Source organism: Erythrolamprus reginae, chromosome 11 (assembly GCF_031021105.1).
Source record: "Erythrolamprus reginae isolate rEryReg1 chromosome 11, rEryReg1.hap1, whole genome shotgun sequence".
NCBI lineage: Eukaryota > Metazoa > Chordata > Lepidosauria > Squamata > Dipsadidae > Erythrolamprus > Erythrolamprus reginae.
The window spans coordinates 36,714,769-36,836,664 of record NC_091960.1 but is presented as its reverse complement, the minus strand read 5'-3'; the positions used below and the strand labels follow the sequence as shown (position 1 = coordinate 36,836,664).

The 121,896-nt window shown below is 44.7% G+C and overlaps 4 protein-coding genes across 4 annotated transcripts; 3 read left to right on the top strand and 1 right to left on the bottom strand.

Annotated features, from left to right (window-relative positions):
• The first annotated feature begins 682 nt into the window (after positions 1-682).
• On the top strand, positions 683-8,493 carry FAM167B (family with sequence similarity 167 member B). The gene is made up of 2 exons (XM_070764899.1): positions 683-1,116; positions 6,255-8,493. The coding sequence occupies exons 1-2, from the start codon at positions 805-807 to the stop codon at positions 6,516-6,518; spliced, it is 576 nt and encodes a 191-aa protein (XP_070621000.1). The 5' UTR covers positions 683-804; the 3' UTR covers positions 6,519-8,493.
• A 470-nt stretch (positions 8,494-8,963) lies between these two features.
• Positions 8,964-43,135, top strand: LCK (LCK proto-oncogene, Src family tyrosine kinase). The gene is made up of 13 exons (XM_070764898.1): positions 8,964-9,113; positions 14,463-14,569; positions 16,090-16,171; positions 17,116-17,206; positions 18,349-18,447; positions 23,140-23,243; positions 27,647-27,796; positions 28,250-28,402; positions 29,825-30,004; positions 35,618-35,694; positions 38,487-38,640; positions 40,224-40,355; positions 42,863-43,135. Exons 2-13 carry the CDS (start codon positions 14,468-14,470, stop codon positions 43,063-43,065), a joined length of 1,527 nt encoding a protein of 508 aa, XP_070620999.1. The 5' UTR covers positions 8,964-9,113; positions 14,463-14,467; the 3' UTR covers positions 43,066-43,135.
• Positions 43,136-46,882: 3,747 nt separating this feature from the next.
• Positions 46,883-71,350, top strand: HDAC1 (histone deacetylase 1). Its single transcript, XM_070764893.1, is given in 15 exon segments — positions 46,883-47,029; positions 52,005-52,117; positions 53,456-53,573; positions 55,806-55,880; positions 57,401-57,539; positions 58,657-58,798; positions 59,451-59,543; positions 61,108-61,216; positions 62,278-62,418; positions 64,822-64,930; positions 65,015-65,145; positions 66,373-66,437; positions 66,439-66,526; positions 68,775-68,823; positions 70,134-71,350. Coding segments are annotated over 15 exon segments (1,449 nt in total). The 5' UTR covers positions 46,883-46,980; the 3' UTR covers positions 70,162-71,350.
• Positions 71,351-78,386: 7,036 nt separating this feature from the next.
• MARCKSL1 (MARCKS like 1) lies at positions 78,387-81,647 on the bottom strand. Its single transcript, XM_070763909.1, has 2 exons — positions 81,304-81,647; positions 78,387-79,917 (listed from the first exon to the last, which is right to left on the bottom strand). The coding sequence occupies exons 1-2, from the start codon at positions 81,397-81,399 to the stop codon at positions 79,303-79,305; spliced, it is 711 nt and encodes a 236-aa protein (XP_070620010.1). The 5' UTR covers positions 81,400-81,647; the 3' UTR covers positions 78,387-79,302.
• Positions 81,648-121,896: the final 40,249 nt, after the last annotated feature.

Here is a 121,896-nt window from a genome sequence, read left to right as displayed (position 1 = left end):
GGAACTGAGACATCTCCCCCGGGCCTATACAGTTAATACATGGTGTGTTTGTGTGTGCGTTTGCTTTTAATAATGGGTTTTTTAGTGTTTTTTAAATTATTAGATTTGTTCTTATATTGTTCTTGTTATTGTTGTGAGCCGCCCCGAGTCTGCGGAGAGGGGCGGCATACAAATCTAATAAATAAATAAATAAATAAATAAACAAACAAACAAACAAACAAATAAATAAATAAATAAAATAACTGTTCGACTTTTTTTTACTGTTTTGTATTTATTCTTATTGTATTTGCACCGCTGTTGTAAGTCGTCCTGAGTCCTTCAAGATTGGGCGGCATAGAAGTCGTATAAATAAATAAATACAAATAAATAAACTTCAACTAGCTGGATTAAAAAACATTGCCCTTTGCCCTTTCATCTTTCCAAATCATTCCAGATCTGGGCGGAGGATCCATGACTCTTTCTTGGCTGGTGATAAGAAGAGGAAATAGTTCCCCGTGCAGGATAAATTACTTTACACTGTTGCTGACTTATTGAAACTTCCTTTCAAAGAATAGTGCGTCTCCTCCCCGTTGGAGACAATAATAGTATACTTTTTAAAAAAAACCTCTCTGCCATTCACCTCTGGATAATTAAAGTTCCTGCCCTTTTTTATATTCCCAAGGACTCGATTGTTTTAAGCATAAACAGCCTTTGTCTATACACACACACACACACGTATAGGCAGCGTGTGCAACCGAGAAGGAGAGTGAGTTTATTATTTTGTTCTTTGTGGAGACACACGTTGTGCTGCTGGGTACCTCTGCCATGTCCCTGGTGAGGTTCAAGGAGCTGGGCGAAGAGGAGATGAACTTAGAAGAGGAGAACCTAGACAGCGTCAAGGCCTTGACGACAAAGTTGAAGCTACAGACACGGCGCCCGTCTTACCAGGAGTGGAAAGCCCACGTGCAAAGTCCTTCCTGGAGGAATGGGCTGCGGGCTGGAGCTCTGAAGACCCACCTGGAGAAGCAGGGGGAAGAGGCAGTGAGAGAAGAGAACCAGGACCCAGGAGGACCCTTGAAGTCTGTTTGTGGGTTCCCCAACATTGATGTGGCCTTTGAATGGCTTCGGATGGAGCTGGTAAGTGGCCCTTTGGGTCTCGAGAGAATTTGGCCTAAATGCAGCGGTGGGCTATGAGCCGGAACGCTAAATTGTGCTCGTAAGTTCTGATGGTAAATTATTAGCTGGCACCACCAACGTCTTTTCTTCTGGCAAAGTGTATGGCCATTGTTGACTACAAAATTGCTAAACTTCGCCTAGCAACTCTGAGGACATGGCAGCAAATATTATCCAACTTTACTGAGGTCTTTTAAAACTGTTAAATATTTTTAATCTTACACAATTTTTTTTTTGTTCCCTCTTGAATCTTTGCTATTGTTGCCTCTTAGCTATGATGGATTTTGGGTGCACCTGCAAATGAATGAAGAAAAATAAACACATAAAGACCCAAATAAATGTTTCTTAGTGACCAACATATTTTCTAAAATTTGGCAATATTCAGTGGGTAAGTAAACTGCAGTAATGTGAAGGCCAGCACTTGTCTTTCATACTGTGTGTAGTCAGATTGTAGTTCCATATTTTAAGAAAATGAAGAAGGGGAGCAAGATATTTGAGCAATGGTGAGTCCGTGGTCACCCTGGACATTTTCCCAGCAATTTTAGACATTTTATTTAGATAGTTTATCAATTTCAGTTTATTACTGCTCTAGACCAGTGTTTCCCAACCTTGGCAACTTGGAGATATTTGGACTTCAACTCCCAGAATTCCCCAGCCAGCAAACGCTGGCTGGGGAATTCTGGGAGTTGAAGTCCAGATATCTTCAAGTTGTCAAGGTTGGGAAACACTGCTCTAGACCAATAGAAGCAGAGGGCTCTTTGAAGATAAATATTTTATTTATTTATTTATTTATTCATTCATTTGTCCAATACACAATACATATGGAAGAGAATAGACATGAAGTAATATATATAAAGATAATATGTAAAAATAGAGGAGAAGATATATGAAAGGAAGAAAATATATATGATATATGAGATAAAGGAAAGACAATTGGACAGGGGACGAAAGGCACACTAGTGCACTTATGTACGGCCCTTACTGACCTCTTAGAAACCTAGAGAGGTCAATCGGGGGTAATCTAAGGGAGAAATGTTGGGGGTTTGGGGATGACACTATGGAGTCCAGTAATGAGTTCCACGCTTCGACAACTCAATTGTTAAAGTCATATTTTTTACAGTCAAGTTTGGAGCGGTTAATATTAAGTTTGAATCTGTTGCGTGCTCTTGTGTTGTTGCAGTTGAAGCTGAAGTAGTCATTGACCGGTAGGACGTTGCAGCATATGATCTTGTGGGCAATACTCAAATCGTGTTTTAGGCACCGTAGTTCTAAGCTTTCTGGACCCAGGATTGTTAGTCTATTTTCGTAGGATATTCTGTTCCGAGTGGAGGAGTGAAGGGCTCTTCTGGTGAAGTATCTTTGGACATTTTCTAGGGTGTTGATGTCCGAGATGTGGTGTGGGTTCCAGACAGATGAGCTGTATTCAAGGATGGGTCTGGCAAAGGTTTTCTAGGCTCTGGTTAGTAGTGTAAGATTGCCTGAGCAGAAGCTACGTAGGATCAGGTTAACAACTCTAGAAGCCTTTTTGGCGATATTGTTGTATAGATTTAGAATGTAGAACATACTATAAAGTAACAAATTTGGAAGGGGCCTTGGAGATCTTCTACTCCCTCAAGCAGTAGAGCCTACACCATTTCTGACAAATGGCAGTCAATGACTACTTGAAAATCTCAAGTGATGAAGCTCTCACAACCTCCGAAGGCAAGCTGTTCCATTGGGTGATTGTTCTCACAGTCAGAAAATTCCTCCTTGTTTCTAGGTTGCACCTCCTTTATCAGTTTCCATTTCCAAGTCTTTGGAATCATAGGCACAAAGCCTTTTAGCCAATGGATCTTGCATGTTTACTATACAAGACTGCAGAGGGGAAAGCATGGTGTCAGGAAATAGAGGAAGCTTTCCAATGGCTGGGTGTTTATACGCTATGTAAGATACAGTAGCTGGCAGCAGAGACAATTTATCTGTTGTGAGCTGATAAACAGGAAAACTGGGACTTTTCCTAGAGTTGCAGCTCGGGAATCACTTTGTGGGAGCAATGTCTATCCTGGGGGGAGGATCACTGCCCCCCTCAGAGAAGGTCCACAACTTGGGCGTCCTCCTCGATCCACAGCTCACATTAGAGAAACATCTTTCAGCTGTGGTGAGGGGGACGTTCGCCCAGATTCGCCTGGTGCACCAGTTGTGACCCTACTTGGACCGGGAGTCATTGCTCACAGTCACTCATGCCCTCATCACCACGAGGCTTGACTACTGTAACGCTCTCTACATGGGTCTACCGTTGAAAAATGTTCGGAAACTTCAGATCGTGCAGAATGCAGCTGTGAGAGCAATCATGGGCTTTCCCAAATATGCCCATGTTACACCAACACTCCGCAGTCTGCATTGGTTGCTGATCAGTTTCCGGTCACAATTCAAAGTGTTGGTTATGACCTATAAAGCCCTTCATGGCACCGGACCAGATTATCTCAGGGACTGCCTTCTGCTGCACGAATCCCAGCGACCAGTTAGGTCCCACAGAGTGGGTCTTTTCCGGGTCCCGTCAACTAAGCAATGTCGCCTGGCAGGACCCAGGGGAAGAGCCTTCTCTGTGGCGGCCCCGGCCCTCTGGAACCAATTCCCCCCAGAGATTAGAACTGCCCCCACCCTCCTTGCCTTTCGTAAGCTACTTAAGACCCACCTCTGCTGTCAGGCATGGGGGAATTGAGATCCTCTTTCCCCCTAGGCCTTTACAATTCTATGCATGGTATGTATGTATGTATGTATGTATGTTTGGTTTTTATATTAATGGGTTTTTAATCATTTCTAATATCAGATTACTACTGTACACTGTTTTATTGTCGCTGTTAGCTGCCCCGAGTCTCCGGAGAGGGGCGGCATACAAATCAAATAAATAAATAAATAATAAATAAATGTCACCCTGTCTTAAGAAATCAACACTCCTTGGAGACCATGCATCAACTCTTCAGGATTAAATGCACAGCTCTCTGTAATTTTCTCAACCTACAGTCACGGTTCTCAACCTTGCCAGGTTTCTGATGGGTTCCAGAACTCTGGGGGTTGAAATCTTAAAGCCACCAAGATTGGGAAACACGGCTGCAGTGAAAACGAAAGGGAGAATTTTGCCTTGAGCATTCGACTGTTCAAAGCCAAAGTCTGCAGCTGAGCTGGAGGGTGTTTATTACATTTGTGTTTGCTCTTCTGTGAACAGGTGTGTCTGTTGGGTCAGGGAAGGGAAGATAGGAGCTGTAACGGTAAAATGAGAACTCTCTCCCTCTTTAATAGGTGTATCGTGAAACTTCAGTTGTGAAAGCCACTGCCTTGGCATTTTGTGGGTTTAGCAGTTGTTCACCCTTCTGTCTGGGGATATTTTGTTAACCTCCTTCAGATCAAGAAACCAGGTTGTTACCTGTCTCTAGAGCAGCGTTGCTGGCTGGGGAATTCTGGGAGTTGAAGTCCACCCATCTTCAAACGCCCAAGGTTGAGAAACACTGCTCTAGAGGCTATCTTGGTAACCCTTGGCTCTGCTTGGCTGCTCACTGACCTACCTGCACTACGCCTTGTTGACTTTAAGCTGCCAGATGGATAGAAGCAAAACATATTTCTCTTTCCCTTTCCCTCTCTCTCTCCCTCCCTCTTTCACTCTCCCTCCCTCCTCATCTATTGTACCTGCCTCCCTATTCTACTTATTTTTTTAAAAAAAATATACTTTATTAGGTTATTTAAAAAAAGGGAAAGGTGGATGGGAGTACAAAAAGAGAAGTAGGAGGGGGATGGGGTAAACAATATTTTTATACATTAGGTTATATATATTGTTGTATATACATTGCAAATATTTGTGTATAGGTAACTATTTTGTATTCAATATTCTTATTTGGATAGTCTTATAACTGTAGTATTTAGAATAGAATAGAATAGAATAGAATAGAATAGAATTTAGTAGTCCAATGGAAACGTGGAAAGGAAAGATAGTTGGAAGTGAGATAAAAGAAAAGAAAGAGGAAAGGAAACAAAGAGAAAGAAAGAAAAGAGAGAAAAAGAGGGGGGGGGAAGTCCCGTCCACGTCCCACGCAGCTGGTCATAGATCCCGAGGATCAAGAGATGGTCATGTCATAGCCTGGGCACCTGGCACCCAAATCCGATAGCGAGAAGGTCAGAGAGGATGTGATAAGCTGGTGGTAAATCAGCACTCCTGTTAACTGATAGGGACTCTGTTTCCCAGGCTTTAATCATTTCCCTGGCCATCTTTGTACCTACTCGGCCAACAAACTTAGTAGCTGAGAAATTGTATGTCCTTATTCCTTACAATGAGAGGCTACCAATATTCAGGTCTCCTCGTGTCGCTTTGTCTTCTTCCAATCTGCTAGTTAGTTCCTTCCTGTTTGTCCTACATCGTCATAGGGGCAATCCATGTAAGAGACCCGGAAGATTTGGTAGATTTGCCTTCGTTCATGGGTACAGTGGTCCCTCTGCTTAAGAACTTAATTCATTCCGTGACCAGGTTCTTAAGTAGAAAAGTTTGTAAGAAGAAGCTATTTTTCCCATAGGAATCAATGTAAAAGCAAATAATGCATGCAAACCCATTAGGAAAGAAATAAAAGCTCGGAATTTGGTTGGGAAGAAGAGGAGGAGGAAGAAGAGGAGGAGGACAGTCGCTGCCCAGAGCGAAGGGAACATTTCTTTTCTCTGGGCGCTGGCAGAGGTTTATTCCCTCTCCAAGCGCCCAGAGAAAGGAAAACGCTTCGTTCGCTCTGGGCTGCCAAAGCCTCCTTAAGCACCACCAAAAGGCTCCTCTGGCAGCCCAGAAAAGCCCGAGATGGCCGGGATTAAAGGGGGAATGGCAGGAAACTGGCCGGGCCTTCGTGCCGCTCTCAAATTGCCTGGGAAATTTTTCCGGGCTCAGGTTCTTAAGTAGAAAATGGTTCTTGAGAAGAGGCAAAAAAATCTTGAACACCTGGTTCTTATCTAGAAAAGTTCTTAAGTAGAGGCGTTCTTAGGTAGAGGTACCACTGTATTATGTAAATTTGCTCTCTCATTTATAAAAATAATAAAGGCAGAATAAAAAAACCCTAATGAACAAAATACATTTGATGTCTCTCTTGTTTCAGGAGAAGATGCAGGCCCTGGACAACCAGATTGCTCGGCAGCTGATTGGGCTGAGGGCCCAGATCCACCAGCTGAAAGTGGAACAGGCTTGCCATCGACACAAAGAGATGCTGGACGATGCCACCTTTGAACTGGAGGACTGCGAGGAGGACTCGGACCTACTCTGCAACATTCCCCCCAAGATGGCCTTCCTCTTGTCCACCCCTCTCAAGCACATTGGAGTCACCCGCATGAATATTAACTCCCGCCGATTCTCCATGTGCTGATGGACCTTCATCCCATCACATGCTTGCTTGGGGCTTGGGGCTGTTGGCATCCAGGAGGTGTCTTGGCTCCCACTGCCTGCGCTTATAGATTCTGCACCTGGGCTGATTTTCTCTGGGCACACAAACATACCTGGACTGGCAATCTCAGGGAGTTGAGATAGTTGACAAAACACATTCTAGGAGAAAGCAGGGAAGTCTAACGCAGTGTTTCCCAACCTTGGCAACTTGAAGAGATCTGGACTTCAACTCCCAGAATTCCCCAGCCAGCGATTCCCCAGCAGTCATGCAACCACTTTTCAGGCACTTGGCAACACAGTCCATTTACAGCTGCAACCTGCAACCTTTGCCTTGTAAGGCAGAGAATTATCCTTTAGGCTACAGTATCCAGTACCTTCAGCTCTGCACCAGGGAAGGGTTACATATTTTTGTGTCGAATCACCCTGATGTATTGAAGGAACATCACAGCTCCTTATTTGCCTCTCGGCCCAACCCAGGGCCATTTCCAAGGCGCATATATATACAGTATATATATATACACACCTACCCACTAAAACTCTCATTGTGTATTGGACAAAATAAATAAATAAATTAAATCAATAAATCAATGAAACGTTTTTTTAAGATCTGCAGACTTCACTTAGAAATTAGCCTCTTGCAAACCCAGCAGGAATATACTGTATAATGATTAACTTGATCCACAGACAACAAAGCATAAACTCCATCGAAAAGACCAAGACAAAAATCCATCCAAAGCTTTAAACCTAGAACAAACTATGTTTGGCTAACTGTGAAGAATTGTGTTCAACTGCTCTTAAGTGATGATCATAGAGATTATTTCATATGCATCCATACAAAACCAGGCTAAATTGCCCGTAATCTCAAGATTAATGTCTAAAAGGAGGAAATGCTTTGCAAAGTTGCTATTAGGCTTTGTTCTTGTCACTAGACCCGCAAGAGCAACCAAATTGATGAAATTGGAGTAGGCAAGTAGAAGAGAGGGGATAGCTTGGAACAACACGCGTGGTATGACAAATATGGGAAAAGCCATTCTTTCTCGTTTTTCATAATATTAGTACTGTACTCCATCAAAGTGAAACATCAGAAAATTCACCACTATTCAAAAGAAGAAAAGTAAGCTATTGCTAACATGTTGTAAGCCACCCTGAATCTAAGGAGAAGGACGGCATAAAAATCAAATAAATAAATAAGAGGTTTTTAAAATTCAAGGCAGAGTTTATTTAGGCCAGAAAATATGATGACCACCCCTGACGTATCCATAGCTAAAGAAGATTTGGTTACAAACAATACTAGCCCTCTACTAATCCTCCACTCCTCCACTTGCAACAGAATCCCCTACACAACTAGACTTACAATCCTAGGTTCAGAAAGCTTAGAACTATGTTGCCTTGAACACGATCTAGCCATAGCCCATAAAATCATCTGCTACAATGTCCTTCCTGTCAATGACTACTTCAGCTTCAACCACAACAACACACTAGCACAGCAGTTACAAACTTAATGTAAACCACTCTAAACTCAACTGCAGGAAATACGACTTTGCTTTGGTAACCGAGTCGGTGATGGATAGAACTCACTACCAGACTCTGTGGTTTCATCTCCTAACACCCAAAATTTGACTCTCCGACTCTCCACTGTTGACCTCTCCCGATTTCTAAGAGGTCAGTAAGGGGCGTGCATAAGTCTACGGAGTCTATGGAGAGGGGCGGCATACAAATCTAATAAGTAAGTAAGTAAGTAGGTAGGTAGGTAGGTAGGTAGGTAAGTAAGTAAGTAAGTAAGTAAGTAAGTAAGTAAGTAAGTAAGTAAGTAAGTAAGTAAATAAAGTGCACCAGCGTGCCTTCCATCCCCTGTCCTAATGTTTCTCTTTTACTAGTATCATGTATATAAACACTGTTATATCTTTGTATACTACCAATACGTACTTGACAAAATAAAATAAAATAAAATAAATAAATGTTCATTCATATACTCTGAAACTTAAAGTCATACCCAATACTTGATGGCCAAATGATTCACAAGTTTGTTCTTTCATTTGAAAAGGGATAATAATTTAAATGAATGTCTGGAAGCATTCCTGAAACATCCTTTGCACCCATACTGACTCTGTCTCCTTCCCAGCATAAGGGTTCCCGGAGTTGAGAACATAGATAGGACTACTGTATCTCTTATGTCAAAGCTGCACACCTTGTCGCTCAGGAGATCCATTGAATCTTGCACCTGCAAGATTCAGCTATAGAGCTACAGAAGGCAGGGGGTTGATGCTGGCAGGAAACTTTTGGGGTTTGTGAACTGCTTTAGAACTTTTTGTGGTCAAACAAGTGCTACAAACACATTTCTGGTGCTGCCTCTGCAGAGATCGTAGAGGGCAGGAAACCAGCAAGAAAGGTGGCAAGAAAGAGAGAGAGAGAGAAAGGAGAGAGAAGAAGACATCTTTGATCTTCTCAACAGCAGTTCTGTCTCTGTCGAAACAGTTAATGTGGATTAATTCTGTAGTGGGATGAGGAAGAAGACCTGGCCCACCCTTTCAAATTGTGGGAACCAAGGAGAAACTGGTTTCTTCCACCCTGACTAAAAGTAAGTAATGGAGAAGAACTGAAAGAAGGCTCAGTTCCAGATCCGTCAGCAAGACAAGACAACTGTCAGGGTTCTGATCGATGGCCTAAATTAGGGCATCGGTTGGAATCCTGACAATCACTATGGCTTCTTGATCTGGAGTTCAGCTCACAGAACTCACCAGCCAGCAAGAAAAAAAATTGTCCTTTCCTTAGCTCCTTAGGTGGAATTTTCTCCCAAGGGATTACTTCCAGATGTTCTTCTAACATTTTCTTCTTTGGGAGCTGTAGGTGACATTTGAAGGAAAGTGATTGGGCTGTAAGTGAATGTTATTATTGTTTACATATATTTTTTGTTTGCTGGGTTTCTTTTTTTTAAATTATTATTTTATTTTATTTTACAAATGTGACATACAAGACAAAAGAAAAAAACATACATAAAAACATATATATACAACATTTGGGAAATGAACGTTTCCCCATTTTTTTAATTTTTTATATTTGATCAGAGAATTACACTTCTTTTACATAATATTAATTTTTGAATTCTTTTATTTGATGTGTTGCTTTGCATAAACTTTTATTTATTTATTTCTTTTAGCCAATCATAAAATTTTGCCCATGTTTTATAGTAATCTGATTCTTCTTTTCCCTCTAATCTTTTGGATAGCCTGTCCATCTCCAAACAGTCTAGTATTTTTTTAATTATTATGTTTTCTTCTGGTATTTTATCTGTTTTCCACTGTTGGGCATATACTATTCTGGCAGCTGTTAGTATATGTATAACTAGGTATCTTACTTCTTTTTCTATTTTTTTTATTAAAAATACCCAATAAATATAATTCTGGGTTTTTTTCAATTTCTTCATTTGCTATTTCTTTTAACCAATTTGTTATTTTATTCCAAAACTTTTTTGCCTGTGTGCATGTCCACCATTGGTGGTAGAACGTGCCTCTTTCTTTTTTACACTTTTTAAGGATTCAATTTAACACCTACTCTCTAAAAGTTATAGTTAAACGAGTAGTTTAACTACTAATGATAATTAACCGATGTGTAAACAAGAAGTAGAAGATGCTGTGATTGCAATCATTGTCCCAAATACATTTTCTTTCAAAAAGCAGTTGGACCGAAGAAAAAGTCCAATTGCCTTTTAAAAGAAAGCACCTTTGGACAACCATCACCTGAGTTTCCATAGACTGCAATCTTTTCCCCTCTATTTTTAAATGAATGAGATATATATGTAGTGTATTACATGTACGGCAGAGAAGTACTAGCAATATTCAGGCATTTGTTCAACTTGTATCTTTTGTTTGGGTTGAAGTTTCAAGGCATCTTATGGCATCAAGCGTGCAATCAGCCCAAGACAAGATGGAATTATGGCAAACAGGCCCATGTGTCACATAAAATATGTGATTAATAAGCAAATGTATGTCTGTAGAAATTTTATGAAATAAATCTTAATGGGAAAACCACAAATTCAATTTAGTGACAGCAAAAAAGACACGAGAAATACAAGGGGTACGGGAAGCATTCAGGATTTCACGGAAATGAATTTGGACATTACTAGCTGCCTTCTAAACGTGTTGAGCTTTCAACTGCTTTCAAAATCCAGCCATTTTGTTGCGGAAGGGAAATACTTACAGGCATTCACTTAGTGACTGTTCAAAGTTACAATGTCCCTGAAAAAGTGACATACAACTGGTCCTCACACTTATGACCAGCATTCTCTCAGTCACATGATTAAAATTCAGGCAATGGGCAATTGGCATGTATACACAATGGTTGTAGTATCCTGGTCATGTGGATCACCATTTGCAGATGGCTTTTGACAAGCAAAGTTCATGGCAGAGTCCAATCACTTGATTCACTTAAAAGCTGAGTTCATTTGCAAATTAATCTTAGCAAGAAAGATGATACTACTGGATGCAACTCATGTAAGAACCGCCTTGCTTAGCAACAGAAATTATGGTCCCAATTGTGTCTGTAAGTCAAGGACTTTGTCTAACAATTTATTTTCAAATTGCCAATATCTGGCGGTTACATAGCAATGTAGGATGCGGCACAGTTCTAAAAACCAATGCCCCTGAATTTGAGTGGGTAGGCAACTCCGGGTCTGTTATTCTCTCCAAGCCCTACAAGGAGCCCAGGGCAATTTATCTATGAAAACTATTGTCCAGAAAATGCCATGGACTTTTCCAGACAGTTGCCTGGGATCAAGACTGACCTGAAGGCCCACACCAATAAAACCTTCCTCTGGGACCTGTACTGGTCCTCCCAGATTATCTTTGTTCACTTAGAGGACAATCTCATTCTCTTTGGATTGGTCAGAAATACATCCCTACGTGAATGAGGCGGAGGCGAGAATTCAGCAGAGGTCTTTTTAAAGCTGCATGGATGAGGGTCGTTTGGATTTATGCTCCTTAAACTGTTGTTAAAATTTTATTTATTTTATTTATTTATTCATTTGTCCAATACACAAATACACAGGAAGAAAAATAGACATATATAAGGGTAAAGTGAACTTAGAGGAGAGGATATATGAAAGAAAGAGAATATATATGATAAGTGAGAGAAAGGAAAGACAATTGGACAGGGGATGAAAGGCACACCAGTGCACTTATGTTCGCCCCTTACTGGCCTCTTAGGAACCTGGAGAGGTCAATCATGGAGAGTCTAAGGGAGAAATGTTGGGGGTTAGGGGTTGACACAATTGAGTCCGGCAATGAGTTCCATGCTTCGATAACTCGATTGTTGAAATCATATTTTTTACAGTCAAGTTTGGAGCGGTTCGTATTAAGTTTGAATCTGTTGCGTGCTCTTGTGTTGTTGCGGTTGAAGCTGAAGTAGTGTGAGATTGCCTGAGCAGAAGCTGCGTAGGATCAGGTTAACAACTCTAGAAGCTTTTTTGGCGATATTGTTGCAGTGGGCTTTAGAGCTTAGGTCGTTTGATATTAGTATTCCAAGGTCTTTTACTGAGTGTGGGTTGGCAGTGAGAGATTGTTTATTCAGTTCGTATGTGCGGTTTGGATTCTTTTTGCCGATGTGGAGGGTAGAGCATTTGTTGGTTGATATTTGAAGTTGCCAGGTGTTAGACCAGTCTGAGACAAAGTCCAGGTCTTTTTGGAGAGTGAGTGTGTTGTCAGTGGTGTTGAAAAGTTTCACATCGTCGGCAAAAAGAACACAGTTGCTTTCGATATAAAATGCAAGATTATTATCAAGAAAAAAGGTGTCATCTGGCACACTTGTTAGCTTTTGGGGCCATTTTGTTTATTTTGTACAGTAGGTCTCTAAGAGAGAGGGGGGGGGAGAAAGAGAGAGAGAGAGGGAGAAAGAGAGAGAGAGAGAGAGAGGGAGAAAGAGAGAGAGAGAGAGACAGAGAGCAGTTGGTTAAGATATTGCATTGCAAAGCTGTCAGAAGTCCCCAAACTTTCGCCTGTTTTCTGAAATTGAAAAATGCAGAATATTTGAATGAAGACTATTTCATTGCAGAAAAACGAATAAAACAGGGGTATCATATTAACAAAGGCAGTTTCTGGGGTTTTTTAAGCTCGGTCTCCCCCCACCCCCATTGTCTGCCCACAACACTATATTACGATGGAACTTTTTAAAAAGAAAAATGACCTTTATTAAGTTTCTACATATAAAAATAGAAAGAAAAGGAAAAAATAATTAAACAAACAGAACATACATAGAAAAAAAGAAAGAAAGAAACAAGATAAACAGACAAACGAACATATAAACTTAAGAAACATATTCAGTTTCAGTAGTGTTCTTTATATGCACATAGATCTAGTTATTTGCTTATCATTGATTAATATTTTCTTTCACTATGTACACATGGAACTTTTTTATTATTTTTTTTTTTTACAAATGATCTGCAATTGAGTCTTCAGTGTTTCCAAGTATAGTTGGAAGATCTTGTTACCTAAACTTTGGAAACTACTGTCAATCAGTGCAAATAATCCTTTGTCATAACATGGAGGAAATGGACAGAGAGAAATGTTTCCTTCTTTTTGACCCTGGCCTAGAACCAAGATCACCTAGTGTAACTAATCCAAAGAAGATCAATAAAGGACAAAAGAAACCACAATCTTAAGAGCACATGATTAGCCTGTGGAGTTTGGAGATGATACTAAGCTGGCAGGAATAGCTAAAACTCTAGAACAGGGGTAGGCAAAGTTGGCTCTTTTATGACTTGTGGACTTCAACTCCCAGAATTCCTGAGCCAATATTGCTAGCTCAAATCTGGCTCCGCGTACCACCTCTGACAGGTGTGCCATAAGTTCGCCATCACTGCTCTAGACTTCAAATGGCTCAGTGCCTGTTCAGAAAGTGCTTTTCCAACTACAGAAAAATACAAAATGTTCTTTCTGATGGTGCCTCCCAGCCTCTAATAATTAGTACTATACAGGTATTCCTCGACTTACAAAGAAATGGAAACATCTTGCAGCTCTTCCGTGGAATCCAGAGTTGTGAAGCTCCCTTGGAACAGTTTTTGTGGAAACTGGGTTCTGTACGTGTCTGTTGAGCTCTGCAGTGATTTTAGGAGCTGCGGTCTTGCGATCTGCTCCAACAATTCGCTTTAGAGTCCGACCGGTCTCTCTCAGATGACTTCGACTTTTGACCAGACCTGTGCTTGGCTGAGGACGTTTCAAATCTCATCACCGGCTCAAGGTTGACTCAGCCTTCCACCCTTCCGAGGTGGGTCAAATGAGGAACCGGATTGTGGGGGCCATAGGCTGGCTCTGTTACAAAAGTGCTAATGCTAACATGTTGTAAGCCGCCCTGAGTCTAAGGAGAAGGGCGACATTAAAAAAAATTGAATAAATAAATAAATTAAATAAATAAATAAACAATGGCAATACAGTGTTCCCTCGATTTTCGCGGGTTCAAACTTTGCAAAAAGTCTATACCACGGTTTTTCATAAATATTAATTAAAAAATACTTCGCGCGTTTTTCCCCTATACCACGGTTTTTCCCGCCCGATGACATCATATGTCATTGCCAAACTTTCGTCTGCCTTTAATAAATATTTTTTTAATAAACTTTAATAAATAAACATGGCGAGTAATAATCTAAATGGTTTCTAAGGGAATGGGAAATTGCAATTTAGGGGTTTAAAGTGTTAAGGGAAGGCTTGTGATACTGTTCATAGCCAAAAATAGTGTATTTACTTCCGCATCTCTACTTCGTGGAAATTCGACTTTCGCGGGTGGTCTTGGAACGCATCCCCCGCAAAAATCGAGGGAACACTGTATATTTTGTTACAAATTCATTTCATTTTCATTTCTAATTTCCTGTGATCAAAACTCCTGATATTTGGAGTTTTGAAGCTGGGCTCATGACTCGGTTCCTCTCCTATCTTTGCAGACATCATGGGTTGTTGCTGCAGTTTGGACTATGATGATGACTGGGCTATAGACGCTGAGATTTGTGAGGTTTGTCACTATCCTATTGACCCAGCCACCAAGCCCCAGGTGAGATTTCTCATGTATTGTTCTGGTATGCTCATCTAGACATTAATCCCATAGCTCCTGTAGAATGCATGGTATGCTCTATAGGCATGTGAATGTTTGATTGTTAAATGTTTAGCTTTTTAAGATAATTTTTTAAATTAATTATTTCTATTAATTGGATTAGAAGCGTTTTATTTTTATTTTTTTTAATTGAAATGTTGTAAGCCACCCCGAGTCCACAGAGAGGGGACAAATACTTTCCTGTATAAAGCACTAGATAAACTACTGACAGGCCCGGAAGAAAAAGTAATATCAAAAATATATAAATATTTGATGGAATGTGAAAGACCAGAGGAGATAGTCAAAGGAACAATGATTGCATGGGCGAAAAATGTCGGACATAATATATATATAGAGAGAGAATGGGAACAGATTTGGAAGATAAATATTAAACTAACAAAATCCACAATATACAAAGAAAACCAAAACAAAATGTTATACTGTTGGCATCTCCCACCCAAAAGATTAGCCAAAATGCACAACAATTACAGTGTTGGAAATGTAATAAGAATCAAGGCACCTTCTTTCATCTGCGGAGAGGGGCGGCATACAAATATAAATAAATGAATGAATGAATGAATGAATGAATGAATGAATGAATGAATGAATGAATGGTGGTTATGTCCAGAGACAAGAAAATATTGGGAAAAAATAAATAATTGGTTGTGTCAAATAACAAAAACAAAAATGGAATATACACCAGAGTTTTTTCTACTGGGTATTATGAGAGGGACTTATCCTAAAAATGTAAACTATTGAAGCTTGCGTATAATAACAGCGGCAAGGATGGTATTTGCACAGAACTGGAAAAACCCGCAAATACCTGAAGACAACGAGATCATTAAGAAAATATACGACTGCGCAGAGATGGACAGATGGACAATGGAACTCAATAATCGAAAAGAATCGGACTACTATGAAATCTGGACAAAATCTGGACAAAAAAAAGAAACTCAAACTAAACATTGAAACAAAACATCAAGAAATCTAAAAGCAAACAAAAGAGAATGTTGATAGGAATGTATATATGATGTAGATCCACCTGTAAATACGATCATGTATTGTTTTTTAAAAACACAGAAAAATTTAATCAATACATTAAAAAAAAAGCAATGTTTTCAAATCTTTGCAGTTTTAAGGTCCCCATTTTAAAACTGCCAAGATGGAAACAGTGGTATAAAGTCTCACCCCAAAAGTTCCCCACTCCAGTTTATATATATATATATCAACTTTTCTTTGAAATATGTGTTTGGTCAAGTTTTATACATGATTTCATAACTGAGAGGATCACTCTTTCTTTTAGTCAGATCAGGAAATATGGACTATCAGAGAATAATAATAATAATAATTTCATTTGGGTGAGGAGGAGGCATTTTAGTTCCGGCTTCCTTCCATCATGTTTGAAAATGGTTCTACCTCACCTTTCACCTGTCATACAATCAAAGCATGTTTGATTTCAGTTAGCATTGTTTCTCCTGCAGAGACCCACTTTAAATGGTTCCGATCTGCACACTCCTCTTTTGCCAGCCAAAGACTTTCCTCCCCCTAGTTCACCCCTTCAAGGTAAGCGTTTCCTTTTATTTTCAACTTTGGAGGTTGGCCAAGGCTGTGCAAAGACTATCTGGATTTTTTTAGCAATGCAATAAATCTGTGGCATTTTAGGATTGGTTGGCATGTCAAGGGGTTGGGGGCAAACTTAGGGCAGAGAACAAAAGAAGGAAGGAGGCAAGCCACTTCTGGAAAAAAATGGCTAAAAAATTACAGAGAAGTTGGTGGTCACCAGAAGTCTAAAATGGACCTGAAGAGCACACACACCTTGTTCAGACTCAAGGATTAGCCACAATTCTACTAGAGTAAGGAATGGGAGATTGAGTCAGCTTGGCTCTTTTCTCCTGCTTTCTACTCTGTTCCTTAACTTTTATCCCTTAACTTTTACCCCTTAACTTTTATCCCTTAACTTTTACCCCTTAACTTTTATCCCTTAACTTTTACCCCTTAACTTTTATCCCTTAACTTTTACCCCTGAACATTTATCCCTTAACTTTTAATCCTTAACTTTTATCCCTTAACTTTTATCCCTTAACTTTTATCCCTTAACTTTTACCCCTGAACATTTATCCCTTAACTTTTATCCCAAGCCAGCTCTTGTTGGTTCCCAAAAGATACTTTCCATCAGTATTAACAGTTAAGAGTCTGTTAACTCTTAACTCCAACTGTTTTGGAGGAAAATGTAGAATATTCACATTGGGCAGGAGTTTTCAAGTATTATGATTGGTTAAGGCCCTAGGGGCCCAGAATATCAATTACAGGGAATTGCCTGCAGTGTTCCAGTTCCGGTTTTGAGTCAATAAATGCTGTTGTAGCTATGCTGGTCTGCTTCTTGCCTATTGAAGCCCACTACACAATAGTCTTCACAGATGTCCATAGTCTTCTGCAATGTAACTCGTTTCCTTCTATTCCTATCAGCCTTTACTCAGAAACCTGTTTTGTGTTTCTGCTCTTTTTAGATAAACTGGTGGTTGCGCTCTATGATTATGAATCAACCCATGAAGGAGATCTGCTGCTTCGGAAAGACGAACAGCTGAGGATATTAGAAGAGTAAGCTGGTTTCCATTGTGGGACATGATGTGATTCATCAGCAAAAGGAATTAACTCTTCTCTTAATGTGGCTAAGTTGCATTGAAGGACAGAGATTGGCCAAGTTAAACACTCAGAGCCACGTGGACTCGTTTCCCATAGAAAAAAAAACACCGGGAGCCACAAAACCTGGGTGGGCGGGGCCAGCTCGACAGCCCTCCCTCTTACCCAGTCATGACCTTCTAGCCACAGTCACATGACACTCTAGCCACGCCTACTCAGCCAGTCATTAGAACAGAGAACTGGAAACCACAAACTCCTTTTCTTTCTTTCTTTCTTTCTTTCTTTCTTTCTTTCTTTCTTTCTTTCTTTCTTTCTTTCTTTCTCTCTCTTTCTCCTTCTCTCTATCTATGTTTCTCTCTCCCCCCTCTCTCTCCCTCTTTCTGTATTTCTCTCCCCCTCTCTACATCTCTCTATGGCTCTCTCCCCCTTTCCCTCTCTATCTCTCCCCTCTCTGTATCTCTCTCCCCCTCTCTCTGTCTTTCTTTCTGGAAAGAATTTGTTATGACTACATGCTAGCAACTTCAAACAATCCCTCCTCCCATTTTCCTACAATAGAAAATGCATAGCATAATAGTATAAAGTGTGACAGGCCTAAGACCCCAAAGAAAATGGCTTTGGACTGACACTCTGAGTATGAACTTTCTACCAAGGCGCACAAATTCATTTACTGCCTCTAATCATTTGTATATGCATAAGTTGTGAAGTGTATTTTTAAAAGGTTGGGCTTTTATTGTCAGTCTGCAATAGCCATCTTGATCTATTGGATACCTTGATCTCCCCAATGGATTCTCTGGTGTTGGAGTACATCCCACCCAAGTTCACTGCCCTGAGTGGAGGGGTGGTGGGTTTCCTTTTGATAAAGCACATCACAAAAATTCATTGTGTGAAAATTATGCTGGGACTAGTGCAGGGGAGGGCTGCTGCCTGGATGGGGGGCGAATACAGTAGGGTAGCGAAAATGGAGCTCCACCCCAGAGCACCCAAATAGCATGAAAGATGTTGAAAGAAAATGCAGGGTGTCCTGCATAAGCCACACTCACAGTATGGTAGTAAAAAATTTGGTAGCCCTTCACTGGACTAGTCCCTTGTCTCTCTTTTAGGACAGGGGAATGGTGGAAAGCTCAGTCTCTCACCACAGGACAAGTGGGCTACATACCATGCAACTTTGTCGCCAAGTTGAACACACTGGAGCAAGAGCCGTGAGTAGCAAGAACTGTAGTCCTTTATCTACAACCATTAATTTAGTGATTGTTCAAAGTTACGGTGGTGCTGAAAAAAACATGTGACCCAACAGCACTTAACGTGTGGTCCTCAATGGAACGGCATCCTGAAGTTGTGTGATCATCATTTGCGACTTTCCAAGCCAGCTTTTGGGAAGCAAAGTCACAATCACATGGTGCCTTAATTAATAACCATGGCAGACGAGGTAAGACGAGGTATCACTGTAACTTTCCTCCAAAGATTGTGAATGCTCCAATACATTTTAAAGAAGAGATTGAACAACCATTGGTCTGAAATGGTACTGGGCAGTGATGGTGAATCTTTTTTGGTTTGTGTGCCAAAAGGGTGTGTGTGCCTGCACTAGCGCGCACGCACATGCCCCCAGCCATTCCTTCCCCCCATGCATGCAGACTTCTCCATGCTACCCATGCGCATGCGCACAACCCACCCCCATGCATGCACATAGGCCTCGTTGAGGCCTGGGACGCTGAAAAAACAGGCAAATTGTAAGTTCAGAAAAATGGACTTCCAGTTTGCCCGTTGTTCTGTTTTTCACACTCCAGAGGTTTCAGGGAAGCTTCTAGAAACTGAAGCCTCCGGAGGGCGGAACAGTCTTTCCCAAGGCCAAAAATCAGCTAGTCAGTGCACGCCTGTGCGCTGGAGCTAACCTAGGGCAATGCCTCGCATACCCTCTGTTCTGCCTGGCTAATGGCAATTAGCCCCCTAAGAGTTAAGAATAATTTTCAAACACACGACAAGAAAAGTAAATCAATCTCTTTTATATGCAGAGTCTTGTAAAACAATTCCCAAATTACTGCTCTCTAATCCCAAGAGGTGACAAATTACTCACACCCAAAGTTTCTTTGATGCCGAGGCGTGTGCCAAAAACAGAGGAGTAAATTACGAAGCTATAAAGCCAGAGTTCTCACATGCCAATTCCTCACAGCTCTTCTCAATAAAAGTATGTCAGAGTTTACAAGAGTTCTTGAAAACAGAAAGCAGCCCCACACAGCTTAGTCCTCAGAGAGGGGCAGCATATAAATAAATAAATAAATAAATAAATAAATAAATAAATAAATAAATAAATAAATAAATAAATAAATAAATAAATAAATAAATAAATAAATAAATAAATAAATAAATAAATCTTCTTTCTTATTCCAAACATGCACACACAAACAATAAACGCCCACGCCTCAGAACTCCCAAACTCCTATATTTATCAGAGTCTCTGTAGTATCATTTAACCCCTGAACAGCTGCACGCCCTTATCTCTTTAGGCGCCTGCGCAACTGATCCCTTCGTCCCATAATCCTGCGCACATGGGGATCCAAGATTGGGTCATCCATGATATCATCCCCTTCTGAGTCTTAGGACTCCCTAGCTGGAGAACTGCACCCATCCACCTACCTGCCTCTTCTCCCCCACTGTCTGTTTCTGCTTGTGAGCCAGTTTCACTGTCCGAGTCAGCTGGCAACCAGACAGATCCACATCAAAATCTCCAGCTCCAGGAGCTGGCCTAGAGCCAAGCACAACACCCTCCAATATGGCTCTGCATGTCACCTGTGGCACACGTGCTATGGGGTCACCATCACTGATATTGGGGCTTCCTATCTCAAGGGGTGGGGTGGGTTTGAATACTTCCCATGTCCCTTCCAAATCTGTCATTCTCTTATTCTATTTATTATGTTTAGCCTCACACCAACCATTTAGTTTCTCAACCCTTCAAGGAAAGCCAGACCCCATAACACACTTTCCTTTTTTGCTATGGGGTATGATAAAAAAAAAAATCTTGAAAGACTGACCAGGATTCGCTTTCCTTCTTACATCCAAGACAAACAAGACAGGGTTAACTTGAGTTTCTCCTTCATGCCCAGCTCTGTTTCAGGTTAAGCTGCCTTTTTTCTTCTCCAAGGTCATCCTCCTACTTTTTAACCTCACGGAAGTAGATGGTTCCTTTTTTACCGCAAGGCCTCCATCCACTTGAATCGTTTTGGTTGATGAGATTTGAGGGCCTGCCGTGGACGCCACAAGGGAAGTAGTGACAGGGACTTTGGTCTTTGTGGTAACCACACTGAAGGCCTGACTGCAAGATGTTCCTCAGAAGCTGTGCTTGGAGAGTATTTAGAGGTTACACCAAAAACACAACCTCCATCTTGATCCATCAGGATCGCGGTATAGCCATCAGTGATAAATACAATCCTTGGAGTGCTTCTTTTTATTTATTTATTTATTTATTGATTGATTGATTGATTTTGTCCAATACACAATGAGGGTTTTAGTGGGTATACACATAGTAAAATACATAATGAAGGTTATAGAGGAGATACTCATAGTAAAATATATCTAAGAAAGAATAGAAGAGAAGATATAGGAATAAAACATATCAATGAAAGAATAGAAGAAGAGATATAGGAATAGAAGAAAGGAATAGGAGATATAGGAGAGCAATAGGACAGGGGACGGAAGGCACTCTAGTGCACTTATGCATGCCCCTTACTGACCTCTTAGGAATCTGGAGAGGTCAACCGTGGATAATCTAAGGGTAAAGTGTTGAGGGTTTGGGGGATGACACTATGGAATCCGGTAATGAGTTCCACGCTTCGACAACTCGGTTACTGACGTCATATTTTTTACAGTCAAGTTTGGAGTGGTTAATATTAAGTTTAAATCTGTTGTGTGCTCTTGTGTTGTTGTGGTTGAAGCTGAAGTAGTCACCGACAGGCAGGACGTTGCAGCATATGATCTTGTGGGCAATACTTTGATCTTATTTAAGACGTCGTAGTTCTAAGCTTTCTAGGCCCAGGATTGAAAGTCTAGTCTCGTAGGGGATTCTATTTCGAGTGGAGGAGTGAAGGGCTCTTATGGTGAAGTATCTTTGGACATTTTCAAGGGTGTTAATGTCTGAGATGCGATATGGGTTCCAAACAGATGAGCTGTATTCTAGGATGGGTCTGGCAAAAGTTTTGTAAGCTCTAGTAAACAGTGTGAGATTTCCAGAGCAGAAGCTACGTAGGATTAGGTTTACAACTCTTGAAGCCTTCTTGGCTATGTTGTTGCAGGGGGCTTTGGCACTTAAATCTTTTGTTGTTAGTATACCGAGGTCTTTAACCTCGGTATACTAACAACAAAAGTTGTTGGTGCTTTCTTTCTTCAAAGTCCAATGTTCACTTTCACAGAGGGTCATAAGGAGCATCTTCACTTGCACAATTCTGATCTTCGTAGTATAGACACATGGCTATTTAAATCAACAGCAGGAAAAGAGGGGAGGGGGAAATTAGGTGCTGAAAATATCTTTACTGGGCAAATGGTAAATGACTTTATTCTTAAGGCAGATGGGCTAATTTTGAAATGATTTTGCAAGAAACAAAATATTTTGCCCTTTATATTTTTGGATTATTTTGCCGCCCCTCTCCGAGGATTCAGGGCAGCTTACAACACATCAAAAGAAGAAGAATACAATATAATTGTCTAAATTCGACTTCTTTTAATGTTGGACATCTTTTACTGTTTTGTATCTATTTATATTGTACTCATACTATTGTGGTAAGCCGCCCTGAGCCCTTCAGGATTGAGCGGCATGAATAAGTAAGTAAGTAAATAAGTAAATAAATAAATAAATAAGTAAATAAATAAGTAAGTGAGTAAGTAAGTAAGTAAATAAATAAATAAGTAAATAAATAAATAAGTAAATAAGTAAGTAAGTAAGTAAATAAATAAATAAATAAAGTCGAATAAAGTTGAATAAAGTCGAATAAAGTCGAATAAATAAATAAATCCAATTACTTTTTAAAAACTAAGTGTACTAGTCTATAAAACCCAGTATTATTTTAAAAAAACAATCATACCCACTCAAACAACAACTATACATAACATTCATGGGGGACATGATCGAAACATTTAAATATATTAAAGGGTTAAATAAGGTCCAGGAGGGAAGTGTTTTTAATAGGAAAGTGAACACAAGAACAAGGGGACACAATCTGAAGTTAGTTGGGGGAAAGATCAAAAGCAACATGAGAAAATATTATTTCACTGAGAGTAGTAGATCCTTGGAACAAACTTCCAGCAGACGTGGTTGGTAAATACACAGTAACTGAATTTAAACATGCCTGGGATAAACATATATCCCTTGTAAGATAAAATACAGGAAATAGTATAAGGGCAGACTAGATGGACCATGAGGTCTTTTTCTGCCGTCAGTCTTCTATGTGTCTATGTTTCATGGGACAGGGGGCTAGAGTCTAATCGCCCCAAGCCTGACTGTTATAATAATAATAATTTAATAATTTATTAGATTTGTATTCCGCCCTCTCCGAAGACTCGGGGCGGCTCACAACAATGTTACGCTACATTTCTCTTTTCTCTACTTTGTTCTTGTGGATCAAAATAATTATATGGATTTCTTTTTTTTACAATAGTATATTTTATAAGCTATAGTGGAAATATTTACTGTATGCCATTCTGGAAGTATTCGTTTTGCAAAGTGGCCCCCCCCCAAAAAAAGGTTTCAAATTAAAATGTAAATGTGACCTTTTTTTCTGTACTAAACAATATCCTCACCTTGTTTCACTTTAAGTCAGAAGAGCTGCGGTCACGCATGTAAAACTGAAGAATGCACAATGGCTGTGGATAGGATCCTGTGATCAACAATGTTTTGTTTCTCGCAGTTGGTTTTTCAAAGCCCTCGGCCGGAAGGATGCTGAGCGCCGCCTTCTCACTGCTGGTAATACCCACGGCGCTTTCCTCCTTCGAGAGAGTGAATCCACCAAAGGTAATTTGTTTAGGCAAGGCTCTGGTCATCCTTTCTTCTGTATTAGGAAAATGACAAAGAGATTGGAGAGGGAAACTTAAACATAACTTTGGAGAAGTGTCATTGGGTGCTTTGCATGATAGCAGTCTAATATTGGAGGGGCTGTCACAGAGAAGAGAGCAAGACAAGAAGTAACTAACAGAAGCTTATCAAAGTGGAATGGGGCAACTCGCTACAACCAAGTTGCTACAGCTAACTTGTCCTGCCAAACCAACTCACCACGGGACAACTCATCATGATGACCAACTTGCCATGGGCCAACTTGCTGCAAGGCTCACCTGGTGCACCAGTTGCGGCCCTATCTGGACCGGGAGTCACTGCTCACAGTCACTCACGCCCTCATCACCTCGAGGCTCGACTACTGTAATGCTCTCTACATGGGGCGACCTTTGAAGAGTGTTCGGAAACTTCAGATCGTGCAGAATGCAGCTGCGAGAGCAGTCATGGGCTTCCCTAAATATGCCCATGTTACACCAACACTCCGCAGTCTGCATTGGTTGCTGATCAGTTTCTGGTCACAATTCAAAGTGTTGGTTATAACCTATAAAGCCCTTCATGGCATCGGACCAGACTATCTCAGGGACCGCCTTCTGCCGCACGAATCCCAGCGACCGATTAGGTCCCACAGAGTGGACCTTCTCCGGGTCCCATCAACTAAACAATGCCGCTTGGTGGGACCCAGGGGAAGAGCCTTCTCTGTGGCGGCCCCGGCCCTCTGGAACCAGCTCCCCCCAGGGATCAGAATTGCCCCCACCCTCCTCGCCTTTCATAAGCTCCTTAAAACCCACCTCTGCCGTCAGGCATGGGGGAATTGTGATATTCCTTTTCCCCTAGGCCTGTACAATTTATGCATGATATGTTTGTGTGTATGTTTGATTTTTAATAAGGATGTTTTTAGTGGTTTTAAATATTAGATTTGTTACATGCTGTTTTTATTGTTGTTGTGAGCCGCCCCGAGTCTACAGAGAGGGGCGGCATACAAATCTAATAAATAAGTAAGTAAGTAAGTAAGTAAGTAAGTAAGTAAGTAAGTAAGTAAGCAAGCAAGCAAGCAAGCAAGCAAGCAAGCAAGCAAGCAAGCAAGCAAGCAAGCAAGCAAGCAAGCAAGCAAGCAAGCAAGCAAGCAAGCAAGCAAGCAAGCAAGCAAATAAATAAAAGACAATTCAGCAATTCAATTTAACTATTTAAAACAATTTAAAAATATTTTAATTTTTGTCATTCAGATCCTCCCTTGGCCTCCTTTCTTTAACGTTTCCATTCCACTATTTCTTCAATAATAGTATAATTCTTGTCCCACGGTGAGTTGTCCTGCAATGAGTTTGCCATGGTGAGTTGGCTGTGGTGAATTGGCCATAGCAAGTTGACTGCGGCGAGTTGTGGTAGACCCTGTCAATGGAAGATCCAACCTGGAATGGAGAATAAATTTTCTTCTCAATGAGAAAAAAATAATCATTGGAGTGGCTTGCTTCCAGATTTCATGGGTGCTCCACTCCATGACTGCAGAACAATCCCTGCCTTTTCTTAAGAAAATCATTACAGTGTTCCCTCGCTTTTCGCTATGAACAGTATCACAAACCTTCCCTTCACATTTAAAACCCTAAATTGCAATTTTCCATTCCCTTAGCAACCATTTAGATTATTACTCACCATGCTTATTTATTAATGTTTATTTTTAAAAATATTTATTAAAAGCAGACGAAAGTTTGGCGATGACATATGACGTCATTGGGTGGGAAAAACTGTGGTATAGGAAAAAATCCCGCGAAGTATTTTTTAATTAATATTTTTGAAAAACCGTGGTATAGACTTTTCGCGAAGTTCGAACCCGCAAAAATCGAGGGAACACTGTAATTCCAATACAAAAGGAGATTTGCAGTTATGGAGTCCTTGATGCTCTCTGAGCTTGGCTGTTAGCTTGCAGAGACATTTAATTACCCAACTAGGTAAGATGTTCAATGAGAGGAAGAGTGGAGTTTGTTTCCTTATCCTTCATATGTCGGTAGGTGAGAGTGGTTTTCTCATTGCTAGCTTCTTGATTAGACTTTTATGCTAGAAAACATTAAAGCTTCTCATTAATTCCTTTCTTTTGTTGGTATATTGATCATTTATGGAAATTTTTATTTGCCTTTTAATGACTTTTCCTGTGTCCCAGTCGCTAACTCTGCATTCTATTGGGGGGGGGGGCAGGCTTGAGAACCATATAACTTATAACTTATAACTTCAAGGGTTTCCAGTCATGCCTATTGTTGCACAATTAGTCTGCTTTCTTGTCATTCTGTTGGCATCCTTCCGTGGGGGTGGGGGAGGGAGAAAAAAGGGAGGGAGGAGAGATGTCTAATACTTTTGATTGACAACATGGGTGCCTTCTTCTTGGAAGCAACTGGAGTCAAGGGTGGGCCCTATTGCTGAGCAGAGGAAGCTGCTGGCAGGAGCAACTATGAGCAACTAGTTTTGATGGACATATCAGCGACCAACTTTTCTTACCACAAGGAAGCAACTCAACTGTCAAAAAGAAATGTGGGCTAGCCAGCTGCTGCCTACAGTTGCAATATAGACCAGTGTTTTTCAACCAGTGTGCCGCGGCACACTAGTGTGCCGTGAGACATGGTCAGGTGTGCCGCGAAGCTCAGAGAGAGAAAGAAAAAGAGAGAGAGAAAGCAAGAGAGAAAAAGCAAGAGAGAGAAAGCAAGAGAGAGAGAGAAAGAAAGCAAGAGAGAGAAAGAAAGCAAGAGAGAGAGAGAAAGAAAAAGAGAAAGAGAAAGAGAAAAAGAAAGAAAGAAAAAGAAAGAGAATGAGAGAGAGAGAGAAAGAGAGAGAAAGAAATAGAGAACGGGAGGGAAGGTGGGAGAGAAAGACAGAGGGAGGGAGGGAGGGAGAAAGAGAGCAAAAAAGAGGAAGGAAGGGAAAGAAAGGGATGGAGAGAGAAAAAAAGGGAGAGAAAGAGGGAGGGAGAGAGAAATAGAGCGAAAGGGAGGAAGAGAGAGAGAATTTTTTTGTCCAAACTTTTTTTACCACCCCCCTGCTCAATGTGCCCCATGGTTTTGTAAATGTAAAAAATGTGTCGCGGCTCAAGAAAGGTTGAAAATCACTGATATAGACTATGTTAAAATCCCATTATTATAAAAAAACTAGCAATTCTAAACAATCCTACCAATCTCATATGTTGAGTCAGGAAAGGTAAGGGGAGAAATTAATCCCCCCCCCCCATGCTTGGCAGTATAGATGGGTCTTCAACATCTTACGGAAGGCAAGGAGGGTGGGGGCAATTCGAATCTCAAGGGGGAGTTGATTCCAGAGGGCCGGGGCCGCCACAGAGAAGGCTCTTCCCCTAGATCCCACCAAGTGATATTGTTTAGTCGACGGGACCTGGAGAAGGCCAACTCTGTGGGACCTAATCGGCTGCTGGGATTCGTGCCACAGAAGGCGGTCCCGTAGGTATTCTGGCCTGATGCCATGTAGGGCTTTATAGGTCATTATTATTATTATTATTATTATTATTATTATTATTATTATTATTAATTAGGTTTGTATGCCGCCCCTCTCTGTAGACTTGGGGCGGCTTACAGCAATGATAAAAACAATATATAATGACAAATCTAATAGTTAGAATCTAAAATAACAATAATACATTTAAAAAGTCTAAAAAACAAGAAACCCCAATATATAAAAACATACATACAGTCATATCATACACAGAAAACTACATAGGCAGGGGGAGATGTTTCAGTTCCCCCACGCTTGACGACAGAGGTGGGTTTTAAGGAGTTTACGAACGGCAAGGAGGGTGGGGGCAGTTCTAATCTCTGGGGGGAGTTGGTTCCAGAGGGTCGGAGCCACCAACACTTTGAATTGTGACCGGAAACTGATCAGCAGCCAATGCAAGGGATGGAGGGATTAAAGGGATGAAGCTTTAATTGCTTCAGTGTGGCTGCTATTTTGACTTTTTTTTTTTACCTCTTCCCTGTGTGCACCGACTTATTTCATCAACAAAAATGAAAAAAAAAATTAAAATATATCTCTCTGAACGTTCTATAGATTGATGTCGCTCTCTTCCTACAATACACATCTCGTTTGGACCCCTCTTCACTGCTAAGTTCTTTCTTTTTTTTTCATAAACTTTATTAATTTTTCATTAAAATTGACATACACACAAACACACCTTTAACATAGAGTTGGGGTTGCAGTTACCCCTCTTATTCTAGAAGTCAAATTGCCATACAGAAAAAAGAATACATTATTAATACCTTTAAATCACTGCTAAGTTCTTTCTTAACTGTCCCAGCCAAGCAAAGAAAGCGATGCCTACCTCTCTCTCTCTCCCTGAGAAAAGTACAGAAAATTAACCCCATTCTCTTTCTTTCCAGGCTCCTTCTCCCTCTCTGTGCGAGATTTTGACCAGAACCAAGGAGAAGTTGTGAAGCATTACAAGATACGAAATATGGACAACGGCGGGTTCTACATCTCTCCTCGTATCACCTTTGACAGCTTGCACAGCCTAGTAGAACATTATACCAGTAAGGCTGAAGACATTGCTGGAAAGCCTCTTTGGGTGGGACTGGGCTGCTTGCTCTTCTCCTACAAAGAGACTTTGGGTCTCCCAATGCCAGAGATACTATTATTATTATTATTATTATTATTATTACTATTATTATTATTATTATTATTATTTCAATACAACACAGCAAACAAGATCACTATGCTGCACTTCCCAAGCACCTAGGACTGTGTGATTATTATTATTATTATTATTATTATTATTATTATTATTATTATTATGTCAGTACAACACAACAAACGAGATCACTATGCTGGATTTTGTATTTCATCCCCAGTCGGGCGCTTCCCAAGCTCCTAGGACCGTGTGATTATTATTATTATTATTATTATTATTATTATTATTATTATTATTATCATTATCATTATCAGCCACTTACTTACTCTTCTCCTTGGCCTCATCCTTTTCCTAGGTAAGGCTGATGGGCTCTGCACCCGCCTCACCAAGCCCTGCCAGACCCAGAAGCCCCAGAAGCCCTGGTGGCAGGATGAGTGGGAAGTGCCCAGGGAGAGCCTGAAGCTGGTGGAGAAACTGGGAGCAGGGCAGTTTGGAGAAGTTTGGATGGGTAAGTCAGCCATGACGTTCAGCAGTTCAAGAAGCTACACCTTTATTCCAGTGTTTCCCAACCTTGGCAACTTGAAGATATCTGGACTTCAACTCCCAGAATTCCCCAGCCAGCGAATGCTGGCTGGGGAATTCTGGGAGTTGAAGTCCAGATATCTTCAAGTTGCCAAGGTTGGGAAACACTGCTTTATTCGAAAAGGCTCTTGCTGTTATCATCATCATCATCATCCCATCTTTATTCTTTTTATATCCCTCTATGTAATCCTCCTTCCTCCTAATTTCCACATAACAACAACCCTGTAAAGTAGGTTGGATTGAGAGAGAGAGTCACTGGCCCAAAGTCATCCAGCTGGGCTTTCATGCCTAAGGCAGGGCTAAAACTCCATTTCGTAGGGATTGGTCCAAAATCACTCAGCCTGTTTTCATATCAAAAGCAGGACTAGAACGCTGTTGATTGGCCCAAAGGTACCCACTTGTCATTGTCTTAATTATTTAAAAATTACTGGAATAATTTTACATAATTTAAATAATTTGTTTGAAGAAGTAGGATTTTCAGTATAGACCAGGAATAGGCAAAGTTGGCTCTTCTATGACTTGTGGACTTCATCTCCCAGATTTCCTGAGCCAATCATGCCAGCGCAGGAATTCTGGGAGTTGAAGTCTACATGTCACAGAAGAGCCAACTTTGCCTACTCCTGGTGCCTTTCATCCCCTGTCCTATTGCCTCTCCTATATCTCCTCTATGGTATCTACTATCCCTCTATCTTTTCTTCTATTCTCTTACTGATATATATTTTCACTTCTATTCTTTCTCTAATATATTTACTCGAGTTTATCCTCTATAACCTTTATTGTGTATTATTGTGCATTGAACAAAATGCATTAAATAAATAAATAAGTAAGTAAGTAAGTAAGGAAGGAAGGAAGGAAGGAAGGAAGGATGGAAGTAAGTAAGGAAGGAAGGAAGGAAGGAAGGATGGAAGTAAGGAAGGAAGGAAGGAAGGAAGGAAGGAAGGAAGGAAGGAAGGCAGGAAGGCAGGCAGGCAGGCAGGCAGGAAGGCAGGCAGGAAGGAAGGGTGGAAGGAAGTAAGTAAGTAAGTAAGGAAGGAAGGAAGGAAGGATGGAAGTAAGTAAGTAAGTAAGTAAGGAAGGAAGGAAGGCAGGCAGGCAGGCAGGAAGGAAGGATGGAAGGAAGGCAGGAAGGCAGGAAGGCAGGAAGGCAGGAAGGCAGGAAGGCAGGAAGGCAGGAAGGCAGGCAGGAAGGGAGGAAGGAAGGATGGAAGTATGTAAGTGAGTGAGTGAGTGAGTGAGTGAGTGAGTGAGTGAGTGAATGAATGAATGAATGAATGAATGAATGAATAAATAAACAAATAATCCAGCAATGGGGAATTCAGGCTTAGCTCTTCCCTCTCTTCCTCCACAGGCTACTACAATGGCCATACAAAAGTTGCCATCAAGAGTTTGAAACAAGGCAGCATGTCACCCGAGGCCTTCCTGGCTGAAGCCAACCTGATGAAGAAACTGCGCCATGCGCGCCTGGTGAGGCTCTATGCAGTGGTAACTCAAAGGCCCATGTTCATCATTACGGAGTATATGGAAAAAGGTGAGCTTCCGAGAACGTCCCCTCCCATTTCACATGGATGACGTGGAAGTGGGAGATTTTGCATTTTGCATTTTCACTCTCCCCTCCAAAGACCACCCGAATTGGGGGCCTATCAAAATTTGGCCCAGTTTGGTAGTAGAAGATTTGCAACCTGTTCTGTCAGGCTCTCTGGTAGAATCCTCCCAAAAATTCACAGGCACAAATTTCAGACACACACAGGTTTGCAAATTCAAAACAATGTTCCTTATAATGAAAATTCACTTAAACCAAGCCCTCTTTTGGAATAGCCAAGAGCCCTCATCTCCAAACAAACTGGTAATTTGTACAAGTCCCTGATCAGTTCTGTGATACGTAGCTTGCAGCTGTGAGGCAATTCACAGTCCTTCTTCTTTCACAAAGTGAAACACACTTTGCTCTGGTTTAGTTTCAAAGCGGGGGAAAATCAGCACACAAAGATCAAAGTCAGCAAAGCAGTCATGAAACAGAAGGATCAGATAATCCTCCACAATGGCCAAACCCACAGGCTGCTATTTATAGCAGCCTCACTAATGACCACAGCCCCACCCAACCACAGGTGGCCTCATTTTCTTTGATAATAATCTCTCAGTTGTTGCTGCCTATGCATCGCTCTCCGCTCTTGTTATGAATCCAAGGAGGAGCGAGATAATTGATCTCCTTCTGAGCTGTCTGCCACACTCTCCTCCTCCCTGTCACTCATGTCTTCTTGGTCAGAGGAGCCTTCATCAGCAGATTCCACCGGGGCAAAACAGGCCTGCAGCATGTGGATGTCTCCCCCACATCCACAGTCCTTGGGGCAGGAGCTGGGCCAGAGCTAACCACAAACACCAACTTTGGCTGATCTTGGAAAACTGACCAGGATTGGCCCTAATTAGGAGTTGGCTGGGAGACAGCTAGGAAATCCTGGGACTGTGAGCTACTTAGGAAGTTGAAATATAGCCGTAGAAGATAAGACAATGGGAAACTATTTCTGTAACATTTCCAAGAAAAAGACATGGATATTTCCGTGAAATTCTCAGTAACTGAGCTTGACATGACCTTAAACAAAACCAGTGGTCAACATTTCAAGGGGTCATTGCCAAGCATTTGTCTTCTCCCAAATAAACAGAATAGAACACTGCAGAGAAATGTGGTTTTTTTTAATACTGTCACCTACTAGTATAGCAATTCTCAACAATTGAGCCCAAAATTTAAATTGCTAAGCAAGATAGTTGTAGAGTGACTTTTGCCTGGTCTTACGACCCTCCTTGCCACAGTTGTTGTTAAGTGAATTGCTGCAGTTTTTAAGTGAATTATGTGGTTATTAAATAAATCTGGTGTCCCCACTGACTTTGCTTATCAGAAGGTTGCAAAAGATGGACACATGGCTTGGGACATTGCAACAGACATGTCAAGTGCCTGGATTTTTATTATGTGACCACAGGGATGTTGCAACAGTCATAAGTAGTTGAGGACTATCTGTAGTACCAAGCAGGTCGCCCCAAAGTCATGATGTTCATCCATCGTATTCGAAGAGGACCTTGACATCTAATACGTTGTGGGCTGTACGTGATGTGTCCCCAGGTGGCTGGTGAGACCTATACGGGCACAAAATGTTCTGCCACATGTTGGGCAGACATGTATGGGTACCATAGTTGCAGCATTTGCAGCTCTGGCTTTGTGGAGTTCTCGCTTCTCTTCTGCTATGAATGTTTAATATTAACCACTCCAAATTGGACTGTAAAAAATATGACTTTAGTTATCGAGTTGTCAAAGCGTGGAACTCATTACCGGACTCCGTAGTATCTTCCCCTAACCCACAACATTTTACCCTTAGACTATCCACCGTTGACCTCTCCAGATTCCTAATAGGTCAGTAAGGGGCGTGCATAAGTGCACTAGCATGCCTCCCGTCCCCTGTCCTATTGTCTCTCCTTTATCTCCTATATCTTTTCTTCTATTCTTCTATTCTATTCTTCTTATACTACTCTCATAATATCCTTCTATTCTCCAATGCAGTGTTTCCCAACCTTGGCAATTTGGAGATATCTGGACTTCAACTCCCAGAATTCTCCCATTTACTGGCTGGGGAATTCTGGGAGTTGAAGTCCAAATATCTTCAAGTTGCCAAGGTTGGGAAACACTGCTCTAATGGATATATTCTATTCCTAAATTTTCACTTCTATTCTTTCTCTAATATATTTTCCTCGAGTATAAGCTCTATAACCTTCATTGTGTATTGTTGTGCATTGGACAAACTAAATAAAATAAAAAATAAAATGTGGAAGTGGTTCAGTTGCCTAGCATACAGTCCAATTCTCCCCGGCATACAACAGGGTAGTTAGCACTATTGCTCGGTAGGCTTTGAGCTTTGTAGCAAGGCTTATTCCATGTCGGTTCCACGTGTTGGTCATTAGTCTGCCAAAGGCAAAGCTTGCCTTGGCAATTCTACAGTTGACCTCAATGTCAATGGTCATTGCATGGGAGAAGGTACTGCCAAAGGGAATTTGGCTTCCCCATTGCCTTGTCAGAAAGTCACAGAAAATGAACACATGACCCTGGGACACTGCAAAAGTCATAAACATGAATCATTTCCCATGGCCTAATTTTGATCACACAATCACGAGCAATGCTACAATGGTCATAAGTGTGAAAAAATGCTTTCCCCCCCACTGCTATTGTAACTTTGAATGGTCACTAAATGAACATTTGTAAATCCAGGACTATCTGCCCTCTGTTATTCCCTGTTCTTTCAGAGCCAACCAAGTTATTTTGCACAGTTCCCTTTGATTGTCAGGCCTGGAACAGATCTTGCAGGGCTTGGCACAAGGCAATGGAGAAAAGGAAGGAAATGGAAGGCTCTTGCAATTTAGCTTTCTACAAAAGCAGCAAAGCCTGCCAGGATGCAAAAATAGCTGGGGGATCTGGGAGGGGTTTCCTGCCAGCTATTCTCCCCATCTTCAGAAGGCTCCAGCAAAGCTAGGCTCTCTCCAGCTCTCAATTAGCCATCAGGCAGAAAAACAGCATGCTTAAGAGAAGGGGAACATCATAGAGCAGTGTTTCCCAACCTTGGCAACTTGATGATATCTGGACTTCAACTCCCAGAATTCCCCAGCGAACATTCGCTGGCTGGGGAATTCTGGGAGTTGAAGTCCAAATATCTTCAAGTTGCCAAGGTTGGAAAACACTGCCATAGAGTACCATACTCCTAACTAACTATTCGTTCGGTATACTAAGAACAAAAGATTTAAGTGCCAAAGCCCACTGCAACAACATAGCCAAGAAGGCTTCAAGAGTTGTAAACCTAATCCTACATAGCTTCTGCTCTGGCAATCTCACACAGAGCTTACAAAACTTTTGCCAGACCCATCCTCGAATACAGCTCATCTGTTTGGAACCCATATCGCATCTCAGACATCAACACCCTTGAAAATGTCCAAAGATACTTCACCAGAAGAGCCCTTCACTCCTCCACTCAAAACAGAATATCCTACAAAAATAGACTTTCAATCCTGGGCCTAGAAAGCCTAGAACTAAGACGCCTTAAACAAGATCTAAGTATTGCCCACAACATCATATGCTGCAATGTCCTGCCTGTCGGCGACTACTTCAGCTTCAACCACAACAACACAAGAGCACACAACAGATTTAAACTTAATATTAACCGCTCCAAACTTGACTGTAAAAAATATGACTTCAGTAACCGAGTTGTCGAAGCGTGGAACTCATTACTGGACTCCATAGTGTCATCCCCAAACCCTCAACACTTTACCCTTAGATTATCCACGGTTGACCTCTCCAGATTCCTAAGAGGTCAGTAAGGGGCGAGTACAAGTGCACTAGAGTGTCTTCCGTCCCCTGTCCTATTGCTCTCCTATATCTCCTACACCTTTTTTCTATTCCTATATCTCCTCTTCTATTCTTTTACTATGAGTATCTCCTCTATAACCTTCATCATGTATTTTACTATGTGTATACCCACTAAACCCCTCATTGTGTATTAGACAAAATCAATCAATAAAAAATAAAATATCTACTGTTAATTCTCTCCTGGCCACAGTTAGCTTTCAGCCTCCATAGAGTTTTAATGTCTTTGGCAGTTAAGCCATAAAATAGCCAAAGGGCATCATTGCTTAAGGTACCAATTGGCCTTCATCCAATTCTGGGGTCTTCTCTCTATGCATTAAACTAGTCTCTTGTATTTGAACTTTATAGTCCACCAGGAATAGCCCATTCCCTCTTGCATCCCAAAGTCACAAGGTCATAAGTTCTGCATGTTTGACACCAAACCTGCAACCCAGAGATTGATATATAGAGACAGAACAATATAGAAACATAGAAACATAGAAGTCTGACGGCAGAAAAAGACCTCATGGTCCATCTATGCCCTTATACTATTTTCTGTATTTTATCTTAGGATGGATATATGTTTATCCCAGGCATGTTTAAATTCAGTTACTGTGGATTTATCTACCACATCTGCTGGAAGTTTGTTCCAAGGATCTACTACTCTTTCAGTAAAATAATATTTTCTCATGTTGCTTTTGATCTTTCCCCCAACTATCTTCAGATTGTGTCCCCTTGTCCTTGTGTTCACTTTCCTATTAAAAACACTTCCCTCCTGGACCTTATTTAACCCTTTAATATATTTAAATGTTTTGATCATGTCCCCCCTTTTCCTTCTGTCCTCCAGACTATACTGATTGAGTTCATTAAGTCTTTCCTGATACGTTTTATGCTTAAGATCTTCCACCATTCTTGTAGCCCGTCTTTGGACCCGTTCAATTTTGTCAATATCTTTTTGTAGGTGAGGTCTCCAGAACTGAACACAGTATTCCAAATGTGGTCTCACCAGCATTCTATATAGCGGGATCATAATCTCCCTCTTCCTGCTTGTTATACCTCTAGCTATGCAGCCAAGCATCCTACTTGCTTTCCCTACCGCCCGACCGCACTGCTCACCCATTTTGAGACTGTCAGAAATCACTACCCCTAAATCCTTCTCTTTTGAAGTATTTGCTAACACAGAACTGCCGATACAATACTCAGATTGAGGATTCCTTTTCCCCAAGTGCATTATTTTACATTTGGAAACATTAAACTGCAGTTTTCATTGCTTTGACCATTTATCTAGTAAAGCTAAATCATTTACCATATTACAGACGCCTCCAGGAATATCAACCCTATTGCACACTTTAGAGTCAATAGGCAGAATCCACATGGTGGACCTCTCGGTACAGGCAGCACTGAAATGACAAATCTTTTCTGAAATCCACTGGGCCTGAGGCAGATGATAAAGCGGACAGCCCAACACATATTATCTTTCTGTTAAGCCTAAAATGCTCACATCCAAACTGCAGGAGGGCAGATGTGTGAACAGATTATTTGGCTACCAATAGACTTATGGGTGGGTGCTCTAGTTGGTACCGGGTTAGTATATTTCAGTTTAACTTTCTGTTCCTGTAAGGGCATTGGGCCAAACCTTATTAGAAAAAAAGATAATAGAAAATAGAGCTTACAGCTCTTATAAGCAGAGACTAAATTTGTATTTGTGTAGTTATAACTGTGAAGAGGCACTGAGTGTATTCTGATGGTTTTTCTCCTTTTTCCTGCTAGGCAATCTGGTAGATTTTCTCAAAGCTGCTGAAGGCACCAAATTAACCATCTATAAACTGCTAGACATGTCAGCACAGGTATGAATAAAATAATATAATGGGGTGAGAAGATATAAGCAGACAGAATGGCTGAGGAAGAGGAAAGCATCTTTTATTGCAGGGATTGGGGAGAAAACTTATTTTTAGGGGTGAAAAGAAATGAAAGAAACAGCTCCTGCTGAACCTGGGAATTTGGTTGGCTGTAGCTTGAATCTCTCCAGAACAACAGTCCCACAAAATCCTTAAAGAGAGATCCAACCTAGAAATGTTTTCACAGTAAGAAATTAGATTAGATTAGATTTATTGGATTTATATGCCGCCCCTCTCCGTAGACTCAGGGCGGCTCACAACAATGGTGAAGAACAATACATAGTAACAAATCTAATATTTAGCAATCTAAATTACAGTTTTAGGTTAAAAAATCCAAAAGAAACCCCAATATATAAAAAACAAGCACACAATCGAATCATACATGTCTGACGGCAGAGGTGGGTTTTAAGGAGTTTCCGAAAGGCAAGGAGGGTGAGGGCAATCCTAATCTCTGGGGGGAGCTGGTTCCAGAGGGTTGGAGCCACCACAGAGAAGGCTCTTCCCTTGGGTCCCGCCAGATGACATTGTTTAGTCGACGGGACCCGGAGAAGGTCAACTCTGTGGGACCTAACCGGTCGCTGGGATTCGTGCGGCAGAAGGCAGTCCCAGAGATAATCTGGTCCGATGCCATGAAGGGCTTTAAAGATCATAACCAACACTGTGAATTGTGACCGGAAACTGATCGACAACCAGTGCAGACTGCGGAGTGTTGGTGTGACATGGCCACACTTAGAGAAGCCCATAATTGCTTTCGCAGCTGCATTCTGCACGATCTGAAGTTTCCGAACACTTTTCAAAGGTAGCCCCATGTAGAGAGCATTACAGTAGTCGAGCCTCGAGGTGATGAGGGCGTGAGTGACTGTGAGCAGTGACTCCTGGTCCAGATAGGGCCGCAACTGGTGCGCCAGGCAAACCTGGGCAAACGCCCCCCTCGCCACAGCTGAAAGATGGTTCTCTAATGAGAAATGTTTTGACAGTGAGAACGATTAATCAATGGTACAGCTTGCCTCCAGAACTTGAGATGCTCTATCAATGGAAGTTTCTAAGAGTTTGGATATAGCCATTTGATTGGGATGGTATAAGACCCCTGCCTTGAACAGGAGATTGGACTAGATTACAGGGGTAGGCAAAATTGGCCCTTCTATGACTCGTGGACTTCAACTCCCAGAATTCCTGAGCCAGTCATGCTAACTCAGGAATTCTGGGAGTTGAAGTCCACATGTCATAGAAGGGCCAACTTTGCCTACTGAAGACCCCTGAAGACCATCCAGCCTTATGATTCTGTGTACTATAGTGTGGGCATTATTCCATTGCATTTCTGGGTAGCTAGGCGAACGGGTGCCAATCAGCTGTTGAGAAAAGAGGGGGGAGGAAATGGGCCCCCTGCAACTCCTGCCGGTGCTGGTCTCCCTGCCTGGGGCAGATGTAAGGAAAAAGGAGTATTTATGCATATGTTTTGGGAATGTAATAAAGTTCAAAAATTTTGGAAGCAAATACAAATGGAAGTGAATAAAATTACGAATGGTAATTGGAAAATAACCAAGGAAGCAGCATTATTGATAAAAAATAGCGAGGTAAAAGAATATGAAGAAATCAAAACTGCAGCGATAGAAAGCGCCCAGGCAACTATAGTGCTTGGGTGGAAAGATGATAATAAATGGACGATAAAAAATTGGTGCAGGTACATGGTGGACCACATTCACTATGAAATTATGGAAATCAGATTACATAATTACAATGAAGAGAAATTAGCAGCAACAATGAGACGGTGGGAGAAGGTTAAAAATTATATATTAACAATATCAGCAAGCGATACAAATGTAAGAAATAAAATTCAATCACTTTATAAAGAATGAATAATGTAACCCAGAGATGAAGCAAATGAAGGACATAAAATTGAATCTTCCCTGGTGAAGGGAATTTTTATTTTTCTGTTTGGTGATGGTACACTTTTATGTTTTATGTTTTTGTTTTCTGTAAAATTTTCAAAAAAATCAATAAAAATTATATATATATATATATATAAAAAAAGAGGAGGATGGGAGGGGGGTGGATTTAAAAATATTGGAAAGTGGAGGAAGAGTTACATGGTTATTTTTGCTGCACGATGCCTTTTCATCTCAGCTGCAGGCGGAGTGAGGGCTGTGCAAGGGGAAAAAGACCACAGCCCATATCGCTTTGTTGTGGCTCGGCTCAGCTCTCCTTTTTTTCCTGCTGCTGCTATGCGCTCGTCACTTTTTCCTCTTTCCTCCTTCCTGGCCTCGGGAGGTGGCCGCGTGAGGCTGGAGGGGAGCCGGGCAGGAGAGAGGGAAGCTGGTCTGAGGCCAGGAAGGAGGAAAGAAGAAAAAAGCAAGGAGCGCAGACACAGCAGCAGCAGCAGCAGCAGGGGAAAAAAGGAGAGCCCACCTGAGACCAGTAATCCAGGAAGTGACAGCCACCAGTCAGCTGGAGCTGGACATGCAGCTTCATTTCCATTGGTGGAACTGTGTCCCACCCGTCCTGCCTGCTGCCCACCCCCTGGTTCTAAATCCCGTCTCTACCAGTTGCAACACATGTGCAGAAGCTTCTGTTCATAAGCGTCCTGGGTGGATAGGTAGAACCTCCCACCTCCGCTGCTACCTGTTCACCAAACCAGGACGAACCGGGAGCAACCCACCGCCCACCTGGTTGCTTGGGAGGATAGCCGGGATGGCAATGCAGCACAAAAGAATGTGATGTGTATCTCCTCTTTGTCCCCGAAGATAGCAGAAGGAATGGCCTTCCTGGAGAAGAAAAACTTCATCCACCGTGACCTGCGGGCTGCCAACATCCTGGTGTCCGAAAGCCTCTGCTGCAAGATTGCAGATTTTGGGTTGGCCCGCCTTATGAAGGACGACGAATACACTGCTCAAGAGGGTGGGTCTCTTCTGCCCCGGTGGCCTTGCCAAGCAAGCAAAATGCGCCTTCCTTCTTGGAGGAGTGGCGGGTAGGACTGCCGGGGGGGGGGGGGATTTGCAAAGAATTCAAAATGGTAGCTTCAAGCCCTCAATCCATTTTTACATGTGGGGTACATCGCATGTCAGAAGGGCTTTGATTGTGCAGTCATGTTTCTCAATCTTTTGTTAACTCCCTTAGAGCAGTGTTTCCCAACCTTGGCCACTTGAAGATAGATAGATAGATAGATAGATAGATAGATAGATAGATAGATAGATGGATGGATGGATGGATGGATGGATGGATGGATGGATGGATGGATGGATGGATGGATGGATGGATGGATGGACGGACGGACGGACAGACAGACAGACAGACAGATACTGTAGATAGATAAATAGATAGATAGATAGATAGATACTGTAGATAGATAGATAGATAGATAGATAGATAGATAGATAGATAGATAGATAGATAGATAGATACTGTAGATAGATAGATAGATAGATAGATAGATACTGTAGATAGAGAGATAGAGAGATAGAGAGATAGAGAGATAGATAGATAGATAGATAGATAGATAGATAGATAGATAGATGATAGATAGATAGATAGATAGACAGACAGATAGATACTGTAGATAGATAGATAGATAGATAGATAGATAGATACTGTAGATAGATAGATAGATAGATAGATGATAGATAGATAGATAGATAGATAGATAGATAGATAGATAGATGATAGATACATAGATACATAGATACATAGATAGATACATAGATATTTATTTATTTATTTATTTATTTATTTATTTATTTATTCATTTATTTTGTCCAATACACAATGAGGGTTTTAGTGGGTATGTATCTATATGCACATAGTAAAATACATGATGGAGGTTATAGAGGATATACTCATGGCGATATAGGAGAGCAATAGGACAGGGGACGGAAGACACTCTAGTGCACTTGTACTCGCCCCTTACTGACCTCTTAGGAATCTGGAGAGGTCAACCGTGGATAATCTAAGGGTAAAGTGTTGGGGGTTTGGGGATGACACTACGGAGTCCGGTAATGAGTTCCACGCTTCGACAACTCAGTTACTGAAGTCATATTTTTTACAGTCAAGTTCAACTGGACTTCATTTTCTTAAAAAAGTTCAGTTCGGGTTCGGCATGCCGAACACCGCAAAGTTCAGTATGAACCCGAGCTGTGTAAGTTCGGTTCGCCCAACACTACACATATGTCAAGAATGAACGGATATTCTAGCATGCTGATCACCAACAAAACTCCGATTTGACAGAGGAGGCATAAAATGCTGGCATTCCACAGTATGCAGCACCTTCTTGTGGCCGATGCAATGCAATTTACCCGTTTTCCTCCTGGGAAATATTACTATTATTTTCCCAGCCTTCCAACTCTCCTGATTGGCGGGAACTCAGTTCCTGGATTCACAAGCCGTAGAGCTACGGGAACTCTGGGAATTGAAGTCCAGAGTAGACAGGTAGGTCTACTCTTCTCACCAATATATCAACCTCACTCTTTTAAAATTTCTTCCTTCAGGAGCAAAGTTCCCAATTAAATGGACAGCCCCGGAGGCCATCAATTATGGAATCTTCACCATTAAATCAGATGTCTGGTCCTTTGGGATTCTGCTGACTGAGATCATCACTTATGGCCGGATCCCTTACCCAGGTCAGTGAGTAGCAATCTATTTCCACTTGTGATCTATACAAAATAAGTTGGTGTTTGTCTAAGGCAGTGTTTCCCAACCTTGGAAACGTGAAGATATCTGGACTTCAACTCCCAGAGTTCCCCAGCCAGCTGGCTGGGGAATTCTGGGAATTGAAGTCCAAATATCTTCAAGTTGCCAAGGTTGGGAAACACTGGTCTAAGGCAAAGCTTCTCGGGCAGCTTTAAGATTTGGGGATTATTATTATTATTATTATTATTAATAATAATAATAATAATAATAATAATAATAATAATAATAATAATATTTGTATGCCACTCCGGAGACTCAGAGCGGCTCACAACAAGAAAAACAATACAAATCCATTAATTAAAACAATTTAAAACCCTCAATATAAAAACAATCATACATCTCATATAAGCCATACATAAAACGAAGACAGTCCTGGGGGATCAATTTCCCCATGCCTGACGGCAGAGGTGGGTTTTAAGGAGTTTGCGAAAGGCAAGGAGGGTGGGGGCAATCCTAATCTCCAGGGGGAGTTGATTCCAGAGGGCCGGGGCCGCCACAGAGAAGGCTGTTCCCCTGGGTCCCAACAGATGACATTGTTTAGTTGACGGGACCCAGAGAAGGCCAACTCTGTGGGACCTAACCGGTCGCTGGGATTTATTTATTTATTTATTTATTCATTCATTCATTCATTCATTCATTCATTCATTCATTTATTTATTTATTATTTAGATTTGTATGCCGCCCCTCTCCGAAGACTCGGGGCGGCTCACAACAAGATATGACAAATCATAAATAATTCAGATAGCTTTAAAATATTTAGAGATTTAAAAGAACCCCATATACTAACAGACACGCACACAAACATACCATGCATAAATTGTACATGCCCGAGGGAGGTGTTTCAGTTCCCTCATGCCTGACGGCAAAGGTGGGTTTTAAGGAGTTTACGGAAGGCAGGAAGAGTAGGGGCAGTTCTAACCTCTGGGGGGAGTTGGTTTCAGAGGGCCGGTGCCGCCACAGAGAAGGCTCTTCCCCTGGGGCCCGCCAACCGACATTGTTTAGTTGACGGGACCCGGAGAAGGCCCACTCTGTGGGACCTAATCGGTCGCTGGGATTCGTGCGGCAGGAGGCGGTCCCGGAGATATTCTGGTCCAGTGCCATGAAGGGCTTTAAAGGTCATAACCAACACTTTGAATTGTGACCGGAAATTGATTGGCAGCCAATGCAGACTGCGGAGTGTTGGTGAAACATGGGCATACCTAGGTAAGCCCATGACTGCTCTCGCAGCTGCATTCTGCACGATCTGAAGTTTCCAAACACTTTTCAAAGGTAGCCCCATGTAGAGAGCATTACAGTAGTCGAACCTCGAGGTGATGAGGGCATGAGTGACTGTGAGCAATGAATCCCGGTCCAGATAGGGCCGCAACTGGTGCACCAGGCGAACCTGGGCAAAGGCCCCCTCGCCACAGCTGAAAGATGGTTCTCTAATGTGAGCTGTGGATCGAGGAGGACGCCCAAGTTGCGGACCCTCTCTGAGGGGGTCAATAGTTTCCCCCCCCAGGGTAATGGACGGACAGATGGGATTGTCCTTGGGAGGCAAAACCCACAGCCACTCCGTCTTATCCGGGTTGAGCTTGAGTCTGTTGACACCCATCCAGGCCCCTACAGCCTCCAGGCACCGGCACATCACTTCCACCGCTTCGTTGACTGGGCATGGGGTGGAGATGTAAAGCTGGGTATCATCAGCATATTGATGATACCTCACCCCATGTCCTTGGATGATCTCACCCAGCGGTTTCATGTAGATGTTAAATAGCAGTGGGAAGAGGACCGACCCCTGAGGCACCCCACAAGGGAGAGACCTCGGAGCCGACCTCTGACCCCCCACTAACACCGACTGCGACCGCCAGCCAGAGATGGTATTTGCCGGTTCTCCAAACCCAGAGGTGGGCTGCTAAGACATTCATTCATTCATTCATTTATTTGATTTTTATGCCGCCCTTCTCCTTAGACTCAGGGCGGCTTACAACATGTTAGCAATAGCACTTTTTTAACAGAGCCAGCCTCTTGCCCCCACAATCCGGGTCCTCATTTGACCCACCTCGGAAGGATGGAAGGCTGAGTCAACCTTGAGCCGGGGATGAGATTTGAAGCGCTGACCTTCAGATCTATAGTCAGCTTTAGTGGCCTGCAGTACAGCACTCTTCCTGCTGCGCCACCCCGGCTCATGTGCTCGCCCCTGCGGCTCTGAGTGCTAGCGGAGTCCAGTGCAATTCTGCGTGTCCGTGTGTGATTTCGCTACCTGTCCAGGTGCAGTAGAAGAATAGCACTGGACTCCACCAGCACTCAGAGCCACGGGGGCGAGCACACGTCACCATTCCCCCCTAGCAGCCCACCTCTGTCCGAACCATTCACGTCTTCTAACCTGTCAGAACCTGGTGAATTTGACCCCCAACCCATCCCCGTTCTCATCTGCCTCCCCTCTTTGTGACTCCAGGAATGAGCAATCCAGAAGTCATCCAAAACCTGGAACGAGGGTACCGGATGCCGAGACCGGACAACTGCCCAGAAGAACTTTACAAACTGATGTTGCAGTGTTGGAGGGACAACCCAGAGCAACGCCCCACTTTTGAGTTCCTGAAAGGGGTCCTGGAGGATTTCTTCACTGCCACGGAAGTACAATATGAGCAGCAGGTGTGAAGGTGCTCCAAGCCCAGATCCCTGGGACGCTATTCTCACAACCAGCGGAAAAGACACTTGAAGACTTTGCCTTGCGTCCAAGACGGTGGCGGCGAGGGGGGGGGGTTTACCAGAGGTGGGCTGCTAAGGGGGAATGGTGACATGTGCTCGCATTGCAGTTGTTTCTCACAGCAGGTAACTAAAAGAACCTAAGAACCTAATAAGAGCCCTGCTGAATGGGGCCAAAGCCCATTGAGTCCAGCATTCTGTGTCTCACAGTGGCCCCCCAATTGTCCATGGGGATCTTGAGCAGAAAGAGAAGGCAAGACCCTCCCTTTCCCCTGACCCCCAACAAATGGGACCCAAGGGAATCCTGCCTGCCTCAACCAACATAGAGGCGGCACATGGACATCCGTTTCAATAATCACCATGGATACACTTGGCATTCATGAATCTGTCTAATCCTGCCTTGATGTTCTCCAGGCTGACAGCTGTCATGATCTCTTCTGGAAGGGAATTCCATCAACCAAGGACCCTCTGGATGAAGAAATATTTCCCTTTATTTGTCCTCACTTTCTTACCTATGACCTTTAGGGAGGGTCCCCTCATCCTAGTATTGTGTGATAGAGAAAATAATTTTTCTCTATCCACCTTTTCTATCCCATGCATGATTTTACACCCTTCGATCAAGTCCCCTCTTAAACGCCGTCAAAAAGGCTTCACCAAATTCACCCATGTCCAGGGATGGGCTGCTGCCTGGACAGGGGGACAACGATGCAGTGGGGTAGCAAAAATGGAGCTCCACCCCAGAGTACCTAATTTGCACTGAAAGATGTTGAAAGAAAATGCAGGGCATCCTGCATAAACCACATCCGCAGTGTGGTAGTAAAATATTTGGTAGCCCTTCACTGCCCATGCCCCACTTGCACCCCGATTGCTGGTCCAAGCGCAGGGGGAGCCTCCAGATTCCTTAAGGTTGATTGAAGACCCTAAATGGCTTTTGAAAACTCATCTGCCACCAGCTTGTCCATTCACAATTTCTCTCCCTGCCCAGGTGCAGTAGCAGAATTGCCCTGGTCAGAGCCACGGGGGTGAGCACACGTCACCGTCCGACCTTAGCAGCCCACCTCTGGGGGTTATGATGGAGAAGGGCTTTATTGGGACCCCAGAGCTCTCCTGAGAAGTTCACGGCTAATCTCTGACAAACCTCCCACTTTTTTCAAATGGAAAAGTAAACCAACATTTAAAGATACCCGGAGGAACCGAGACGCAGAGTTCTCACACCAGCTCGGCAGGTGCAAAGCGAGCCTTTTTTTAATTACTCCTTTTTGCTTCAGGTGCTCTGGTATATGCACCTGGTGTAGGTCAGTGTTTCCCAACCTTGGGAACTTGAAGATATTTGGACTTCAACTCCCAGAATTCCCCAGCCAGCAGTTAGCAAATGGAGTTAGGCATGAAAGCCCAGCTGAATGACTTTGGGCCAGTGACTCTCTCTCAATCCAACCTACTTTACAGGGTTGTTGTTTTGGGGAAATTAGGAGGAAGGAGGATTACATAGAGGGATATAAAAAGAATAAAGATGGGATGATGATGATAATAGCAACAGCCTTTTTGAATAAAGCAGTGTTTCCCAACCTTGGGAACTTGAAGATATTTGGACTTCAACTCCCAGAATTCCCCAGCCAGCAAATGCCGGCTGGGGAATTCTGGGAGTTGAAGTCCAGATACAGTGATACCTCATCTTACAAACGCCTCGTCATACAAACTTTTCGAGATACAAACCCGGGGTTTAAGATTTTTTTGCCTCTTCTTACAAACTATTTTCACCTTACAAACCCACCGCCGCCGCTGGGATGCCCCACCTCCGGACTTCCGTTGCCAGCAAAGCCCCCATTTTTGCGATGCTGAGATTCCCCTCCTGGGAATCCCCTGCAGCATCGCAAAAACACAGAAGTCCAGAGGTGGGTTTCCCATGGAGGGGAGCCTCAGGGGAATCCCAGCAGCGCAAAAACGGGCGCTTCAGCTGGCAAAAGGGGTGAATTTTGGGCTTGCACGCATTAATCACTTTTCCATTGATTCCTATGGAAAACATTGTTTCATCTTACAAACTTTTCACCTTAAGAACCTCGTCCCAGAACCAATTAAGTTTGTAAGACAAGGTATCACTGTATTTTCAAATTGCCAAGGTTGGGAAACACTGCCCTACACTACTTCAGACAGATGGTTATCCAACATCTGCTTACAAACTTCCAGTGTTGGGGCATTCACAACTTCTGGAGGCAAGCTGTTCCACTGATCAACCGGTCTGACTGTCAGGAAATTTCTCCTTTGTTCTAAGTTACTACTCTCCTTGTTTAGTTTCCAACTTTAGGGCGTGTGGACTTTAACTGCTAGAATTCTGGGAGTTAATCCACAAGCCTTAAAGTTGCCAAGTTAGCTCTTACCTATCCTGGAAAGAATGCTCTATGGCAGGGGTCTCTAACCTTCCACTGGCTGGGGAATTCTGGGAGTTGAAGTCCACCAGGCTGCTTAAAGTTGCCAAGGCTGGAAACCCCTGCTCTATGGTCCATTCTGGGGAATTCTGGGAGTTGAAGTCCAAATATCTTCAAGTTCCCAAGGTTGGGAAACACTGGTGTAGGTAGGTGACTTACGAACCTGGCAATTGCAGTTGTAAGTTGTGAGAGTCCTAAAACAAATGACCCATGTGACCAGACCTGTTTTTATGGCCATTTTGCAGCAGCCATAAAGCTAAAGCCGTGGTCATTAAGCAAGTCTATTTTTGCTATTCCCCCCCCCCCCCCCCAGATATTTAAAGTGAATGCTGGTTTGCAGCAAAACCATTGGAAATGGCAATCATGTGATTGTGGGAAGAGGGGCAACATCAGAACTTCAAGTCTACCAGGAGGTCATAAGTAGTTTTTGGGAGTCTGTTGTAGCGGTCACAAAAAGGGGAGTCCACTGCCTTTTTTATTTCTGGGGTGACACCCATGAAAAAGAGTTTTGCTTGCACTGTTGTGGCTGCCATTTTGACTTTTTTGACCATACATAGGATCCGAGGAAGAGAAAGAAGGTGGTGGAGGAAGGGTAATTCACAGGTTACTCTGAGTGTATAGTTTCTTGAACAAGCCATAATAATTTGGGTTCACCCATGAGCTTAAAACCCGGCTTCCAAAACGAGAGCAATTAGGAAATTGTGTAATTTGATCTTTTCTATATGCATACATGCTTAATACATATAAGTTATACATGCAAGATTTTGTGTTTTCAATTGTATTTGATCTGAAATTTAGTTTAAAATTCCTAATGAGGGTTTTCAAAATGCAGTAAATTTAATCAGAATTTGTCACAGGGAAAAACAGGTCAGAGAGCAGGGGAAGGTTTAAAAATTAAGGGCAAATCATCTAAGATAGAAGGGGCTCGTTTCGAAAAATGCAATTAAAATAAGAGCAGCGAATGAGACTTCAACGCTTCTTAAAAATCTTTTAAAATCCTTTAAGATTGAATCTTTAAAAAAAAAACTTTGATGCGGAATGTGTGAATTTTTAAAAACGCCCAGCGTACTTTCAAAAAGCAGATATACATTATTATTTGCATGGGGGGGGGTCGTTTCGTAGGGGGACACAACTAGAGGAATGTCTCCCCCTCGTGTGAAAAATGGTACCAGCCCATCCTCAACACACCCCTGTATTTCTCCCCCAGTGGTACAGCCGGAGCAACTACTCGCGGCTCGATCTAACATGTTGTCGCCAAACGCCACGCCCCTCCAGGTTCCCTATTGGCCTTTATCGGGGTGCCTCCGCTTGTGATAGGCTAGGGGGCGGGGAAGGGTCCGCTCAGGGCCGCCCTCTCCTGCCTGGCCAGGCGGGCTCGGTTGCGTGGCGGGACTCGGGTCCGGACTGAGGCGCCGTCGGGACGCGGCGGCGGCGGTGGAGGAAAATGGCGCTGACTCAGGGGACCAAGCGGAAAGTCTGCTACTATTACGACGGTGAGTGAGGGGCTCCGCGTTGGGAGGGCGGGGCTTAAGGAGGAAGGGGAGGGACCAGGGGGGAGGGGGCGGCGGCAGAAGGGGGACTACACCTCCCATCGTCCACAGCGCCCTGCTTGCATCGCCTCCTCAACCCCCGGGGCGGGGGACTCCATCGCCCATGCTTCCCGGCTGGGGGCAGATCGGGATGCGGCGTTGGGGGTTGCATTGGAAGGGGGGGGTGGAACAACAGCCCGGAGAGGTCGGACAGGCTGAGCGTGGGAGGGGCGGAGGGCGGGGCTCCGGAGGGGGCGCTGAGCGGAGGACTGAACCAAATAATGGCGGTGGGGGGGGGGAGAGAGAAAGAAGGACCCGATTGGCCAAAGCCTCGCGAAGGCCGGCCGGATGTTCACCCCCGCGTGGCAGGTGGAAGGAGATGAAAGGCGGATGGGGGGGGGGAGCTGACGGAGCCTCTGTGACCTTTGAACCGGGAAGGGAAAGGGGTCAGGCCGGGACGTCGGGAGGGGGGAAGGAGAGGGGGGGGCTCAGGTGGGATGGGGAGGTACACTGCCCCCCCCCGTGGCTCTGACTGTTGGTGGAAGTCTAGGGCATGTGAATGGACATGTAGGTGTGCCACAGGTGCACCTGCCTGTCCGTTCACGGTTTCACTACCTGCCCAGGTGCAGTAGCAGAATTGCGCTGGACTCCACGGTTACTGTACAGAAACAAGGGCCCACCTGCGTGTCCGCACACAATTTCACTAGCTGCCCAGGTACAGTAGCAGAATTGCACTGGACTCCACGGTTAACGTGCCAAAACATGGCCGTACCTGCACGTCCTTTCGCTACCTGCCCAGGTGCAGTAGCAGAATTGCACTGGACTCCACGGTTATTGCACAGAAACACAGGTGCACCTATGTGTCCGTGCGTGATTTCGCTACCTGCCCAGGTGCAGTAGCATAATTGCACTGGACTCCACGGTTAACGTGCCAAAACATGGCCGTACCTGCATGTCCACGCATGCTTTCACTACCTGCCCAGGTGCAGTAGCATAATTGCACTGGACTCCACAGTTTACGTGCCAAAACATGGCCGTACCTGCATGTCCACGCATGCTTTCACTACCTGCCCAGGTGCAGTACAGAATTGTGCTGGACTCCACTGTACATTGTTTATTATTGTTGTGAGCCACCCCGGGTTTTCGGAGAGGGGCGGCATATAAATCTAATAAATTATTATTATTAATTACCACACCAAAACACGGGCGCACCTGCATGTCCGTGCGCGATTTTGCTACCTGCCCAGGTGCAGTAGCAGAATTACACTGGACTCCATGGTTACTGCACCGAAACACGGGCGCACTTGCGGGTCCATGAGCGATTTTGCTACCTGCCCAGGTGCCGTAGCAGAATTACGCTGGAGTCCGCTAGCACTCAGAGCCAAGGGGGCGAGCGCACGTCACCATTCCACCTTAGCAGCCCACCTCTGGGCAAGAGCCTTGGAGGGTGGCAGAAGCCATCAAGGCGACGGCCCCCCAAAGGGACCCCTGGTGTAAGGCTGGGGCTGCCCAGTTGCAGAGAGAATGTCTTTGACCAGAAGGAAAACATCGGCCACAGCGGCTGGTGCTCAGTGGCATCCCTGTTTGGGGGTTTCTGCCCCCGTGAAGAAAGACAATGTTGAGCGAGGGAATTCTTGTCGTCCCCGGTTTGTCTGGCCTTCACCCCCATCATGAGCAATTCCGCAAGCTGCATTGGCTGCCAATTGGTTTCCAGGCACGATTCAAAGTGTTGGTTATGACCTATAAAGCCCTACATAGCATCGGACCAGAATATTTGTGGGACCGCCTCCTGTCGCATGAACCCCACAAGATTAGGTCCCACAGAGTTGACCTTCTCTGGGTCCTCTCTATAGACAATGTCACTTGGCAGGGCCTTCACTGTGGGGGCTCCGTCCCTCTGGAATCAGCTCCCCCCTGGAGATTCGTACTGCCCCCACCCTCCTTGCCTTCCGTGAGAGTCTTAAAACATCTATGCCACCAGGCTTGGGGCCACTAGACTTTAGCCTCCTGACCAACAAATGTATTTATTGAATGGGAATGAAGAGTTTTTAATGGTCTTGGGTTTTTAGATTAATTAATTTAAGATAATTGGATTTAGGATGTTTTATTGTTCCTTTATATGCTGTAAGCCACCCCGAATCCTTGGAGAGGGGCAATATGTAAATCCAATTAATAACAAATCCAATAAATAAATAAAAATAAACAAATAAACCTTGTAGGCCATGGATGTTCAATATTGTCTCAGGGCATCAGATGAACTATGTTCATAAACACTTATACAATAAGAAATGGCTTGGCATGTGATATGCAGCTCACAACAGCCTTGGTGGGTAGGCCAGGCCCAAAATGAAAGAGCCTCATAGTGGCTCCAAGTAACTTTCATGACTGATTTGAAGAGAGGTTCCCAGTCGTGATCCAACAACGGCTGCAACATTGGAAAGGTTTTACCAAGCTGACCAGTCTTTCTGCTCTCTGTAAGCATGTAGGATGAAGCTCAGGATGTGACCTACAAAATGTCACCTACAAAAAGATATTGATAAAATTGAATGGTCCAAAGACGGGCTACAAGAATGGTGGAAGGTCTTAAGCATAAAACGTATCAGGAAAGACTTCATGAACTCCATCTGTATAGTCTTGAGGAGAGAAGGAAAAGGGGGGACATGATCGAAACATTTAAATATGTTCAAGGGTTAAATAAGGTCCAGGAGGGAAGTGTTTTTAATAGGAAAGTGAACACAAGAACAAGGGGACACAATCTGTGGTTAGTTGGGGGAAAGATCAGAAGCAACATGAGAAAATATTATTTCACTGAAAGAGTAGTAGATCCTTGGAACAAACTTCCAGCAGACGTGGTTGGTAAATCCACAGTCACTGAATTCAAACATGCCTGGGATAAACATAGATCCATCCTAAGATAAAATGCAAGAAATAGCATGATACAAGAAATAGTTGGACCAGGAGATCTTTTTCTGCTGTCAATCTTCTATGTTTCTAGGACATGGGGTGTTTCAAGCAGCCGAGGGGGCAGCTGTTGTTGGTAGGGAATCAGATGGACTAGTGCTGTCCAAGTGTATTGGAAAAGAATCTGGAGATTTAGCAGGGCTGATAAACTGAGGAGGGAGCTAGCTGGGTGTGGACGGAGGAGGAAGTTGGTGGAAAATTAAAGAAAGGTTGTTGCTTTTACCATTGTGGCAACACCTTGGAAGGCTCCTTTCAAGTTCCAGGGACCCTTGTCCTACTCCAAAGCAACTCTTGGGCCTGTAATGATTGGGGGGGGGGGTAGAGCTTTAGGTCCTAGGTTTTCTGGATGAGGATAGGTCTGAATTGGACCCTTGGACTTCCCCAGCTTCTTAAACTAATTTCTGACTTGAGTGATCTCTATTTCTATGGAGTACTGTGTACAGTTCTGGTCACCGCACCTTGAGAAGGATATAATGGAACTGGGAAAGGTGCAAAAAAGAGCAACAAGAATGACCAAGGAAATGGAGCCCCTCCCTTATGAAACCAGGTTGCAACACTTGGTCTCTTCAGCCTTGAAAGACGGCGTTTAAGGGGGGACTTGATTGAAGTGTATAAAATCATGCATGGGATAGAAAAGGTGGATAGAGAAAAAATATTTTCTCTATCCCACAATACTAGGACAAGGGGACCCTCCCTAAAGCTCATAGGTAAAGCAAGGACAGATCAAGGGAAATATTTCTTTACCCAGGGGGTCCTTGGTTGATGGAATTCCCTTCCAGAAGAGGTCGTGACAGCTGTCAACCTTGATAGCTTCAAGGCAGGATTGGACAGATTCATGGATGCCAAGTGTATCATAGGTGGTGATTGAAACGGATGTCCATGTGCCGCCTCTATGTTGGTTGAGGCAGGCAGGGTTCCCTTGGGTCCCATTTGTTGGGGGTCAAGGGAAAGGGAGGGTCTTGCCTTTTCTTTCTGCTCAAGATCCCCATGGACAATTGGGGGGCCACTGTGAGACACAGAATGCTGGACTCAATGGGCTTTGGCCTGATTTAATATGGCTCTTCTTATGATCTTATGTTCTATGCTCTCTCTTCTCTGGCCTCAGAGCTGAAGATGTTTATACTTGGAAGAGGCTCCTATTTCCTGTTGTCTCTATTGCCCATTTTAGCCTGGGAAAGTTGGCCTGTTTCTAGAAAGGGAATTAGTTCGTTGGGAATCACTTCTTCGTCTCAGCCTCCATAGGTGATGTTTTCAAAGACATGCTCGGGCCTTGTTTGAGAAGAAGGAAGGCCATTTTCCTGGGTGAATATGTAATCTCATACAATTGATATTTGCTTCAGGCTATGTGCTTCTTGGGGCCCAAAGCAGCTTGTGTCTTCAGGAAGATGGTGGAAGGTCTTCAGCATAAAACCTATCAGGCAAGACTTCATGAACTCAATCCCGTATAGACTGGAGCACTGTTTCCCAACCTTGGCCACTTGAAGATATCTGGACTTCAACTCCCAGAATTCCCCAGCTGGGGAATTCTGGGAGTTGAAGTCCAGATATCTTCAAGTGGCCAAGGTTGGGAAACACTGGTCTGGAGGACAGAAGAAAAAGGGGGGACATGATCGAAACATTTAAGTATGTTAAACGGTTAAATAAGATTCAGGAGGGAAGTGTTTTTAATAGGAAAGTAAACACAAGAACAAGGGACACAATCTGAGGTGAGTTGGGGGAAAGATCAGAAACAATGTGAGAAAATATTATTGCACTGGAAGAGTAGTAGATGCTTGGGACAAACCTCCAGCAGACATGGTTGGTAAATCCACAGTCACTGAATTGAAACATACCTGGGATAAACATAGATCCATCCTAAGATAAAATACAGGAGGGCAGACTAGGTGAACCAGGAGGTCTTTTTCTGCCGTCCATCTTCTATCTTTCTGTGTAATGATAATGTTGTACTCCCCCCCCCCCTCTTTTCTTTGCCTCTTAGGGGACATTGGAAACTATTACTATGGTCAAGGTCACCCCATGAAGCCTCATAGGATCAGGATGACTCACAACCTTCTTCTCAACTATGGTCTTTACAGAAAAATGGAAATTTATGTAAGTTTTTTAAAAACTGAACATTGGAGTTTTCATCCGCGTTTACTGATTGGGGTCCGTGGCTCAGAAAGAGTGGGAGCTACGACAAGGGGACATGTCGTCCTCCCCAAATCACCCCAGATGGTGGCAGCGATCAAGGAGGACCAGTGGACTTTGGTCCCATCTGGGGCTGAATCCTGATTGGAAGGTGTCCTGGTCATCTTTTTATTTGAGGCTTTTTTGTGGTTGCTCAAACACCCCTTTTTGTTATGCCGGTCCCTTCCCTAATAGCCCCCCAGTGAGTTTGGAATGCAATTCAAACACACACTGTCACAGAGAGAAAGAAAGTAAGTTTATCCAAACCATATTTCTTTGAGCACACACTCTAAAAAGAGCCAAATGTCTCTCACCCGGAAAGAGTCCTTGAATGCGGCAAAAAGCAAACAAAACAAGCAGATAAGGCAGCTGTGAAACGTTCACAGCCACCCACGTCAAAGAATTATTTAACTGTGAAGTGTCCAAAAATCAGTAGAAGTCCTGGAATAATTCAAACAGTAGCAATGGTCTTTCTCCAATGGATAAACACCCACACGCTCACTCCCCAGCGCCCGTAATTTATCCCCAAACACATTAGTCTAATTGCCTCTGAAACAGGTGTTCTCCCTTATCTTCGGCAATGCCTGTGCAGCTGGTCCCTTCTTGCCATGAGTCTGTGTACACGGGCATCCACAAGTGGATCCTCCTCTGACTCTGATGTTTCACTAATGGGAGCACTGGCTGATGGGCTGGCTGCACCCACCTCTCCATCCGATTCATCTCCCCCATTCTCTGTCCTTGGCTGTGAATCAACTTCACTATCAGAGTCTGCTGTCAATAAAACACGTCTCTGTGATTCTCCGAAAGCCTCATCCAAATTCCCCCGTTGCAGGAGCTGGCCCAGAGCCAACCACAACACTTTTCAAGAACCCCAATAAAGTCAGAGCTATGCTTGAACAATGTTCAGAAGTGACGGCCTTATCAAGTTTGTTTATTTATTTATTTGAATTCTGTGCCACCCAATCCCGAAGGACTCCAGGCAGTTTACAGTAATAATATAAATCAGTGTTTCCCAACCTTAGCAACTTGGAGATATATGGACTTCAACTCCCAGAATTCCCCAGCCATTATTCGCTGGCTGGGGAATTCTGGGAGTTGAAGTCCAAATATCTTCAAGTTGCCAAAGTTGGGAAACAATGATATAAATAGAAATACCAATAGATACAAAACAATAACAAAAAAGTCAAGCATAATGTAAAACTATAACACCCCGTATTAAAATAAACCCATTAAGTTCTCTTCCTCCCTTCTCTCTTATTTCAGCGACCTTACAAAGCAAGTGCCGAGGAGATGACCAAATATCACAGTGACGATTACATCAAATTTCTGCGGTCAATTCGCCCAGATAACATGTCCGAATACAGCAAGCAGATGCAGCGATGTGAGTGAAAGTGGAGGATGTTATATTTTTTTGCCTCTTCTCAGGAACCATTTTCCACTTACAAACCTGAGCCTCCAAAACTGTAACCGGAAAAGGCAGGGAGAAGCCTCCATGGGGCCTCTCTAGGAATCTCCTGGGAGGAAACGGGGCTGGAAAAGGCAGGGAGAAGCCTCCATGGGGCCTCTCTAGGAATCTCCTGGGAGGAAACGGGGCTGGAAAAGGCAGGGAGAAGCCTCCATGGGGCCTCTCTAGGAATCTCCTAGGAGGAAACGGGGCTGGAAAAGGCGGGGGGGAGCCTCTGTGGGGCCTCTCTAGGAATCTCCTGGGAGGAAACGGGGCTGGAAAAGGCAGGGAGAAGCCTCCATGGGGCCTCTCTAGGAATCTCCTGGGAGGAAACGGGGCTGGAAAAGGCAGGGAGAAGCCTCCATGGGGCCTCTCTAGGAATCTCCTAGGAGGAAACGGGGCTGGAAAAGGCGGGGGGGAGCCTCTGTGGGGCCTCTCTAGGAATCTCCTGGGAGGAAACGGGGCTGGAAAAGGCAGGGAGAAGCCTCCATGGGGCCTCTCTAGGAATCTCCTGGGAGGAAACAGGGCCAGAAAAAGTATTTTTTAATTAATATTTTTTGAAAAAACGTGGTATAGGCTATTCGCGAAGTTCGAACCCGCGAAAATCGAGGGAACACTGTACTCTATTCTACTTGCCTCTTCTCAAGAACCATTTTCCACATACAAACCTGAGCTTCTGAAACTATAATCGGAAAAGGAATTCTCTCTAGGAATCTCCTGGGAGGAAACAGGGCCTGAAAAGACGGGGAGAAGCCTCCATGGGGCCTCTCCAGGAATCTCCCGGGGGGTGGGGGGAACAGGGCCTCCACCCTCCCTGTGGTTTCCCCAATTGCACACATTGTTTGCTTTTACATTGATTCCTATGGGGAAAATGGCTTCTTCTTACAAACTTTCCTACTTAAGAACCTGGTCACGGAACGAACTAAGTTCATAGGTAGAGGCACCACTGTACTAACCATCTCCAATGTGGAGTCCTGCCAAGCTCCTAATGCTCTCAGTTTTCTGGAGCTCCAGCAGGTGGCGCCACCCCCTAGCATTGTTAAAAGCCAATGGACAGCTTGAACAAATGTTAACATCCCACTTTCATTATTGAGCAGCTTGTGTGGGTTTTTTCCCCATGTAAGCAAGATATCTCAATGCAGTTGCTCAGTTTTTGCCTCATGTTCCTAGTCCACTTGAACTCCAGTGGAAGGACAGCTTGATTGATTGATTGATTGGATTTGTATTGTCGCTAACAGCGACAATAAAACAGTGTACAATAGTAATTTGGTATTAGAAACGATTAAAAACCCATTAATATAAAAACCAAACATACATTCAGACATACCATGCATAGAATTGTAAAGGCCTAGGGGGAAAGTGTATCTCAGTTCCCCCATGTCTGGCGGCAGAGGTGGGTTTTAAGAATCTTACGAAAGGCAAGGAGGGTGGGGGCAGTTCTAATCTCTGGGGGGAGTTGGTTCCAGAGGGTCGGGGCTGCCACAGAGAAGGCTCTTCCCCTGGGTCCCGCCAAACGACATTGTTTAGTCGATGGGACCTGGAGAAGGCCAACTCTGTGGGACCTAACTGGCCGCTGGGATTCGTGCTGCAGAAGACGGTCCCTGAGGTAATCTGGTCCGATGCCATGAAGGGCTTTATAGGTCATAACCAACACTTTGAATTGTGACCGGAAACTGATCGGCAACCAATGCAGACTGCACATGGTTCACAAATTATTTACATTTATCAAATTTAGAGCAGTTCTGGGTGATGTACAGTTAAATCTCTTCTTCCTTGTCCTCTTTAATCAGTTTTCTAAATCTGCTCAAAAAAATAAATGGAACACTCAAATAACACATCTGAATGAATGAAATATTCTCATTGAATACTTTGTTCTGTACAAGGTTGAGTGTGCACAACAGCAGGTGAAATTGATTGTCCATCAGTGTCGCTTCCTAAGTGGACAGTTTGATTTCACACAAGTTTGATTTACTTGGAGTTATATTGTGTTGTTTAAGGGTTCCCTTTATTTTTTTTGAGCAGTGTATATTCCAGGAAAAATCTCTCTTGTTCTTGGGGGAGGTGTTTGGGTTTTTTTTCAAATTCTGATATTTCTATTTCTCTTTTTGGCTGGAATCATTGATGCGTTGTGATTAAACAAGGACTTCTCCTGTTGCTTTCTTTTTCAAGTCAACGTTGGAGAAGATTGCCCTGTGTTTGATGGGCTGTTTGAGTTCTGCCAACTTTCTGCAGGAGGGTCTGTTGGTAAGTAGCCATCCCAGTTTTAAAAATAAAAAACCTCAAAGGATGTACGGTACTAACTGCGCCGCCTATTTTACTGAGGACCTCACTTTCATTATGGAATTGCAGACTGATTCCTGCCTCTTTTAGGCCACGCAAAGTTGCACTGAATTTAAAATATCCCTCAGAATGCAAATTATTTCAGACACTTTTGAAAAATGTCAATCTTGATAAATCTAGAAGAATCAGAATTTTATGAGGCTTGGCAAAAGGTATATATCTGGTGGGATACAAAGAAACAGAGATAACCTTATTTTTACACTGTTTTAAATATATTTGTACCTAGTAGTTGTATTGTATTAGACAGTGATTATTAACAATATAAAGATAAACTCCTTCTTTCTTCTTCTATCATTTCTGTTTTTTTTTCTTTATAGTTTATTTCAAGTCATAATTTTAAAATTTCTGTATATTTTTAAATGTTTTAGATGTGTTTTTACTTATTATCTTACAATTGATATACTGTACTGTATACAAGTATTTTATAAATAATGATAAAGTTAGTTTATTTTTTAATTTTTTTTTTACTTATTATAAATATAAAGATGACTTCTACTTTGAGAGGAGCGATTGTTGCTCCACTAAATGTTACGTGTAATGTATGTTTTGTCTGTCTTTGCAATTTAATAAAAAATATTTTTAAAAAATGTAAAAAAAAAGAAAGAAAGAAAAATGTCAGGATATTGATCCTCAACGTAGAACCACAATTAGGCCCAGAATTTCTGTTGCTGAACAAGGTGGTCATTAAGTGAGTTGTGTCCAATTTTATTACCTTTTTTGGACATAGTTAAGCAAATCTCTGCAGCTGAATGAATCACATGGTTGTTAAGTGAGTCTGGATTTCTCCATTGGCCTCATTGGTGGGAAGCCGGCTGAAAGGTTGAAAATGGTGATCACATGATTTGGGATGCTAAACCATCATAAATACATGCCACGCCCCCAAATTTTGATCATGTGATCATGAGGATGGTTCAAGGACCACTTTGCTCTGGTTTAGTTTCAAAGCGGGGAAAAATCAGCACACAAAAGGTCAAAGTCAGCAAAGCAGTCAGGAAACACAACAATCAGATAATCCTCCACAATGGCCAAACCCACAGGCTGCTCTTTATAGCAGCCTCACTAATGACCACAGCCCCACCCAACCACAGGTGGCCTCATTTTCTTTGATAATAATCTCTCAGTTGTTGATCTCCTTCTGAGCTGTCTGCCACACTCTCCTCCTCCCTGTCACTCATGTCTTCTTGGTCAGAGGAGCCTTCATCAGCAGATTCCACCGGGGGCAAAACAGGCCTGCAGCATGTGGATGTCTCCCCCACATCCACAGTCCTTGGGGCAGGAGCTGGGCCAGAACTAACCACAACAGTTTTCTTACAGATGTTTCATTACCAAACTAGGTATCATCATCAATACACTCTGAATGGGTCTGGTTGTGACAGCTGCTTTGTCGTTTCTGCTCTCTCACTTGTTTGAAATTCTCTCCCCAGCAAGCGCAGTGAAACTGAACAAGCAGCAAACCGACATTGCGGTGAACTGGGCTGGAGGTTTGCACCACGCCAAGAAGTCCGAGGCTTCGGGCTTCTGTTACGTCAATGACATCGTCCTGGCTATCTTGGAATTGCTGAAGTACGTGACGTTGCCACTTTATATATTCTGGACCTAAATGAGATTGTCATCTTTATGCGCCGCTTTAGAGGGTGTGGACTTCAACTCCCAGAATTCTCCAGCCAATCATGCTGACCGGGAGGTTTTGGGAGTTGAAGTCCACATAACAGTGAAGGTTGAGAAACAGTGCTTTATACAGTGGGACCTCCACTTACGAACTGAATCCGTTCCGTGACCTGGTTCTTAAGTAGAAATGTTTGTAAGAAGAAGCAATTTTTTCCATAGGAATCAATGTAAAAACAAATAATGTGTGCGATTGGGGAAACCACAGGGAGGGTGGAGGTCATTTCCTCCCAGGAGATTCCTAGAGAGGCCCCACGGAGGCTTCTCTCTGCCTTTTCCGGCCCCGTTTCCTCCCAGGAGATTCTTAGAGTGGCCCCGCCGAGGCTTCTCTCTGCCTTTTCCGGCCCCATTACCTCCCAGGAGATTCCTAGAGCGGCCCCACGGAGGCTTCTCCCCGCCTTTTCCGGCGCTGTTTCCTCCCAGGAGATTCCTAGAGCGGCCCCGCCGAGGCTTCTCTCTGCCTTTTCCGGCCCCGTTTCCTCCTAGGAGATTCCTAGAGTGGCCCCGCCGAGGCTTCTCTCTGCCTTTTCCGGCCCCATTACCTCCCAGGAGATTCCTAGAGCGGCCCCACGGAGGCTTCTCCCCGCCTTTTCCGGCCCCGTTTCCTCCCAGGAGATTCCTAGAGCGGCCCCGCCGAGGCTTCTCCCCGCCTTTTCCGGCCCCGTCACGGAACAAATTAAGTTCGTAAGTCGAGGTACCACTGTATAGGCTTCCAATGCATAGAACATATTCAGCGCCCTGGCTGTGTAATTTTCAGCCCTTAAGGCCTCTGGCAGCTGTGTCCACCTTTCCTGGCCCCTCGATATTACCTGGGGATGACCATTGGAAACCTCACCAGGCTGTCAGTCATACCAGCTTGCTTTCTTCTGAACAAATCCTCGTGTGGCTTTGGCGACTGAATGTTAAAACCTAATAATTTTGAATTATACTTGTGTGTGTGGGGGGGGGGGGGGGGATGTCTGGGTTCCTCATGGCTGAACTTTGTCTTTGAGGTGCAACCCCTTTGCCCCCCCAGGTACCACCAGAGAGTGTTGTATGTTGACATCGACATCCACCATGGGGACGGTGTGGAGGAAGCCTTCTACACCACAGACCGAGTCATGACAGCGTCCTTCCACAAGTATGGGGAATATTTCCCAGGAACTGGGGATCTGCGGGTGAGAACGGGAGCTTGAGGTGCCTCTTCCTTCTTTTGGGTTGGCTCTCCCACTTCCCGGGCCCTGTGTTAGGGACAGAGCTTTGCACGGCCTTCCCTCCTTCTAAAACAAGATGATTGGCGTTCTCTGGGTCAGAGGGACTAACACGCTCATTCCCAAATTGAAAAGTTTAACGCAAGAGAAATTGTGTCACAATGTTAGTGGATGGAAGAAAGGGTAATAATCTCATTGGTTTTGTTGACTCTTCCTATAACTGAAATAAGCTCTGATGAGAACATCTGACTGATGTTGTTTCAACTCAAAAGCTACGTCAGTTAGACCCTCATTCCAGATCTGTGCTCTAGATCGAAAGACACCCCAAAATTTTTCCAATAATAATAATAATAATAATAATAATAATAATAATAATAATAATAATAATGGATCGGCAAACATAATTTGCCCACTACATCACGCAGTCCTAGGTGCTTGGGAAGCGCCCAACTGGGGATGAAATACGAAATCCAGCATAGTGATCTCGTTTGCTGTGTTGTATTGATGATGATGATAATAATAATAATGATAATAATAATAACAATGATAAATAATCATATGCCGTCCCTCTCCGAAGCCTCGGAGTGGCTCACCGATGCCGTCTTTTCTTCTTCCTAAGGATATTGGTGCAGGGAAAGGAAAGTATTATGCCGTCAACTACCCTCTTCGAGATGGGATCGACGATGAGTCTTACGAAGCCATTTTCAAGCCGGTAAATGTCTTAGTTCGTTTTGCAGGTGCTGCCGTTGCCTGGCTAAATTTTGCAGGCTCGCAGATTGTGGAGAAAGGTGCAGCTTCTAGCAGTGGCCATCAGAGGATCCTTGATGTCCTCTCCAACCTAGGGTGGAGGAGCAGTGGGGGGTGGGGGGTGGGGTGGAAGACCCGGAGCTTTCAGGGATGGAAGGGCAGGTTCAGCACTGACGAGCCCTCGGTCTCCTTCGGGAGGAGATGGGTGGCTGGTCCCTGATCTGCATGGGAGCATGACGTGAGGCTGGAGCGCTGGGTGGCTTCTATCGGGGACGAAGCATTGGGCTGGCTTTTCATCTCTGCCAGAAATTGGGCTGAAAGGAAAGGGGTCCCGATGGTTTTTTTTTATTTTTATAATAATATTTTTTAATTAAATTTTTATCACAACAAACAAAAAAAAATCTTAAAGAAAAAGTGCCCAACACCAATAACCCCTCCACCATTTAGGGGGTTAAATTATTTACAATAAGTTTCAATTTCTTCCTTAGCTCCGGTTTACATTTCTTTACATACAAAAAGTGATTGGAGTTTATTTTTCACATTGTCGTCATAAATTCTACTTAAGATATAATCTTTCACCTCGTGCCATCAGCTTCTCCAATTTATTTTCATCAAAGTTATTTAATCTTATTTCCATAATTTCGAAGTGGATGTGGTCCACCATGTACCAGTAGCAATTCTGGATTGTCCATTTATTGCTGTCCTTCCACCCTAACACCACTACTGCTTGAGCACTTTCCAAAGCTGCTCTTTTGATTTCTTTAAATTCTCGTAATTCCCCATGTTTAACTAACGTTGCTAATTCTTTCGTGATTATCCAATTAATGTTTAGCATATCGTTAATTTCATTCTGTACTTCCTTCCAAAATGTTTGAACTTCAACACATTCCCAGAGCATGTGCATAAAAACTCCTTTTATTTGGCAACCAAGGGGTCCCGATGGTGACCCTTCAGGTTCTGGCTGTCGATCAGTTTCCGGTCACAATTCAAAGTCTTGGTTATGACCTTTAAAGCCCTGCATGGCATTGGACCAGAATATCTCCGGAACCGCCTGCTACCGCACGAATCCGAGCGACCGATAAGGTCCCACAGAGTTGGCCTTCTCCGGGTCCCGTCGACTAAACAATGTCGTTTGGCGGGCCCCAGGGGAAGAGCCTTCTCTGTGGCGGCCCCGGCCCTCTGGAATCAACTCCCCCCAGGAGATTAGAACTGCCCCCACCCTCCTTGTCTTTCGCAAATTACTCAAGACCCATCTACACCGCCAGGCATGGGGGAGTTGAGACACCTTTCCCCCAGGCTTCTTTTAGATTTATGTTTGGGTATGTATGTGTTGTTTGCTTTTTAAATATGATAGGGTTTTTATGTGCTTTTAATATTAGATTTGTTTTTGCTAGAATATTGTTTTTATTGTTGTTGTGAGCCGCCCCGAGTCTTCGGAGAGGGGCGGCATACAAATCTAATAAATTGAATTGAATTCTGTGCATTTGATGCATCACCACCATGCTCAGGTGTTTCTTTTTACTGGCCAGGTGATGTCCAAAGTGATGGAGACCTTCCAACCGAGTGCCGTTGCACTGCAGTGTGGCTCCGATTCCTTATCAGGGGACAGGTTGGGTTGTTTTAATCTGACCATTAAAGGTAAGAGGGGTTTCTTGGAAGGGGGTGAGTAGTGGCTTATTCAGGCCGTCCGCGGGATATTTTGCTGGTCAAAATCAACCCTGTGTCCTCTGAGGGGCCTCTCAATGTTTTGCAGCAGTAGACCATCTCTGAAGGTTGCAGCAGTAAAAAAAAGCAATTTCCATGCTTGGCATGATTAGGAAGGGAATTGAAAATAAGTCAGTTAAGTGTTGTATTGCCTCTGTACAATTCGATGGTGAGACCACACTTGGAGTACTGTGTATAGTTCTGGTCACTGCACCTCAAGAAGGATAGAATGGAACTGGGAAAGGTGCAAAAAAGGGCAACAAGAATGTTAAAGGGAATGGAGCCCCTCCCTTATGAAACCAGGTTGCAACGCCTTGGTCTCTTCAGCCTTGAAAGACGGCGTTGAAGGGGGGGACTTGATTGAAGTGTATAAAATCACGCATGGGATAGAAAAGGTGGAGAGAGAAAAATTATTTTCTCTATCACACAATACTAGGACGAGGGGGCCCTCCCTAAAGCTCATAGGTAAGAAAGTGAGGATAAATAAAGGGAAATATTTCTTCACCCAGAGGGTCCTTGGTTGATGGAATTCCCTTCCAGAAGAGGTCGTGACAGCTGTCAACCTTGATAGCTTCAAGGCAGGATTAGACAGATTCATGGATGCCAAGTGTATCATAGGTGGTTATTGAAACGGATGTCCAAGTGCCGCCTCTATGTTGGTTGAGGAAGGCAGGATTCCCTTGAGTACCATTTATTGGGGGGTCCAGGGAAAGGGATGTTTTTGCCTTCTCTTTCTGCTCAAGATCCCCATGGACAATTGGTGGGCCACTGTGGGACACAGAATGCTGGACTCGATGGGCTTTGGCCTGATTCAGCAGGGCTCTTCTTATGTTCTTATATTTCTGCCTTATGTGATCATCAAGGTTTCTCTTTAACACAAAGGGCTCCTAAATGCATCTCTTCCCACTGTTTCGTGGCTCACTTGAGTTGTTTCGCTCCATCATCGTTTTGCTCATTTGTGGCTAAACGGGAACTGACCCCCTCCCTTCCCCCAGGTCATGCCAAGTGTGTGGAGTTCATCAAAAGCTTCAATTTGCCCACGCTGATGCTGGGAGGTGGCGGCTACACCATCCGTAATGTGGCGCGGTGTTGGACGTACGAGACGGCTGTGGCGTTGAACACAGAGATCCCGAACGGTATGGAGATGACCCTTGGAGAGCTCACCTGGGGAGGGGGGCATGGACAGGGAGCCCCAACAGCCAGGGGAACCAGGGCAGCTGCTGAGCTGCTTGAGAGTTGTAGAGCCAAGCACCAGAAAACCAGGCAGCCCTGGGACTTGGGGTGAGTCTCTGGAAAAGATCCGAATGACGCTTAAAGGATGAGTTTAAGGCTTGTCCTGCATCAATATTTGTTGTGGGGTCTGGTGCTGAGTTGCAGGCGGAGAGAGAACTTTCACAAGGACAGAGACAAATCAGCCTTGAATCCTTGGTGTTCTGTCGGGCTCTCTGGTAGAATCCTCCCAAAAATGCACAGGTACAAATTTCAGACACACACATATTTGAAAATTCAAAACAATGTTCTTTATAATGAAAATTCACTTAAACCAAGCCCTCTTTTGGTATAGCAAAGAGCACTGGTCTCCAAACAAACTGGTAATTTGTACAAGTCCCTTATCAGTTCTGTGATACTTAGCTTGCAGCTGTGAGGCAATTCACAGTCCTTCTTCTTTCACAAAGTGACACACTGCTCTGGTTTAGTTTCAAAGCGGGGAAAAATCAGAACACAAAAGGTCAAAGTCAGTAAAGCAGTCACGAAACACAACGATCAGATAATCCTCCACAATGGCCAAACCCACAGGCTGCTCTTTATAGCAGTCTCACTAATGACCACAGCCCCACCCAACCACAGGTGGCCTCATTTTCTTTGATAACAATCTCTCAGTTGTTGCTGCCTATGCATCACTCTCCGCATGCGTGGCTGTATCATGAACTCTTGTTCCGAATCCAAGGAGGAGCTAGAGAATTGATCTCCTTCTGAGCTGTCTGCCACACTCTCCTCCTCCCTGTCACTCATGTCTTCTTGGTCAGAGGATCCTTCATCAGCAGATTCCATCGGGGGCAAAACAGGCCTGCAGCATGTGGATGTCTCCCCCACATCCACAGTCCTTGGGGCAGGAGCTGGGCCAGAGCTAACCACAACACCTTGGTATGCACAAAGAGGCCTTGGAAGGACCTTCCCTAAAATATCTGATAATTCTGCAGAGTAGTGTGTTTTGGTCTGGCAAGATTCCTGTCTATGAGCAAACAGTAATAAAGAAACTATTCTGGGCAATTCATTGTGTCATTTTTTTGGTCCCTTGTGCTTGAGCCTTTATTGCTAAGGGAATTGTGATGCTACTTAAGAAATGCGTAGTAATTGCCAGTGGACAATTTAAGTTTTAGGTTTATTTTTTACCGTATTTTTCGGAGTATAAGACACACCGGAATATAAGACACACCTTAGTTTTGGGGGATGAAAATAGGGAAAAGAATCTGCTCACCAGGCATTCATCTGGCTAGCGTCCTTAGTCTGGTCAGCTTCAGCACATTATTTTATCCCCTGGTTAAGGGCTTAATTTTTTTTTAAATTCTGAGAGAGAAACAATGAAAGATCTTGCAAGCCGGTAAAAGCTGGAAACATCATTAGCACATGGAAAGAAACAGTCTTGGCAAGTAGAGCAATGGAAAAAACCCTGCAAATACTTAGGGTTTGCAAAACATTCTTCGCAAAGAGTAACAATGTAAGACCTTGCAAGCCGGTAAGAGCTGGGAACATTGTTAGCACCTGGTTAGGGCTGGAAAGAAACTTACTCAGAGCAAGTTAGAGTAATGAAACAAACCCTGCAAAGACTTAGGGCTTGGGAAACATTCTTCACAGAGAAAAACAATGAAAGAGCTTGCAAGCCGGTAAAAGCTGGGAACATTGTTAACACCTGGTTAGGGCTGGAAAGAAACATTTGGAGCAAGTAGAGAATGGGGGGGGGGGGGGTGAGAATCAAAGACAGGGTTTGGAAAACATTCTTCGCAGAGAGTAACAAAGAAAGAACTTGCAAGCTGGTAAGAGCTGGGAACATCGTTAGCACCTGGTTAGGGCTGGAAAGAAACTTACTCAGAGCGAGTTAGAGTAATGAAAAACCCCCTGCAAAGACTTAGAGCTTGGGAAACATTCTTCACAGAGAAAAACAATGAAAGAGCTTGCAAGCCGGTAAAAGCTGGGAACATTGTTAACACCTGGTTAGGGCTGGAGGAAAAAAAGCTACATTCAGAATATAATTATCAGCCTCTTTTAGGGAGGAAAAAGGTGCGTCTTATACACCGAAAAATATGGTAATTTTGCAGGCATCAAAGTGCATTTTGTGTAATCTCCAGTTTTCTGGCAGCACCAGCCTCCTGCTTTGGTTGGACTTTTAGGATCCCATGGTTGTTTGATTTTGCCCTTTCTTCAGCCCCATTTCGAGGCCCTGGGTGCCTTCTTTGCGTCTTTCCTCCGTGTCCTTTTGCGTTGCCTTGTGTGTAGGTTCAACTCCCTTCACCTCCATGCTTTGAACCCTTCTTCCACAGAGCTTCCTTACAACGATTACTTTGAATACTTTGGCCCGGATTTCAAACTCCACATCAGCCCTTCCAACATGACCAACCAAAACACCAACGAATACCTGGAAAAGATAAAGTAGGATTTGCATTTATTTTGGGGGAGTGGGTAGGTTTCTGCTCCTGCAGGGCTCCTGCTTGACTGTGGATGTCTCGGTTGCAGGCAGCGTCTCTTTGAGAACCTGAGGATGCTCCCTCATGCGCCTGGTGTGCAGATGCAGCCAATCCCAGAGGACGCCGTGCCCGAGGAGAGTGCCGACGAAGAGGAGGAGGACCCTGACAAACGGATTTCCAGTGAGTGACAAGCCCAGAGGGGGCTTTTAGTTAGTTTAGCTAGTTGTAGTTAGTTATAGTTTATTAGATTTGTATGCCGCCCCTCTCCGGAGACTCGGGGCGGCTCGCTTTTTATTTAGTTAGTTATTTTATTAGGGTTGAAAGGGATCTTGCAGGTCATCAAGTCCAACCCCCTGATCAGTCACACACACCCAGCCAGATGGCAGTTCAGTCTTCTCTTGAACCACACCCAACCACAGGTGAACTCTTATCTCTTGTAATAAATTTTCTATTCATTGCCCTGCGCCTGCGTACGTCAATAAATGTCTCTCCATCCAAACCCAGTGAGGATAATGATGATGAGCTACTCCCTGTGTCAGACACTTCACTTGTCAGCAGCCGACGGCAGCAACACTGGCCTCTGACACTGCGAAGATCCACCCACATCCACCCCCACAGTTGTTCTGCCGGGCTCTCTGGTAGAAGCCTCCTGAAGATTCAAGGGTACACATTTCAGACACACACACACGTTTGAAAATTCAAAACAATGTTCTTTAAACCAAAAGTCAAAATAAACTAAAGCACTCTTTTTGTATTGCAAAGAGCACTCGTCCCAAAACAACCAGGTAGTCTGTACAATTTCCCTTAATCAGTCATTAAGTACTTAGCCAGCAGCTGTGAAGAAACTTCACACCCCTTCTTCTTCCAAAGAAGGGAGACACACACACACACACACACACACGTTGCTCTGCTTTGGTTTCAAAGGCATGAAAAAGCAACAAAGTCCAGCAACACAAGATTCCTGATAAACACCGATCAGATATTCTTTCGCAACGGCCAAACCCACACGCTGCTATTTATAGCAGCAGCCCTAATTACTGGAGCCCCACCCAACCACAGGTGGCCTCATTTTCTCTTGTAATAATCCTTCAGTTGTTGTCTCCTATGCATCACTCTACACATGCGTGGATGTGTCATTAATTCTTGTTCAGAATCCAGGGATGATACAGATGATTGATCTCCTCCTGGGCTGTCTGCCAAAGTCCCCTCTTCCCTGTCACTCACGCTTCCTTGGTCAGAGGAGGCTTCGTCGGCAGATTCCATCGGGAGCAAAACAGGACTGCGGCATGTGGATGTCTCCCCCACATCCACCTGCACATTCCTTGGGGCAGGAGCTGGGCCAGAGCCAACCACAACAGAAATGTAGAGCCACTAACGTCCTTTTCTGCTTCTTCCCACCCCCCCCAGTCCGCTCTTCGGACAAGAGAATCGCCTGCGAGGAGGAATTCTCGGACTCGGAGGACGAAGGCGAAGGGGGGTCGCAAAAACGTCGCCAATTTCAAGAAGGCCAAACGGCCAAAAACGGAAGAGAAGGAGGAGGAGGAGGAAGAAGAGAAGAAAGGTAGAGCTGTTTGTTTTTGTCCTGCCTGATTGGTAATGTGCTTATTACAGGGGGGGGGGAACACCCCCCACCCTCCAGCCCCCTAAATTAGTGGCGGAGCTGACCTTTCCATCAAGGCGTCTATTCTCCCGTCCAGTGAAAACTAATGTCAGGCCTGGAAGCCCTTGCAGAAATGCCATGCGGAGTTGCCCGTGTGTTTTGGCCTCCTGGACTAAAACTCTGTGTGGTTTTACTATCTGAGTAAGTGCAGATCGTTTGTTTTTAAGCAGTGACAGGTTATTCCTCTATATTTGGGCTTTTGGCTTGTGTCCTATTAGGAGTACAGGTAATTCTTGATTTTACCACCCTACATCTGCCCCAAAATAATACATTTATGAGAAAGCTGGAAGGTACAAACCTCCTTATGAAAATGAAGTGGTTTTCTCCCATTTATATCACTATTTGAGGCTTTGTTAGGTTAGAGCAGTGTTTCTCAACCTTGGCAACTGTGGATTTACCGACCACATCTGCTGGAAGTTTGTTCCAAGCATCTACTACTATTTCAGTCAAATAATATTTTCTCCCGTTGCTTCTAATCTTTCCCCCAACTAACCTCACATTGTGCCCCCTTGTTCTTGTGTTCCCTTTCCTATTGAAAACACTTCCCTCCTGAACCTTATTTAACTAGTGAGGGTTGAAGAGATTACATTAGAACTCTAATTTGAAGATATCTGGACTTCAACTCCCAGAATTCTCCAGCCAGCGAATGCTGGCTGGGGAATTCTGGGAGTTGAAGTCCAAATATCTTCAAGTTGCCAAGGTTGGGAAACACTGAGTTAGAATTCTAATGTAATCTCTTCAATCCTCACTAATTAAATAAAGTTCAGCAGGGAAGTGTTTTCAATAGGAAAGTGAACACAAGAACAAGGGGGCACAATCTGAGATGAGTTGGGGGAAAGATCGGAAGCAACGTGAGAAAATATTATTTGACTGAAATAGTAGTAGATGCTTGGAACAAACTTCCAGCAGACATGGTTGGTGAATCCACAGTCACTGAATTTAAACATGCCTGGGATAAACATAGATCCATCCTAAGATAAAATACAGGAAGTCGTATAAGGGCAGACTAGGTGGACCAGGAGGTCTTTTTCTGACGTCAGTCTTCTATCTTTGTATGTTTCCAGTTAGTCTTTGATAGCTCTGGGTGCCAGCATGAATTCCACAGCTAAAATTTTTCACTTTCACAAGGAAATAAATACAGGATGAACTCACCAAATTGTTGTCTTTCCGTCCTCAGTCCATAATAGCGTTAGAAAATTATTAGGGAATGTGGTCAATTTTGGGTGTGGTGGACATGTAATAGGAATAAGAATATAAGAACCTAAGAAGAGCCCTGCTGAATCAGGCCAAAGCCCATCTAGTCCAGCATTCTGTGTCACACAGTGGCCCACCAATTGTCCTAGAATAAGAATTGGAAGGGATTTTGGAGGTCTTTGTCCAACCTCCTGCTCAGGCAAGAAACCATATACAGTGTTCCCTTGATTTTTGTGGGGGATGCGTTCCGAGACCACCGGCGAAAGTCAAATTTCCGCGACGTAGAGATGCGGAAGTAAATACACTATTTTTGGCTATGAACAGTATCCCAAGCCTTCCCTTCACACTTTAAACCCCTAAATTGCAATTTCCCATTCCCTTAGCAACCATTCAGATTATTACTCACCATGTTTCTTTATTAAAGTTTATTTTAAAAAAATATTTATTAAAGGCGGACGAAAGTTTGGTGATGACATAAGACGTTATCAGGCGGGAAAAACCGTGGTATAGGGGGGGAATCGCGAAGTATTTTTTAATTAACATTTTTGAAAAACTGGTATAGACTTTTCGCAAAGTTCGAACCCGTGAAAATCGAGGGAACACTGTACCATTTTCAGGCAAATTGAGCTACACTTGTGAAAGCTCCAGCTGAGCTGGGCCACCGTCTCCCCGTGCCTTCTCTGTCATTCAAATATGACTGATATCGAATGGTCCTTCTTGGGGTTCCCCCACCCCCCCTATGAAAACCTTCCCTTTCTCATCCAAATAGCTGCCTTGGTTCTTCATTTTTTATTTCTTCAGTTCAGAACCGAGGAAGGTTCTCGGATGACAAGGGAAATGTTTCCAAGGGACACCCACAGCATGTTAAAAGATGTCTGTCTCTCTGCGTGTGTGTGTGTGGGGGTCCATCCATCCTATAACTTAGAGAAACAGGGTTATATGTTCCTTCCCACAGAGGGACACGAGGAAGAGAAGAGGAAAGAAGAACCCACAGAGGCCAAAAGGTGAGAGACCCTGGAACGGGGGAGGGAGTTAGGGGGAGGCGTCTTTCTGCAACGTCCAGATCTGGTTCCTCCTCCTCTGAATGAAGCCTTTTTTATACCTGCATGGAAGTGCTCACTTTGTGCAAAAAGAAAGCTGGGAATTTAGTTTAGTTTATTTAGATTTGTATGCTGCCCCTCTCCGAAGACTCGGGGCGGCTAACAACAATGAAGAAGGCAATGCAAACAAATCTAATATTAAAAAATAATCTAAAACACCCCCCCCCCCCCCCAATTTAAGAGACCAATCATACAAACAAGCATGCCATGTATAAATTCTATAAGCCTAGGGGGAAGGGAAACACTTCAGTTCCACCATGCCTGATGACAGAGGTGGGTTTTAAGGAGCATGCGAAAGGCAAGGAGGGTGGGGGCAACACTGATATCTGGGGGGAGCTGGTTCCAGAGGGTCGGGGCCGCCACAGAGAAGGCTCTACTCCTGGGTCCCGCCAAATGACATTGTTTAGTCGACGAGACCCGGAGAAGACCCACTCTGTGGGACCTAACCGGTCGATGGGATTCGTGCGGCAGAAGGCAGTCCCGGAGATATTCTGGTCCGGTGCCATGAAGGGCTTTATAGGTCATAACCATTTGGGGAGTCTGCTCAGTAAGTTTAGAATAGAATAGAATAGAATAGAATACAATTCTTTATTGGCCAAGTGTGATTGGACACACAAGGAATTTGTCTTTGGTGCAGATGCTCTCAGTGTGCAGAAAAGAAAATATAGATTTGTCAAGAATCATGTGGTTCAACACTTAATGCTTGTCATAGGGGTCAAAGAAGCAATGAAGAAACCATCAATATTAATACAAATCTTAGGATACAAGCAACAAGTTGCAGTCATAGAGTCCTAAGTGGGAGGAAAAGGATGAAAGGAATGATGAGAAAAAACTAGTAGAAATAGAAGTGCAGACTTAGTAGAAAGTCTGACAGTGTCGAGGGAATTATTTGTTTAGCAGAGTGATGGCGTTCGGGAAAAAACTGTTCTTGTGTCTAGTTGTCTTGGTGTGCAGTGATCTGTAGTGAGGTTTTGAGGGTAGGAGTTGAAACAGTTTGTGTCCAGGATGTGAGGGGTCAGTAAATATTTTCCCCGCCCTCTTTTTGACTCGTGCAGTCTACAGGTCCTCAATAAAAGGCAGGTTGTCAGCCGTTGTTTTTTCTGCAGTTCTGATTCTCCTCTGAAGTCTGTGTCGGTCCTGTTTTGAAATGAGGATTGCCTTTTCCCCCTGACATTCCCTAAGCTCATCTATTGCCCCCTTTATTTCTCCCACAGCATAAAGGAAGAAGGAAAATCCACCTAACGAAGGCTGCACAGCTGGGGGAAAGCAACAGCTGCCTGGTTCTCCGATTCAGCACCCTGGTTCCCTCCCTAGGCCACAAGATTTGTATTTTATATGTTTGTGTTGATTATTCCTGTAAATCTATGGGGGACTCGAGACCTGGCTGCCAAGAAGGTCGGGAACCTGCTTGTCCCAGGGAGTTCCGCGGATGAGGTTCCTGCTTCTCGCGCCCCCCTTGCTTATGGCATCAGGGAGATTGTGTGTTTCCTTTCGGAACGCAAACCCCGAGCGTCCCTTTGCTTTGTGCTTGTTGCTTTTAAAGGATGGTTCTCTTCTTGGAGAAGGTAATTTTTCAGGGGAAAGCTAGTCGCCCATTCATTCGCCTCTTCTTTGACTAGCTTAATGAGGTATGGAAACTTAGCCATAAAACTCTGGAAGTGTTATACGGGGTGGGACGAGGCGGGAGACCCAGGATCCCAAGCCCTCTTACCCGTCTGTAAAAGCCTTGGAAGGGTCGGTCCCTTTTGAGGAACCATGAATGTAAACCATGGTTTATTTCCTCAATCCCACTTGGACAACTCTGTGGAGTTGCAGGGGAGGCGCTGACCCCCTCCTGCTTGTAGGATAATATCGGGGCTCCTCCCCTTTGGAGCCAGGAGCAGATATAGATGTCTCCGTTTGGGTTTTGTGATCCCCTGATCCTCTTTTTTAATATTGTCTCGGAGCTCTTGCTTATGAATGGATACAAAGCCTCCAGGGGGCCCTTAGGAAACCCCCCCCCCTGTTGTTGCAGGAGGGTCCTATAGAAGGACACCTTCCTGAAATAAGGAATCCAGCCAGACCCCCTTCCCTGCTCCTGGGTTGCGTATTTCCAGGAGGCAGCATAGGCTCCAGTAGGCTTTCCAGCAGGGTGGGGTCTCCAGGGAACCCAGGAAGTGGGAGATAGAACAGAATGTCACTGTTTGGGGTGGACCCCAGCAATGCTGCTAATTTTGCCATGTCACTCTTTCACGGGTGGAGGGGAGGGGGGGGAAGGGTTTTTTTAATTTGTTTTTAAGTCTTTTTTTTAGTTGCTTGGATGCAAACGCTCTCGAATTGTTCTTACTCTTTGATACTTGTATTGGTGAAATAAAAGATCATTGTATTTGTGTGTTTTATATATATATATATATATATATAACAATATATATATTGTTTTTTTAAAATAAAAGCTTTTATTTTCATTTTTGCAGGGGGGAAAAAATCTTTGTAATAAAATTGGATCTGTTTTTTCTGTTTTTTGGCAGTGAATTCTTAGCACATTTCAATGTCCTGCAAGATTTCTTTTCCTCCAGGAGACTGTGGCAGTGGGGGAAAGGTTTTATGCTCACGGCTAATGCTCACGGTTCACACGAAACACTCATTTTCTAGCCTTTCCCCCTTTCTCACCCCAGAAAAGTCCTGCCTTGAGGAGGACACAGCCCAGAATTGGGTCCAGGGAGGTTCCCAGGAGGTGGTGGGAATGATCAAGGTGGAACGGTCTATGGAAGCAATGCGCCATGCGCACACCATTTAGCAAAGGGAAAAATCCCAGTAAGTCACGTGATGCTGCTGTGACATGTGTTTGACACCCTTTCTAGAGACAAATACATAAAACAGCTGGGAACATCTGGGTTCTAGCAAATGTGGGAAACTGACTGCGTGGCACATTCTGGAGGCAGCGCAGTTTACCAATTGCGCCAAACCATGGCTTAAATAAAAGTAGTTTAATGCTGTATATAAACAAGAGTTTGCATATGCTACTTCGCACCTAAATGGGACGGTGTGTGTGTGCCTGACCACAGTCTTACGTGCAGAATGGAGTCACTACTCACAATCGCTTACACCCTCATCACCTCGAGGTTTGACTACTGCAACGCTCTCTACATGGGGCTACAAAGTGTTCGAAAACTTCAGATCGTGCAGAATGAAGCTGCGAGAGCAATCATGGACTTCCCCAAATATGCCCATGTTACACCATTACTCCGTGGTCTGCATTGGTTGCCGATCAGTTTCTGGTCACTATTCAAAGTGTTGGTTATGACCTGTAAAGCCCTTCATGGCACCGGACCAGAATATCTCTGGGACCGCCTTCTGCCGCACGAATCCCAGCGACCGGTTAGGTCCCACAGAGTTGGCCTTCTCCGGGTCCCATCGATGAAACTGTTGCCTGGTGGGACCCGGGGGAAGAGCCTTCTCTGTGGTGGCCCCAACCCTCTGGAATGAACTCCCCGCCCCGGAGATTAGGATTGCCCCCACCCTCCTTGCCTTTTGCAAACTCCTTAAAACCCACCTCTGTTATCAGGCATGGGGGAATTGATTCCCCTGGGCCGTTTCTGTTTTATGTACGGTTTGTCAGATGTATGATTGCTTTTATATTAAGGGTTTTAAATTGTTTTAATCATTAGATTTGTACTGTTTTATCGTTGTGAGCCGCTGCGAGTCTCCGGAGAGGGGTGGAATACAAATCTAATTAATAATAATAATAATAATTATTATTATTATTATTATTTTAGTTTGGAAGTGACTGCTACTATGCTGGTTGTTATTGGCTCCTCCACCTCTTCTCCTCTAGGTTAAGTTATTTCCTACTACAATGTCACAGTACAGGTAATTCTCAACTTACTAGAACTTGAGTCTTCAGAGAGGAGCAGCATACAAATCTAATAAATAATAATAATAATTTCAACGGCTTCAACTTTTGGCGTTTTCCAGGCTCTGCTTTGCCACACGGAAGCATTTCAGTGTTTGCGTTAGCAATTTCGCTTGTGGAACGTGGTGATTGGAAAGGGACTCGGAGCCCGGCATTTATTGGTTGTGAAATTGACCAGATTGGGGAAGGGGAATTGAATACATTGAGCAGAGCGCTCAGGAGTGGACACCTGTATTTTTGCTTCCCTGGAAGAAATCGTGGTGCACATTTTGTCTGCTGCAGAGAGACAAAGTTGGATTTAAAAGGTGCGAAAGCGGCAGGAACACTGGGACCAGGTTGTTTGCCCACAAAGAGTCAATGTCTTGGTAATCTCCCATGCTCCTGTAGCTATGCCCAACACACCCTGTCTCAGCTTTTGTTCTGACTACAGTTGCCTTTTTTAATTTTAATACAGACTACTCAGGAAGAGAGCGAAGTCTGGTCAAGAAGCTGAACTTGGAGCAGAGAACTCTGGTTGAAGTCAAGATGAACCCTAATGCAGTGTTTCCCAACCTTGGCAATTTGAAGATATCTGGACTTCAACTCCCAGAGTTCCCTAGCCAGCATTTGCTGGCTGGGGAACTCTGGGAGTTGAAGTCCAGATATCTTCAGGTTGCCAAAGTTGGGAAACACTGGCTTAAAGTTTTAATGTAATCTCTTCAATCCTCACTAGTTAAATAAGGTTCAGGAGGGAAGTGTTTTCAATAGGAAAGTGAAGCCAAGAACAAGGGGGCACAATCTGAGGTTAGTTGGGGGAAAGATTAGAAGTAACGGGAGAAAATATTATTTGACTGAAATAGTAGTAGATGCTTGGAACAAACTTCCAGCAGACGCGGTCGGTAAATCCACAGTTGCCAAGATTGGGAAACACTGCCCTGATGACTTGGGTTTGTCAACAGATTGGATATGAGACAAAATGAGGTAGGGGCAGAGGTGGGCTACTAAGGGACAGTGATGTGTGCTCCGAGTGCTAGAGGAACCCAGCGCAATTGTGCTACTGCACCTGGACAAATAGCGAAATTGCGCGATGGTGCCCCTGCCTGTCCGCATGCGATTTCGATACCTGTCCAGGTGCAGTAGCAGAATTGCACTGGGCTCCGCTATTACTCAGAACCACGGGGGCGAGCACACGTCACTACTCCTTTAGTAGCCCATCTTTGGGTAGGGGTGAAGTGAGGGTAGAAGTCCAATTCAGGATTCTAGTACCTTCAGACACTCAGGAAAAGGTGGGGTAGGAATGTAGTAAGTCTCGGTTGAAAATTGAAGCCAGTTGGGGTTCTACGTCTGCAGTCTCCACCCAACATCACAAGGTTGGCTGCCCCAAGTTCTCGGAGAGGGGCGGCATACAAATATTATTATTATTATTATTAAGGTTGGTGCTTCTCAATTTACCTAAAGAGCAAACCAGCTGGGAAGGATGAGACATGGAGAACCACAGCTAAGAACACTTAGCAGTGCTTCCCAACCTTGGCAACTTGAAGCTATTTGGACTTCACATTAGAGAAACACCTTTCAGCTGTGGCCAGGGGGCCGTTTGCCCAGGTTCGCCTGGTGCACCAGCTGCGGCCCTATTTGGACCAGGAGTCACTGCTCACAGTCACTCATGCCCTCATCACCTCGAGGCTCAACTACTGTAACGCTCTCTACATGGGGCGACCTTTGAAGAGTGTTCGGAAACTTCAGATCGTGCAGAATGCAGCTGCGAGAGCAATCATGGGCTTCCCTAAATATGCCCATGTCACACCAACACTCCGCAGTCTGCATTGGTTGCTGATCAGTTTTCGGTCACAATTCAAAGTGTAGGTTATGACCTATAAAACCCTTCATGGCACCGGACCAGAATATCTCTGGGACCGCCTTCTGCCGCACGAATCCCAGCGACCAATTAGGTCCCACAGAGTGGGCCTTCTCCGGGTCCCGTCAACTAAACAATGTCGTTTGCTGGGACCCAGGGGAAGAGCCTTCTCTGTGGCGGCCCCGACCCTTTGGAACCAACTCCTCCCAGATATCAGAGTTGCCCCCGCCCTCGTTGCCTTTCGTAAGCTCCTTAAAACCCACCTCTGTCGTCAGGCATGGGGGAATTGAGACTTTCCCTCCCCCTAGGCTTATAAAATTTATGCATGGTATGTTAGCATGTATGATTGGTTTCTAAATTGGGGTTTTAAATTAACTTAAATATTAGATTTGTTTACATTGTACTATTATTGCTGTGAGCCGCCCCGAGTCTGCAGAGAGGGGCGGCATACAAATCTGATAAATAAATAATAAACTCCCAGAATTCCCCAGCCAGCAAATGCTGGCTGGGGAATCCTGGGAGTTGAAGTCCAAATATCTTCAAGTTGCCAAGGTTGAGAAACACCGATTTACAGTATTTACTATTGCAGCTATTTAACTTTTAATCCCAGAAGGATTGGTGGCCTAACAAACAACTGTTTGCCAACCATTATCGCCTATTCTCTAAAGACCAGGAATTATTTTGTTCTCAGAAAGGCTCTGCAGCTGCTTCCCCGCAGCAGGTAACTAAAAGGCTTCACCACATTCACCCATCTCCCACTTGCACCCCAAATGTGCCATTGCTGGCCCAGCACAGGGGGAGCCCCCAGATTCCTTAAGGTTGATCGAAGACCCTGAATGGCTTTTGAAAACTGATCTGCCAACAGCTTAGAAACATAGAAGATTGACGGCAGAAAAAGACCTCATGGTCCATCTAGTCTGCCCTGATACCATTTCCTGTATTTTATCTTAGGATGGATCTGTTTATCCCAGGCATGTTTCAATTCAGTGACTGTGGGTTGACCAACCACGTCTGCTGGACGTTTGTTCCAAGCATCTACTACTCTTTCAGTCAAATATTTTCTCACGTGGCTTTTGATCTTTCCCCCAACTAACCTCAGATTGTGTCCCCTTGTTCTTGTGTTCACTTTCCTATTAAAAACACTTCCCTCCTGGACCTTATTTTTAACCCTTGAATATAAATGTTTTGATTGTGTCCCCCTTTCCCTTCTGTCCTCCAGACTATATAGATGGAGCTCATGAAGTCTTTTCTGATAGGTTTGATGCTTAAGACCTTCCACCATTTTTGTAGCCTGTCTTTGGACCCGTTCAATTTTATCCATATCTTTTTGTAGGTGACATTTTGTAGGTCGCATCCTGAGCTTCATCCTACATGCTTGCAGAGAGGGTCTTTGGACCTGTTCAATTTTGTGACTGAGTTGCAAGGTTCAATTGTAACAATTAAAAAAAGACAGATTTTGGGAGGGGCAAGTTGCTTTATCCAAAATAAAAAGCCATAACCCCCCCCCCCCCCCCAAAAAAAAAAAACCCTTTGTGATTTCATTGGTGGCTTCTGGGATTGGAAGCACTGGTATGATTTATGATTTATTTATTATTTATTACTTAGATTTGTATGCCGCCCCTCTCCGAAGACTCGACGAGTCCTCCATAATCCGATGTACTCTTGAAACGTCGCACTCCACCTATAACCCCCAGCCAACACATGCTATAGCTTGTCTTTCATATCATGCTTTCTAAGGACACACAAAGTGCTGATCAGCAAAATATTCTCTTCCCCGAAGTCAGAACACATGCAAGAATTGAAGGCAGGAAGCCAATATATAGCCAAATCCATGATGAAATACCCAAGAATGTTTAGCCATTCCTGTCCCCAAACAAGACCTGGCAAGCCCGTTAGAAGAGGTGCTGAGCTCACGTCTTGTCCAAGTAACAAATTACTTTGATGCTGCTTGATAAAAACTTTATCTTGCTTTCTAGAATCTCCCACCCAATAGAAACATAGAAGACTGACAGCAGAAAAAGACCCTCATGGTCCATCTAGTCTGCCCTTATACTATTTTTTGTATTTTATCTTAGGATGGATATGTTTATCCCAGGCATGTTTAAATTCAGTTACTATGGATTTACCAACCACGTCTGCTGGAAGTTTGTTCCAAGGATCTACTACTCTTTCAGTAAAATATTTTCTCACGTTGCTTCTGATCTTTCCCCCAACTAAACCTCAGATTGTGCCCCCTTTTTCTTGTGTTCACTTTCCTATTAAAAACACTTCCCTCCTGAACCTTAACCCCTTAACATATTTAAATGTTTCGATCATGTCCCCCCCTTTTCCTTCTGTCCTCCAGATTATACTATAGCCTAGAAGGCTCATCTCCCATACATTACCGCCCTTTATACCAAAACCATCGGAGTATTTCCCAGTCCTGTGACCTGCGTGCACTTAAAAACCATATACTCACACATTCCCTTGCTCACTTATACCTGTCTCCCACCACTACTGCAGGGAGACCTACAACCAATGATAGTTTGAGAATGGTTGGTTTCTACAGCTACAATTCTCTGCCTCCCTCCTCCATCTTAGGCAGGAGAAACCAGGACGGCTGCTGCCTCATATGGTGATTAGCCGGCAACTCTGCCTGATCTAAGATGAGTTAAAATGGCTGCCAAGCCACATTCCGGCCCCAGCTTCATTGTCAAAAGAATGCTTCTCATTCCACCCCCCTCTGCCCCCCAACTCAGCTGCAGTTTTGCAAATCCGACTTCAACATCTGGAGCCATTTTTGCATGCAACAAAAAACACCCCTCATATCACCTCCCTGGAGATTCCAACAAGGTTTGCTGATATTCCAACATACAAAGCCAACATTGATGCTACCTGCTAACTAAAGTGGGAGAGAACTGAAAAGATCACCATGCACAGTTGAGTGATGTGGGTGCCCTTGCTTCAAAAGGTCGGTGGCTGGAGAAAAAACGAACTCTACTGCTTTGCCCGACTGCCTATTCATAGAGTTCCCATGTCAAGGCAATGAGAAATGAAGACAACTGAAGTTAGAGATAGATTTGTGTCGGGCAGGAATCCATGCTCCTTACAAGAGCATCCTAGGGTGCTCTCCCACAAGCCTCTTAAGAGCCTGTGAAAGATTGGGAGACGCATGATTAAGACCCCGCCCAGATCTGTTCTGAATCTTAGGGCTTCTAAGCAAATTGGTCAGAGAAGGTTCTGCCCATCTCTCGATATTAGCTTGAATGAAATAATGGGAGTAAATCTATGCCCGATGGATGGGCACAAGCCATTTCTTCTTGGCCTCAATCCTGGGGGGGGGGGGGGAGGAGAATACAAGTGCCCTCCAAATACAGTTATTCATAGAAACATAGAAGTCTGACGGCAGAAAAAGACCTCCTGGTCCATCTAGTCTGCCCTTATACTATTTCCTGTATTTTATCTTACAATGGATATATATTTATCCCAGGCATGTTTACATTCAGTGACTGTGGATTTACCAACCACGTCTGCTGGAAGTTTGTTCCAAGGATCTACTACTCTTTCAGTAAAATAAAATTTTCTGAAAGTATATTCAGAAAGTATGTTCATATTAATATATTCAACTGTCATTGAAGAATTGGGAGAATACAGAAAGAGACGCCAGCATTCCAAGGGAAAGGATATCTGGGAAAACATGGAGCCGCCCCAATTATTGGCCACTTGCCCCACTACTAGAGAAAAGGACCCAACTCCGATCCGTAAAGGGGGGGTCACCATTTATTCTTTTCAAATGTTACAATAAGACCCATACGACTTTTGTTTAGGAGTTAGAAAACTGCAGATCAGAAGTAGGGTCATTAAAAAATTATTTACAAAGACAGGGAAATGAAAATTTAAAGTCACATCAGACAGCCAGCCCTCGCCCTCCCCCCCTCTCCCCCCCCCTCCCCCCTAAGGGTTTCCCCCCACCCCTAAATAAACCCGAAGTAGTTCTCCCTCTGATGTCAAATTAAACATGGTGGACTTACACACTTTATGGTTTAAAGCCAAGAGCAAGACATTATTATTTTAAAAAAAAACTAACCAGATTAGCTTTTTAAGTGGTCGTTTCTATAAAAAGCACAAAATATTTTCAAATGAAGTCAGAACCAGGAATGTAAACCGAGAAAGAGAATATCAGTTTTGGGGGGGGGGGAACAAAAAAAACCACGGGTCAGTCGTTGCTGGTTTGTTTGAATTTTTGGAGAGGAAAAAAAAGAGGAAAAGCTGCTTTTGAAGATTAGTAGAAACAGAAGAGGAACTTGGTGTTAATAGCTGGAGTCTCATTCAATGGAGCAATTTCCAGTTTCTGTCCAGGGTCAGTTATCTCTCCATATAGTTTTAAGGGGGGGGGGCTTTAGAACCCCTGCTTGAGGGACAGTGCCGCCTCCCTCCGAGCCAAGTCAGGGGTGGGTTGGTTTTTTCCGTCACTGTGTGTGTTTGGGGGGTGGGGGGGGTGGGGAGAGACACCGTGGTGGAGAGACAAAGCTTGACGGCTCAATGCAGGAGGCCTGTGGGTAAGGCGGGCGGGTGTGGCTTGTGGTCAAGGCAGCAGTTCTGTGGGAATCCTGGGGCTGGAAGGACGGCACAGGCAAGTCTCTCTCCGATGGGCAGGAGACGGACGGCTCAGCCAGATCTAGTCTTCTTTCTGCTCGGCGGCAGCAGCAGCGTCGGCCGTGGGGCTAGCTTCCACCTCCACGGGTTTTGAGGTCTCCTCTGGCTTTACATCCCCCGGACTCTCGCTGGAAGTGGGCGGCTGTGGCTGGTCCTCCTCCTTTGCCGGCCCCTCGCTGCCCTCTTGCCGCTTGGCCACCGGCTCACTGTCGGGAGCAGGGGCTTCCTCGGGGGCCGCTGCCTCCTCTTGGGGCACGACGGCCTGCTCCCCCTCCTCGGGAGGTGCAGCCGCGGCCGGTTGGTCCTCAGCCTCCGTCGCTTCGGCCTTCGCTGGCTGCTCCTCACCGGGAGAGGCGGCGGCGGCTTCCTTTTTGGCCTTCCGGAAGGAAATGCCGCTCAGCTTGAAGGATTTTTTGAACGAGAAGCGCTTCTTCTTCTTGGGAGTCTGCTTGGTGGCAGCTCCGTCGGGTTTGGCTTCGCCCTCAGCCACGGGGGCCGGCTCTATAGCGTCTCCGCTGCCCACCTCGGCCTTGGCAAGCTCCTTGGGGGCCTCTGCCGAGCCACTGCCGTTCATGGAGCCCACCTCCCCATCGGCTTTAGGGGAGACGTCTCCGTTGATTTTCACGTGGCCGTTTTCCTGGAGGAGGAAAGAAAAAATGCACCAGAATTTACAAGAGGCTCAACATCTGGTTTCCCATCTGGCTGCCTCTCCCCCTCCTTCTCAAACCGCAAGGGGCGAAAGCCCCCCTCCCATAAATACTGTAATAGCACATACAACCTTGACTGTTTTGGGCTTACACCCAGCATTCAACCCAACCATTCAAATCACCTGGGTTTATCCAATAAAGCAGAGTTTCCCAACCTTGGCCACTTGAAGATATCTGGACTTCAACTCCCAGAATTCCCCAGCCAGTGAATGCTGGCTGGGGAATTCTGGGAGTTGGAAGTCCAGATATCTTCAAGTGGCCAAGGTTGGGAAACACAGCAATAAAGCCAGAGGTGGGCTGTTAAGGTGGGATGGTGAGGGGTGCTCGTCCCCGTGGCTCTGAGTGCTAGCAGAATCCAGCGCAATCCTGCTACTGCACCTGCCACAGGTGCCCCTGTGTGTCCGTGCACGATTTCCCTACCTGCCCAGGTGCACTGGCCGAATTGCGCTGGACTCACACTCAGAGCCATAAGGCGAGCACACCTTCTTAGCAGCCCACCTCTGCATTAAGCAGGGGGAAAAACACGACCGAACGTCCACCGTATTTATTGTTCTAGACCTCTGGCTACACCCATAGTGAGCAGATGTGCCGCACCGTCCAGACATGCTACGTGGCCCCGGCTGAGCCCAGCGTCTGCGCTCGGTTAAAAGGCGTAGCGCAACCACTTGCCCCCTCCGTTCCTCCAAATCCCGCTTCGGGCTCCCCTTTCCTGGGGAGGCGGCTGAATAGCCCCCCCCCCCAAAGAAAGGCACGGTGCCGCCCGCCGCCGCCAGGGGGCGCCACACTCCCGCCCAGGGCAGCCTCGGCTGCAGCAGCAGCACCGTCGCGCTCCGAGCGCAGGAGGCGAATGCGCGGCCGGGAATGCGCCCCCCTCCTGCGGTGCAAAAGGCGGGGAGGGGGCCGCCTGTGTCTCTCTGCCCCTTTCGCGGCAAAGCCCGGCCACTGGGCTCCAAGGCGAAGCCGCTTCCCTTCGCCCGGGGCTCCCTTCGAGGTTCAGGCGCCCCGGTCGCTCTGCAAAGGGCAATTCGGGCTTCCTTGCAAAAGGGCGGAAATGGGGAGGGGGGCTTCTTCCCGGCAGTCGAGCGCCCCCCCGTCGCCTGCCCAGCCCCCGCCCGGGAATGCGCGCGATGCCTCGGCGGCCGCGCCTTTGTTCCCCGTCGGGCGGGCGGGCGAGCTCCGTCTGCAGCGCTCTCGGCGTCGAACAAAGGCGCGGGCAGAGGCGCAGCAGCCGCGGTCGTCTGGAGAGAGGCTGCCGCGCCCATCTCGCACCCGGCGGAACAATGGCAGGGACCGTCGGCGGCGCCTCCCGGACCCACCTGGCCGTTGGATTTGGCGGGCGAGGCGTCGGCGGCAGCAGCGGCGTCCGGGGCCATCACCTCCCCCTTGGCGGCCTTGGAGCTGTGGCTGCCCATGGCGGCGGCGGCAGCGGCTGGCGAGACGAGGACCGCGCGGGGCGGCGGCGGGCAAGGAGCCCCGGGGGCCTCGAGGGACGCTGGGCGGCGGGTGGGGGGAGAAGCCACCCCAGGAGACGCCGCGTCGGGGGCGTCGCTGGCGGGGTCGGGTCCCGGGCTGGGCCGTTGCAGCCTTCGCGCAAAAAAGAAAAAAGCCCCTCGCGCGCGCGCCTGGCTCGCAACTGCGCCCGGTGCGCAAAAGCGGCGGCTTTAATAAGGCGGCTGCACGCGCGGAGGCGGAGCCCGACGGCCCAGTCCCGCCCGGGAGGAGGCGGCGGCGGCGGCGTCCAGGGGCGGGCGGGGGGCTTCTCTCGGTGGGGCGGGGGCGCGCTGCGGGGCCCCGGAGAGCCTGGACGGGAAGCGCCCGCGCCCCTTGGCCCGGGAAGAGCGGGGAGCGCTGGCGACAGGGCGCCTGAGCATGTGCAGAGTGCGCGGCGTCTCTCTCTCTCTCTCTCCCGCTCTGGGGGAAGCAGATGCGGTGGAGTAGCCGGGCCAGGGCTCCACTGCGGGGCCGCTCCCGTGGGCTGACTTTGGGGACGCGTCCCGCAGAGGTGGACTGCTATGGTGGGAAGGGGATGTGCTGAGTCCTAGCAGAGGCCGGCGCAATTCTGCTACTGCACCTGGGCAGGTAGTGAAACTACACGGACATGCAGGTGCACCCTTTTGGTGCGGTAACTGTGGAGTCTAGCGCAATTCTGCTACTGCACCCGGGCAGGTAGTGAAATCGCATGCCAACACACAGATGCGCCCGTGTTTCACTATGGTAACCATAGATTCCATCGAAATTCTTCTGCACCTGGGCAGGTAGCAAAATCACGCTTGTGTTTCAGTACAGTAACCGTAGAGTCCAGCGCAATTCTGCTTCTGCACCTAGGTCTGTGGCGCACCTGTGTGTCTGCGCGTGATTTTACTATCTGCCCAGGTGCAGTAGCAGAATTGCACTAGACTCTGCTAGCACTCAGAGCCACAGGAGTGAGCGCACCTGACCGTTCCCCCTTAGCGGCCCACCTCTGTGTGTCCTCCCCTTTCTCGTTTCCAGTCCCCCTTCGTTGGGGATGTGAGAACCCCCCAATGGGCCCCTCCATATTGACGCTACTCTACAACATGAGGTTTGCTGAACATGTTTAGCGAAGGAAACACGAGACGCTTGGGTTGGCAGAACAGGTTGATGTGTAAATGATTGACAAAGCCACAATGGTTGACTGCATGGTAGCATCCTGAGTTGAACGCGTGCAAACTGTAGGATGGCTCAGCGCGACGATTGCACCTTATTTATTTATTCATTGGACTTGTGTGCCACCCCTCTCCCTGGACTCGGGCGGGTCACAACAGATTTTAAAAAAATACAGCAATCCCTGGCTACTTCCCAGTTCATCTTTTGTGGATTCGCTACTTCACGGGTTTTCAAAGGGGCCTTAAATCCATTAAATCCACTGAAAATTTTAAATCCATTGAAAATTCATAAAATTCTTCTACAGGACTACTGTACTCTATTAAAGAAACTGGTAGGAAATCACATGTAGTTCCAGCTGAGAAACATTATAGAATGACTGATGCAAAGGATGGGTTTTAAAAGTCCAAATACTCATTAAATTTTTAAAAAAATCTTTTCTCTACTTCACGGAAATTCGTTTTTCATGGGTGGTCTTGGAACACATCCCCAGCAAAAAACGAGGGATCACTGCATACAATAACACATCTGAAGTCCAATTAATACAAATAACTAATCTAAAACCATTCTAAAAAGGCCAAAATATTTAAATAAATCATTCTTTCAGATTCAAACCACAAACATACCTCGTTGCCCAGAGGTTAAGGTCTAGTGACCCCAAGCCTGGTGGCATAAATAGGATTTCAGAGCCTTGCAGAAGGCGAGGAGGGTGTGGGCAGTGCGAATCTCTGGGGAGGAACTGATTCCAGAGGGCCGAGGCCCCCACAGAAAAGGCTCTTCCCCTGGGTCCCGCCAGACGGCATTGTCTGGTTGACAGGACCTGGAGTAGGCTGACTCTGTGGAACTTGACCAGACGCTGGGATTTGTGCGGCCGAAGACGGTCCCACAAGTAATCTGGTCCGGTGCCATGTAGGGCTTTATAAGTCATTACCAATTGGCAGCCAACGCAGTGCGCGGAGTGCTGAAGAAGCATGGCCATACCTTGGGAGACCCATGACTGCTCGCGTGGCTGTATTCTGCACAATTTGCACCTTACGTTCAAAACTGCCTTTCTCAATGTGTTTTGCTCATTTTGCTTCCTGGCTTAAATTCGAAGGTTCTGCATTCAGTGAAGGAAGGAAGTATTGAGCTGCTGTTAGGAGTTTATTTTTAGAATTTCACAAAATGCCAGTTTCGTAGCACAGAAGGTGGGATATAAATTTGTACTGGCTGATTTTAATTGGTATATGTCCGTTGAGTGTGCAATGTATAACTTTTTGGATCAGGTCTGTCTATTTATTTATTTATTTATTTATTTATTTATTTATTATTTAGATTTGTACGCCGCCCCTCTCCGCAGACTCGGGGCGGCTCACAACAAAGTGAAAACAATTTACAACAAATCTAAATTACTATTTAAAAATATTTAAAAGACCCCATTTTCTAAACACACATACATACAAACATACCATTCATAAATTGTATATGCCCGGGGGAGATGTCTCAGTTCCCCCATGCCTGATGACAAAGGTGGGTCTTAAGGAGCTTACAAAAGGCAAGGGGGGTAGGGGCAGTTCTAATCTCCGGGGGGAGCTGGTTCCGGAGAGTCGGGGCCGCCACAGAGAAGGCTCTTCCCCTGGGGCCCACCAACCGACATTGCTTAGTTGACGGGACCCGGAGAAGGCCCACTCTGTGGGACCTAATCGGTCACTGGGATTCGTGTGGCAGCAGGCGGTCTCGGAGATATTCTGGTCCAGTGCCATGAAGAGCTGCTGCGGTTTATCCCTTCAAAATAAGTGGAGAAGATGAGATCTTTCATGGGTAGTTGCCACTACAGCAAGAATGAGCTGGACAATCTGGAAGAAGTAGTGGCTACACCAGTAGTTAGAAGTAATGTGTGTGTTGTGTTTTCCTTTAGGTGCTTTGTTGCCTAATTGTGCCCCATCCATACACACACAGTGCTACCTTGGTAGTCAATGGCTTTGAAACTTATCAAATTCGGTACTCAACTTATTTTGACATGGAAATTTTGTCCTGTTATTAACCCCCTTCGTTTGGTACTCAACACACATGCTAGAACTTGTTGGTGTCTACTGACTTGCGGTTCACTATACAGTGATACCTCGTCTTACAAACACCTTGTCATACAAACTTTTCGAGATACAAACCCAGGGTTTAAGATTTTTTTGCCTCTTCTTACAAACTATTTTCACCTTACAAACCCACCGCCGCCGCTGGGGTGCCCTGCCTCCGGACTTCCATTGCCAGTGAAGCACCCATTTTTGTGCTGCTGGGATTCACTTGAGGCTCCCCTCCATGGGAAACACCACCTCCGGACTGCCGTGTTTTTGTGATGCTGCAGGGGAATCCCAGCAGGAAGTCCAGAGGTGGGGTTTCCCAGCAAGGGGAGCCTCAGCGATATCGCAGCATCGCAAAAACACAGAGGTCCGGAGGTGGGGTTTTGAGGACTTCGGTGTTTTTGTGATGCTGAGGTGGGTTTCCCATGGAGGGGACCCTCAGGGGAATCCCAGCAGTGCAAAAATGGGCATTTCGGCTGACAAAAGGGGTGAATTTTGGGCTTGCACACATTAATCGCTTTTCCATTTATTCCTATGGGAAACATTGTTTCATCTTACAAACCTTTCACCTTAAGAACCTTGTCCCAGAACCAATTAAGTTTGTAAGACAAGGTATCACTATATTATTGTTTGGTACTCATCCTTTTTATACTCATTGTGCCTCCCGGAACCAATTGACTACGAATACTGAGGTACCACTGTACTTTTTTCCTGACTCCCACCCTGCGGATGGCCTTTAAACCATTGCAAAAATGACAACATATTAAAAACATCAACATTTAAAGGATGCTTTCAAGCCTGGTGTTAATAGTATTTGATTGTTTCTGGCTGAAAGAGAGGAAGAGATCTTTTTCCTTTGAAAAAGCCAGAGAAGAATATAGAATGCTTGGCTGCATAGCTAGAGGTATAACAAGCAGGAAGAGGGAGATTGTGATCCCACTGTATAGAGCGCTGGTGAGACCACATTTGGAATAACACTGTGTTCAGTTCTGGAGACCTCACCTACAAAAAGATATGGATAAAATTGAACGGGTCCAAAGACGGGGTACAAGAATAGTGGAAGGTCTTAAGCATAAAACATATCAGGAAAGACTTCATGAACTCAATCTGTCTAGTGTGGAGGACAGAAGGAAAAGGGGGGGACGTGATCGAAACATTTAAATATGTTAAAGGGTTAAATAAGGTTCAGGAGGGAAGTGTTTTTAATAGGAAAGTGAACACAAGAACAAGGGGACACAATCTGAAGTTAGTTGGGGGAAAGATCAGAAGTAACGTGAGAAAATATTATTTGACTGAAAGAGTCATAGATGCTTGGAACAAACTTCCAGCAGACGTGGTTGGTCAGTCCACAGGAACTGAATTGAAACATGTCTGGGATAAACTTAGATCCATCCTAAGATAAAATACAGGAAATAGTATCAGGGCAGACTAGATGGACCAGGAGGTCTTTTTCTGCCGTCAATCTTCTATGTTTCTATGTTTCTTAGATTTGCGTGGGTGCAGCTTTCAAGTGTTAATGAAGGGAGCTTCCTACAGCAGAGGCAGTATACCCCTAATCTTCATATTTGAGTTTCTTGGGGGATGTATGGTTGGTTGTGCTTGGAAGTGTGAATGTTTTGCTTTCTGAGGCAGCCACTCCTGGGCCTTTGTACAGTACTATTTACTTTCAGGTTGTAAAATACTGTACTGCTTTCACTTTGAGTTGTTGTCATTTTCATAAGTATTTACTTGCCTGCACACAATACACAAAGCCTCCCGGCAAGGCTGCCCTGTTTTATTTATTTTTTACTCTGGGGCAGGGTGTGAAATGGGGTGGGGCGTTTAAGGAAGGGTTTAAGGCTCCGGTGAAGGTGAGAGAACGTGACCTCATTGTGATTTAGTTGATTAGATTAACAGTGGAAACTGATTAACTTCCATCCCAAGGACACCAGGCCCCTTTTTCTTCGCAAAGCGGCACATTAGCGCATAGGAGGAGAGCCATGGAGTGAGCTGCCCATTTGTGGGTCTGAGCCCTTTCTCCTGCTGCTGCTGCGACCAGTTCGAGGCCAACTCCCAGAACCCCAAACTACAGAGCAGTGTTTCCCAACCTTGAATTCAACTCCCAGAAGATATTTGGACTGGCTGGCTGGGGAATTCTGGGAGTTGAAGTCCAGATATCTCCAAGTTGCCAAGGTTGGGAAACACTGCTATAGAGGACCTTTTATTGTTCTCAATCAGGCTGTGTCTTGGGCTGAATTGAATTGCTTAACCTGGCTTGGGTCCTTTCCATTGGAGCCCTTGAAGGTCCAAGAGGAGAGGCAACGTCAGAGACCTCCTAAGATGCTGGGGTTGAGCTTCAGTATCTCCACGAGCTTTCTCCCTCTCTAAAAAAAAGATTGGTTTCAAGGGGCATCCAAAGGTGGACATCTAAGGAGGAACAGTGACGTGTGCTCGCCCCTGTGGCTCTGAGTGCTAGCTAGGGGATTTCGGATACTGGCTGGGGAATTCTGGGAGTTGAAATCCAGATATCTACAAGTTGTCAAGGTTGGGAAACACTGTTATTATAACTTTACATACCTCCAAAACAAACAAATAAATAAAATAAAAATAAATAAACTATTATCCTATACATGTTTGACAAATACATAAATGCATACACGCATACATACATACATAAATTTTGACAAAACAAAATAAATAAAATAAAAATAAATAAACTACTATCCTATACATGTTTGACAAATACATACATGCATACACGCATACATACATACATACATAAACTTTGTCTTTTACAAAAATTGCTGAGTGGGAGGAGAGATTTCCCATTGCAATCTTATCAACAACTTAGTGGGTTTAAAAAAATAAAATAAAATAAACAGCAAAAAATATGTGGATTAAAAAATAATATCAAGCCAGGCAATCACACTATATATAAGCATAAACTGGCCAGCTGACATTTGGTTGTTTTTCATCAAATGAACATGGTTAGTTTAACAAGGATTAATTCATTTCCTAACAGGCGTTGGCTTCAAAGATCTTAGTTTTTCAATCAAGCACTGAAGAAAAGAAAAGTGACTTCGACGTCAGTGTTTCCCAACCTTGGCAAGTTGAAGATATCTGGACTTCAACTCCCAGAATTCCCCAGATAGCAAATGGTGGCTGGGGAATTTTGGGAGTTGAAGTCCAGATATCTTCAACTTGCCAAGGTTGGGAAACACTGCTCTAGATAACTTTCAGTCCGAAGTGGGGAGACAGGGAGAGCACCAACTTTGGGTAGTTGATAGAAGCTAAAGCTGCAAGCGTTGGTGCCCTGCCTTGTTGATTTATGGATTGAGCCTAAGCAACTCCCCCTGCGCCTGGCATTTTGACTAGTTGCCAGAGAAGAATGGGAGCTGGCGAATAAATAGAGCCTCTCTCTGTCATTTTAAAAATAGCAAGGGAATTAGCTAATTAGACCTCCTCGCAGGGGAGCAAATTCCAGCCCATTGAAGTTGTATGTCTCCCAAAGGGGGGGGGAGGAAACAAAACCCTGGAGGTGGAGAAACACCATGGCTCCTCCCAAATGTTCTCTCTCGCCCCCCCCCCCAAAAAAATCTGGTTTGATTTTGGATTAAAAGCTTGGGGGGGGGGGCAGAGCCTCTCCTTAGCTAATGGTCTTTTGCAAAATCCTTCCTGCTGAGTGTGAGAAATACAATTTATCTTGCCCTTCATCATGCTAAACTCATTCCACCTGGATTTAACATTTAAATATGTCAAAGTGTTAAATAAGGTTCAGGAGGGAAGTGTTTTTAATAGGAAAGTGAACACAAGAACAAGGGGACACAATCTGAATTTAGTTGGGGGAAAGATCAGAAGCAACGTGAGAAATTATTATTTGACTGAAAGAGTCATAGATGTTTGGAACAAACTTCCAGCAGACGTGGTTGGTAAATCCACAGGAACTGAATGTAAACATGCCTGGGATAAACATAGATCCATCCTAAGACAAAATACAGGAAATAGTGTAAGGGCAGACTAGATGGACCAGGAGGTCTTTTTCTGCTGTCAATCTTCTATGTTTCTATCACCTGGCTAGCCCAATCTTCCCAACAGGTGTCTTCCAGGGGGGCCTCATGCAAGACACACAATCCACTGCTAAGTGAATCATACTTATTTATTTTACTTATTTATTCATTTGTCCAATACACAAATACATAGGAAGAAAAATAGACATGTGGTAATATATATATAAGGGTAAAAGTGAACTTAGAGGAGAGGATATATGAAAGGAAGAGAATATATATGATAGGTGAGAGAAAGGAAAAACAATTGGACAGGGGACGAAAGGCACACCAGTGCACTTATGGACGCCCCTTACTGGCCTCTTAGGAACCTGGAGAGGTCAATTGTGGAGAGTCTAAGGGAGAAGTGTTGGGGGTTAGGGGTTGACACTATTGAGTCTGGTAATGAGTTCCACGCTTCAACAACTCGATTGTTGAAATCATATTTTTTACAGTCAGATTTGGAGTGGTTCGTATTCAGTTTGAATCTGTTGCGTGCTCTTGTGTTGTTGCAGTTGAAGCTGAAGTAGTCATTGACCGGTAGGACGTTGCAGCATATGATTTTGTGGGCAATATTTAAGTCGTGTTTTAGGTGCCGTAGTTCTAGGCTTTCTAGGCCCAGGATTGTTAGTCTATTTTCGTAGGGTCTTCTGTTTCGAGTGGAGGAGTGAAGGGCTCTTCTGGTGATGTCTGAGATGAGGTAAGGGTTCCATATTGTTTAAGGCAGCTATGCGCTCTTCAAAGTGATACAGCATCCAGGAAGAATCCTTTGGGCCTGTCCCTTTGCACCTTGCCAGCCCTTTTCAATTTTTTCAACCCCTAAAAAACATTTGGGTTGCTTTGAAGAGTTGAACTCCCTTTAATGAGTAAGCTCTTTAAAGCAGCGGCATCTTTTTTTGTAGTTCCAGGCTGTTCCAGAAGTCTGAAAAAAGTTGGGTGATCTCAGTTAAGGGTTGAAGCGGTTCCAAAAGAGGCTTTATTATTCCGAGCCCTCAGTAGTCCTTTCTGGCAAATTTCCAAACAGATCTTTCCTCTCTGGCCCTTGGGATGCTGTATTTCAGGAGCATTTGGCAAGGCCATGACTTCTTCTGTCGGTGCCTGGGGCAGGGCAGCCTCGCCACCCACACACTGTCTAGAAGTCAACTGTTGGGCTGTTAAGAATAGATGTGAAATACTAAGAGAACCTCGGTGGAGGTTTCCATATTTTTTTTTGTAGATCAGAGAATCTGCTTTCATTCAAAACACCTTTGAGCATTTTTTGAGGCATTGCCTCTTGCTATCTGCTGATAATCAGAATTAAAGCAGCTATTAATCCCTAAAATAGCCCAAATCCCAAGCAGTGCCTGGCTTCAATGCCAGAAGTCTCCTGTCTTTTGCATTTGCAGGTCAGTGTGGTTCAGTGAAGGTCCCTTGCAAGATTAATTAGCTGTAGTTTCCTCCTTGCGACTTCGGTCCTTTTTACTGCTTCCATTGGGGCAGCAGGCGGAATGGGGAACAATTTGATAATTGCCCCCTAACTAACCTCTCTTAACGCTCTTTTTAAATCAGGTCTCCCTCCTAGAGAAGAGAGAACTTAATGTGTTCCCCCCACCCCCCACCCCTTACTGCTTCGTTTCCAAATAATGTACTTGGGGAAAAGGAATCCTCAATCTGAGTCTTGCATTGGCAGTTCTGTGTTAGCAAAAACTTCAGAAGAGAAGGATTTAGGGGTCGTGATTTCTGGCAGTCTCAAAATGGGTGAGCAGTGTGGTCGGGCAGTAGGAAAAGCAAGTAGGATGCTTGGCTGCATAGCTAGAGGTATAACAAGCAGGAAGAAGGACTAGTTTTTTCTCAACATTCCTATCACCCTTTTCCTCCCACTTAGGACTGTATGACTGTAATTGGTTGCTTGTATCCTTAAGATTTTTATTAATATTGATCGTTTCTTCATTGCTTATTTGACCCCTGTGACAATCATTAAGTGTTCACTAGTCATAACTACCTTTTAAATAATAAGATAAGATAGAAAAATGAAGTATTTATAGTAATAAGATATAAATGTGTACATTGAATTTTTGTTACAAAGTAAGATATATACGTCAAAATACAATACCATGTAATAATTACTCTTATCCCTTTTTAAATTTATGTACCTCGTTTTCCCTTCCCCCATTTACCCTTTGTTAATTAATAAACTTTATTTTTTTTAAAAGATAATCATTAAGTGTTGTACCTCCTGATTCTTGACAAATGTCTCTTTTTCTTTTATGTACACTGAGAGCATCTGCACCAAGACAAATTCCTTGTGTGTCCAATAACACTGGGCCAATAAAATTCTATTCTATTCTATTCTATTCTATTCTACTCTACGCTACGCTACTCTACTCTACTCTACTCTACTCTACTCTATTCTTGGATTTGTATGTCGTCCCTCTCCGAGGACTTGGGGCAGTTTTGCCAGAAACTGGAATTTACTTCTGGTTTCTAGCAAAAACCAGCACATAATAAACAATGGCTTTGCGTAACAGCGACCGCATTTGCCTAACTGGAATTTCCCCTTAATGACCACCTCAGAAAAGGGTGTAAAAACAGGTACCATCATATAGAGACCCCCTTTATGACCCACACAAATTACAAGCCTAATTACCAGGCTCAAGTTCTAGTAAGTTGAGAATTACCTGCACTGTGACATTGTAGTAGGAAATAACTCAACCTAGAGGAGAAGGGGTAGGGGAGGCAATAAGAACCAGCATAGTAGCAGTCACTTCCAAACTAAAGTTATTATTATTATTATTATTTATTAGATTTGTATGCCGCCCCTCTCCGGAGACTCGCAGCGGCTCACAACAATAAAACAGTACAAATCTAATGATTAAAACAATTTAAAACCCTTAATATAAAAAGCAATCATACATCTCAAACTATACATAAAACAGAAACGGCCCAGGGGAATCAATTCCCCCATGCCTGATAACAGAGGTGGGTTTTAAGGAGTTTGCAAAAGGCAAGGAGGGTGGGGGCAATCCTAATATCCGGGGGGAGTTGATTCCAGAGGGTCGGGGCCACTGCAGAGAAGGCTCTTCCTCTGGGTCCCGCCGGCGACATTGTTTCGTCGACGGGACCCAGAGAAGGCCAACTCTGTGGGACCTAACCTGTCACTGGGATTCGTGCTGCAGAAGGCGGTCCCAGAGATATTCTGGTCCGATGCCATGAAGGGCTTTATAGGTCATAACCAACACTTTGAATTGTGACCGGAAACTGATTGGCAACCAATGCAGACTGCAGAGTGTTGGTGTAACATGGGCATACCTGGGGAAGCCCATGGTTGCTCTCGTAGCCGCATTCTGCACGATCTGAAGTTTCCGAACACTTTTCAAAGGTAGCCCCATGTAGAGAGCGTTACAGTAGTTGAACCTCGAGGTGATGAGGGTGTGAGCGATTGTGAGTAGTGACTCCTTCTCCAGATAGGGCTGCAACTGGTGCACCAGGCGAACCTGGGCAAATGCCCCCCTCGCCACAGCCGAAAGTTGGTTCTCTAATGTGAGCTGTGGATCGAGGAGGACGCCCAAGTTGCGGACCCTCTCCAAGGGGGTCAGGGTGATGGACGGACAGATGAAATTGTCCTTGGGAGGCAAAACCCACAACCACTCCGTCTTGTCAGGGTTGAGTTTGAGCCTGATGACACCCATCCAGACCCCAACAGCCTCCAGGCACCGGCACATCACTTCCGCTGCTTCAGCAAATGGACTAAGGACTGCATGACTTAGCAATGGAAGTCCCCGTTCCAATTGTGCTGTGTCAAGGACTACCTGTACCATAAATATAGTTTCAAGGCAAAAAATTATGTGTCGATGTCCCCTTCACCATGGAGATTAAGCCCAACTAGATTAAATTCAAATCCACTCGTTTCTGATAGCTACAGGTAACCGCCCAGAATGTGATCTTTGAAGAAATTAGGTCCTTGCGGAGTTCAGTTCCCTATAGCAGCTGAAACAGGAACCGTTTTTGTCTGGTTATTTGCATTTTAGCTGATGGGAGGGTCTTTGAATAAGCTGGTGGCTTCCTCGGCTGAATTTAAGCCGACTCAATTCAGCAGGATGGAACTCAATGGAGCTTGCTCTCAAAACAGCCCATAAAGTTGCCCTATAAAATTAATTGTGAGGTTTTATTAGGGGTCTGTTTGTTTTGGCTGTCTGTGCTTTATGGTGGCATTTGTAATTGGTGCTCCACTCCTTTCAATACACATGAGTAAAAAGCCAGATCCTTTTCTCATCTTCTGCTTTAACTTTTATTATTGATTTATTTTTATTTTGGGGGGATATTATTATTTTTTCCCTCCACACCTTAGAGAAATACAAATTCACATACCTTCAAATTAGAATACAATACAATATCGTATCAGTTGCCAAATTCTTAATCAAAATTCTTATTTATCTGTTTCGTTTTGGGATACATCATTTGTCTTGTGCTACCCCCTTTTCTAATTTTGTCATCTGGATTTCAAAGATTGTTTTCTGTTCTCATTCGGGTTCAAAATGCTATTAGCCTTCAAAATTTCTCTTGGCTATTTGCTTTTTTTCTGCTAAAACTATGCCATAGTGCGTCAGTCCATTCCCTATATTCTTACTTATCTCATTCATGCTTTTTAAACCCTCATTTTAATATAACTGCCCTTTACGAGGGAAATTCCGAATTTACTTCTCTTCATACAACAAGGAAAAAAAGTATTGGATCATATCATGACTTAAATCTAATTAGAACAATAGCGATACAGGGGGGAGGAAAGGTTATTATTAAGAATTCAAATTCTTTTTATTGATTATTTATTTATTTATTATTTATTTATTAGATTTGTATGCTGCCTCTCTCCATAGACTCGGGGCAGCTCACAACAAATTTAAGTACAAAAATAGAACATCTAAGAAATCTAAACTTAAAATGTAGTCCAACACCCCAGCCCATAGAAGCAGCCATCCACATTCATTCAAAGGTGGGCTGCTAAGGTGGAACGGTGACATAATAATAATAACAATAGTTAATAATAATTTATCAGATTTGTATGCCGCCCCTCTCCGGAGACTCGGAGCGGCATACAAATCTTGGGGTGACATGTGTTTGCCCCCATGGCTCTCAGTTCTAGTGGAGTCCAGCGCAATTCTACGGAGAGGGGCAGCATACAAATTTAATAAATAAATAATAAAAATAAATAAATTCTGCTACTGCACCAGGGCCACGGGAACCCCTGCGTGTCTGCGCACAATTTTGCCACCTACCCAGGTGCAGTAGAATAATTGCGCTGGACTCCACTAGCACTCAGAGCCACGGAGGTGAGCACACTTCACCGTTCCACCCAGTAATGGGCAGCCAAAATTTTTACTGCCACGCTGTGGGCGTGGCTTATTTTGTGGGTGTGGCTTAATGGTCCTATGACTGGGTAGGAGTGGCTTGCCGGCCATGTGATCAGGTGGGAGTGGCTTGAATGATCATCATCGTTCAAGTGAACTGTTGAGTCCTCGACTTACAACCTCACCAGTGTCGCTCGCTGGGGTGACAATTTGCTTTGTGTTTCCCGCGCTCTCCTTCCTGGGTCACACACACCACCTCAGGCTGGGTAGCTGGATGAATGGGTGCTGCCAGAAGCATAAATGCTGCCACCCAGGCCTTATGCTTGCACCTCAGGCGGGAGGTGGCCGCGTGAGGCTGGAGGGAGCCGGGCAGGAGAGAGGGAAGCTCATCCGAGGCCAGGAAGGAGGAAAGAGGAAAAAAGCAAGGAGCCCAGACGCAGCAGCAGCAGCAGGGGGGGAAAAGGAGAGCGGAGCCAGGAAGTGACAGCCGCCGATCAGCTGGAGCTGCACACACATCTTCATTTCCACCAGTGGAACTGCGTTCCACTCCATCCTGCCTGCCATCCACCCCTGGTTCCACCTTAGCAGCCAACCTCTGAGATCAGCCTTTTCTCACGTTGGTGCCTCGTGTTCATTTAGAATAGAATAGGATAGAATAGAATTCTTCATTGGCCAAGTGTGATTGGACCCACAAGGAATTTGTCTTTGGTGCAGATGCTCTCAGTGTACATAAAAGAAAAAGAGACATTTGTCAAGAATCATGTGGTACAACACTTAATGATTGTCAGAGGGGACAAATAAGCAATGAAGAAACAATCAATATTCATAAAAATCTTAGGATTTCAAGCAACAAGTGACAGTCATACAGTCCTAAGTGGGAGGAAAAGGGTGATAGGAATGATGAGAAAAAACTAGCAGAAATAGAAGTGCAGATTTAGTAAAAAGTCTGACAGTGTCGAGGGAATTATTTGTTTAGTAGAGTGATGGTGTTTGGGGGAAAAACTGTCCTTGTGTCTAGTTGTCTTGGTGTGCAGTGCTCTGTAGCGACGTTTTGAGGGTAGGAGTTGAAACAGTTTGTGTCCAGAATGCGAGGGGTCCGTAAATATTTTCCCCGCCCTCTTTTTGACTTGTGCAGTCTACAGGTCCTCAAGGGAAGGCAGGTTGGCAGCCATTGTTTCTTTCTGCTTTTTAGGGTTGCAACTCCAGCCCAAATCCATGGATGCTGCTTATTGGAGGAGTTACACTCCCACTATATCTAGAAGATGAAGGTGTTTGAGAAGTTGGTGGGGATGATATAAAGGAGGGGGAGGGGAGGAGAAGCAGAAGGAAAAGCAAACTGTGATGACTTCATATTTAAGGGATGGAAAATGAAAGCTGGCTACCTTCCCTCTGCCCTTCATTATGCAGAAGATGAAAGCCACCTTTTCATCCAGCTTTGATGCCGATGGAGGCAACGTCCAAAGGACACACAATGGATGCCGGCTCAAAGAAAGGGAGGGAAGGAGTGAGGACGCAGGTGGGCAATAAAGGCTCTGCCTGGCTCTTGCCAAAGGTTACAACTACAAAGACCAGCTTGTCCAGGACACCCGGGAGGGGGGGCAGGGATGTGTGTGGAGCAGAGCTTTATCAAGGAGGCTTCATTTCTCTTCAAGGCTTTCTAAGGAGGACACAGCTTCTCAAAGCAGCTTCCAATGTGTGTGTGGTCCTTTCTTGTTTGACCCAACCACTAGGGTCTCTGGTTGATCAGTCTGTGGCCATACAGATTTGCAAACCTACATGGCATTCGACCAGATTACCTCCGGAACGGCCTGCTACCGCACGAATCCCAGCGACCGATAAGGTCCCACAGAGTTGGCCTTCTCCGGGTCCCGTCGACTAAACCAGTGTTTTTCAACCGGTGTGCCGTGGGGAAATTAAACATGGGTCCCCAAACTACCATTCCTGTCAGGATATTCCTTTTCTGTTCATTGCAACAGGCCCAGGTTTCACACTAAGTGAGCATAAATACATTTAGAAACTATATTATTAACTATATGTATAATATATACTGCGTTAGAGTGTCATTTTGGTTGGTGGTATGCCCCAGGATTTTGTAAATGTAAAAAATGTGCCGCGGCTCAAAAAAGGTTGAAAATCACTGGACTAAACAATGTTGTTTGGCGGGCCCCAGGGGAAGAGCCTGCTCGGTGGCGGCCCTGGCCCTCTGGAACAAACTCCCCCCAGAGATTAGAACTGCCCCCACCCTCCCTGTCTTTCGTAAACTACTCAAGACTCACTTATACCGCCAGGCATGGGGGAGTTGAGATATTCCTTCCCCCTAGGCCATTACAAGTTATGCATGGTATGTCTGTGTATATGTTTGGTTTTATAATAAGGGTTTTTAGTTGTTTTATTATTGGATTGTTACATGTTGTTTTTATCACTGTTGTTAGCCGCCCCGAGTCTATGGAGAGGGGCAGCATACAAATCCAATAAATAAATAAATAAATAAATAAATAAACAAACAAACAAACAAACAAACAAACAAACAAACAATAAATAAATAAATAAATGCGCTCCAGCGATCATCCCAATTATTATTAGCCAAGGACTAAAAATGATGGTGACATGATATAGTTCAAACGTCACAGGTTAATTAAGCAGCCCTTTCAAACAGAAGTGTCTGGCGGGACCCAGGGAAAGAGCCTTCTCTGTGGCGGCCCCAGCCCTCTGGAATCAACTCCCCCCCTGAGATTCGAACTGCCCCCACCTTCCTCACCTTCTGCAAGATGTTGAAGACCCATTTATGTTGCCAGGCATGGGGGGGGCGGGCTAATCCCCCCCCTTGTGACTTGTAGCATTTGTGCGGGGAATGATTGTGTAGCATTGATTGTTTTTAGTAATAATGGGTTTTAACTTGTTCTTTTTAATATTAGATTTGTATTGATTGATTGATTGATTGATTGATTGTTAGAGTTGAAAGGGACCATGAAGGCCATTGAGTTCAACCCCCTGCCCAAGCAGGAACCCTATAGTACACCAGTCAAGTGGCAATTCAATCGTCCGCTGGTAGATTATTCCATTGGTTGATCGCTCTGACCGTCACGAAGTTCCTCCTTATCTCCATGTTGGATCTCTCCTTGGTCAGCTTCCAGCCGTTGTTTCTCGTCCGGCCCTCTGGTGCCCTGAAGAATAAAGTGATCCCCTCCTCTCTGTGACATCCCCTCATATACTTGTAGACTGCTATCATGTCCGCTCTGGCCCTCCTTTTCTCTAGGCTATCCATGCCCAGTCCCCTCAGCCTCTCTTCGTAAGTCTTGGTTTCCAGTCCCTTAACCATCTTGGTTGCTCTTTTTTGCACCTTCTCCAGAGTTTCAATGTCTCTTTTGAAGTGTGGTGACCAGAGCTGAATACAGTCCTCCAGGTGTGGTCGGACCAGGGCGTAGTAGAGTTGTATTAAGACTTCCCTGGTCTTGGAGTGTATTCCCCTGTTGATGCAGCTTAGGATTGTGTTGGCTTTTTTAGCTGCTGCTGCACATTGTTGGCTCATGTTTAGTTGATTGTCCACCAAGACCCCGAGGTCTCTTTCGCAGTCGTTACTGCTAAGAGGGGTTTCTCCCAGGTTCTATGTGTGTCCAGGGTTTTTTCTGCCTAGGTGAAGGACTTTGCTCTTGTCGATGTTAAACACCATTTTGTTGGTGTGGGCCCACTGTGTTAGTCTGTCCAGGTCTTTCTGTGATTTGAGCCTGTCTTCTAGGGTTTTGGCTACCCCCACCAGCTTGGTGTCGTCTGCGAATTTGATCAGTTGCCCTTCTATTCCCTCGTCCAAGTCGTTGATGAAAATGTTGAAGAGCACAGGGCGTAGTAGACTGGTATTAAGACTTCCCTGGTCTTGGAGTGTATTATATTGTATTGTTGTTGTTGTGAGCCGCCCCGAGTCTTTGGAGAAGGGCGGCATACAAATCTAATAAATTATTAAGGGAAGGAGAGAGATAAAAAGAAAGGGAGTGAGGGAGAAAGAGGCAGAGGGTGGGGCGGGGAAAGAGACTTCTAGCTGGCAGCCAAATGGAAGGGAAGCCAGGTCAAGAGGGCGTTAGTCTCTCTTGGCCTTTGGCCACTGGCTCTCTCCATCCCTCCCTCCCCAAGAAGTCTGTGTCTGAGTCAGCTTTTGGCCGGCACCGAACAGAAGATGGAGTTGGAGTCAGAGCCTCATTAAAAGAGAAACGGACAAGGGAAACAAACGGTGTTTCGGGCCAACTGGCACTCTTCCCACCGGGGTTTTGGCACGGCTGCCACGCAAGGGCCCCTTGGTGCATCCCCTAGAGCAGGGTTTCCCAACCAGGGCAACCTGAAGATATCGCTGGCTGCGAATTCTGGGAGTTGAAGTCCAGATATCTTCAAGTTGCCAAGGTTGGGAAACACTGCCCTACAGGATGGCAATACAGATGCTCTCTATAGGTTGGTGGGCTATTTATTTATTTATTCATTCATTCATTCATTCATTCATTCATTCATTCATTCATTCATTCATTATTTGGATTTGTATGCCACCCCTCTCCGAAGACTCGGGGCGGCTCACAATAAGTGAAAACAAATCATAAATAATCCAATTAATTAAAATATTTAAAGATTTAAAAAAAACCATATCCTAACAGACACGCACACAAGCATACCATGTATAAATTAAAAGTGCCCAGGGGGAGATATAGCCACATAGCCATGCCTTCCATTTGGAAGAAGGCAGCTGGGAAATTCTCTTGGCAACCAGCCCTTCCCTGGGGACCTTCGGAATAGAAACATAGAAGACTGACGGCAGAAAAAGACCTCATGGTCCATCTAGTCTGCCCTTATACTATTTCCTGTATTTTATCTTAGGATGGACATATGTTTATCCCAGGCATGTTTCAATTCAATGACTGTGGATTTACCAACCACGTCTGCTGGAAGTTTGTTCCAAGGATCTACTACTCTTTCAGTAAAATAATATTTTCTCACGTTGCTTTTGATCTTTCCCCCACCTCACTTCAGATTGTGTCCCCTTGTTCTTGTGTTCGCTTTCCTACTAAAAACACTTCCCTCCTGGACCTTATTTAACCCTTTAACCTATTTAAATGTTTCGATCATGTCCCCCCTTTTCCTTCTGTCTTCCAGACTCTACAGATTGAGTTCATTAAGTCTTTCCTGATACGTTTTATACTTAAGACCTTCCACCATTCTTGTAGCCCGTCTTTGGACCCGTTCAATTTTGTCAATATCTTTTTGTAGGTGAGGTCTCCAGAACACCTACTACTCAAGCATCTACTCCTCTTTCAGTCAAATAATATTTTCTCACGTTGCTTTTGATCTTTCCCCCACCTCACTTCAGATTGTGTCCCCTTGTTCTTGTGTTCACTTTCCTATTAAAAACACTTCCCTCCTGAATCTTATTTAACCCTTTAACATATTTAAATGTTTCGATCATGTCCCCCCTTTTCCTTCTGTCTTCCAGACTATACAGATGGAGTTCATGAAGTCTTTCCTGATACTTTTATGCTTAAGACCTTCCACCATTCTTGTAGCCCGTCTTTGGACCCATTCAATTTTATCCATATCTTTTTGTAGGTGAGGTCTTCAGAACTGAACACTGAATCCTGATCAGTGGATCACCAATGGTGGGTTCAGGCACTTAAGCTGGCAGACCCTTTCCAGAAGCCAGGACTGGATTTGGCTACAGAGAACCATCAGGGCATATTTTTGACGCTTTGATGCCATGGCGGTGAGCCACGTCCCCATTCCACCTTAGCAGCCCACCTCCGCAAATGGGGGAAAGATCAAAAGCAACATGAGAAAAGATTATTTTACTGGAAGAGTAGTAGATCCTTGGAACAAACTTCCAGCAGAGGTGGTTGGTAAATCCACAGTCACTGAATTTAAACATGACTGGGATAAACATATATCCATCATAAGATAAAATATAAAAAATAGTATAAGGGCAGACTAGATGGACCAGGAGGTCTTTTTCTGCCGTCAGTCTTCTATGTTTCTATGTTTCTAACCCACTCATATTATGGTTTAACCTGGTAACCTGGTTCACACAACATGTCAATCGCCCCCTCTCCGACCCACCGAACCTCATTTTAGTCCACACACTCGCAAGTTATGAGACCTTGGTTCAAGTGGCAGCCCCTGTTTTTATTCCCTTGGGGGTCACTCGTCCAGGAAAACAGGAGGATGTTTCCAGCGATCTGGCTTTGAGCATCTGCGGCCAGAGAAAAATAATCCTCTGATGTTCTGTCCACCAAGACAGGCCTCCCCCCCCCACCCCCCACATCCCCCCATCCCAAATGTGACACTGCAATCTATGGGACCCTTTCTCCCTCTGAGTCAATGTGTCTTTTTGTTGCCCTACTGGGGTTTGAAGCCTGTGCGCCAGCAGAGACAATGGCCGGCATTGTGTCTTTTCAGAAGCATCTGACGGCCCCAGAAAAGCAGAGCGGACGGGGGGGGGGGGGGGAGCGGTGGGAGGGGGTAGGAGAGAGAGAGAAAGCTGGCCTGTGCTGAGAAAGGAGGATGTGGGGGCAGAGGAGAGGAAAGGCAGCCATAGAATCCTCCCACTAAGGGTGATACATGCTGCCAACACGGAGGCAAGGGAGGGAGCAGGTAGCTGGGGTCTTTTGGGGAAACCAGGCAGCAGGATGAGCGAGCTGTCTTGGAAGCAGCCTTCAAGGCAATTGCCTATGCAAAACATCTTCCTTCCTTCGTTCTTTCCTTCTTTCCTTCCTTCCTTCCTTCTTTCCTTCCTTCCTTCTTTCCTTCCTTCTTTCCTTCCTTCCTTCATTCTTCCCTTCCTTCCTTCTTTCCTTCCTTCCTTCATTCTTTCCTTCCTTCCTTCATTCTTTCCTTCCTTCCTTCCTTCCTTCATTCTTCCCTTCCTTCCTTCCTTCCTTCATTCTTTCCTTCTTTCCTTCCTTCCCTCGCTCCCTCCCTCCCTTCATTCCTTTTTTCCTTCCTTCCTTCTTTTCTTCCTTCCTTCCTTCTTCCCTTCCTTCCTTCCTTCTTTCCCTTCTTTCCTTCCTTCCTTCATTCTTTCCTTCCTTCCTTCTTCCCTCCCTTCCTTCCTTCCTTCATTCTTTCCTTCTTTCCTTCCTTCCTGCCTTCATTCTTTCCTTCTTTCCTTCCTTCATTCTTTCCTTCCTTCCTTCATTCTTCCCTTCCTTCCTTCCTTCCTTCCTTCTTTCCTTCTTTCCTTCCTTCCTTCATTCATTCCTTGTTTCCTTCTTTCCTTCCTTCCTTCCTTCCTTCATTCCTTCCTTCTTTCCTTCCTTCCTTCATTCTTTCCTTCTTTCCTTCCTTCCTTCATTCTTCCCTTCCTTCCTTCCTTCCTTCATTCTTTCCTCCCTCCCTCCCTCCCTCTCTCCCTCTCTTTTCCTTTCTTTATCCACATTTATTTATTTATTATTTATTTATTTCTTAGATTTGTATGCCGCCCCTCCCCGTAGACTCAGGGTGACTAACAACAACAATAAAACAGCATATGACAAATCTAATATTTAAAATAACTGAAAACCCTTATTAAAAACCAAACATACACACAAACATACCATGCATAAATTGCATAGGCCTGGGGGGAAAGAATATCTCAATTCCCCCATGACTGACGACAGAGGTGGGTTTTAAGGAGTTTACGAAAGGCGAAGAGGGTGGGGGCAATTCTGATCTCTGGGGGGAGCTGGTTCCAGAGGGTCGGGGCCACCACAGAGAAGGCTCTTTCCCTGGGTCCCGCCAAATGACATTGTTTAGTCAACGGGACCCGGAGAAGGCCTTCCTCCGCCCCTCCCGCCCTCCTCCCCTCCCCTCCCTATTTATTTGGAAATGCAGATCCATATTAAATGGTACCTCTACCTAAGAACGCCTCTACTTACGAACTTTTCTAAATAAAAACTGGGTGTTCAAGGTTTTTTTGCCTCTTCTCAAGAATCGTTTTCCACTTAAAAAACCCAATCCTCTGAAACTGCACCCGAAAAAGGCAGGGAGAAGCCTCCATGGGACCTCTCTAGGAATCTCCTGGGGGGAAACAGGGCCGGAAAAGGCGGGTAGAAGCCTCCGCGGGGCCTCTCTAGGAATCTCTTGGGAGGAAACAGGGTCGGAAAAGGTGGAGAGAAAGACAGAAAGACAGAAGATAGCCACTGAGCATATGCAGAGTGCAGTTTGCTCACTCAAATAGCTATATTCGACCTCCTGGGAGTAAGAAAAAAAAATTGGGGAAGATGAAAAAATTGGACTTTTTGACCCACAGCCTTTATTTCCAAAACTTGGCCGTTTAAGATGCAGGGACTTCAACTCCTAGAATTTCCCAGGCAGCCTGTTCTTCAAAACTGGCAAGGAATTAGAAACCCTGTTTTATGCCATTCCAGGAAGTGCACAGACCTCAGCCTGTGTTGCTTAAAACTTCCCAACTGAAATTTCTCCCAACCAGAGATTAAAGTCCTTCTTCACAAAACAAAACTGAAAGTCCCCAGTGAAGTCATCGGTGGCTACTTTGGAAAGAAGGGACTTTTTGAGAGATTGAAGGTCAGACTTTCATTTTTCTGGAAAGGAGACATCTCATGCAAGAAGGAAAGAGACTTTTGCTGACTATCGATGGATCTCATTCTCCCGCTTTAGTGAGTTTTGTAGCTGTCCCGGTGAGCCACAGGTCGGGCTAATACAGGTAGTCCTTGTTACAACCATAATTGAGCCCAGAATTTCTGTTGTTAAGTGAACAATTTGTTAGTAACATACAGTGGTACCTCTACTTACGAATTTAGTTCGTTCCCTGACCAGTTTGTAAGTTTGTAAGAAGAAGTAATGTAAAAGCAAATAATGTGGGCAATTGGGGAAACCACAGGGACGGTGGAGGCCCTGTTTCCTCCCAGGAGATTCCTAGAGAGGCTTCTCCCCACCTTTTCCAGCCCCGTTTCCTCCCAGGAGATTCTTAGAGAGGACCCACTGAGGCTCCTCCCTGCCTTTTCCAGTCCCGTTTACTCCCAGGAGATTCCTAGAGAGGCCCCACAGAGGCTTCTCCTCGCCTTTTCCAGCCCCGTTTACTCCCAGGAGATTCCTAGAGAGGCCCCATGGAGGCTTCTCCCTGTCTTTTCCAGCCCCGTTTCCTCCCAGGAGATTCCTAGAGAGGCCCCACGGAGGCTTCTCCCTGTCTTTTCCAGCCCCGTTTCCTCCCAGGAGATTCCTAGAGAGGCCCCACGGAGGCTTCTCCCTGTCTTTTCCTGCCCTGTTTCCTCCCAGGAGATTCCTAGAGAGGCCCAACAGAGGCTTCTCCCTGCCTTTTCCAGTTACAGTTTGGGAGGCTCGGGTTTGTAAGTGGAAAATGCTTCTTGAGAAGAAGCAAAAAAATCTTGAATACCTGGTTCTTAGCTAGAAAAGTTCGTAAGTAGAGACGTTCTTAGGTAGAGGTACCACTGTAGTTGTTAAGTGATTCTGGTTCCCCCATTGATTTTGCTTTAAGTTTTTCCTGGTAAGTTTTATGCTTAAAACCTTCCACCATTTTTGTAGCCCGTCTTTGGACCCATTCAATTTTATCCATATCTTTTTGTAGGAATTCCCATTAGCCAAATAAAAAGGGGGCTTTCGAGACAAGGAATCTATTTCATGATTTGGTGAAGAGCCTAAGTCAGAACAACACTCTTGTAAACTGCCCAGAGTCCTTTAAGTGAGATGGGCATGTGGGAATTTAATAGACAAACATAACGTGTTCATAAAGGGCAGATGGTGCACCATTATCCTGGCTTTTTTGACCACACCCTGTGGACAACCCTGCATTCATTCCAAGGTTTTGTTGTTGTTGTTGATGTTTCTTGCCAGGTTTTTCTTTATCTGAAACGGGAGGCTGATTTCCCCAGAAAGCCCCAGGTGCTGTGGTTATTTTAGTTTCTAAGAAAAATCTTCTTGGAAATGCAGATTACCCTGAAAACTGATGCTTCCTCTTTCAGCTTCTTATTTAATGCTTGATTTTTTTAAAAAAAGTCTAAAACAAATATCAAATACCATTAAGTGTTGTACCACATGATTCTTGACAAATGTGTCTTTTTCTTTTTATGTACACTGATAGCAAAAAGTCAGCTGGCTGGCCTGCACATGCAAACTGGAGGTGAGCTAGGGCAATGGCTTGCATGCCAGCAGATATGGCTCTGTGTGCAGGGGTGGGCAGCAGGCAGGACGGGGTGGAACACAGTTCCACCGTCAGAAACGAAGATGCGTGTGCAGCTCCAGCTGATTGGCAACTGTCACTTCCTGGATTACTGGTCTCGGCTCAGCTCTCTTTTTCCCCCTGCTGCATCTGGGCTCCTTGCTTTTTTCCTCTTTCCTCCTTCCTGGCCTCAGACGAGCTTCCCTCTCTCCTGCCCGGCTCCCTCCAGCCTCACGCAGCCACCTCCCACCTGAGGTGCAAGCAGAAGGCCTGGGTGGCAGCATTTATGCTTCTGGCAGCACCCGTTCACCTAGATACCCAGCCTGAGATGGGCGGGCGACCCAGGAAGGAGAGCGCGGGAAACACAAAGCAAATTGTCCCCCCAGAGAGCGACACTGGGGAGGTTGTAAGTCGAGGACTTAACCGTTCACTTGAACAATGACGATCGTTCAAGCCACTCCCACCTGATCACATGGCCGGCAAGCCACTCCTACCCAGTCATATGACCATTAAGCCACACCCACAAAATAAGCCACACCTACAGTGTGGCAGTAAAAAAATTGGCTTCCCATTACTGTCTGCGCGCCACCTGTGACACCCGTGCCATGGGTTCACCATCACTGATCTAGACATTTAAATTAGGTGGAGACTGGGAGGCACACGAAACGTTTCCGTGAGAGATCTGGGCACCACGTTGAGTTGCTCTGCCAGAAGATTCCTGCAGAAACCACCCCTCTTCCCAAGGCGGCCTGCCTGTCTTGGCCAATCCAAAGAAGGAAAAAAAACGTCTCAAGCGGATTCCTATTTTTGCAAGCCATTTGCTTCACTCCCCCTATCAATTGCGCCCTGCAATTATGAGCCGGGGATTAACCTAGTTTGGAGTGATCCGTTTTAAGGCGATGAGGCAGGTAAAATAGTAGATCATTGTCTGAGTCACTTGGAAAGCTTCCTGCTGCCTCACGAGAAGCAGCCCTGGATTTCATTCAGAGGGCGTCACCTTCAGGTAGTATAGTTTGAGTTGCCAGGTTAATCTCGGTCGTTTCTGTCAAAAAGCCCAAAGCACAAAGCCAGCTTTGCTTTCCAGGACAACCAAAGTGCTGTTTCCCAACAAAAGGAGATTGTGATCCCCTTATATAGAGCGCTGGGGAGACCACATTTGGAATAATACTGTGTCCAGTTCTGGAGACCTCACCTACAAAAAGATATTGACAAAATTGAACGGGTCCAAAGACGGGCTACAAGAATGGTGGAAGGTCTTAAGCATAAAACCCATCAGGAAAGACTTCATGAACTCCATCGGTATAGTCTGGAGGACAGAAGGGAAAGGGGGGACATGATCGAAACATTTAAATATGTTAAAGGGTTAAATAAGGTCCAGGATGGAAATGTTTTTAATAGGAAAGTGAACCCAAGAACAAGGGGGCACAATCTGAGGTTAGTTGGGGGAAAGATCAGAAGCAACATGAGAAAATATTATTTGACTGAAAGAGTAGTAGATCCTTGGAACAAACTTCCAGCAGACGTGGTTGGTAAATCCACAGTAACTGAATTTAAACATGCCTGGGATAAACATATATCCATCCTAAGATAAAATACAGGAAATAGTATAAGGGCAGACTAGATGGACCAGGAGGTCTTTTTCTGCCGTCAGTCTTCTATGTTTCTATGTTTCTGTGCTTCTCTCACCAGTGAGTTTTTTCCCACCCGCTAAGCTTGGGAGATAATGTTCACTCTGCTCTGGTTTGGGAGATAGAAATGTTGAACAAAGTTTCATTTGAGGAAAGATAAGTTTCAAGGGCGACGTGATTCGGAGGAGCTGGAGAAGAGGGCTCCGCGACGTGACTCTCTGCAAAAAAGCACAATGTCAACTTCAGTTTCCCTGCCAGGATTCCCTGGAAAGTGGGTTGATCCCTGCTGGGATCCCCTCAGAAAGGGGACTCAGAATCTGCAAGGTGATCATTTCATTTCATTTCATTTATTCATTTGTCCAATACACAAATACATAGGAAGAAAAATAGACATGTGATAATATAGAAGAGGGTGAAAGTGAACTTAGAGGAGAGGATATATGAAAGGAAGAGAATATATAATATAGGTGAAAGAAAAGAAAGACAATTGGACAGGGGACGAAAGGCACATCAGTGCACTTATGTACACCCCTTACTGGCCTCTTAGGAACCTGGAGAGGTCAATTGTGGAGAGTCTAAGGGAGAAATGTTGGGGGTTAGGGGTTGACACAATTGAGTCCGGTAATGAGTTCCACGCTTCGATAACTCGATTGTTGAAATCATATTTTTTACAGTCAAGTTTGGCACGGTTCGTATTAAGTTTGAATCTGTTGCGTGCTCTTGTGTTGTTGCGGTTGAAGCTGAAGTAGTCATTGACTGGTAGGACGTTTCAGCATATGATCTTGTGGGCAATACTTAAATCGTGTTTTAGGCTCCTCATAAGAGGAGCCTGCTACTTATGGATGCTGCTTCTGCTTACGTTGTAAGGAAGAATTATTTTTCTACCGTTCAGTGTTGGATTTCTTGAAAGCCACTTCACATCTCCAGGGGAGGAAAACCTTCAAATTGAAACGCCTGAAATTTTACATCTGCAAAACTCAGTTCTTTCTGATCTAATAACTCCAGCAACTCTAACCCTGATTACATGAAAGTTCTACTGGTTGCCACTGGCATTCTCCTTCTTTGCAACATTCCTGATTCGACGCATGCACCTGATACTTAAAAAAAAATAGGACACTTTGCCCAGGAAGTGTTGGCCCTGTTGTTGTGATCATTGTGCAGCTGAGTGCCGGAGGTAGTAAATCCAGGGGACACCCTTGTTTTGTGTACTAATTACTAGACATACAGTATATCCGCAAGCAGAAAGTTTTACAAGCGGAGATAACTAAGTCCTTCCTGTCTTCCTCTTGGAAAGGGGGCAAAGCACTCGGGGTGTATCATTTTCTCGTGGAAGCATTTGCACACACGTGTGAGCTCACTTTTCTGGGGATGAGGGTGCCTATTTCGGAGGCTTCTTTCTGTTCCTCCCTTGTGGAAGCGCCGCTTAGGCAGTAACGCACAGCCAAAATTTTGACTGCCACACTGTGGGTGTGGCTTATTTTGTGGGTGTGGTTTAATAGTCATGTGACTGGGTAGGAGTGGCTTGCCGGCCATGTGACTAGATGGGAGTGGCTTGAACGCTCATCATCGTTCAAGTGAACGGTTAATCCTCGACATACAACCTCACCAGTGTCGCTCGCTGGGGGGACAATTTGCTTCGCGTTTCCCGCGCTCTCCTTCCTGGGTTGCCCCCTGTCTCAGGATGGGTAGCTAGGTGAACAGGTGCAGATCAGCTGTTGAGAAAAGAGGGGGGAGTAAATGGGCCCCCTGCAACTCCTGCCAGTGCTGGTCTCCCTGCCGCTTTCCAAGGAGGAGGAAGAGGATGGGTGGGTGGGATCGTTAGCTGCACTTGTACTCGCCCCTTACTGACCTCTTAGGAATCTGGATAGGTCAACCGTAGATAATCTAAAGGTAAAGTGTTGGGGTTTTGGGGATGACACTCTGGAGTCCGGTAATGAGTTCCATGCTTCGACAACTCAGTTACTGAAGTCATATAATTTACAGTCAAGTTTGGAGTGGTTAATATTAAGTTTAACTCTGTTGTGTGCTCTTGTGTTGTTGTGGTTGAAGCTGAAGTAGTCGCCGACAGGCAGGACGTTGCAGCATATGATCTTGTGGGCAATACTTAGATCATGTTTAAGGCGTCTTAGTTCTAAACTTTCTAGGCCCAGGATTGAAAGTCTAGTCTCGTAGGGTATTCTGTTTCGAGTGGAGGAGTGAAGGGCTCTTCTGGTGAAGTATCTTTGGACATTTTCAAGGGTGTTAATGTCTGAGATGTGATATGGGTTCCAAATAGTCTGGTCCGATGCCATGTAGGGCTTTATAGGTCATCACCAACACTTGGTGCCCCTCCACTCCCTGGCAAAGGCAAAAGTGGAGGCTGTCCAGAGGTCTAATGTACCCAGGGCTTCAGAGCCTGGAAAAGGGAAAGAAAGCTACTCGGCTTGGCCTGCTCTCCTTGGAAAAGCTTGGCCGGTGTTGGGCAGCTGATGCCTCCCCCTTGTTCCCCAGTTCCTGCCTTGCTTCCTCCCAGCCCTGCCTGCCCCTCCTCCCTGCCGGCTGGTGGGAAAGGCTGCCTGGCCTTGGGAGGCTTTGGCAGCAGAGGCGGCTCAGCTGGGGAGGGAGCCTGCAGCACCCAGTGACCCACTAACCTCCTTCTTCCCACAAGCGCCTGCAACAAAGCAGCCGGCCTGCGAGCTCCCTCCCTCCCTCTCACGGATCTCACATTCCCTTGCCCGGCTGCCCCAGCTTGCAAGTCCCTGGTTCACCCTGGCATCCCGTGGGGGGTTCCCTCCTTTGCTTACATGGGGGGATGTGCACGCACTGCCAAGCCCACCCCTCCCTTGCACATACTAACAAACCTAGAGGAGGGAATAGAGGGGGAACTAATCACATTTGCAGACGACACTGAGCTTCCAGGGGTAGCCAATCCCCCAGAGGACAGGCTCAAAACACATTATTATTATTATTATTATTATTATTATTATTATTATTATTATTATTATTATTATTATTTTACTTTTACTTTACTTTACTTTACTTTACTTTACTTTACTTTACTTTACTTTATTCATTCATTCAATTTTTATGCCGCCCTTCTCCTTAGACTCAGGCCAGCTTACACCATGTTAGCAATAGCATTTTTCAACAGAGCAAGGCTATTGCCCCCACCATCCGGGTCCTCATTTGACCCCCTTCGGAAGGATGGAAGGCTCAGTCAACCTTGAGCCGGTGATGAGATTTGAACTGCTGACCTTCAGATCTACAGTCAGCTTCAGTGGCCTGCAGTACAGCACTCTACCTGCTGCGCCACGCCGGCTATTATTATTATTATTATTATTATTATTATTATTATTATTATTATTATTATTATTATTATTATTATTATTATTATTATCCAACTTCAGACTGACCGAATTCTGAAGCATAACACACCAGACATCCTGATTGTGGAGAAAAAGAAAGTCTGGATCATCGACATCGCAATCCCAGGAGACAGCAGAATTGAGGAAAAGCAGCTAGAGAAATGAGTGAAATACGAAGATCTAAAAATCGAGCTGCAACGACTCTGGCATAAGCCAGTGAAAGTGGTCCCAGTGGTCCTTGGCACGCTGGGCGCAGTGCCAAAGGATCTCAGCAGACATTTGAAAACCATCGGAATTGACAAAATCTCCATTGGTCAATTGCAAAAGGCCGCTTGACTGGGATCGACACACATAATTCGCCGCTACATCACGCAGTCCTAGGTGCTTGGGAAGTGCCCGACTGTTGATGAAATACGAAATCCAGCATAGTGATCTCGTTTGCTGAGTTGTACTGACATAATAATAATAATAACAGCAGTAATAATAATAATAACAATAGTGGTAGTAGTAATAGTAATAGTAGTAGTAGTAGTAATAGTAGTAGTAGTAGTAGTAATAATAATAATAATAATAATAATAATAATAATAATAATAATAATATTGCCTGATGAAGTGGACAAGGCCATTGGAGCTGTGAGTTCCGCCACCTGTTTGCTGGATCCGTGTCCCTCCTGGCTGGTCTCGGCCAGCAGGGAGGTGACACGGAGCTGGGTCCAGGAGATTGTCAACGCTTCTTTGGGCAGGGGGTCCTTTCCGGATCCCTACAAGGAGGCACTTGTGCACCCCCTCCTCAAGAAGCCTTCCCTGGACCCAGCCATTCTCAACAACTATCGACCAGTCTCCAACCTTCCCTTTATGGGGAAGGTTGTTGAGAAGGTGGTGGCGCTCCAGCTCCAGCGATCCTTGGAAGAAGCCGATTATCTAGGCCCTCAGCAGTCAGGATTCAGGCCCGGCTACAGCACGGAAACTGCTTTGGTCGCGCTGATGGATGATCTTTGGCTGGCCTGGGACAGGGGTTTATCACTACCCGCCCAGCAGTGAAGGGCTACAAAAAATTTTGTGGGTGTGGCTTGCAGGCCGTCCGCCTCAGGCTGGGTAGCTAGGTGAACAGGTGCTGATCAGCTATTGAGAAAAGATGGGGGAGGAAAAGGACCCCCCCCCTGCAACTCCTGCCGGTGTTGGTCTCCCTGCCGCTTTCCGAGGAGGAAGAGGAGCATGGGACGGGGGGGGGGGATTTAAAAATATTGGAGAGAGAATCACAAGGTTGTTATTGCCGCACAAAGCCTCTTCATCTCAGCTGCAGGAGGAGTGAGGGTTTTGCAAGGGGGAAAAGACCACAGCCCAGACTGCTTTTGCATGGCGCACGGCTCGACTCTCCTTTTATTCCCCTGCTGCTGCTGCTGTTGCGCGCTCCTTGCTTTTTTCCTCTTTCCTCCTTCCTGGCCTCAGGAGGTGGCCGCGTGAGGTTGGAGTGGAGCCGGGCAGGAGAGAGGGAAGTTTGTCCCAAGCCAGAAAGAAAGAAAGAAAGAAAGAGGAAAAAAGCGAGGCGCGCGCAGCAGCAGCAGGAGGGGATTAAAAAGAGAGGTGAGCCGAGACTGGTAATCCAGGAAGTGACTACCACCAGTCAGCTGGAGCTGTGCCTGCAGCTTCATTTCTGCTGGTGGAACTGCGTCCCACCCCGTCCTGCCTGCTGCCCACCCCTGCATGTCTCTCACATGCGCATCCTGAACATCAGCTGGCCAGCATGAGACACACGCATGCGCGGTAGTGCTGAGCTGGAGGACTGCTCGGGTGCCCGCCGAGGCCTCTTTGTGCCAGCCATACGTTTGTCATCAGGGCTTTAGGGCAAGGTTTTTCCTTCGTCCAGGCTGCCTGGCCCAGGGTAAAAGTCACGATGCTTGACCCAGTAAATCTCCAATGGTTCTGCAGGGTCACCTCCTTGCTTTTCCACAGCATAACAATGTTATCTATCTCTCCCTTTGTTCTGTGGGTTAAACATTACAGAGGAGGGAAGGAGAACAAATGTGGAATTTTCTTTGTTGCTCTGACCAAAAATATCTTCAGCGGAGTCACGTTTATTGTAGGCTGAGAAGATGGTCTGTAGCCGCGGTGGGTTGCTTATGGATCGGACCAGGTCTTAGAACCCATTGTGACAGCGGCAGGAGGCCCCACCCACCTACCTGGGACGCTTCTGGGCATGCACAGAAATGCATGGGCACATGAGTGCGCTCACAAATCTGTAGCAAACTAATTCGGGACCCACTACTGGTCTCTAGATATGCTCAGCAACCCAGCAAACATATTTGTCCAGCTCATTGTCCCCTTTCGGGATAAAAATGTGCAGTGTGGAAAAAAAGAAGTCGAAAAGAGTAGGGGTAATTCTCAAGTTATGACAGTACAGTGATACCTCTACCTAAGAACGCCTCTACTTATGAACTTTTCTAGATAAGAACTGGGTGTTCAAGAACCATTTTTCACTTACAAACTCGAGCCTCTGAAACTGTAACCGGAAAAGGCAGGAAGAAGCCTCCGTGGGGCCTCTCTAGGAATCTCCTGGGAGGAAATAGGGCCGGAAAAGGCAGAGAGAAGCCTCCGTGGGGCCTCTCTAGGAATCTCCTGAAAGGAAACAGGGCCAGAAAAGGCAGGAAGAAGCCTCCATGGGGCCTCTCTAGGAATCTCCTGGGAGGAAACAGGGCCGGATAAGGAAGAGAGAAGCCTCTGTGGGGCCTCTCTAGGATTCTCCTGGGAGGAAACAGGGCCGGAAAAGGCAGGAAGAAGCCTCCGTGGGGCCTCTCTAGGAATCTCCTGGGAGGAAACAGGGCCAGAAAAGGTGGGGAGAAGCCTCCATGGTGCCTCTGTAGGAATCTTCTGGGAGGAAACAGGGCCGGAAAAGGCAGGGAGAAGCCTCCTTGGGGCCTTTCTAGGAATCTCCTTGGAGGAAACAGGGTCTCCACCCTCCCTGTGGTTTCCCCAATTGCACACATTATTTGGTTTTACATTGATTCCTATGGGAAAAATTGCTTCTTCTTACAAACTTTTCTACTAAGAGAATGAATTACATTTGTAAGTAGAGGTACCACTGTACTCGAGCCTGTCAATTCTGGTTGTAAGTCATGGTGGTTGCAAAGCATCACAAGACTGGCCCAATTTTACTTTTGGGGGGATGGTCAGTAAGCAAGTTGTAAATCAAAACCATTGTTCGCAACGGATTAGTTTTTGATAGAAACCAGAAGTAAACACTAGTTTTCAGTGAAACCATAATAAATCATAGGCACATGACCACCAGCTGCTGCAAACTCTGAAATTGTGGGCTGGTTGCTGAGTGCCCAAAATATGGTCATGTGGTTGTGCTGCAGGGGGTGATGATATCAGAACTTTGAAGTTGAGTTATAAGTAGATTCTTGGTGTCCATCATAACTGGAACCTGAACGTTCATAAATTGAGGATTATCTGCAAGCCCAACAAATATCATTGTTGTTAGCCGACCCGAGTCTACAGAGAGGGGCGGCATACAAATCCAATAAATAATAATAAGAAGAATAAAATGAAAAAGAAAAAGAAAGCGTAGATTATACCAACACGCTTCGTTATTATAGCATTCTATATTTTTATGAAAGATTGAAAAGAAAGTTGAGGTTGGGCAGATTTGATGAGAGAAAAGTGACAATTTTAAAAGAACAAACAACAATGCATTTCATTTTCCTTACTAAACACAATTAGATGGGTCTGATGCATTAATTTTTCAGATCCTTACTTTGACTGATACGATCTGTTCTACACTTACTGCAAATAATTTGGGATTTAAATCAATAACATGGTATTCCAAATCCACATGGAAGAACGTAGGCAGTGGGGTACCACAGGGTTCAGTCCTGGGCCCTGTGCTCTTCAACATTTTCATCAACGACCTGGACGAGGGAATAGAAGGGCAACTGATCAAATTCGCAGACGACACCAAGCTGGTGGGGGTAGCCAATACCCTAGAAGACAGGCTCAAATCACAGAAAGACCTGGACAGACTAACACAGTGGGCCCACACCAACAAAATGGTGTTTAACATCGACAAGAGCAAAGTCCTTCACCTAGGCAGAAAAAACCCTGGACACACATAGAACCTGGGAGAAACCCCTCTTAGCAGTAACGACTGCGAAAGAGACCTCGGAGTCTTGGTGGACAATCAACTAAACATGAGCCAACAATGTGCAGCAGCAGCTAAAAAAGCCAACACAATCCTAAGCTGCATCAACAGGGGAATACACTCCAAGACCAGGGAAATCTTAATACCACTCTACTACGCCCTGGTCCGACCACATCTGGAGTACTGTATTCAGTTCTGGTCACCACACTTCAAAAGAGACATTGAAACTCTGGAGAAGGTGCAAAAAAGAGCAACCAAGATGATTAAGGGATTGGAAACCAAGACTTACGAAGAGAGACTGAGGGAACTGGGCATGGATAGCCTAGAGAAAAGGAGGGCCAGAGCGGACATGATAGCAGTCTACAAGTATATGAGGGGATGTCACAGAGAGGAGGGGATCACTTTATTCTTCAGGGCACCAGAGGACCGGACGAGGAACAACGACTGGAAGCTGACCAAGGAGAGATTCAACATGGAGATAAGGAGGAACTTCCTGATGGTCAGAGCGATCAACCAATGGAATAATCTACCAGCGGACGTTGTGAACTCCAACACTCTGGACATTTTAAAGAGAAGATTGAACTGCCACTTGACTGGTGTACTATAGGGTTCCTGCTTGGGCAGGGGGTTGAACTTGATGGCCTTCATGGTCCCTTTCAACTCTAACAATAAATAAATAAATCATCTGCCTAGAAGACTACATATATATTTATTTCTCCACTAACTGGTCTCTAACATTGCAAGCTTTCTTTATGCTTCACGCTTTTGTCCATAAATAAGGTATCAAACATCCTTGTCTTACACCCTGCTCAGGGTTGACCTATTCTCCTATTCTCCAAGGGTTGACCTATTCTCCAAGCACACCATTTATGCTCAGGCATGCTTATTTCCATCATTTATTGCTCTTATCACATTAGGGGACCAACCTTCAACTTCATATTTGCGTCAAACATTCCATGTCAATGTAACTCACTTCATCAGATGCTTCTTCTAAATCCACTACAATAAATGGTCCTTCTCATATTCATATATTTCTCAAGGCTGTACTGAAAAAATACTCGCCCCTCCTTTGCCCACCATAAAATGTCATTGCATTTCCCAACTTTTGTATATTTTCCAATCAGAGTTCTACCAAATAATTTTCCAGATGCAATTGCCCAACTATAACCATAAGAAGTTCATATCATCCTATATTTTATATTAGTTCTCTTATTTTTTTTGCTTCCAGGAATGACCTATATTTTGACTCCATTCATAATTTACTTTAAAATTTGTTAGTAATAGTTTAATAGAATAGAAGTGTTGATTCTTGGCAGCTACCTAGGGATGAGTCTCTGCAGTTTTCTCGGTGTTTCGGAAGATCCCACCTCCTAGGGTTGAGCAAAAGTGACTTGACGTCAATCAACCTGATTCACGTTCAAGGTGAGACTACAAACTATGACATCCCTCCATTTTCTCTTAGTTTCATGTGCAACCAACATGTATTTTTTAAATCTCATGTCTCCCATTAATTAATTACCCATCTCAAAAGGATGGAAACCTGAGTCATAAAAACATAGAAGATTGATGGCAGAAAAAGACCTCATGGTCCATCTAGTCTGCCCTTATACTATTTACTGTATTTTATTTTAGGATGAATCTATGTTTATCCCAGGCATGTTTCAATTCAGTTCCTGTGGATTTACCAACCACGTCTGCTGGAAGTTTGTTCCAAGCATCTACTACTCTTTCAGTAAAATAATATTTTCTCACGTTACTAACCTCAGATTGTGCCCCCTTGTTCTTGGGTTCACTTTCCCATTAAAAACACTACCCTCCTGAACCTTATTTAACCATTTAACATATTTAAATGTTTCGGTCGTGTCCCCCTTTGCCTTCTCTCCTCCAGACTATACCGATTGAGTTCCTGAAGTCTTTCCTGATAAGTTTTAGGCTTAAGACCTTCCACCATTCTTGTAGCCCGTCTTTGGACCCGTTCAATTTTGTCAGTATCTTTTTGTAGGTGAGGTCTCCAGAACTGGGCACAGTATTATTCCAAATGGGGTCTCACCAGCGCTCTATACAGCGGGATCACAATCTCCCTCTTCCTGCTTGTTATACCTCTAGCTATGCACCCAGGATGAAACGTCTCCCTCTGTTTCCTACAATGCTCCAATCCCTTTTTCAAAGCTTGCAACTGTAACATCTGTCTATCCTCGGGTACAAACAGACCTTCTTTCCTGATCTCCCCAAATCTCTGTGGCTGTGCATTTTCCTGCCCTCTAAACACCAGGAATCTGAATGGTGCGACCCAGGCCAGCTACACGGCTTGAATAATAATTCCCCCCATGCTCCTGGCCTCCCCTTCCCCCCTCCCTGCAACAGACAGGCCTTTTCCTCCCCCTCCTCCCCCCTGTGCGCAATCTCATTCCCAGGGTCACAGCGGGCTGCGTGGCCTCCGTATTTATAGCCATGGGCCTCCCCCTGCCCCCTCCCACAACCGCCAGGCACGGCAGAGGCACCAGATGGGGCCTCTTTTGGGCACGTGCTCTGGGGGACGCAAGGGGGGGGAGATCAGCTTGGTCTCTTGGGGCAAGGGTCCCTCCCCCCTGCTGTTGGACATCACATGCACAGTTCCAGATTCACACAGGATGCTGAGCTGATGTTTCCCATTGGTCTTGAGCCACGTTGGAATATTTAATCAAGTCCTTTTCCCTAGGCCAGAATATTCTTTGAAGTTGAGCTTTTCAGAGGAGGGAAAGAAAAGGAAAAGAGAATGGAGAAAGAAGAAGAAAGAAAGAAATAAAGAAAGAAAGAAAGAAAGAAGAAATAATAATAATAATAATAATAATAATAATAATAATAATAATAATAATAATATTTTTTTAGATTTTTTCCTAATTTCTGTAGCTGATCATCTCAGCCAAGTAATTCTCAGCAGTTTGCAATTCTGAACCTGTTAAAACAAATACCCCCACCCCAATAAATACATACAGAATCTGAGATAGTGAACAGTACCAGTAACAGTAAATGCAAAAATGAGACTTTTAACACATTGTGACCTCCAAGCCTGTCTTCCTTTCACATTGGACCAGTCACGTTTTCTAGGTACCCCTAAATAAATTAGAACCAGTAGTCAATGTCTTGGACTATCCTCCTGAGGTTTGCATAATACACACTATAAATAAGCCAATACAGATGTGTCCACTGTCCAAGATTGAAAGAAACATGGACCCCCACCATTGCAACTGCATTTTGGCTGTTTTGACCCTGCAGAGACCCCTGATAGCAGGCCTGGGTGAAAGCAATTCCAGCTAGCCCCAGACACGAAATATGAATAAGGGGCTCTTGTGAAGGAAGGACAAATATCAGCCAAAAAAAAGTGGGTTGAAAGGTGCAAAAATATCATCCCTATCTCAGTTAAAGTAGAATCCCGAGAGCTGTTTCAATCATTTTGGTTTCTGGGGTCATTGACATCACTGGACAGAAAGAAAAACCCAGCTCTGTGCACCAGGGGATGTCTTGTGAATTAAGCAGTCAGGGATGAACAGTGCAGTCAGGCGGTAGGGAAAGCAAGTAGGATGCTTGGCTGCATAGCTAGAGGTATCACAAGCAGGAAGAGGGAGATTGTGATCCCCTTATATAGAGCGCTGGTGAGACCCCATTTGGATAGTGTGTTCAGTTCTGGAGACCTCACTTACAAAAAGATATTGACAAAATTGAACGGGTCCAAAGACGGGCTACAAGAATGGTGGAAGGTCTTAAGCATAAAACGTATCAGGAAAGACTTCATGAACTCCATCTGTAGAGTCTGAAGGACAGAAGGAAAATGGGGGACATGATCGAAACATTTAAATATGTTAAAGGGTTAAGTAAGGTCCAGGAGGGAAGTGTTTTTAATAGGAAAGTGAACACAAGAACAAGGGGGACACAATCTGAAGTTAGTTGGGGGAAAGATCAAAAGCAACATGAGAAAATATTATTTGACTGAAAGAGTAGTAGATCCTTGGAATAAAGTTCCAGCAGACGTGGTAGATAAATCCACAGGAACTGAATTCAAACATGCCTGGGATAAACATAGATCCATCCTAAGATAAAATATAGAAAATAGTATAAGGGCAGACTAGATGGACCAGGAGGTCTATTTCTGCCGTCAGACTTCTATGTTTCTATGTTTCTAAGCTGGAATGGAAACTGACATAAACGATTTCTCCATCTGAGACCGGTCTTCCCTTGCGGCTAAACCCAGCAGCAGCATGACCTGGTATCTTCTTGGTCCTGCCATGACCCCTTGATGTTGCCTTCATCCCACCCCCAGCCCTTAAAGGAGGCCGACTTAAGTCATCTTTATCCGAGCTGGTATGAAAGTCGTTTTCCCCTTCAGCCAAACTGCCTCTAATGACAGCTGCAGAGTGTGTGAAACCTGTCTCATTTTGTCACACAATCCATCAGGAAACCAGAAGGGGATGGACCCTGAATGCAGCTTTATTTTATTTATATTTATTATTTTATTTCTTATCTCATTTTATTTTTATTTATTTGTTTTGTCAAGATATGATCCTACATGATACTAGTAAAAGTCAAAAATTTGAAAAATAGTACAGTAATCCCTTGCTACTTCACGGTTCATCTTTCACGGATTCTCGATCCACAGCTCACATTAGAGAAACATCTTTCAGCTGTGGCGAGGGGGGCGTTTGCCCAGGTTTGCCTGGTGCACCAGTTGCGGCCCTATTTGGACCGGGAGTCACTGCTCACAGTCACTCATGCCCTCATCACCTCGAGGCTCGACTACTGTAATGCTCTCTACATGGGGCAACCTTTGAAAAGTGTTCGGAATCTTCAGATCGTGCAGAATGCAGCTGCGAGAGCAGTCATGGGCTTTCCCAAATATGCCCATGTTACTCCAACACTCCGCAGTCTGCATTGCTTGCCGATCAGTTTCCGGTCACAATTCAAAGTGTTGGTCATCACCTATAAAGCCCTTCATGGCACCGGACCAGGGTATCTACGAGACCGCCTTCTGCCGCACGAATCCCAGCGACCGGTTAGGTCCCACAGAGTTGGTCTCCTCCGGGTCCCGTCAACCAAATAATGTCGTTTGGCGGGATCCAGGGGAAGAGCCTTCTCTGTGGCGGCTCCGACTCCGACATAGCAATCAAACAAAGGCCCCAATGACGGTGCAGAAGTCATAGAGGAGCCTGGAAAAATGACCATGAGCAACTCAGTCATGTTGGTCAAAGACACACCTCTTTGTATGTGCAATGCAACCCACGTAAACAGGGCAGAGCTTTTTAATGGCTTGGTGGGGGCTACCATCTTTTATTTTATTTTATTTTATTTTTATTGTTAGAGTTGGAAGGGACCTTGCAGGTCATCTAGTCCAACCCCCTGCTGGTGGAGGAGACCCTACATCACACTAGTCCAATAGCAATCCAGTCTTTTCTTGAAGGTCTCTAGTGTTGGAGCATTCACCACCTCTGCAGGCAAGTCATTCCACTGGTTGATCGCTCTCACCGCCAGAAAGTTCCTCCTTATTTCGAGGTTGAATCTCTCCTTGGTCAGTTTCCAACCATTGCTCCTTGTCTGGGTCTCTAGTGCTTTGGGAAATTAATTAATTATTTATTTATTTATTTATTTATTTATTTATTTATTTATTTATTTATTTATTTATTTATTTATTTATTTATTTATTTATTTATTTATTTATTTATTTATTTATTTATTTATTTATTTATTTATTAATTATTTAGATTTGTATGCCGCCCCTCTCCGCAGACTCGGGGCGGCTCACAGCAGGATACAACAATTCATGACAAATCTAAATATAATTTAAAATATTTAAAAAAACCCATTTACTAAGCAAACATACACACAAACATACCATGCATAAATTGTACATGCCCGCGGGAGGTGATTCAATTCCCCCATGCCTGACGACAAAGGTGGGTTTTAAGGAGTTTACGAAAGGCAGGGAGAGTAGGGGCAGTTCTAATCTCTGGGGGGAGTTGGTTCCAGAGAGTCGGGGCCGCCACAGAGAAGGCTCTTTCCCTGGGGCCCGCCAACCGACATTGTTTAGTCGACGGGACCTGGAGAAGGCCAACTCTGTGGGACCTAATCGGTCGCTGGGATTCGTGTGGCAGAAGGCGGTCTCAGAGATATTCTGGTCCAGTGCCATGAAGGGCTTTATAGGTCACAACCAACACTTTGAATTGTGACCGGAAATTGATCGGCAACCAATGCAGACTGCGGAGTGTTGGTGTGACATGAGCATAGTTAGGGAAGCCCATGACTGCTCTCGCAGCTGCATTCTGCACGATCTGAAGTTTCCGAACACTTTTCAAAGGTCGCCCCATGTAGAGAGCATTACAGTAGTTGAACCTCGAGGTGATGAGGGCATGAGTAATGTGTTCCCTTCCTCCCTGTGGCAGCCTCTCAAGTATTTGAAGACTGCTATCATGTCCACCCTGGACCTCCTCTTTGGTTGACTATCCATGCCCAGTTCCTGCAACCTTTCCTCGTATGTATCTTATCTTTCTTTATCTTGTCACTGGACACCCTTGAAACCAGGAGGGTGAACTAGCTTTCTCTTATCCAGGCCTGCTTTGGGTTGGTCCAGCCATGAGTCCAATCATCCCCAACCCACAAAGCCCATGGCTGAGCCAAGGAGAGCTTCACTCCAACCCATCTGGAGGGCCACCAGGTTGAGAAAGCTGGAAGTACATCAACAATCCTTTTTCCATCCGAGGCTAATCTTTTCGGCAAGTCACAATGCATTTATGGTGATTGGATCAATCACACCAGAATGCTTCCCCACCACAGGCAGTTTTTGAACCATAATTTGAAACACCGAGTCGCTGGTTCAGACAACACCCTACGAAACTAGACTTACAATCCTGGATCTGGAAAACTTAGAATTAAGACGCCTCAAACACAATCTAAGTATTGCCCACAAGATCATATGCTGCAGCGTCCTGCCTGTCAAAGACTACTTCAGCTTCAACCACAACAACACAAGAGCACACAACAGATTCAAGTTTAATATTAACCACTCCAAACCTGACTGTAAAAAATACAACTTTAGTAATCGAGTTGTCGAAGTGTGGAATTCACTACCGGACTCTGTAGTATCATCCCCTAACCCCCAACAGTTACCCTTAGACTATCCACGGTTGACCTCACCAAGTTCCTAAGAGGTCAGTAAGGGGCGTACATAAGTGCACCAGAGTGCCTACCATCCCCTGTCCTATTGTCTCTCCTATATCTTCTCTTCTCTACTTATATCTTTTTCTGCTATTCTCTCATAGTTATATTTCACTCCTTTATTTTCTCCTCTATTCCCCCTTTAATACATTCTACCTCTATAACAGTGTTTCCCAACCTTGGCAACTTGAAGAAATTTGGACTTCAACTCCCAGAATTCCCCAGCCAGCATTCGCTGGCTGGGGAATTCTGGGAGTTGAAATCCAAATTTCTTCAAGTTGCCAAGGTTGGGAAACACTGCTCTATAACCCTCATTGTGTATTATTGTGTATTGGGCAAAACAAACAAATAAATAAAATAAAACATATTCAAATCTTCCAGCTTCTGGGAAGGAGGCTGTTGGAATCAGCCCGATAACTTTCTTTGGTGTCTCTGGCAGAAAATGAATTTGAACAAAGGAGAGGATAAAACAAACAGCCGCAGAAATCGAATGGGTCTCCTCGACCGGTTGAGCCTGTTCTTCGACTAGCCAGCCCTGGCCTCCCGTCTGCTTGTTGTACTTTTGCACTTTGAGCTCTGCAGACAAGTGGGTGGGGAGCGATCCAGACTGGCTCACAACTCCCTTTGTCTTCTGGAGGAGTATCCCGTGTGTTTGTCTGACCTTAGCTTTGACAATGAGGTCTAGAACCCCTTTTGCATAGGAAGTAAAGCTGCAGGGGCTCAAAAATGGCCAATAATAAAAACACAATCTTTAGCCGATGAGAATGTACTGTACATAGGGAGGGATGTTGTAAGTGAAAGGATGCGGTCATAGCACCATTGCACAAACGGTAAGAATTAATTGTGTGATGCAAAACTCCCCTGTTGCATCATTCCCATCAATTGTGCACTTTAGTATTAATTCATTTATTAAACATTTCAATTCAAAGTGTTGGTTATGACCTATAAAGCCCTTCATGGCATCGGACCAGAATATCTCCGGGACCGCCTTCTGCCGCACGAATCCCAGCGACCGATTAGGTCCCACAGAGTTGGCCTTCTCCCGGTCCCGTCAACTAAACAATGTCGGTTGGCGGGACCCAGGGGAAGAGCCTTCTCTGTGGCGGCCCCGACTCTCTGGAACCAGCTCCCCCCAGAGATTAGAACTGCCCCTACCCTCCTCGCCTTTCGCAAACTCCTTAAAGCCCACCTTTGTCGTCAGGCATGGGGGAATTGAGATATCTCCCCCGGGCCTATACAATTTATGTATGGTATGCTTGTATGTACAGTAGTCCCTCACCTATCGCTGGTGTTATGTTCCATACCTGGCCGCGATAGGTGAAATCCGCGATGGGGAATTTATCGACTGATAGTACTTATTTAAGTATTTATATTGTAATTGTTTGGTAAGTTTTCATTGTTTTAAGTGTTTATAAACCCTTCCCACACAGTATTTATTTTAGATACAGTAT

Excerpts from the sequence above, each read along its gene's own strand:
- FAM167B (XM_070764899.1), top strand. The coding sequence starts at position 805 with ATGTCCCTGGTGAGGTTCAAGGAGCTGGGCGAAGAGGAGATGAACTTA. Across the intron at positions 1,117-6,254 it reads AATGGCTTCGGATGGAGCTG|GAGAAGATGCAGGCCCTGGA; the intron begins GTAAGTGGCCCT and ends CTCTTGTTTCAG.
- LCK (XM_070764898.1), top strand. The coding sequence starts at position 14,468 with ATGGGTTGTTGCTGCAGTTTGGACTATGATGATGACTGGGCTATAGAC. Across the intron at positions 14,570-16,089 it reads ACCCAGCCACCAAGCCCCAG|AGACCCACTTTAAATGGTTC; the intron begins GTGAGATTTCTC and ends TTTCTCCTGCAG. Across the intron at positions 16,172-17,115 it reads CCCTAGTTCACCCCTTCAAG|ATAAACTGGTGGTTGCGCTC; the intron begins GTAAGCGTTTCC and ends TGCTCTTTTTAG.
- MARCKSL1 (XM_070763909.1), bottom strand. The coding sequence starts at position 81,399 with ATGGGCAGCCACAGCTCCAAGGCCGCCAAGGGGGAGGTGATGGCCCCG. Across the intron at positions 79,918-81,303 it reads CCGCCAAATCCAACGGCCAG|GAAAACGGCCACGTGAAAAT; the intron begins GTGGGTCCGGGA and ends TTCCTCCTCCAG.